At 46.1% G+C, this 142877-nt stretch overlaps 4 protein-coding genes across 6 annotated transcripts; 2 read left to right on the top strand and 2 right to left on the bottom strand.

The window, feature by feature from the left end:
- Window positions 1-15526: 15526 nt before the first annotated feature.
- Window positions 15527-34257, top strand: LACTB (lactamase beta). Of its 2 annotated transcripts, XM_084781580.1 has the most exons (6): window positions 15533-15927; window positions 16241-16307; window positions 20144-20334; window positions 20637-20988; window positions 23381-23546; window positions 33474-34257. In XM_084781580.1, the coding sequence occupies exons 1-6, from the start codon at window positions 15577-15579 to the stop codon at window positions 34012-34014; spliced, it is 1668 nt and encodes a 555-aa protein (XP_084637706.1). In that variant the 5' UTR covers window positions 15533-15576; the 3' UTR covers window positions 34015-34257. The 2 variants fall into 2 exon arrangements, with proteins under 2 accessions (XP_084637707.1, XP_084637706.1); XM_084781581.1 differs by lacking the exon at window positions 23381-23546 and having other exon boundaries at window positions 15527-15927; window positions 33474-33718.
- Window positions 34258-36621: 2364 nt separating this feature from the next.
- Window positions 36622-39620, bottom strand: RPS27L (ribosomal protein S27 like). 2 transcript variants are annotated; one of them, XM_084781582.1, is made up of 4 exons: window positions 39464-39620; window positions 38677-38785; window positions 37963-38073; window positions 36622-36808 (listed from the first exon to the last, which is right to left on the bottom strand). In XM_084781582.1, the coding sequence occupies exons 1-4, from the start codon at window positions 39467-39469 to the stop codon at window positions 36780-36782; spliced, it is 255 nt and encodes an 84-aa protein (XP_084637708.1). In that variant the 5' UTR covers window positions 39470-39620; the 3' UTR covers window positions 36622-36779. The 2 variants fall into 2 exon arrangements, with proteins under 2 accessions (XP_084637708.1, XP_084637709.1); XM_084781583.1 differs by lacking the exon at window positions 39464-39620 and adding an exon at window positions 39043-39221.
- A 25859-nt stretch (window positions 39621-65479) lies between these two features.
- Window positions 65480-138800, top strand: RAB8B (RAB8B, member RAS oncogene family). Its single transcript, XM_084781610.1, has 8 exons — window positions 65480-65691; window positions 120488-120548; window positions 123312-123372; window positions 129689-129766; window positions 130633-130722; window positions 132569-132634; window positions 133832-133882; window positions 134668-138800. Exons 1-8 carry the CDS (start codon window positions 65568-65570, stop codon window positions 134758-134760), a joined length of 624 nt encoding a protein of 207 aa, XP_084637736.1. The 5' UTR covers window positions 65480-65567; the 3' UTR covers window positions 134761-138800.
- Window positions 123926-124454, bottom strand: LOC311597355 (large ribosomal subunit protein eL28-like). Its single transcript, XM_084781611.1, has one exon. The coding sequence runs from the start codon at window positions 124386-124388 to the stop codon at window positions 123975-123977; it is 414 nt and encodes a 137-aa protein (XP_084637737.1). The 5' UTR covers window positions 124389-124454; the 3' UTR covers window positions 123926-123974.
- Window positions 138801-142877: the final 4077 nt, after the last annotated feature.

Below are 142877 nucleotides of genomic sequence, written 5' to 3'. Positions count from 1 at the left end.
TACATGCAAGCAAAGCACCCATACATACATATAAAGTAAAAATAAACATTTAACCTAGCAACTGCCCCCTTATATTTCTTTATGAAACTGCTCATAAATATTACATCTCACTGTTCAAACCAGTCTTGACAGCTTCCTGATTTACTCACAAATTAACTAGTGAACTTAATGACCCCACATACACACACACTCTCTGTTACTGTGGCACACTCTCTGTTACTGTGACACACTCTCTGTTAGTGTGGCACACTCTCTGTTACTCTGACACACTCTCTGTTACTGTGGCATACTCTCTGTTACTGTGACACACTCTCTGTTAGTGTGGCACACTCTCTGTTAGTGTGGCACACTCTCTGTTACTGTGGCACACTCTCTCTCTGTTACTGTGGCACACTCTCTGTTACTGTGGCACACTCTCTGTTACTGTGACACACTGTTACTGTGGCACACTCTCTGTTACTGTGGCACACTCTCTGTTACTGTGACACACTGTTACTGTGGCACACTCTCTGTTACTGTGGCACACTCTCTCTCTGTTACTGTGGCACACTCTCTGTTACTGTGGCACACTCTCTGTTACTGTGGCACACTCTCTGTTACTGTGGCACACTCTCTGTTACTGTGACACACTGTTACTGTGGCACACTCTCTGTTACTGTGGCACACTCTCTCTCTGTTACTGTGGCACACACTCTCTCTGTTACTGTGGCACACTCTGTTACTGTGGCACACTCTCTGTTACTGTGACACACTGTTACTGTGGCACACTCTCTGTTACTGTGACACACTCTCTGTTACTGAGTCATCACTTGACCCTATTTTGAAGCTGTCCCCTAGCAACCTCAAGTTTTGACATCGGCACGGGTACTACATTCAGGTTGCTAGTGACAACTCAGATTTAGTAACACGTCTTTAGACTATAATGCTGTTAATCTGAACTACTTTGGATTTGAGGTTCTGTGTGCTTGGAGGAATGCATTTTATGGATCTCTAGTTTTGCTAGATTAACGTTATTTGAATGCTAGCACTTCTGTATAAGCTCATATGATGACCAGATCTAATTGACAGCTGGATGAGATTTAGCATCACCCCAGGTAATGCACATCTGGATTCTGTGAGGGAGAAGCTTAGCTGAAGAGAAGGCCCACCCTCAGAGTTGGGAGACACCTTCTAATAGCAGCCTAGGGCCAAGGGAAAAGCCATGTTGCCTGTCTGATTTCATGTCTTCCTGAAAACAGAAGCCCATACTGTGGTTGCTCCCATCCTCCATGGACACCAGACTCCAGCTTCTTTGCCTTCTGCCAGCAGCTCTCCAGGGAACGTCCAGGCCTCCAGTGCTAGACTGGACCTGCTGAGCTATGCAGCTTTGTGGACTGAGAAGCTACCAGACTCTCAGCTTCTCTCAAATGCAGATAGCCATTGGTTAATGACCCCTAGCATGTAGGTCTACCTAATAAGTCTCCTGTGATGTGTGTGTGTGTGTATATATATATATATATATATATACACACACACACATGTGATATTGAACACAGGAGACTTGTACACACACACACACACACACACACACACACACACACACACACGCTATTGGTTTTATCCCTCTAGACTAGTGGTTCTCAACCTTCCTATGCTGTGACTCTTAGTATAATTCCTCATGCTGTGGTGTCCCTCAACCATACCATTATTTTCATTGCTTCTTCATGTCTGTAATTTTGCTACTTTTATTAGTCATAACATAAATATCTGTGTTTCCCAGTGGTTTCAGTCAGCCCCTGTGAAAGGGTCATTTGTTGAGGCTGCTCTAGAGAGAACTGTCTTGAAACTGCTACCTACCTTTATAAACTAAATGTATTTAATCACGCACCCTGAGCCACAGAACCAAAATACACTCCCGATCTCTGGTACATTGAGGAATCCCTGATCCAAGAAGGCAAGTATGAGCAGGGATCCAGCTCTTGACTCATAGCTGGCACGAGAGCAGTGCTCACAGGCCCCGACTCCCAGGATGCCTTCATCATCCGTGGAGAACGCACACAAACACACGAGGACCTGCTGAGAAAGGCTTAGTTTCCCAAGGCCAGAAAAAAAAAAGTTCCACTTCTCTGAGCCCCTCTGATGAGTAAGAATGCATCTGCATCTGCATCTACATCTGCATCTGCATCTGCATCTGCATCTGCATCTGCATCTACATCTACATCTGCATCTGCATCTACATCTGCATCTGCATCTGCATCTGCATCTGCATCTGCATCTACCTACCTCAGAGGACTCTCTGGGAGAATGGACATAAAACTGCGGCCATTTTTGGCATTTCATGCCTGCACTCTTTCCCCTTCCAGGACCTGTCTTATCTCTCCAATCTTGTTCTCTTGGCCGATGCTAGACCCAAACTCCTACGTTTTTTCCTTGGCTTAAATTAATTATTAATCTCAAACTATTTAAGACTCTCTTAATCTGTTGCCTTAAATTGGCATGATAATAATCTCTACCTCTTGAATACTGTTGAGCAGATTGCTGATAACAGTGTGTCCAGGGCTGGAGAGATGGCTCAGAGGTTAAGAGTACTGTCTGCTCTGCCAAAGGTCCTGAGTTCAAGTCCCAGCAACCACAGAGTGGCTCATAACCATCTACAATGAAATCTGGTGCCCTCTTCTGGCCTGCAGGTGTAATGCAGGCAGAACACTGTATACATAATAATAAATTTAAACAACAACAACAACAACAATGTATCCAAAGTCGTGACAGCTAGGAAGACCACAGCAAAGCATGGCTAATAGCATAATGCTCAGCACCTAAGTGGGAACTAAGTGCCCGACAGCATTATTCTGATCTGCATGTGTACATGTATTCTTATGTGCTCGTGTGCGTGTGTGTGCGCACGTAGAGGCTAAAGGTCAACCTTGGGTGCCTTCCTTGATCCTTTATCCACCTTATATTTCAAGACAAGGTCTTTTTTGTTTTGTTTTGTTTTTTGAGAGAGGGCTTCTCTGGTAGCTCTGGAACTTGCTTTGTAGACTAGGCTGGCCTGGAACTCAGAGATCTGCCTCTGCCTCCTGAGAGCCGGGATTAAAGGGCTAGACTGTCTGGCCAGTGAACCCAGAGAATCTCTGGCCTCCACCTCCCCAGTGCTGAGATTTCAGGTGCATGCTGCTACACCCAGATTTTACAATATTTTTTTTATTTTATTTTTTAAAAGACTGATTATATTATTTTTAAATTATGTAGGGGAAGGTATGTGCATGACTGTGTGCAGTGCCTTCACAGTCCAGAAGGGGGTGTCTGGGCCCCCCTGGAGCTGGAGTTGCAGGTGGTTATGAGCTGCACTATATGGGCCTTGGATTTGTAGCCTCCACAGCTCTGGGGGAAATAAGCATTGTCTAAGCAAGCCAGTCTGTGCTGGGGCAGCCCAAGATGATGAGTTCAGGATACCCATGGCAACCTGCAGTGCCCACAGCTTAGTCAGCAGCTTCCTACGGGCCAGCCTAGTCTCTTCTGAGCTCACTTGTTTCGTGTCTGTGTCTCTAATCTCCACCATCCAAGCAGCTGGGCTGTGGTCATTTCTGCCATTTGCAAACACATTCACACAAGCCCATTCTTTGGATTGCAGGGTGACAGAGCAGTGGATTCCAGAACTGGGCAGTGTTTGAGGAGACAGTTAATCTTTCTAGTCTCCCCGCCAAGGACAGCACAGAGTCCTACTTCCCAGACTGGTTGGTTGGTTGGTTTCTGGTTTTTCAAGACAAGTTTTCTCTGTGTAGCCTTGGTTGTGCTAGACTCTCTTCATAGACCAGGCTGGCCTTGAACTCACAGAGATCCAATTGCCTCTGCCTCCCCAAGTGCTGGAATTACAGATGTGCGCCACAGTGCCTGGCTACCAGACTGTTTTTAAGAATCTAAAATCTGGGGCTGGAGAGATGGCTCAGAGGTTAAGAGCACTGGCTGCTTTTCCAAAGATGCTGAGTTCAATTCCCAGCAACCACATGGTGGCTCATAAGCATCTATATGTGATCTGGTGCCCTCTCTGGCATGCAGGTGTACATGCAGGCAGAACATTGTATACATAATAAATAAATATTTTTTAAAAAATAATCTAAAGCCGGGCATGGTGGTGCACGCCTTTAATCCCAGCACTCAGGAGGCAGAGGCAGGAGGATCGCTGTGAGTTCAAGGGCAGCCTGGTCTTCAAAGTAAGTCCAGGACAGCCAAGGCTACACAGAGAAACCCTGTCTTGAAAAACAAAACAAAACAAAAAATCTAAAATGTGCACACAGCTCCCAAGCACAGCTGAGCCCAGACCTGGTCCTCAGATGCTGAAGGTAATGAAAGCCAAGATCCTGATGCTGAGTCTGCAAGTCAATGCTAGTCTCAAACAGGTGAACACTGAACTTTATCAAGTGACATAGGGAGGGAGGAAGAAAGTGAGTTCTGGGCAAGGAAAACCCGACAACAGAATGGAGCTGAAGTGACTCAAGGTTTGCTTCACAGGCTGTGAGATAAACTATGAATAGAGACGCGTTGGGGTGACTTAGGTAATGGATAAAACCGTCACCAAGGCATTCAGTGCCATTGTTTTTTGTAGAGATGCCACCTACCTCCACCTACTTGGTGAATCAACATGTAGCCAAGGCCGAGAATCCTGGGTTGATGAAATAGTGGGTGTGTTCAGGCTCGGGTGTGCCTAGAGCGCAGCTATGAGGTTGTGGGAAGTCCCTCGGGTAGGTGTTGGATGCAACAGCACTACCTCGCTTTCTTCACTCTTTCCCCTGTCCATAATGAGTCATTGGGAAAGAACAATGCGCTTTTCAGAGTGCTCTGGCCAAGCTCCCTGTGTGGGAGCTTCATCCTCATCCCCAAGATGCACTCGCTCGCGTGACACACACACACACACACACACACACACACACACACACACGCACACACGCACACTCGCGCACGCGCATCTCCCAAATTGTTCCACAGTTGAGTGTGGCGGCGATGGGAGACCATTGGATAACAAAATCAGCTTGGATAGTCCACAGGCTCCAGTGAGTTAAATGAGGTCTTCCAGGTATGTCATCAGTACGCTTAGGACCAGAGAGTTGACTCTGAAAATGTGGGTATTCTCTCCCAGTAAATTGACTACATGCCATGTTAGAGAAAGGCATGTTGCAGGGGCTGAGGAGATGGCTCCGTGAGTAAGGTGCTTGCTGTTCAAACATAAGGACCTGAGTTCGGATCCCCAGCACCCACGTAAAAAGCTGGGTGCGGAGGTGCTCCTGTAATGTCAGGGCTGGAGAGGCAGAGACAGGGATGCCTCGGGCTTTTTAGCCAGCCAGTCTAAGCTACTCAGTGACAGCCCATTCAGCGAACGACCCTATCAAGAGGGATAGAGGAAGACGCCAGCGTCAACCTTGGGCCTCCACATGCCCGCGCACACACACAAACAAGAAAATATAAGGAGAGGCAGTGCCGATAGATTCTTGGACATGAGCAACTGCTATAATGGGAGGAAGGAACACGGCGTGCCCCTCCGAGAGACAAGAGGCGACGAAGCAGAGATTGTTCTGGATTCGGTTGTTGTCTCTTGTGCTGGGAGCTATTTGGTTTGATTGGCTGCCAAATCCTAAAGTTCACAAGACAGTCACAAGTGTGGAAAGAAGCCAGCATTCCTCGGGTGAGATTCCCAGAATTCCCAATTTATTGTAAGCCTCTCATCCCTAAGGTCAGGCCCTCTCCGCTGTGGTTTTAGATACACTGCAATCCCCCCCACACAGACGCAGAAGAATGTTAGGGTCATTTGGAGGATGAGAGAATTAACAATGTTGGCCACCCACGGACATAAATTTGAATATATAAACTTCCCCCAAGATGCCACCTCCGTGGGATCTGAGGCTCAGGGTAAAGAGTGACTCCCTCAAGCAGCAGACAGCTGGGCACTTTGGCCTTGGCATCAGATACACGGGAGCTGGCATTTCCTCCTTTGAAAATGTGTCATTCCCACTTCATATAAACCTCACTTACTAACTCACATTTGCCTTGAAACTTGGTTTTATCTTTGAAACTTTCCACTGTTTGGCTTTTGAGAAACCCACCGCCTCTCCCTTTTCTCTACTGTCAACAGGGCAGCCGAGCAACTTTCATGAATCTCCTCAGTAGCCCCAGATCTCCTCAGTACCCCCAGCTCCTCAGTACCCCCAGCTCCTCAGTACCCCCCCAGCTCCTCAGTACCCCCAGCTCTCAGTACCCCCAGCTCCTCAGTACCCCCAGCTCCTCAGTACCCCCCAGCTCCTCAGTACCCCCAGCTCTCAGTACCCCCAGCTCCTCAGTACCCCCAGCTCCTCAGTACCCCCCCAGCTCCTCAGTACCCCCAGCTCCTCAGTACCCCCAGCTCCTCAGTAACCCCCCAGCTCCTCAGTACCTCCCAGCTCCTCAGTACCACCAGCTCCTCAGTACCCCCAGCTCCTCAGTACCCCCCCAGCTCCTCAGTACCCCCAGCTCCTCAGTACCCCCCAGCTCCTCAGTACCCCCAGCTCCTCAGTACCCCCAGCTCCTCAGTACCCCCCCAGCTCCTCAGTACCCCCCCAGCTCCTCAGTACCCCCCCAGCTCCTCAGTACCCCCAGCTCCTCAGTACCCCCAGCTCCTCAGTACCCCCAGCTCTTCAGTACCCCCCCAACTCCTCAGTACCCCAGCTCCTCAGTAACCCCCCAGCTCCTCAGTACCCCCCCCAGCTCCTCAGTACCCCCAGCTCCTCAGTACCCCCCCAGCTCCTCAGTACACCCCCAGCTCCTCAGTACCCCCAGCTCCTCAGTACCCCCAGCTCCTCAGTACCCCCCCAGCTCCTCAGTACCCCCAGCTCCTCAGTACCCCGCCAGCTCCTCAGTACCCCCAGCTCCTCAGTACCCCCAGCTCCTCAGTACCCCCCCAGCTCCTCAGTACTCCCCCAGCTCCTCAGTACCCCCAGCTCCTCAGAGCCCCGCCAGCTCCTCAGAGCCCCCCCCCAGCTCCTCAGTACCCTCCCAGCTCCTCAGTACCCCCCAGCTCCTCAGTACCCCCAGCTCCTCAGTACCTCCCAGCTCCTCAGTACCCCCCAGCTCCTCAGTACCCCTCCCAGCTCCTCAGTACCCCCCCAGCTCCTCAGTACCCCCCCAGCTCCTCAGTACCCCCCAGCTCCTCAGTACCCCCCCAGCTCCTCAGTACCCCCAGCTCCTCAGTACCCCCCAGCTCCTCAGTACCCCCCAGCTCCTCAGTACCCCCCAGCTCCTCAGTACCCCCCCAGCTCCTCAGTACCCCCCAGCTCCTCAGTACCCCCCAGCTCCTCAGTACCCCCAGCTCCTCAGTACCCCCCAGCTCCTCAGTACCCCCCCAGCTCCTCAGTACCCCCCCAGCTCCTCAGTACCCCCCAGCTCCTCAGTACCCCCCAGCTCCTCAGTACCCCCCAGCTCCTCAGTACCCCCCAGCTCCTCAGTACCCCCCAGCTCCTCAGTACCCCCAGCTCCTCAGTACCCCCCAGCTCCTCAGTACCCCCCCAGCTCCTCAGTACCCCCAGCTCCTCAGTACCCCCCCAGCTCCTCAGTACCCCCCAGCTCCTCAGTACCCCCCAGCTCCTCAGTACCCCCCAGCTCCTCAGTACCCCCCAGCTCCTCAGTACCCCCCCAGCTCCTCAGTACCCCCAGCTCCTCAGTACCCCCCCAGCTCCTCAGTACCCCCCAGCTCCTCAGTACCCCCAGCTCCTCAGTACCCCCAGCTCCTCAGTACCCCCCAGCTCCTCAGTACCCCCCAGCTCCTCAGTACCCCCCCAGCTCCTCAGTACCCTCCCAGCTCCTCAGTACCCCCCCAGCTCCTCAGTACCCCCAGCTCCTCAGTACCCCCCCAGCTCCTCAGTACCCCCAGCTCCTCAGTACCCCCCCAGCTCCTCAGTACCCCCCAGCTCCTCAGTACCCTCCCAGCTCCTCAGTACCCCCCAGCTCCTCAGTACCCCCCCAGCTCCTCAGTACCCTCCCAGCTCCTCAGTAGCCCCCAGCTCCTCAGTACCCCAGCTCCTCAGTACCCCCCCAGCTCCTAGTACCCTCCCAGCTCCTCAGTACCCCCCCAGCTCCTCAGTACCCCCAGCTCCTCAGTACCCCCCCAGCTCCTCAGTACCCTCCCAGCTCCTCAGTACCCCCAGCTCCTCAGTACCCCCAGCTCCTCAGTACCCCCCCAGCTCCTCAGTACCCCCCAGCTCCTCAGTACCCTCCCAGCTCCTCAGTACCCCCCAGCTCCTCAGTACCCCCAGCTCCTCAGTACCCCCAGCTCCTCAGTACCCCCAGCTCCTCAGTACCCCCCCAGCTCCTCAGTACCCCCCAGCTCCTCAGTACCCTCCCAGCTCCTCAGTACCCTCCCAGCTCCTCAGTACCCCTTCAGCTCCTCAGTACCCCCAGCTCCTCAGTACCCCCCAGCTCCTCAGTACCCTCCCAGCTCCTCAGTACCCCCAGCTCCTCAGTACCCCCAGCTCCTCAGTACCCTCCCAGCTCCTCAGTACCCCCAGCTCCTCAGTACCCCCAGCTCCTCAGTACCCTCCCAGCTCCTCAGTACCCCCAGCTCCTCAGTACCCTCAGCTCCTCAGTACCCTCCCAGCTCCTCAGTACCCCCCAGCTCCTCAGTACCCCCCAGCTCCTCAGGGCCCCCAGCTCCTCAGTACCCCCCAGCTCCTCAGTACCCCCAGCTCCTCAGTACCCCCCCAGCTCCTCAGTACCCCCAGCTCCTCAGTACCCCCAGCTCCTCAGTACCCTCCCAGCTCCTCAGTACCCCCAGCTCCTCAGTACCCCCAGCTCCTCAGTACCCTCCCAGCTCCTCAGTACCCCCAGCTCCTCAGTACCCCCAGCTCCTCAGTACCCTCCCAGCTCCTCAGTACCCCCAGCTCCTCAGTACCCTCCCAGCTCCTCAGTACCCTCCCAGCTCCTCAGTACCCCCCAGCTCCTCAGTACCCCCAGCTCCTCAGTACACCCCCAGCTCCTCAGTACACCCCCAGCTCCTCAGTACACCCCCAGCTCCTCAGTACCCCCCCAGCTCCTCAGTACACCCCCAGAGCAGTGGTTCTCAGCCTTCTTAATGCTGCGGCCTTTTAATACAGTTCCTTGTGCTCTGGGGACGGCCCCCCACCATAAAATTATTTTCGTTGCTACTTGACAACTGTAGTTTTGCTACTGTTGTGAGTCATGATGTAAACATCTGTGGTTTTGGATGGACTTAGGCGACCTCTATGAAAGGGTCCTTATCCCAGCACTCGGGAGGCAGAGGCAGGCAGATTGCTGTGAGTTCGAGGCCAGCCTGGTCTACAAAGTGAGTTCGAGTACAGCCTGGGCTACACAGGAAAAAACTTGTCTCAAAAAACAAAACAAACAAAAAACAATAATAACCCATAGAGCGCATCTAGTCCCAACTACACAGGATGCTGAGGCAGGGGGATTGCTTTATCTCAGGAGTTTGAGGCCACCCTGGGCAACATAGTGAGACCCTCAGAAGAACAACAGTAGCAACAGAAGCTACTGGGTACAAGCTGAGAAATAACTGTTTCCCCTCAAGAAACTGATGGAGTGTAAGAGACCTTAGCAACCGTGCTCTTCAGGCGGATGGCCCTGTCCCTGCTTCCTGACTGCAGAGATGTGATCTGATTGGCTGCTTATGCTTCTGTCACCATGACTTCCCTCCTTAGATGGGCTGTACGCCAGGACAAACCCTCTCTCCCATCCGTTGCTTTTGTCGATGTATTTTGTCACAACAAGAGAAGTGACTAACTGGCCATATCACTGTAAGCCATCTTCTTGGCCCTGGCCTGGGATGAGGCAGAACATCAAGGTGAAAGGGCATGGTGGAAGAAAGCTGCTCGCTTCAGACAGCACGGAAACACCAGCAGACAGGAAGGGGCCAGAACCAGGGAGAGCCCTTCAAAGACACAGGACCAGTGGTCTCCCAGCCAGACCCCACCTCTCATATTCTATTCAGTCTGTTGATGAGGCTGGTACTTCCGTGATGCATTGCTTCTCAATAGTGCCACCAGCTGAGGAGCAAGCCTTCAGGACATGACCCTTTTGGAGGGACACTTTACACCCAGATCACAAGACCCCAAGTGACAAATGCGATTGATGCAAACTGATAAATGAAATCGCTTTATAGATTATTGTGCTTATTTAAGATATGCATGACGTTGTAGCACATACACGGAGAGGTTTGAGAGAAGACAATCTTCCCAACCAACCAATCAAAGGCTGCTTCCTGGCCTGTGGAGAGGGAGGTATGTGTTCGTGTGCTACCACACCTGGTACCTGGTTCCACCTTATTTTGAGACAGGGTCTTTTCCTGAACCTGGAGTTCACAGTTTGGCTCAGCAGGTTGGCCAGTGAGCTCCAGAGATGCTCCTGTCTCCACTTCCCTGATCCTGTGACTAGAGGTACTTTTGCTTTTTTTTCCCCCCTGAGACAGGGTCTCTCTATGTAGCCTTGGATTAGCATTGTAGACCAGGGTGGCCTTGAACTCACAGCGATGCACCTGCCTCTGCCTCCCGAGTGCTGGGATTAAAGGCGTGCACCACCACCACCTGGCCTTAGAGGTACATTTGCAATGTCATGCTTTCCATATGGGCTGTGGAGATCTGGACTCGGGTCCTCACGCTTATGTGGTAAACACTTTGCTAACTGAGCCACCTCCTCAGCCCCATTCTTTGTTTTTTTTCAACCCAAAACAAAAATCCTTTCCATTTTCCCGGGAGGTAAATAAGTCTGAGCCTATAGGAGAAATGGCCTGACTAAAGGACAGCATTGATTGTACCCAGTTCATTCATTTGCTGTGGGTTGTTGCTGCTTTTTCTTGTGGTGATTTTAGAAAGGAGTGTCAAACTGAGTGCTGAGATTTCACCACTCCTGGCATAACATCTTGTTGTTGTTTTTAATGTTTAATTTTTTAGTTTGTGTATGTGTGTCTCTGAAGGTGGGTTTGTGCATGTTTCCGCAGTACCCAAGGAGACCAGAGGAGGGCGCCATACCCTTGGAACTAGTTATAGGAGGCGATCAGCCGCCTGGTGTGCGATTGGGAGCCTCCCCAGTGCAATGCTTCTATTTTCAGTAAAACAAATAACATGTTGGCGGGAAATAAGCAGTTCTGATCATTCCTGCAACTTAGTCTACTTACTTGATTTTTTAAAAAAAGATTTATTTATTATGTATACAGTGTTCTGCCTGCGTGTGTGCCTGCCTGCCAGAAGAGGGCATCAGATCTCATTATAGATGGCTGTGAGCCACCATGTGGTTGCTGGGAATTGAACTCAGGACCTCTGGAATAGCAGACAGAGCTCTTAACCTCTGAGCCATCTCTCCATCTTGATTTCTTTTTCAAAAGCATATTTAGCTTTCACAGCAGCCTGCAATGTAGTTACAGATGAAGTGCAGCCAAAGCTGTGCGGTCAGCGGATCACTGTCTAAATCAGAACAGTAGGCACAAACAAACGAGGCGACTCCCACCGATCAGGGAAGCCTGGGGGAGGAGCCAGGACCTGGGCTGCGAGTGTTGTGTAATAGGCTTATTAAGGACAGTATGTGAAGAAACACATTGTGAGGCTGACAAGGGTTTGTTTGTTTTGGTAACATTTTACAAAACTACAGTAAAATACCATCCCTAAGATGGCAACATAATTACAATATGTTACTGTAACTCCTGTTGCCCGGCTTCTCTCCTACTCTTTGTGTTTCGGAGACAGTTAGTGACAGGTGCAGCTGGACACGCCTACACTCTCCGTCCTTCCTCCCACCCGCCCCTAGCCTCATCTAAGCCACTAGTCAGTTCTTCACTTCGTCATTCAGGACTGTTATAGAAACGGGCAGGTGTTGGGCAGAGAGGCGGCTTAGCGGTCAGAGCAATTGTTGCTCTTGCAGAGGACCCAGGTTCAAGTCCCAGGCCCCACATGATGGCTTACAATACCTGTAACTCCAGTTCCAGGAAATCTGACCCTCTTCTGACTAGGCACACACACACACACACACACACACACACACACACACACACACCTATAAAGTAAAATAAAACTAATGCTTAAAATATAAAAGGAACATACAGGAGATGCAGCCGTGATGGTGCACTCTTGTAATCTCAGCACTTGTGATGCTAAGGCAGGAGGATAAGGAGGTTGAGGGCAAGCTCGGAACAGTATGGCTTTTTCTTCTTTCTTTCTTTCTTTCTTTCTTTCTTCTCTTCTTATTTTATTTTTTGAGACAGGGTTTCTCTGTGTAGCCTTGGCTGTCCTGGACTCTCTTTGTAGACCAGGTTGACCTTAAACTCACAGGTATCCACTTGCCTCTGCCTCCCCAGAGTGATGGGATTACAGGCGTGTGCCACACAGCACCTGGCTTCATACTTAGATATTCTTACCTGACCATTCTGGCCTGGCCTACTTCCCAGCCACATGGCCTGGCACTGCCATCTTAGTCTTGCCCTGGCACCTCCTTCTTCATCTGGGTCCCATGGCAACATCCCCCCCCACCACTGTCCCCACCTGAGTCCAATTTTCATTCTCTCTTTTCTTCTCTTCTTCTTCTTCTTCTTCTTCTTCTTCTTCTTCTTCTTCTTCTTCTCCTTCTCCTCCTTCTCCTTCTCCTTCTCCTTCTCCTTCTTCTTCTTCTTCTTCTTCTTCTTCTTTCTCTCTCTCTCTCTCTCTCTCTCTCTCTCTCTCTCTCTCTCTCTCTCTCTCCAGAAGTCCCATCTTTTCCTCTCCTGCGCAACTCTTTATTTGACCTGGGTACAGAAATCAGCTTTAGAATACACAGTGCACACAAATGACCTCCAACAAAGCGGGGACACTTAATGAATTCCAGGCAACCTGAGCTATGTCACATGACCCTATCTCAATCAACCAATCAATACAGACAAACACACAAGAAACCAGGGAGTCTGGAGAGATGGCTCCGTGGTTAAGAATACTTGCTGTTGCTGCAGAGGGCCTAGGGTTTGGTTCCCGTCAGGAAGATCACAATTACCTGTAACTCCAGTTCTAGGGGATTTGACGCCCTCTTCTGGCCTCCATGGGCACTGCATGCAGGTACCTATATATACTAAGTCACATACAAACACATTTTTAAAAAAACAAAATGAAGATAATAAATGCAAAAGATTTGAATAGACATCAGTCCACGAAAGATGTATGTGCTGCTTCGATATTCAGAAAATTGAATTCATAATGGTTCTTTTTAAATTCTACTGACCATCAGTACAATAGGAATTACACATGACTAGTTGGTGAATACGTTTCTGCACTGACCCACTTAGAAAAAGTAGCTTTTTATTTGTTTGGGAGGAGGGGTTTTTCTAACCTCATCCTCCCCTTTTTCTTCTGTTAAGACTACATCAAGTCATTTCATTATAGTGTTGTTTAATGTGTAAAGTGTATTGCTATGCATAGCATATGGCCTAATAAGAACATAGCACTGACAATTAAGGAAGGGTTGTGCACAAAGCTACTGAACTTCACAGCATCAGCTCTCAGAGGAAGTGCAAAACAGAACCTCAGTGAGATCCACTTCCTACCTGCTGGAGTGACTGTCAACAGAAGGCCAGTGTTGGGCCAGGCGTGGCCGCGCACACTTTTAATCCCAGCACTTGGGAGACAGAGGCAGATGGGTCTCTGAGTTTGAGGCCAGCCTGGTCTACAGAGTGAACTCCAGGACAGCCAAGGCTACACAGAGAAACCCTGCCTCAAAAAACAAACAAGGAGGAGGAGGAGGGGAAGAAAGGGGGGGCAAACATGCAATGCTGGTGGGCAGGCGCAGTGCCACCCTTTGGAGCACAGTTAAACACAGAGTTATGAGACAGATGACTCTGCAATTCCACTTCCAGCTGTAATCTCTAAGAGAAACGCAGACCTGCATTTACACAAGAAGTTGTGTTTGTAGCAGCTTCATGTGCAATGATTGAAACAAAAAATAATTGGGAGGGACTCAAAATCAAATCCAAAAAAAATCAAGTGAATGTAACCCCGGGCTAAGGGCTGCAGGAAGGCATGGTAGGTGGAAGAAAGCAACCTTGAGAAAAATGAACATTCCAGAAAGGAGGAAACCCTGTACTCAGGCCTGCAGGCATTTATTTTTTGTTTTCAGAGAACTTGGGTAAGATCACAAAGGGGGGGGGGCAGCATGCACAGTGAGAAGGGAGGGGCCTGAGCCCTTCACATCAGGCTCATCCTCAGCTGCAAATGCAAAGGCCACTTTATAATAGGACACAAACTATTGAGAAACAGCCAGTGGGAGCTGCTTATTTTATTCCTCCACTTAAGAGGGGAAGGGGGGCATTTTAAAACTACATAGATACAAAAGAGACATGCATTAGGACTTTTACTATTTAGGTAACCCCAGAAACTGGCAAATGCTGCATGGAGCAGGACTGGGCATGCAAGGGCAGCCATGCCACCCCAGTGGACTCTGGCCAGCGGCCTCCACCAGCGCCAGTGGGAAGCCACAGGAGACCTTCTGACAAGGGAGGAAGGCTAAGAATGTAAATTTCTGGGCCACCACCTCCCCACTATGTAGGTTTAGACAAACCCTTTAATCCCCCTTTACTCCAATTTCCTCACGTGCCTGATGGCAATAGCCAAACAACCAACCTTCCAGGGGGCTATGATGCTTAGTGGGGTGACATGTGTCAAGGGCTCAGAATTGTGCCTGGCACAGAATAAGCACTGTGTGTTTGCTAGCATGATTGTCACTGGGCAGGAAGGTGACTCAAGATAGGAAATTCCCCTAAAAGAATGACAAAACTCCACCTAAGTTTTCCCTCCCTTTTTTCCATTTCCATGTGTGTGCACGCATGTGTGCATATGTGCATTTGCAGGTGAAAGCCTCCGATTACATAAGGAATCATCTTTAATTGCTCTTCTAATTTTGGATCAAAGCTGGGTTTCTCGATCAAACCCAGACCTTGCCAGTCACGGGCAAGCTCCGTGCACACTAGGCATTTTCTCCTGGGGATTTGAATTCCGTGTTTGCCTGGCGAGTATACTTTAGTCACTGCATCTCAACGGTGCGCAGGGGTGAGTGTTGTTAAGGTGTGCACAAAGCGGCAAGAGGGTGTTGCAGGGACACTGGACAGGACACTTGTCTAAGGATGTCACGTGTGTTGGGGAGGAAGAAGCAAGGGAAAGAAGAGTGAATAGGAGAGAATAAGGAAAAGAAAGAGAGGCTTGAGGGAGAGAGAAACTAAAGTGCGAAGAAGGAAGAGAAGGGGGAGAAAGAGAAAGAGAAAAAAATGAAAGTGAAAAGAGGCTGGAAGGAGAAATGTGGGGTGCGAGAGAAAAAGAAGAGATGGAGGGAAAAGAGAAGGGGAAATAAAGCAAGGGGGAAAAGATAGGAAAGAGAGGGAGGAAGTAGAAAGCGAGAAAGGGAGAGAGGAACCAATAAGGATTAGTAGCCAGAAAGCGAGAAGGGAGGCCGGGACCAGGCGCTCGATGCGCTCGTCGCTCACCCGTCCGGCCTCGGCTGCTCGGAACTGTGAGGCCCCGCCCCCGCCCCGCCCCTCGTCCAGCCCGCCGCGGGCCGGGCCTGCGCCAGCTAGAAGGCGGCGGGCCCAGCGGAGGCGACATGTACCGGCTCCTGTCAAGCCTGACAGCTCGGGCTGCGGCCACCACGGGCCCAGCCCGGGGCGGAGGGCGGCGCGGGGCGCACGGGCGAACCCGCCTGCCCGTGCTGGGCCTTGGCTGGGCCGGCGGCCTGGGGCTCGGGCTGGGGCTGGCGCTCGGGGCGAAGCTGGCGGTCGAGCTGCGAGGCGCCGTTCCCGTTCAGTCTCCCACGGATCCCGAGGCGGCGGGCGCCACCGAGCTGCCCCACGATCAGGCCCCGGGCCCCGGGAGCCCGCACACGTCTGCGCCGCCCGCCGCCAGGGCCTTCTCCAGAGCCATCGAGAGCAGCCGCGATCTGCTGCACCGGATTAAGGTGCGGGCCCGGCGGACGCCGAGGGCGGCGGCTTCCGAAAAAGACTTCCCTTTTCCCGGCTGCCGAGCCGCGGGCTGACGCTCTTGGGGTTGCTCGAGCAGCAGCTGAGGTCACCGGCTGCGGAGGGGACCGCCCCTTCCCCTGTAGAGAGCGAGCCAGGCACCCTTCGCCAGCAGCTGCCAGCTGAGCAGAAGCCTTGCCCCCGCCCACCGGTGGGCGGGGCCGCAGAGTGGGCGGGGCCATGAGGCCCAACCTGAGAGAGCCTCCCTGAGTACAGAGACCTTTTTTGAACCGCCTTCATCTTTTCTTTTAGGATGAGGTTGGCGCACCTGGCATAGTGGTTGGAGTCTCTGTAGATGGAAAAGAAGTCTGGTCAGAAGGTGGGTTGAGCAAGTATTATTGAGCTGCTCATTTTGTTACTTGGTGAAGTAGAATACTGTTATTTTACGGGTTGGAGTTGCAAAAAAAAAAAAAAGGCACACATTGTGGAGACAATGTATCTGTAGAACAATCAGGCTGTTTTATTTATTGCTACAAAGTTTAAATGTAACTAACTGGGCTAAAAGTATAGCTCAGTGGAAATTGCTTGCCTTTTCTTTGTTTCTTTGTATTTAGAAACAGGGTTTTTCTGTATCCTTTTCTGTATTGGAACTAGCTCTTTAGACCAGGCTGGCCTCAAATTTATAAAGATTCGCCTGCCTCTGCTTCCCAAGTGCTGGGATTAAAGGCGTGCGCTGCCTGGCTGGAAATTCCTTGCTTAACTTTCATGCCTGGATTCAGGTTCAAAAGTAAGTAAATAATTAAAATGTGACTGAAGTAAATGAATGTCTTCAAGATGGTCTGTTTCTTATCCCAGGTTACTGTTAAGAGCGGATTTATTGGTCTGAAAATGGAATGTAGAAACACCTATTAAATATCCACTATCACATATTAAGTAACTCTTATGAGTAATTAAAACTTTAGTTCTGCACATTTTTTTCTTTAATTCAGTCATATTTTTCCCCATTCCTCCTCCTACCCCTCTTCTTTTTTTGTTTTTTCAAGACAGACCAGGGTGGCCTGGAACTCACAGAGGTCCACCTGCCTCTGCCTCCCTGAGTATTCGCCATTTCTGTAAAAGACACTATACCAAGTACTAGGGACATTTGCTATCCCTTGTCCTTAATGAGTTGTGGCCTATTATTTTTACTAGACAGAAAGGTTAACTGTTTGTTTTGGTTTCCCAGACAAGGTTTATCTGTGTTATCTTGGCTGTCCTGGACTCTATTTGTAGACCAGGCTGGCCTCGAACTCCCAGCGATCCACCTGCCTCTGCCTCCCAGAGTGCTGAGATTAAAAGCGTGCGCCACCACGCCTGGCTCTGTTGTTTAACAACAAAAAGCTCAATTGGTACTGCTGTTAGGTTCTGGGTGAGATCCCTTGTACCACTTTGATGTACCGACCTGTGGTCCCACTGCTCAGGAGGGAGAAGATGGAGCATCAGAGGTTCAAGGTCACATAGTGTCTTCCAGGCCACCTGAGCTACATGAGACCCTGATCATCCCCCCAAAGTTATAAGCTATAGGGAGCCATTTCTATTTGCTTTATAATCAGTTTATCAGGGTATTATTTCATAACAGAATTCCTCCATTGTGGACAAATTGTTCCACTTCATCACCTGGGTTTTCCGTAAATGATGTTTCAGGCATTATTTAAGGAAAGAAGTAGCTTTTGTTTTTAGATTTTATGTCAGGGGTTGGCTCTCTCGGGGGGGGGGGGGCGTCTCAAGTCGGGCCAGTGATTGGTTGGCCATCCCTCAGTCCCTACTCTACCTTTACCCCTGCACTTCTTGTAGGCAAGACAAATTTTGGGGGAAAGAAGAAGTTTTAGAAGACATTGCCAGAAGTGGTGGGGTCTTGAAAAATAATACATCCCTTTAGTGTATGTATATTCTAATCAATATAGCTAATTTGTGAAAAATGTCATGATAAAAAAATGAACAAGCCAGGCTTGGTAGTGCGTCTATAACCCTAGCACTGAAGAACTGAGAAGGAAGATCACCTTGAGTGTGAGGACAAGCTGGGGACATATAGAAACATCCTGACTAAAAAAGTGTAACAGGGGCAGGGCTAGAGAGATGGCTCAGTGGTCAGGGACACTTGCTGTTCTTGCAGAGCATCTGCGTTTGGGTCCCACATGTAAGAATAACGTTTATTCTCCAGGCTCAGTTGTTGTCTGGGAGGCTCACTGCTTCCTTCTGCTAACCAGGCCTAGTCCTGGAAGCTTCTAGCCTCTGTACAATCTACCCTAGGGCTGGAATGTTTTCATCCTCTGAGACTTACTGCTTAATAAACTCACCCTTTCTTGTTCTTGCTATGGCTGGGCTGGCTGGGCTGGCTGCTTCAACTCAGTTGTTCCGGTGGCTTTTAACTGTCACTTCCGTTCCAGAGGATCTGATATTCACTTTAGCCTCTATGGGCATACAGCGTACATGTATGAGTGTTTTGCCTGCATGTATATTTGTACACCATGTGCATGCCAAACTTTACAACCTGATTCCGTCCCAGGGACCAAGATAATAGAAGGAAAAAATTGACTTTTGTAAGTTGTCCTCTGGCTACTATATGTGCACGTACACACACACACACACACACACACACACACACACACACACACACACCCCGGAGAGGATTAGGAAGGAGAGAAAGAATAAAAAGAATTTAGTAAGTGCCAGTTTCCTAGGTGGAAACTATATACAAAGATTTTCACATTTACCATTTTATTCTTTCTGTTTTATTTTGTTTTTTGAGACAGGGTCTCTCTGTGTAGCCTTGGCTGTCCTGGACTCACTTTGTAGACCAGGCTGGCCTCAAACTGAAAGAGAACTGCCTGCCTCTGCCTCCCAAGTTTCTGTGATTACAGGTGTATGTCACCACACCCTGCAGCATTTTATTCTTTTCAGACTTCAGTTCTTTATATTTCTTCCATCTAATTAAACACTTTTACCCTGTTCAGAAGATGAAAACCAAACTTTTTTCTAGATGAAGCTTTAAAAAATTAGTGTATTAAAAAATAATTAGTGTTGTTGTGAGTTTGAGACCCTGTCTTGAAAATCCAACGACAACAAAAATTAGTGTATTTTTTTTTTCCCCTAGTTACTGCTGAATTAAGCAAGTGATTAGGGAATTTGACATACATGTTTTCACATTCATTTTATTTGCTGGCTATTTCAAAGAATTCAATGAAGATACTCAAAAATGGAGAAAACTTTAATATGAGGAATTATGAAGAATGGTGATGTTTACTTTAAAGAATGTAAATTATTTAAAATGTAGAGTAGCAAACATGGTTGGTTGTACAGATCCAGCTGCCCGGCATCACCACACTTCTTGTTCCAGAATCTACATCAGTGAAGGTTCTCTAGAGCAACAGAGCTGAATGGATGAATCTCCTTCTCTTTACATAGAAAGTGGTTTTATTAGAGTGACTCATAGGCTGAAGTGCAGATACTCCAACAATGTCTGGCCATAAATGGAAAGTCCAGGAATCCAGTAGTTGCTCCGGCCGTGAGGCTGGGTGTCCCAGCTGGCCTCCAGTATGTGCTGGAATCCCAGAGAAGTGGGCGCTAACGCTGGTGAAGGACTGGACTTGCTAGCATGGGGCCACGCCTCCTTCTGGCATGTCCTTATATAGAGTCCCAGCAGACGGCACGGTCCACGTTAGGCCTGAATTAAGGATCTGGATTAAAGGTGTGTTTTCCTACTTCAAAGCCCTGCATTAGAAGTAGATCTTCCCCCTTCAAATTAAGCAGAAATCCCTACGAAGTGTTCCCTCTATTTTGAGGTTTTAGTTAATTCCAGATGTAGTCAAGTTGACAGCCAAAGATAGCCATTACGGCACCTGAGATCCTGGAGGGATGCTCAGGAGTACCCTGAGTTCAAGACCAACCTGGGCTGTGTAGCAAGACCCTGCTTGAAAAACAAAAACATAAAGAAGTGTATAATCATCATATTGTTAAGCTAAGAAAAATTAATAACACCTGAAAGTATCAGATGGGAAATTGTTGTGTGCCAGGTAAAATTCAGTTCAGCTATAAACTTAGATCATTAGGCTAATGACTGTCAGTATTGGTAGGACTCTCACCCTGACCAGTCCAACTTTAAGTATCTCATAAAAGTGACACTGTTTCAGGTGGTACAATTCCAGTGTCAGACTTCCTGCTCCACCTCCCCTGCAGGTTTAGGCTACGCGGATGTGGAGAACCGAGTGCCCTGCAAACCAGAAACAGTCATGAGGATTGCAAGCATCAGCAAGAGCCTTACCATGGTGGCTCTCGCCAAACTGTGGGAAGCAGGGCAGCTGGATCTGGACCTCCCAGTGCAGCACTACGTCCCTGAGTTCCCAGAAAAAGAGTATGAGGGCGAAAAGGTAGTGACTCTCACAGTTCGTTTGCCTGCTGGTATGTTACACTGTTTATACTGGAATATATTTTAAATACTTAATAGAAGTCTTTGGTTTCTGTTTTTGTTTTCATAGGTTTCTTTCTCAATCTAGATGATAATCTGTTGCTACTCCTCTGTAATTTAGACTGAGGGTCTGCAGGGCATTTTCCCAGCAGCAGCCCCGAGTGAGGACTATGAGTCTTCTTCCTGCTCCAAGGCTGTTGTTGGGTTATTATTGTACAGTTTGTGCTGTAATCGAATTTTTATGGCTTTTGTTTTTGCTGTCAGGTTTCTGTCACGACAAGATTACTCATTTCCCACTTAAGTGGAATTCGTCATTATGAAAAGGACATGAAAAAAGTGAAAGAAGAGAAAGCTTATAAAGCCCTGAAGATGATGAAAGGGTTCCTACCATCTGACCAAGAGAAAGAACTGAAAGAAAAGGGAGGCAGAAGTAACGAAAAGAGCGACTCGCCTAAAGCGAAAGCCGAGCAGGAGACTGAGGGCAAATGCCGGAACGCAAAGCCTACCAAGAAAAAGAATGATTTTGAACAAGGCGAATTATATTTGAAAGAAAAGTTTGAAAATTCAATTGAATCCCTAAGATTATTTAAAAATGACCCTTTATTTTTTAAACCTGGTGAGTGCTGACTCCTTCTCCTAACACAGTTGTTAGTGTTCAGGTTTCTTTTTTTTTCAGAAAACCCAGGATATTGTTATCCCGACTGCTTTCAGTAACGTTAGTGATTGTAATGGGCCAGTATAGTCCCTGCAGTGTGTGTGTGTATGTGTGTATGTGTGTGTGTTACACATGTGCATGCGCATACCAGAAGACAACCTTGGTCATCATTCCTCAGGAAGAGTTCACCTTGGTTTTTGGTTTTTTTTAGCTTATTTATTTTTTGTGATGTGTGTGGAGGTCAGAGGGCAACTTTCAAGTCAATGCTCCTTTCACCACATGCGTCCCAGGCACTGAATCCAGGGCATCAGGCAGCAAACGCCTCTACTTGTGGAGCCATCTTGCCTCCTGAGAACCAGTACTGCAAGTGCCATCACCCTGACTTTTTTCTGTGGGTTCTGGGGATTGAACTCAGGTCTTCCTGCTTGCTTTACAAGTGCGTTCCCACCTGAGCCATCTCCCTTGACAGACAGGCAGGTAGCTGTTTGGCACCAGTGCCACGGAAGGTACTTGGTCACAGAAGATTCTCAGTCCCAAGGTGTTCATGGCAGCTGTGGAGAATGACAGGATAATAATTCTCCAATCAAAGCCTGGCGCAGGTAGGGGAGGAAGATGCTGCTGTTGCGTCTGTACGTGGCTGGCATGGAAAGGGGTCAGCAGCCTGTTATGTACCTTTGTCCCTTAAGTAGCTAGCACAAGTCAACTTACCTTCCAAAAGCTAATGTATACAAATAATTGTTTTTCCTTTGAGACAGAGGCTCATTTGTGTAGCCCAGGCTAGCTCAACTGTGATGCTCCTGCCTCAGTTTCCCAAGTGCTGGGATAATAGGTGTGTAGCACCATGCTGAGCTTTAGCTTTATTTTTATATGCTCTTTTTCTTAAACTTATCATATATTGATGTACTATTTTCATTTTGAAAGTCATTTATGGGACTGGAGAGATGGCTCAGTGATGAAGAGCAAGCATGTCCTGCTCTCACAGAAAAGCCGAGCTCTGCCCTCAGCACCCACTTCTAGTGGCTCATAACCACCCACAGCTCCAGCTCGTCCTGGGACTCAATATGTACTGCCTTCCCCCATGTGCATAAATTTAAAATATATATAAATTAAAGATTTTTACTGTGAATCAACATTATTATAGATGTAATTTAAAAAGCCAATGAAAATATAATTATGGATTTTGTATCTAAAGTTTCTACCCATTTTTAGTATAGATCATAAAATCTTAGGAATTAAAAACCCAAAATGAACCATATGCATATGTATTTTTGTATTTAAGTATGTATTTGAAACAAAATTTTCATGCCTACAAACATTTTATTAAAATAACTCGTAGCTGGGCAGGGATAGCACACACCTCTGATACCAGCACTTAGGAGGCAGAGGCAGGCAGATCTCTGAAGTGTGTGTGTGTGTGCGTGTGTAATGCTGTATGTATGTGTGTATGTATATGTACATATGTGGTTCTCTGTGGCTCATGACTAGTTATATCTTAAACAGTGGCATGTATTGATGGGAGCAAGACATTTGATGAAGGTATAGCTGTGTGTTGCTATGCAGCCGTCCACTAAAGCTTCCATCAGACAACCTGAGTTAAAGGGCAACCTGCGATTGATTCAGTGCATCCGCCCTGATTCAGTGCATTCACGACTTCTGAGCAATCAATAGCCAGAAGGATGACGCCTTTAGGTCACTTTTTGGAAAAGTAGCAGCTCTGAGCCCTAATGACCGCTAAAGCTGTGGACAAGGCCTGATGCCCCAGTGACCCAGTAACTCTGCGCTGCCCTTTTAATACCTCAGACTGTAAAGTAGACTTGTTCTGCCTCATAGCCATGAGAAAGCCCGGGAGCCCGTGTGTCTCTTTGCACACATCATAGCTCTTCGCTCCCAGGAATCCCAGGTCTTAGCTTTGGCCACCGGCCTTTGCCTGTCTGGGGTTCACTCCCACACTTTCCCCAAAAAGACAACTGACAGAGAAGTCTAATTTGTTTTTCTTCCACCTTTCCATTTTATTGCCCATTTGAAGGAGTTTGTTTTGCTTTGAGGCAGTACATATTTGTTTATTTCATTTTCAGATAAAATAAAAGTGCAGATTCACACAACTTTGCAGTGCTGTGCTGATCACCATGTGACTCTTATGTCCTGGCACTGGCCAACATTAGGGGCCTGGACTAAGCATGTACACTACAGGTTAACTGTGTGTTGGCACATCACCTGTGACCTATTTTTAGATGTTGAAGTAACATATTACAGCTTTAAAAGTATTGCTGTTTTCAGTGGAAATGTGTTTTGCATGTGTTTGAAGAATAATCAAGCATTTTCTCCTCCTCTCCCCTTGCAATGATGGCTCAAGGTAGTCAGTTTTTGTACTCAACGTTTGGCTATACCCTGCTGGCAGCCATAGTGGAAAGAGCTTCAGGATATAAATACTTGGACTATATGCAGAAAATTTTCCATGACTTGGACATGCTGACAACTGTGCAGGAAGAAAATGAGCCAGTGATTTACAACAGAGCAAGGTAAGCAGACATCTGCTGAGTCACATCTTCACCTGTCCTGTCACGTTAAGAACCAGATCGTCCTTGTTGCCATGCCAACAGCAGCTTGCCACAGTTTTGGAGCTTTTCTACTTGTCTGTTTTTCAAGAGTAAAGTGAAAGAAAGAAAGGTGTTTGTGGTATCCCATGATGCTTAGTAAGTCAAGCATGGTGTCTCACTCCTGTATTCCCTGCACCAGGAGGATGAGGCACGGGGATTGCTGTGAGTTCAAGAATAATAAGGCTACATAGCGAGTGCCACGCTGAAATGAGACTGTCACAAAGGGGAAGGAGGGCACAGGAACAATAAAGAGAGAAACAGTCACGACGGAAGCACCTGAGTAATGCCGCCAGATTCTGTCATGTGCACAGACAGTTGGTCTTTAAGCATCTGTTCTTATTTTTAGTGTTGTGTTTCCCTCTTCATTTTTCATTACTTTCAGTTTATTTTGAAATAATTCATACTTAGAAAAAGTTGCAATAGTATAAGAAACTCACATGGGGGCGCTGGAGAAGTGGCTCAGCGGTTAAGGGCACTGACTGCTCTTCCAAAGGTCCTGAGTTCAACTCCCAGCAACCACATGGTGGCTCACAACCACCTGTAATGTGACCTGATGCCCTCTTCTGGCATGCAGGTGTGCATGCAAGCAGAGCACTGTATGCATAGTGATAAATAACTTTTTAAAAAAGTGTCAAATGAATTTTTTTTAAAAAAAGAAATTCACATAGAGTTGTCACCCAGATTCCCTACATGATATAGTTATGTCATACTTATATTATCTGTTTGTATATTGGTGTTTCCTGAACCATGTGAAAATAAGCTGTAGACATGGTTGGTATTCATTACCTATAAATGGTTAAATGTGCATCTGTGCATCTTCTAAAAACGAGGACGTTTGTGCAGTGGTTTAATCAAATCTACAGACTTTATTCCAATTTTGGCAGTTGTTCTAATAATGTCTTTGTGACACACACTCATACGTACACATGGTCTCTGGTCTAAGGACTTTTTTTTTTTAAAGCTTTTTTCTTTTTTTAAAAAAGATTTATTTATTATTTATACTGTATTCTGCCCACATGTGTACCTGCACACCAGAAGAGGGCCCAGATCATATTATAGATTGTCATGAGCCACCACGTGGTTGCTGGGAATTAACTTGGAACCTTTGGGAGAACGGACAGTGCTCTTAACCTCTGAGCATCTCTCCAGCCCTGGCTCGTTATCTTACACTTCACTTATTGTTCTGTGTCTCAGAAGCTGCATGCTGTAAATTTGTCCAGTTAGTAGTAACAGTGTTTTAGTGGCTTTAAGGTGGTACCAGCTTTCTCTTTCTTTCTTTCTTTTTTTAAAGATACATTTTCATTTTGTTTATGTGTGTCTGTATGTGGGTATATGTATGAGTGTGTAGTTGACCTAAGAGCCAGAAGAGGGCATTGGATCCCTGGAATTGGCTATGTGAGTTGCAAATGGCTACTCCAACCTTCTCTGCTTTTTATGTTTGTTGGTTGGAATTCGATTAGAAGTATGTTTATTCAAACTAGTATGCATTTGTAGGTTACTTTGATGAATGGTCGTAATCTGTCATTGCCATTATATGGGCAAATGGTTATTAGATTGCATATATAATATACATGAAAGATTATTAGGTATGTGTATATGTATATGCTTGCATGGATTTGTGTGAAATGTGTGTGCATGTGCTCATGGAGGCTAGAAGGTGTCAGATGCCCTGGAACTGGAATTATATGCAATTGTGAGTCTCCTAATTTGGGTGCTGGGAACTGAACTCACGTCTTCTGCAAGAGCAGTAAGTGTTCCTTGACTGCTGAACCGTCTCTCCAGCTCCCTGTACGTGTAGTCCAGACTGGCCATGAGCTCAAAATCCTCCCATCCCAAACTCTTGACAGCCGGAGTCAAAGGCATCTAATACTGTCCCCTGTGCATATTTTTAATCAGGGCTTCATAGTTGGTATTCTGTATGTTAATAATGAAAACTAGGACGTTCATGTTTGTGTGTTCATTGGGTTAGAGTGATGAATGCGCTCTTTACTATGGGTTCAGTTTGGGGATTTTGGTTTATTTTGGTTTTTTGAGACAGGATTTCTCTGTAGCCTTGGCTGTCCTGTCCTCACTTTGTAGACCAGGCTGTCCTAGAACTCACAGAGATCTTCCTGCCTCTGCCTCCCCAAGTGCTGGGATTACAGGTGTGTGCCACTGCCTCCGGCTCTGCATTGAATCATTTTCCTGTTAATTTTTCTTGCATATTTCCAGCAATGCATGCTTTGAAGAGCTTTACTGGCACGTTCAAAAGAAAAAGATGAAATAGTGGTACTTTGGGAGATTTTAAGCTTTATTTTCTCCTCTCCACATTGGTTTTGTTCAGTCTTAATGTTTTAGCTAAATTATCACTTTAAGTTGCCATCTTATTTTAAAGGATTAAATATGCATTGCAAGTCAGGCTGTGGCCTAAGAGACACCAAAGAAATCAGGTTAGCAGCAAGCAATGAAATATAATTTTCAAGGGAGAACTGTGGTTCTTAAGTGACTGAGACTCTCAGGGCTAACATCTGTAGGCCAGCATCGTGCTCTGCTGGAAACCTGCAGAAAAGGAGAAATGAAATGCCAAGGTTTGTTGGTTGGATCGAAAGAAAGATCTAGTGCCAACAGCAGATAACACAATAACAGAAGTTATTGTGACTTAGGTTAATATTTGAAAATAAGTATCTAGATCTGTGTGTAAGGGGGGGCTAAGGTCATTGTGTGTCCCAGCTGAGCTTTGCTTTTAAAACTGTGTGTGTGTGTACATACATGCATGAGTGAGCTCAAAAAAACAAAAACAGATTTACAATTTAGAGTTTTCTCTTAAGACACAAATACCTTAATGAGGTTTTGGTTTATTTGTTTGTTTTTTGAGACAGGGTTTCCCTGCGTAGCCTTGGCTGTCCTGGAACTCACTCTGTAGACCAGGCTGGCCTCACATTCATGGAGATCCACCCACCTCTGCCTCCTGAGTGCTGGGATTAAAGGTGTGCGCCACCACACCTGGCGAAAGCGTACCTCTCTTTCATGATTTCCCTTATGTAACTCCCTTTAGATGTGTTGATAATCTTACTTGGTTAGCTGGCCCTGGGGAGTGACCAGCACCGAGGAAGAAGGTGTTCTTGGGAGCCACGGGGTGGGAGGAAGGAAGGCTAAGACCCAGCAGCATTGACCAAACAGGGTTTGTGACATTAGTGTTGGACATGAGGAGACCACACATAAGGACCCTGTAAGCCCAGTACTCAGGAGGCAGAGGCAGGATAATTGCTGTTAGTTGGAGGCTAGTCTGTGTTATATAGTGAATTCAAGGCCAGGCTGTGATATACAGAAAAACACTGCCTTAAAAATCCTCTGCATACTTAAGAAAAAAGGATTATTCATTTTTATGTGTACGGATGTTTTACCTGTGTCTGTGTATGTGCACTACATGCACACCTGGTGCCCAGTGAGGTCAGGAGAGCTCCTAAAACAGGGGTTACAAAAGTTGTCATCCACCATGTGGGTGCTGAGAATCAAACCCAGGTCCTCTGCAAGAGTAGCAAGTGCTCTTAACTGCTGAGCCACCTCTCCAGTACCCACACTTTTTTTTTTAACACTTTAGAAACATACTTGTGGCTACCTCTTTCCTAACTCCTAATTCTACTTCATCCAATTCTGAATTGAGATTCTAGGGAATATAGTGAAATCTTGAAAGAAAAAATTGGAGTCCTTTTTCTAACTATATATTCTCAAAGTCCCTCCGAGGTACAAATTTTGAAAGAAGATATAATTTTGGGAGGGAGAAAGTCTACAGGTGATTGTGGTAAGCATATTTCAGCTCTTCTTCAAAAGCACATTAGAATATTGTTAGTGTTAATAGAAAATCCAGGTGTTGGGGCTGAAGAGATGGCTCAGCAGTTAAGACACTTGCTGCCCTCATGGAGGGCTTGGGCTTGGTTCCCGGCACCCACACGATGGCTCAGAGTTGTCTGCAGCTCTTAAGCACTGAGCCATCACCCCAGGAGTCTACTCTATCCCCTAAAAACCCAGCTCATAACCGGGTGAAGTAGGATGAGCAGTTAGCAAAAAGAGGGGATCCCAAGGATGCTCTGAGAGCAGAAGGGCCCAAGAGCAGTACCAGGTCACCAGTGATGCTGGGCATGACCAGGTCACCAGTGATGCAGGGCACGACCAGGTCACCAGTGATGCTGGGCATGACCAGGTCACCAGTGATGCAGGGCATGACCAGGTCACCAGTGAGGCAGAGGATGATCAGATCACCGGATGACCAGGACACCAGTGATGCAGGAGATGACCAGGACACCAGTGATGCAGGGGATGACCAGGTCACCAGTGATGCAGGAGATGACCAGGACACCAGTGAGGCAGGGGATGATCAGGACACCAGTGATGCAGGGGATGACCAGGTCATCAGTGAGGCAGGGGATGACCAGGTCACCAGTGATGCAGGGCATGACCAGGTCACCAGTGAGGCAGAGGATGATCAGATCACCGGATGACCAGGACACCAGTGATGCAGGAGATGACCAGGTCACCAGTGATGCAGGGGATGACCAGGTCACCAGTGAGGCAGGGGATGACCAGGTCACCAGTGATGCAGGGCATGACCAGGTCACCAGTGAGGCAGAGGATGATCAGATCACCGGATGACCAGGACACCAATGATGCAGGAGATGACCAGGTCACCAGTGATGCAGGGGATGACCAGGTCACCAGTGATGCAGGGGATGACCAGGTCACCAGTGAGGCAGGGGATGACCAGGTCACCAGTGATGCAGGGCATGACCAGGTCACCAGTGAGGCAGAGGATGATCAGATCACCGGATGACCAGGACACCAGTGATGCAGGAGATGACCAGGACACCAGTGATGCAGGGGATGACCAGGTCACCAGTGATGCAGGAGATGACCAGGACACCAGTGAGGCAGGGGATGATCAGGACACCAGTGATGCAGGGGATGACCAGGTCACCAGTGAGGCAGGGGATGACCAGGTCACCAGTGATGCAGGGCATGACCAGGTCACCAGTGAGGCAGAGGATGATCAGATCACCGGATGACCAGGACACCAGTGATGCAGGAGATGACCAGGTCACCAGTGATGCAGGGGATGACCAGGTCACCAGTGAGGCAGGGGATGACCAGGTCACCAGTGATGCAGGGCATGACCAGGTCACCAGTGAGGCAGAGGATGATCAGATCACCGGATGACCAGGACACCAGTGATGCAGGAGATGACCAGGTCACCAGTGATGCAGGGGATGACCAGGTCACCAGTGATGCAGGGGATGACCAGGTCACCAGTGATGCAGGGGATGACCAGGACACCAGTGATGCAGGAGATGATCAGGACACCAGTGATGCAGGGGATGACCAGGTCACCAGTGATGCAGGGGATGACCAGGACACCAGTGATGCAGGAGATGATCAGGACACCAGTGATGCAGGGGATGACCAGGTCACCAGTGAGGCAGGAGATGATCAGGACACCAGTGATGCAGGAGATGATCAGGATACCAGTGATGCAGGGGATGACCAGGTCACCAGTGATGCAGGGGATGATCAGGACACCAGTGATGCAGGGGATGACCAGGACACCAGTGATGCAGGGGATGACCAGGTCACCAGTGATGCAGGGGATGATCAGGACACCAGTGATGCAGGAGATGATCAGGACACCAGTGATGCAGGGGATGACCAGGTCACCAGTGAGGCAGGGGATGACCAGGTCACCAGTGATGCAGGGGATGACCAGGACACCAGTGATGCAGGAGATGATCAGGACACCAGTGATGCAGGGGATGACCAGGTCACCAGTGAGGCAGGGGATGACCAGGTCACCAGTGATGCAGGGCATGACCAGGTCACCAGTGAGGCAGAGGATGATCAGATCACCGGATGACCAGGACACCAGTGATGCAGGAGATGACCAGGTCACCAGTGATGCAGGGGATGACCAGGTCACCAGTGATGCAGGGGATGACCAGGTCACCAGTGATGCAGGGGATAACCAGGTCACCAGTGATGCAGGGGATGACCAGGTCACCAGTGATGCAGGGGATGACCAGGTCACCAGTGATGCAGGAGATGATCAGGACACCAGTGATGCAGGGGATGACCAGGACACCAGTGAGGCAGGGGATGATCAGATCACCAGCGATGCAGGGGATGACCAGGTCACCAGTGATGCAGGAGATGATCAGGTCACCAGTGATGCAGGACATGACCAGGTCACCAGTGAGGCAGAGGATGATCAGATCACCGGATGACCAGGACACCAGTGATGCAGGAGATGATCAGGACACCAGTGATGCAGGGGATGACCAGGACACCAGTGAGGCAGGGGATGACCAGGACACCAGTGAGGCAGGGGATGATCAGATCACCAGCGATGCAGGGGATGACCAGGTCACCAGTGATGCAGGGGATGACCAGGTCACCAGTGATGCAGGAGATGACCAGGTCACCAGTGATGCAGGGGATGACCAGGACACCAGTGAGGCAGGGGATGATCAGATCACCAGCGATGCAGGGGATGACCAGGTCACCAGTGATGCAGGGAATGGCCAGGTCACCAGCAATGCAGGGGATGATGAGATCACCAGTGAGGCAGGGGATGACCAGGACAGAACCATTTTGCTCCCTGGTATGGCCTAATCTGGATCATTTGGAGGCTTGTAAGAAATGTGGGATCTGAGCAAAAGCCTCACTTTAATAAAAATCTCCAAGGATTGTAGCCTCCGCTAAGTGTAAACATATTCTAGCAAATATCTGTCTGAAGGGATAGTTGATGGTCTGGCAGGATATGGGAGAATCCGTCACAGGTGGAACGTTCAGGACCTGGGACTACCTCTGTTGAAGACCATGTGTTAAAGGTCATGAAGGAAGTGTGGATTTTATTCCCAGGGCAGTGATAAGCATGGGAGGGCTTGGGAAGGGAGAGGACAGGGGTGACATAATCGTTGGCTTCTGACTGGACTGTGGAATTCCTGGAGAGAAAGTGTGAGAAGCGTAACCAGCAGAGTCAAGTTTTCCACTTGACTAAGTTTGTGAGCTAGGGCGCGGGAGCCAGAGTTCTTAGCACAGAAAGTCCTTCATGACCTCCCCCCTGTCCCGTGTCTCCTCCTGCAGTGTTTCCTCTTGCTGCCTCCCCTCTCAAGCTCCTCCTTCAGCCGAACAGAACCACCTTGCTCCGTGGTTGGCCTCAGCCATGCTTGTACAGTACTGTTTGGGCAAACCAAGGCAATCACAAGTACAGGGGCGGGGCTAGGTGTAATGGTGGACATCTGTAATCCCCGTTGGCGGGTCATGAGTGGAGGACCAAGCTGGGTTACATAGTTGACTCTGCCTCAAAAACCAAACAAATAACAGCAAAAACTCCAAAACACAAAAAGATACATGGTAGAATTAATCTTTTAAAAACTGGAAGAAATGTCTTAAATAACTACAGAAGAATGGAGGAGGATGCTGCTGCTGCTGCTGCTGCTGCTGCTGGAAATATCATTTGTAGATAAATTCTGGCTCCCTTTAGATGGCCCTGATCTTCTCGGTAAAGCAGGTTGTGTGGTGATAATTCTTCCTGGAGCCAACGAGAGTAGAATGTGGAAAGTGGAAGCGGCTGAGGATAACTGTTACAGATGAACCAGGGAACAGGAGAGAGGAAGGTTTAACGCCACCTAGGGCTGGGGATGTGGCTTTGTGGTAGAGCATCACCTACTATGTGCAAGGCCCTGGGGTCTGTCCCCAGCACTGGATCAACCAACCAGCACTGATGTCCTGTAGCCAGAGGACACAGCGATGGCAGTCAGCTTTGCTATATGGGTTTCTACTTTGCCTGGCCAGTAGAGACCAAAGAGAAAGGGAGCAGGGGCGTTTGGTCAAGATTGGTGTGCAGATGTGCCTCAAGGAATGAGACAATAGCCTTGAAACCATAGCCAGCGTGACTGACATAACTGATGCCATAGAACAGAAAAAGCAGGTGAAATCAGGAAGCATCCCAGGAGTGAGAGCTCAGGAGAGGGCCAGGGAGGTCGGCGGAGGACGGAGGGAGGTCGGCGGAGGACGGAGGGAGGTCGGCGGAGGACGGAGGGAGGTCGGCGGAGGACGGAGGGAGGTCGGCGGAGGACAGAGGGAGGTCAGCGGAGATGGTCCTGGTGGAGAGCTGGGGAGCAAGTGATGGTGACAGGAGGAAGTTGCCAAGTTTCTGGTGTTAGCATGAGATTGAGGCTGACTACCACTTATGAAGAGTGGGGCTGAAATGCGCTTCCAGAAAGATCACTGAGGGCGGCAGTTAGCGCCTCAAACCCTGAGAACACCACTTCAGTATGGGTCGTGAGAGAAAGGATCTTCATGAGGAAGGACGTTTGCCTCGTGGTCTGCGGCGCCATTGCATTTACGCAGCACCCATGGAGCCTCCTCAAGACTACACTGTCCCTCTGGAACACTGTGTCAGAGCAGCCCCTGGCTGTAAGAGCTCCGTCATAGTTATGATATACAAAGTCGACTACAGCTAGCAGCTGTTTCTTAAGCACCCGTCGGAAATATGCAAAGTGCTTCATACACATAACCTGGGCTCTGCCTGGAAGAAATATTAATCCCAGATCAGAGTATGATTCTAAAGTGGAGAGACAGCATAGGATGGCAAGCTGCCTAGTTTTAAATCCAGCTCTGCCACTTCCAGGCCAAGTAAGTATTTATTTGTTTTGTTTTTGTGTGTGTGTTTTTCAAGACAGGGTTTCTCTGTGTAGCCTTGGCTGTCCTGAACTTGCTTTGTAGACCAGGCTGGCCTTGAATTCACAGTGATCCACCTGCCTCTGCCTCCCGAGTGCTGGGATTAAAGGCGTGCGCTACCACGCCCAGCCCCAAGTAAGTATTTATAATAGTACCTCCCTTGAAGATTCTCAGAACAAATGAATTCCTATCTTAATGGTTATTAAAATGAATTGACATAGTAATAACTATATGAATATTTGTTTGCCAAAATGATCACAGCAGTGAAGGTGAAAATTAGGATTAAAACTAAAATTTCCTGAACTTAGCCTCTCTGACAATCCCTACAAAGTACCATGTTATGTCATCCATCATACATGACATTTGTTGCATCATCGTACATGGCATTTGTGTGCTATTTTTGTCCAAGAAATCTAGTCTTTCGAATATCAGTCTTATTTCTTTTTGGGGGGGGGGGGTTTGTTTTGTTTTTGGTTTTTCGAGACAGGGTCTCTCTGTGTAGGCTTGGCTGTCCTGGACTTACTTTGTAGACCATCAGTCTTATTTCTAAACATCCTAAGGTGCACAGTTTTGCTACAAAATTCATCTATAGCACATGACTCAACACTAAGTCCAAGGACTAGGAATATCTACCCAATATAAATACGAACCTCAACAACAACAACAAAAAAAATACTAACCTCATGCATGGGGCAAATATGTAGCTTGATCAGTGCATTTTTGCAAGTATTAAAAGTTAGATGTGTGCCGGGCGTGGTGGCGCACGCCTTTATTCCCAGCACTCGGGAGGCAGAGGCAGGCGGATCGCTGTGAGTTCGAGGCCAACCTGGCCTACAAAGCGAGTCAGGACAGCCAAGGCTAAACAGAAACCCTGTCTCAAAAAACAAAAACAAGTTAGACGTGCTTAGTATGGGAAAGTATACCAATAGAAAAAGATTCTCCGCGTTAGTTCATTCAGTGGATTACCTGCCTACCCACTATCATTATCGTTTGAATTACACTGAGAATCATGGTTGGTTTGTAGTGTAGGTATGACCACGACAGCCTACTTTATTTGTACACATTCCTACTCATTGTCATAGGTAAAGTTGATGATAATAAACTATTAAGTTTTTAATGACCATTCTTACTTCATTTTAGATTTTATGTTTACAATAAAAAGAAACGTCTTGTCAACACGCCTTACGTGGATAACTCCTATAAATGGGCTGGTGGTGGATTTCTGTCCACAGTGGGTGATCTCCTGAAGTTTGGGAACGCAATGCTGTATGGCTACCAGGTCGGGCTGTTTAAGAACTCAAATGAAAAGCTCTTACCTGGATATCTCAAGCCGGAAACGATGGTGATGATGTGGACGCCAGTCCCTAACACCGAGATGTCCTGGGACACAGAGGGCAAGTACGCAATGGCGTGGGGCGTTGTAGAAAAGAAGCAATCGTACGGTTCCTGCAGGAAGCAGCGGCATTACGCCTCACACACCGGAGGTGCCGTGGGCGCCAGCAGCGTCCTGCTGGTCCTTCCTGAAGAGCTGGACCCAGAGGCTGTAAACAACAAGGTTCCGCCACGGGGAGTAATCGTCTCTATCATATGCAACATGCAGTCTGTTGGCCTCAATAGCACTGCACTGAAGATCGCCCTGGAGTTTGATAAGGACAGAGCCGACTCATCAGCGCCACAGTGAGCCTTTCATTCTTTGAAATGTTGACATTCCAAAATACATTTAAAAAAATTTTTTAAGAATACATTTTTAACAGAGTACAGCAACTTGTGGAGAATTATGTACCTCTAATTGCTTAATTTTGTAATTGCCTTTTTATTGGACAATTAGTTCTTTACACTCAGGGAAATAACAGTTGTTTCTACTTTTTGAAAAAAAGTGTTAACTCTTGAAATAAAATATTCCGATAAAAGAAGGTACTTTTTAGTTTTTAGGTTTTTATTTTTACTTTCTTTATAGTCTTTCTCTATAGCAGAGGCTGGCTTTGAACTTCAGTCTTCCTACTTTACTTTCCAAGCCCCAAGACTTAAAGATATGGGCCACCAAACTTGGCTAAAATATGTACTATTTGAATATGTAATAGTGGAGTTATCATGAAGTAGAAGGCTGTAAATATTGACCTTTTTAATATTTTGACAGTGAAAACACATTCATATGAAATGCATATGTATGAAAAAATATATATTTGAAACATATATATATGTTTCAAAGAAACATGTGTTATCTCACCATTCCTAAGGCTCTGGAACTGAAGAGCAATATAGTTGGGCAGGACTGGGGCAGAGTCTGTAAAGAGGCAGCAGACAAGGTATCGTAGGTCCCAAGTATCTCTGGGACTGGAGGAAAAGCTCCCAGGATGGCCTGCGGTCCGTCCTGTCACACACAGGCCTCCCTGTAGGGCTGCATGGCTAGTTGTGGGCTTAAGAGCAAGTTAAGGAGAGGAAGAGAGGGTGGGTGAGTGAGAGTACAGTGTGGCAGGCGCGGTGCATGATACGTTACAGGCTAGCCAGAATTCACTGTATCCTTAGTTTACACCACTGTGATCAGATATCTGTCAGAAACAGCGGAGGAAAATGAATGTTTGCATTTTCAGGGCTGTTGTCCATCCTGGCAAGGAAGGCATGGTGACTGGAGCAGGTAGCACAGAAGAGAGCACTGTCACATGTGGCAAATTCTATTGTCTAATAACTACAGCTCGACCCTGACCCACTGTGGGAGTGGACTGGACACGGGTGAATACGGAGACTAGGAGGCAGGCTCCACTGATGGCTTCCCATAGTACTGACTTTGGGATACTGTTGCAACAGTCATAGATGCCATATGCTGGAGACTAGGGCCTAACTGACAGATTCTAGAATTCTCCTTAGGAAACAAATTACTTAGTAGCCACAATTCCCAGTTCTCTTGGGCAGTAACTTCTTTCCATGACAGGTAGGGCTGTTTCTCTCCCCTCTGGAAGCAGGGTTAGCTCTGACCAATGTGGCAGTACTGTCCTGCTCTTTAGCTTTAGAGGCCCTTCCAGCCTGCTGTCACTGTCACAGACTCTCCCACTTCACTTACTGAGGAACCAAGATGCCCTGGACACCTGCTAGCACCCACCAGTTGTCACGCCTAACTGAAACCACGCTGGACCCAACGCAGCTCCACCTCTACTTAAAGCTCTGTAAGCGAAACTTGAGACAGCAGAGTAGCCAGCGAACTTACGTAACCATGAGATAAATAAGTCACTATCTTAAGCCATTAAACTTGGGGGGGAGGTGGGGGCTTGTTTTACAGCATACAGTCAGCACAAGCATTTTGCTTGCCAATAAGGATATCTGGAGAAAAATACAATTTTAAAATACTTTTATTATGAATAGACAATTCCTTTTTTAGCTAAAAACAAAAGGCCCACAACTATCTTTGTGGAAGATAATTTTGGGAAAGGAATCATGCTAAGCACTCTGACGTGACTGTATTTTATCTCCAGTTCTCAACCCTAGCTGGATCCGGACTCTGGAGGCTAATTTGACCATTATCCTGTCTTCTCATGTTTAAAAAATTCTCCTGAAAACTGGCCAGTCCCCAAAAGTCACTTTGTGGGACACAACTCTATCCGTTCAGTTTAGTAAACTAAGTAAGTCACATCAAAATATAAATTAGGCCTGGGCCTAGGCCAGGGTGGGGGTGGGATGTGGTGCGCCCAGCCTTTAATCCCAGCACTGAGGAGGCAGAAACAGGGTTGTCTCTGAGGTCAAGGACAGCCCTGGCTGGAAGCAGTGGCAGCTCCAGTCTTTGTTGCTACAGACGAAACAGCACCAAAGCCACAACCTAGAAATGTTTGCAAGTAGGCTTTAAACTGCATCTACAAGGCTTTTTTCCCTTTTCTACAAGCACTGGGATTTGAACCGGGGCCTTGGGCATGGGGCAAGTGCTCGATGACTAATCGGCAGCCCCGGCCTTAGTTCTTTTCTTCCTGAGGTGACGTTTTGGTACACAAGAAACCAAGATCAGGGATAGTAGGAAATGAGCCAGATGTAAAAGAAATTGAGAAACTGCTATTCTGACAGTGCAAACAGTTAAGCATGGATCAAAATAGCAACAGCATGGCTTGCCAGAAAATGGAGCTCAATACAATTTAGAATGGTCTGGAAGTCAAATATTTAGGGTATGTGCACTCTTGAAATGGGACACAAACTAGTCAAAATACACTTTTAAGATGTTTAAACCAAGATCACATACACAGTACAACTAAATGTATAGCATACCCACATGTACTATACAAAAGACAAAGAAAAGAAGGGCAGCAAATTTGTCCATAATTAAAACTTTATTGAAAAACTGACACCAAAATAGGAGATCATTGTTGTGTACTTTATAAAATCAAAGGTAATTACAGTGTCTTGGTAGAGTAACTGAACTTGATAAGGCTTTCTGTGAAGAGCACAGACTCAGGAACTCATCCATGATCAGTGCTGCTTTCTTCTAAATGAACAGCCTGCAGAGGAGCAACAACAGTGTGATGAACACCTTCTCTTTTTTTGGTGTGACTGCACTGGCAGAAGTACTTCTTAAATAAAAAAGCTTTAGAACTCTTACACATAGGAATGCTAGCTTTTAAGCAGAAACCTTAAGTTTCTAATTATGGTCAATATACACTCACTATAATAGCTGTTTGAGTTTATTCTGACATAACCACAATGGTCTGTTGTTTTCAAATTACACAATGGAATCTATTTAAGACCATAAACCTGAACTGAACATTCAAACTATTCTGAAGATCCTCTTACTTCCTCTGCCTCAGTCCCCTTCAGTCTCCCTAGAAAACAGCTGATTCTTCTTCTCAGATGTTAGAACTGTGCTGGCTGCACCACTGGCCTCACTGCCAGCGCACGCACAGAGCTTCCAACGTCACGGCATGAAACAAGTTCCAGCTTCTTCTCCTTTTTAGTTTTGTTTTTGAGTCAGGGCATCTGTGTAGCCCTGGCTGTCCTCAAATTTACTACATATGCCAGGCTGGCTGGCCTTGAACTCGAGATCTACCTGCCTGTGCTCCCTCATGTGCAGCCACACCCTGAACTCTTACTTGTCTTATGTTGACTTTGGACTCTGATCTCACCCAGTCACACCAAATTGATCTTAGACTCACTGCTAATTGACTTGTAACTCTTCCAGTGAAAACATGGCATTCATAGTTCCCCAAAACAACATAGGCAGATTTTCAGGATTATGGAATTGTAAATTTGAATGTCTTATTATGAAAATCTATATAATTATTTTTACTTATTGTATTAAAGTGAAGTTAGACTATAAAACTTTTTAAATTAAGCATTAAATAGTTGTCCATGAAAATAAAACATTTTAATTGATACAACTGAGGTATTTGCCCCTTAACTGGCAACAATTTAAAAAACCTCTTTTATGCACCAAATATATAACGAAACAAGATAATTTTATTTTTTCTTTCATATGTATTGTATGTCTGTGTGAGGGTGCTGGATCTCCTGGAACTGGAATTAGAGACAATTGTGAGCTACCATGTGGATGTTGGGAATTGAACACAGGTCTTTTCTGAACTAGGGACTCTATAAAAAACACACAATAAAACATTTTAAATCTCATTACTGGGTTAGAAAATGTCAGAAGATATACCTTCTGTGAGCCTGGCTTTTCCTCCTGTGGGCTGGCATAGCACTGTTGAACAGCCTACACAAAGAACCACTGTTTGAGCATGGCTGAAAACCGTAGTAATCTTGTAGCAACCTACAAAGGGGAGCATACATTAAAAATTGGAAAAGCAGAAGAAAACATAGTAACAGCTCATCATATTTCTTAATATGCAGAGTGCACGTTGTTTATACAATAAGCGATGTTTTACACATCTCCCGTAAACTCCAGTCCTAACAGCAAACCACACATGTATCAAACTATTCTAGAAGACTTGGTATTTCCGGAACATTAACATTTCAGCTATAATAGACATGTCATCTTTTTCATGTTGTATCTTCAGAGTTTAATGTGTTTTACCCTTAAAGACTCTCTCCATTTTCACTGGTCACATTTAAGTACTAAACGGCCACATATGGTTAGTGGCAAACACATCAGACAGCAACTCTGAGAATGAAGAATTAATACACTTTCATTGCATGGTGAATTAGAAATTTCTTCATTTTAATGAACAGCTTAAAGACTTCAGCCAAACACACTTCACCTGGTTCCCATATGTTTCTACTAAGGTATGTTTATTTAAAATGTCCCCTGTGACAATTCTGTGACCTCATTTCTACTCAACAGTGGATCCTGACTTATTTAAGTTTGGATGGTGTCAGAAACTTCCTTTAGGACAAGAAAATTTTGAAAGTTTACCTGGACATTTCACATCCATGAAGTAAGAATTTGGGCTCTGCACCAGCCGTTTCTTCTTATGTTTTTTCTTTTCCTCTTCCAAGGAAGGGTGTAATAGGTCTCTAGCCAGCTGGGGAAGGAAGCATATTGTTACTGCCGCAGTCAGAGCACACTGCTGGCGGATTTAACCTAACACGGCGAGCAAGTAGGAGCAACAGGCACACTCGGCAGACGGAGGAACTGAAGATGTTAACTTTTTTTTTTTTTAAATCGGACCATACTTTCACCCATACTTTGGGAGTCCTTGTCCTGGGACTTTACGGCGCTCGGGGGTGGGGGTGGGGAGCATATGGTAAAAAGAACCCCTTTCTTAGTTCGGCTGGATACCTAGCAAAGCTAAGACCGAGTCTGGCCCAGGCCTCGCGGAAGGAGGACCGCAGCCGACCCGAGCGAGGCCGGGATGGTCGCAGCCCGGAGGCTCCACATCAAATGGCCAGCACAGAGCGGCCGCGTGCTCGCCCGGGGTGGGAACCAACGTGTCAGCAGCAGCTGCAAGGACCGTTAACGAACGGAAAGCCCCCCGTAGGCCGGGAACTGCTCCCCACCCGCCGGCCGCTCGCGCTCCCGCCCGGGCAAGGCCAGCCACGCCGCGCCGCGCCGCCCGGGCAAGTCTCGACAAGCCCGCCACGCCCCGGCCCGAGCTGCGGGGACCGGCGGGAGACGCCGCGAGCCCAGCCGCCTGCCGAGGCGCCGGGCGGATAGAAAGCCCGAAGCAATGCAAGCTCGAGCCCAGATGCCAAACACTCACAGGCATGGTGACGGCTCCGCAAGCGCGGCCGCTCCGGATCTCCGCGGTGAGCGACTAGCTCGCGAGCGCTCCGCAGCAACTTCCGGGATAGAGGCGGCGGGGCGGAGTGGAGGGGTTAGGCGGGCGGGGGCGGCCGCTCTAGGCTCCAGTCTCGGTGGTGCGACTCCCTGCGGGAACCGCTGGTCCACGTGCACTGAGGTGGGCCCCTGGGTCTCAGGCGTTAGATCTTAAAGAGAAGCCAGACCCGAGGGTGCACCCAGCGTGGCCTCCCCCTGTTCATTATGCAGTTCAGGTTAAGCAGGTGAACACAGGGAACACCAATAACCTCTGTTCTTCACTGTGTTAAAAATATGATGGGCGGCGGCGGTGTGTGTGTGTGTGTGTGTGTGTGTGTGTGTGTGTGTGTGTGTGTGTGTGTGTGTGTGTGTGTGTGTGTGTGTGTGTGTGTGTGTGTGTGTGTGTGTGTGTGTGTGTGTGTGTGTGTGTGTGTGTGTGTGTGTGTGTGTGTGTGTGTGTGTGTGTGTGTGTGTGTGTGTGTGTGTGTGTGTGTGTCGGGCGGGGGGGGGGGTGGGGGGGGAGCGGGCAGACGGCGGAGCGGAGCTGGCTCAGCGGTTAAGAGTGTGTATTGGGTTAGAGTGTGTACTGCTGCAGCAGAGGACCTGGGTTTGGTGTTCTGTATTCAAGCCAGCCTGCTCACAACTGCCTCAAACTCAAACTCCAGGGAAATCTGCAGCTCCCCCATAGTCTCTCGCGCTTGAACACTTGCTCCCCATTTGGTGGTATTTGTTTTGGTAGGTCTAGGGAGGCGTGGCCTCATTGCAGAAGGTTTGTCATTGGAAGGCGGCTTTGAGATGTTAAAAGACTTGCACCATTTGCAGTCAGCTTTCTGCCTCCTGTTTGCCCTTTAAGATGTGACTCTTAGCTTGCGGGTCCAGTTGCCAAGCCTGCGTGATGGCACATGTCCACAGCATGGACTCTTTTTGTTCTAGAACCAGAACCCTAAACAAACCTTTCCATTTATAAGTTGGTCATGATGTTTCTTCACAATGACAGAAAAGAAAAACAACACAAAAGTGGTTTTGTGGTGGTGATGATTGGCAGTGGTTGTTTTGATTTTTGGAGATAAGGTCTTGCCATATAACCCCAGATAGCCTCAAACTCCTGAGCCTGGAATGCTGCGATGGCAGGTGTGTGCCAACACCACACCAGATATTGACACTGACTTTGAGGATGGAGGAAGCCGGCATTGAGTCAAGTGATGTGGGAAGCAGAAAACCAAGAGAATGAACCCCCAGAAAGAATCAGCTCTTCCAGCTCCCCAGTTTTAGCCCAGTGACATCTAGGTCAAACTTTTTTAAAAGATGTATTTATCTATTTATTATTTATACAGTATTCTGCCTGAATAGGAGCCAGCTCTCATCACAGATGGTTGTGTCACTGTGTGGTTGCTGGGGATTGAACTCAGGACCTTTGGAAGAACAGACAGTGTTCTTAACCTCTGAGCCATCTCTCCAGCCCTGGGTCAAACTTTTAAAATACAGAACTTTATGAAAATACATCTGTATTGTTTTAAGCCACTATACTTATGGTAATGTCTTACAGAATTAATACAGTAATAAAGACCTGGGAATCAATCTTTTTTAAAGATTTATTATTATTTTTTATTTATACAGTATTCTGACTGCTTGTATGCCTGCACACCAGAAGAGGGCACCAGATCTCATTATAGATGGTTGTGAGCCACCATGTGGTTGCTGGGAATTGAACTCAGGACCTTTGGAAGAACAGCCAGTGCTCTTAACCTCTGAGCTATCTCTCCAGCCCCGCTGGGAACCAATCTTAACTTTCACTGTTTCCCTCCCCCACTCCTATTTTCACAACTAAACAACACATAAAGAACATTCTTATAGACAAGGCTTTGGCTATATCAGGGTTTGAACTGTGAGACCTCTGAGATGGCTCAGTGGGTGTAGGTGCTTGCTGCCAAGATGGTGACCTGAGTTTGCTCCAAGGAATTCATGTGGTGGATTGAGAGACCTGCCCTGCACAAGTTGTCCTCTTACCTCAATACACATGCATGCAGTATTGGCACACATGATAAGTAAATAAATAAACAAATAAATAAATAAATAAAGTTTTTTATTTCAGACTATGAGGTGAGAGAAAGAATTAGGGTCTTCTAAAGGATAGAGTTGATTTGGTTTGTTTGTTTTGAGACAGGGTCTGTCTGTGTAGCCTTGGCTGTCCTGGACTCACTTTGTAGACCAGGCTGGCCTCGAACTCACAGCGATCTGCCTGCCTCTGCCTCCTGAGTGCTGGGGTTAAAGGCGTGCGCCACCACCGCCCGGCTAAGGATAGAGTTGAAAGAGAGGTGGGGAAGAAGAGGAGGAGAAAAGGAGAAGGAAGTGGAGACGGGAAGGGAGGGAAGGGAAGGGGAGGAAAGGGGAGGGAGAAGGGAGAGGCAGGAGAGGACTGGCTGGCCCTGCCATGCCCGCCTGTATGCTAGAGAAGCAGAGAACACAATGGCTTGCCTGGTCGGAAGCTGGTTGCCTTAGCAGTCCTAATCTAAAAACCGAAAGTCTGGAAGTTCCTCCAACAGTCCTGGAGCGTAAGTCACAAGGCTGAGGAACCTAGAATCTGCCAGACAACGACGGCAACATGGGCATGTTCACTCAGAAGGAAAGTGGCTTCCAGCCACAGTCTTGCTCTGGCTTCTCTTTTTTTAATCCAGCTGACGCCTGTTGGAAGGTTCCAGTAAGGGCAGAACCTGCACCCCAACTCCCGTCAGTGTCCCACGGGAAAGCCTCAGTGGGCAGCCCCCACAGACACACAGGTACAGTTCCTCAGTTCTTGCCCTGTCTAAATCTAGTCAGTCAACAATGCCGACTGTTCCCAGAAGCCCAGAGTGTGACAGGCCTGAGGCTTTTCCTGCTCTAACCTTGAAATGTCTGTGAGGATGTTACACAGCGTTAAGAGTTTAGCCACGCAGGTCTTCACTGCTCTTTCAGAACCGGGATCTGAATTTTATCATTTTCCAGTGATGTGTGTAAACATCTCCATATAAGAAGCACTAACCTAGACTCACTGTGTTCTTTGCTTTGGGAAACTTAGGGCCTAGCACATGCTGAGCACGGCCACTTTCTGGAGGTTTTTGTTGTTGTTTTTAACTTTTTCCGTGGGAATGTCAGATTTTTGCTACTCCAGGGTCAAGAATATTTTTCTTGACTGGAGCAAGGACTCATCCATCAAGTCTTGCCCTCCTCTACCATAGGGGACTCAGCATGAACTGAACCTTAGAAGCATCAAAGCAGCGGTGCAGGCCAATTACATAAGAGAGACACCCCACCCCCACCCCACCCCACCCCCACTGCCCTGACAGTTTTAAAACTCTGGGCAATTTCTAGGGTTGAAAGCCATGTCCGTGAGTTTTCAAGATGGTTTAGGATTTCCATAAAGCAAAGCCCAGAAAGGACTACAGGCTACCACTACAACACGAGCGCATGCACACACACACACACACACACACACAGTCTCTTACCATAGAAGAATACAACAAGCAGGCCAGCATCTTGATGCTGGACTTACCAACCTCAAGAACAGCGTATGGTTCATATATATCCCCAGGCATGGTCAGGTTTGCCTCTAATTCCAGCATTTGGGGAGCAGTGGCAGCACTACTGAGAAGGTTCCAGGCCAGCCTGGGCTACAAAGTAAAGCCAAGTATCAATAAACTAACAATCTAATCTTAGTAGGCAGATGAGATCTGGCAGAATCTGTCCTACAAGCCTTTGAGGGTCAGGTCTCTGGCCCTCTCCTCATCTCCCCTGCCACTGCTACCTGCTAACCTGCCACTGTCTGCCCAAGCCACCAGAGAAGAAATGCAGTTACTTATTTTGAGCCATACTAAGGAACTCTCTCAAAGCTTATGGCGATACCGCAGCCCATAGTAAAGCTGTTTTATGTATACCTTTGAGGCCAGCAAAACCGAATGTGAATGAAATCTCCCCATTTTGTGAACTCTTATTGCCTATATTAATCTCTTCTTTAAAACCACTGCTGTCATGTGGGCTTTCGTCTCTCTGAGTCTGCACTAAATGTTCCCCATGTCTGTATTCTCTCTCTCTCTCTCTGTCTCTGTCTCTCTGTCTCTCTCTGTCTCTCTCTCTCTGTCTCTCTCTCTGTCTCTCTCTGTCTCTCTCTCTGTCTCTCTCTGTCTCTCTCTGTCTCTCTCTCTCTCTCTCTCTCTCTCTCTCTCTCTCTCTCTCTCTCTCTCTCTCTTTCTCCCCTTCCCCTAAGATTTATTTATTTATTATGCACACAGTGTTCTGCCTGCATGTACTCCTGCAGGCCAGAAGAGGGCACCAGATCTCAATATAGATGGTTGTGAGCCAGCATTGTGGTTTCTGGGGATTGAACTCAGAACCTTTGGAAGCAGCCAGTGTTCCTTAGCCTCTGGGCCATCTCTCCAGCCCTGTATTCTCTCTCTTAAATGTTCACACACTTCTCAAAGGTCAAGCTTTGTTCTCCTTCCCTCAGACGCCAGCAATGAGGTGTGCAAGCCTGCCGCTTGACACAACGGACCTGATGGCTGATGTTTGTGCACTAGCCATGTGGTTCATTTAGAATCCTAGTTGCAACTTTTCTGGACACCTTTTCTGATTAATGCCATTTATTTATTACCCCTCCCTCGATTTTGTGTGGAAACAAACAAACCTGGAGAGTACTAAATTCTGGGTAGGCTTCATTAACTCATTTCTAGAAACAGGAGAATAATCTGTACTAATTTGAGGAATAATAAGACATTACAGTAAATGTAGCTTCTTCTCTTGGGAAGTGTGTACAAGCAAAACAAATGGAATGCTTTCTTTTTTTAATTGTATTTATTTTTATTTTATGTGCATTGATATTTTGCCTGTATGCATGTCTGTGTGAGGGTGTCAGATCTTGGAGTTACAGACAGTTGTAAGGTGCCATGTGGGTGCTGGGAATTGAACCCCGGGTCCTTCGGAAGAGCAGTCAGTGCTCTTAACTGCTGAACCATCTCTCCAGTCCCCGGAATGCTTTCTGTTTTTCCCTTAGCTAAAAGTTGGTCAAAAGGCTATAATTAAAGGGCTTAAAGTATTAAGAAGAATGGTGCTTTCGTGATTTACAGTGAGAAACTGTGCTCAGCTACCAATGGAATGCCTGCACCGTCCGGAGCAGCAGACCATGTAACCCTCTCTCCTGGGGAGGGAGCCCAGAAACTGAACTGAAGGCTACTTACCTCTCAAGCTGTTTTCTAGACTATAAAATGGAAATAGCTCTGTGTGTGCATGTACAGGTCTACACATGGGTGGCGTGTGTGTAAGCCAGAGGTCCCCCTCTGTGGAAATCCCTCAGCAGCTGCCGGCTAGTCTTTTGAGCAGTGTCTTTTTACTAGATTAGGTTGGGCTCTCTGGCTTCAGAGCTCGGGGGATCCTCCCATTTTGCCAGTTCTGGGGTTGCAAGACTGCACACCATGCCTGGCTTTTTATGTGGGTGCTGGGGCTCAAATTCAGGTCCTTGTGCTTAAGTGACAAGAACTTTATCCACTCTCACCTCAGTGCCCTAAAATGAAAATAATCTCATAAAGTGTTTCATAAAATGAAGCAGTACATAGTATAACTGCTTAATAAATACCAATTACAATTCATTGTGCTTGTTGATTTATTTATTTATTTATTTATTTATTTATTTATTTATTTATTTTGAGACAGGGTCTTTCTTTCTACATAGCCCTTGGGTCCTAGAACTCACTCTGTAGACCAGACTGGCCTGGAACTCACAGAACTCCACTTGCCTCTGCCTCCTGAGTGCCAGGATTACAGGTGAGCGCTAGCATGCCTGATGTGCTTGTTAACAATTTTTTAAAAATTATTTGGGGCTGGGCGTGGTGGCGAATCAACCTGAGTTCGAGGCTAGCCTGGTCTACAAAGGGAGTTCCAGGACAGTCAAGGCTACACAGAGAAACCCTGTCTCGAAAAACAAAACAAATTAGTTGGAGGAGCTGATGAGATGGCTCTACAGGTAAAAGCACTTGTGATGAAAACCCAACAACCTGAATTTAAGGCGGAAGAAATTTAAGGTGGAAGGAATTTAAGGTGGAAGGAGGGAAACAACTCCACAGAGCTGTCCTCTGAATTCCACCTGTGTGCCATGAATGCGCACACATACGCAATCCCATACAACAACAACAACAACTACAAATGAGTTTAAAATTCAAAAATCAGTTTGAGCTGGGCCATCGGGTGGTGTAGGCCTAGATTCTCAGCTACTTGGGAGACTGGGAGAGTAGGACATCAGAATTGAAGGCTGAAGGCTGCCTGGGCTACAAAGTGGCCAGAGATCCCGCCTATTACAGAAGGTTTGCTCTTTTTTCAGGATGTCGTATGTTACACCTTGTGGCATAGTGCTTGTGTAGTGCGCATGACGCCCCAGGTCCAATCCCCGTACCAGGTGGGAAGACATGGTTTAGGTCTCCATAGTTTAAACTGTTCATGAGCTCCCGCATAGGGACTGAAAACTGCAACGTCTTTTCATGAGCTCCACCTTAAGGAATGTTGTGAATATTTTCTATCTATACAGAGAACTCGGTGGAGTTCATTACATTTAATCAAAAGAGAAGAGCTTGTTCTTTCAAATTCCACTAGGTGGCGCAAAGAACTACTTGTCCTCCAGGTGTTGGCCAGGAGAGAGCTAGGCCATCTTTATTTCAGGAGCTTCCTCCTTCACCTGCCACCCCCCATCCCTACCCCATCCCCCAGACCCACCCCACCCATCCCTACCCCATCCCCCAGACCCACTCCACCCATCCATGCAGATGTTTTTCTTGGTCTGTGGTGATGACTCCACACTTAGCTATGTAAATTATTTCCTTAAGACACAGGCAATGGCTATATGGGTTTTCTAAAGATAGTTTCAGAGCATATTAGACAACTGACCATGGGTCCAATTTCCCTCCAATATTTTTTCCTAAGTATACCACTCATCTGAAACTAGTTAACTGAATTAAAATGACTTAAATTCCAAATTTCCCCTTTACACAAAAATGTCTCTACACGAAGCACGGGGTCTAAGTGTGTCAAATTGTGGAACCGTCTGGTCCAAGAATCCAGCAGAGGCCCATTGCTATGAATGAGGCCAGATGAGCTGTCTTCATATGGGGTGCAGCCTGAAGCAGGGGCCGTTGGTAGGGGAGTGTGTGGTGGACAAGATGTACGGACAAGATGTCCATGGTTTTGCTAGCTTCTGTTGTGTATATATTCCTGCCGCGCTGCTGTTGAACCTCTGGAGGCCAGAAGAGGGCACCAGATCCCCAGGTGGCTGTGAGGTACCTGGTGTGAGTGCTGGGAGCCAAACTCTGGTTTTCTGCAAGAGCAGCACCCGCCCTTAGCTGATAAGGCCATCCCTCCTGCCCCAGAGTACTGACTCTGAAGGGTACAGGATCCTGGGTTGCCCAGGCTTTATTGCCGGTGGGGGACAAAGGCCTTATTGTCGGTGACTCAGCCTCTATGACAGGGAATTAGGATTGAGACTCACTTTTTTTTTTTTTTTTTTGAGATTCACTTTTATCATGAGAGCTGAAGCCAAGAAGTAAAAGACCCACATTTTTTCCTTATTAGAGCAGGACAGTTGACAGGGCGGCCTGTGTCCCCTGCACTGCTGTAATAGGGTTCCTCAGAGCCTTTTGCTAGACACAGGACTTGCCTTTGAATCTAGAGAAAGGTCACACCTACAGATCAGGGTCAGAGTCCCTGAACCGGGGACTGATTAGTTGTTGGAGAAACTGGAAAGGACTTGGCTGACTGCTCCTCTTGGCTGGCCGGTTGTTTCTGAAACATACACGGCCAGCATCAGCTGAGAGTACAGACCACCCTGTAGAAAAAAGCCAGGCTAGGCAAAGGCCTGGCTGGAGCACCATAAGGCCACTGAGTTCCCTTCTCCACAAGAGAATAGACCGGGACATGGCTAGCTGAAGAGACAGCACTGTTCCAGGACAGTCCAAGCGTTTGTTACCTTCCTTCTTCCCAGCAGAACTTCCCGGCGTGCCTGTCACGAGCAGGCCAGAGTGATGAAAACACCAGGTAGGCACCAAACAGCAGGTCCCTGCCTTGGCCCCGCTCCTTGCCTGCCTACTGGCTTAGGCCTGGCTTGTTGAGTTTCAAGTAAAGGAGACCTCTGAGCTGAGCTGAACTGAGTACTGGTCATGTGCCAGGGCCGAGCCCCACGGGTGTCGGAACAAAGTCCTGCGAGGCCACTGGGAAAGGAGATGACTTTACTCTTGCTAGCTTCTCTTTCCGCACAGGGCAACCTAGTTTCTCATCTCTTCTCCCCGGGCTCTTCTGTCTTTGGGCCCTTTCTCTCCATAGCCCACTTTTCCTCGCTTCCCTGTACACGGGAGGCTGAACACGGCCTCACCTGTTCCCTTTTATCTGCCGTCCTACTTCTGAGGCCAACTGTGGCTGACCAGAGTTCTCTGTCCCAATTCCAAATGTGCTAGAGAGAGAATCATTGTCTCAGTGTGAGTCTAGAGTGTCTTCCCCAACCATCTGTGCCCAGGGCAGCAGGAGTATTTGAGGTAACAGTAGCCCCATGGAGGGGCTTGGGAAAAGGGGGCATAGACCAAACAGAGCCATACAAGGCACTTCTCCCTGCTAACCATTTTCACTGCTGCCTACGGCACAGAAGCCCTCTCCAGGCTGCCTCATTGCTGATTTGCCTTCTGCACAAAACACAGAACATTAATTGAATATAGTTTATCCCATTTATTTATTTATTTTGAAACAGTGTCTCATTGTGCAGCTTATTGGCTTGGAACTTGCTATGTAGCTGAGGCTGGCCTTGAACTCATAGAGATCCGTCTGCTCTGTCTTCAAGTGCTGGAGTTAAAGGCCTGTGCTACCATGCCTATTGGTTATAGTTTTTTTTTTTTAATAGGAAACATTTTCTCCATAATCTTGGGTGGAAAATGTCTACAACTTGACGCCATGTTGATGTCCTAGTCTGTGCTGCCGCAGGGGGCCATGTGTTGATCCATGGTCCTGCTGCAGCTGGGAGCCATGTCTGGATCCATACTTGAAGGAACCAAATAACAAAATCTGAAATTAGGAGTGAGAAGCAGAAAGCCAGGAGGTCCTGATCCAAGTGGATTCCTGCTCCAGGTTTATCAGACAGCATTCAAGGAGCTACAGGCAAGGCTGTTCAGTCTGTTTCTGGGCTCAAAAAGCAATTGAAATTCCTTTCCCTATAATCTGTAATCACTGATGGTGATGAGAAGGAGGAAGAGGAGGCAGAAGGAGAGGAAAGAGGAAGAGATACTCCCTCTGTGTTGCTTTGTGCTGGATACAATGCTGAGGACTTCACATGGCCTGTCTCAGTATATGTACTTTTTTCTTTTTCTTTTCTTTTCTTTCTTTTTTTTTTTTTTTTTTTGAGACAAAGTCTTATGAAGCCCAAGCTGACCTTAAACTTGCTATATGGCTGAGGATGACTTTGAACTCCCGATCCTTCTGTCTTCCATCTTCTAAGCGCTTGGATTACTGATGTATGTGAAAACAGCTGGCTTATCTAATGTCGGGCATCAAACCCAGAGCTTCATACATGTGAGACAGGCCCTCAGCCAACAGAGCTACATTCCTAGCTCATTAAATCTTTGCAGCAACCCTAAGACAAGCAATATTATTTACCTCCATTTTCAAGCTGAGGAAACTGAGGCACAAAACCAGTTAAGTCCATTTCCAAAGTCTCATGAATGGCAACTTGCAAAACCAATAAACCCAAGTCTGGCCGAAGACTCCTGAGTGCAACCAATATATTTTAAATCTTCGAACAAAATGTAGCTTCTTAGCAGACATCAGGTTTTTCTCTCAGTTTCTCTCATTCTCTCTCTCTCTCTCTCTCTCTCTCTCTGTACCTCTCTCTCTCTCCCTTACCCTCCTGTGTGTGTGTGTGTGTGCTGCACGCATCTGTCCATCTGTCTGTCTGTCTGTCTGTCTGTCTGTCTGTCTGTCTATGTGTTTGTGTATGTGTATGTCCTGTACAGAAGTGCTGGGGCTAATGTTGGAGATAGTGTAAAAATGATTAGGATCCTCTGAGGCTTCTGAGGAGTTCCAGATTTCAAAGGAGCTCCAGGTCCTCTACTGTTAAGGAAGAGGTTGTGCCAACATATTTAGAGCACACTGAACATGCTACACCACCCTGAAAACACCAGACAGGGGAAGGCAAGGAGCAGCCATGCCCAGCGTGCTAAGGCAGATGTGTACCACTGGCAAAACACCCATGAAGAATGGCCTTGGAGGAGGAAAGGTTCATTTTGGCCCCTGATTCCAGAGGTGTCAGTCCACGGACGGTTGGCGCCATTGCTTTTGCGTTGGTGTTGAGACAGAACATCAAGGCGGAAGTAGAACATGATAGAGAAGGCTGCTCACCTCATGGCAGCCAGGAAGCAGAGGTCAAAAGGGCTGGGGACTAGATACAACGTTTGAGGGCGTGCACAGTATATCAATTACGTTTCTGTCGCTGTGATAAAACACCATGACCAAAAGCAACTTACGGAAGGAAGAGTTTGTTTTGGCTGGCAGTTCCAGAGGGACGAGAGTCTGTCATGGCAGTCACGCACGCCAGTGGCACCAGGAAGCCGAGAGTGTTCACACCGGCATGCGACTAGGAAGCAGAGAGGGCGAACTGGAAGCAGAGTGAGGTTTTAAACTCTCAATCCAGTGATGTACTCCCTCCAGCAAGGCCACGCCTCTGGAACCTCCCCGAACTGTGGCACCAACGTAGGGACCAATGTTCAAGTGCCTGAGCCTATAGGGCACATTTCCCATCTAAACCACCACACGCAGTGTCCTGTCAGCCTATTCAGCTGTGAAGCCATCGGTGGATGGTTGGATTGATGAAGTTAGTGCGCCGTGATCCCCTCGCCTCTCAGTTGCATCTCCTGCTGGGGCCCAACCCACAGCACACGAGTCTCTGAGGATATTTAATACCCTAAGCACAAAACCCAGTGAATGTGTAGAAGTTCCAGTTCTCTGCAAACGCCTGTTGTTAGATTCCCACTGTGTGTGAGAAGCAGCGTTCCCACTGTGTGTGAGAAGCAGCGCTCCCACTGTGTGTGAGAAGCAGCGTCCCCACTGTGTGTGAGAAGCAGTGTTCCCACTGTGTGTGAGAAGCAGCACTCCCACTGTGTGTGAGAAGCAGCGTCCCCACTGTGTGTGAGAAGCAGCACTCCCACTGTGTGTGAGAAGCAGCACTCCCACTGTGTGTGAGAAGCAGCGTTCCCACTGTGTGTGAGAAGCAGCGTCCCCACTGTGTGTGAGAAGCAGCGTCCCCACTGTGTGTGAGAAGCAGCACTCCCACTGTGTGTGAGAAGCAGCACTCCCACTGTGTGTGAGAAGCAGCGTCCCCACTGTGTGTGAGAAGCAGCACTCCCACTGTGTGTGAGAAGCAGCGTCCCCACTGTGTGTGAGAAGCAGCGTTCCCACTGTGTGTGAGAAGCAGCGTCCCCACTGTGTGTGAGAAGCAGCACTCCCACTGTGTGTGAGAAGCAGCACTCCCACTGTGTGTGAGAAGCAGCGTCCCCACTGTGTGTGAGAAGCAGCACTCCCACTGTGTGTGAGAAGCAGCGTCCCCACTGTGTGTGAGAAGCAGCACTCCCACTGTGTGTGAGAAGCAGCACTCCCACTGTGTGTGAGAAGCAGCACTCCCACTGTGTGTGAGAAGCAGTGTTCCCACTGTGTGTGAGAAGCAGCACTCCCACTGTGTGTGAGAAGCAGCACTCCCACTGTGTGTGAGAAGCAGCACTCCCACTGTGTGTGAGAAGCAGCGTTCCCACTGTGTGTGAGAAGCAGCTCTCCCATTGTATGTGAGAAGCAGCATTCCCACTGTGCTCAAAGGGGATGAGCAATTCCCAGTGTGATTCAAATGGAGCAGCATGACTTCCGGGAGACCAGATAGCTCTGCCCTTAAGTGTTCCACTGAATGAGATCCCACTAAGTAAGGCACAGGAGTAGATCCCAGAGGGCCTTGATCCTTGTTGCATGTTCTCAGTACACAACTGTCACCATCCACCTGAGCTGTCAGCCGGAACAACAAGCCAGAGAACCTCTGCAGGGGAGATCTCTGGAGATCGCTTCCTCTCCCAGTTGGATGCTTTAGATCTCCAGGATCTTTCCAGAATAGCCCGGAGTCTAAATGGATGCACCGTGTTCTTTTTGGATGCAGAGAAACAGCCTGTCACCTGGCACTAGTGGATCTTGGTGCTGCCTGCCAACCAGCCATTTGAGACGTGCACTGGTTTCGTGTTTGTGTCCCTCTATTACCAAGCCATTGCTTTCTGTCAGGGAAATACACCCCTATGGACAGGATTTGAAGGCTTAGCTGTGGCAGCCATAAATCAGGATGCACTCCAAACGTAGCCCACTTGGGGTGAAATAACGCTAATGCCCCTTTTCATTAATGAACAGCTTTCCATTACAAAGCGCATCCCAGTCATCATCAATTAAACCTGCCCCCCCATTGCCCTCGGAAGCAGGGCTGAATTAGTCTGCTCATTTCACAGCTGACGAAGCAGGCTTAGGGATTTGCTAAAGTGAAGTGGGGTTCAGTCCAGGAAACCTGGCCCCAGTCCTTCCCTCGTTCACGCTTACTTGCCTGGAAGAGGCCTTCAGAGTGCTCAGTGCTTTAACTCCTCGCAGCTTAAGGAAGTCAGCTGGGAAGAGGAGCTTGGTGAGGCAGCAGCAGCAGGGCAGCCCAGAGCATCGTTGAAAACAGCCACGCCCCGTCTCTGCGGTTCTCGGAGAATTATAAATACACAGCCCTCCAAGTTTCTCCTGCTGGAACGGGAGCAGGATGTTAGAACCAGATGACACGGTGGCCCGCACCTGCCCACACTTCAATATCATTGCTAGATCCTTTTAGTTGTCGCCCTGTGTCTGGGTTTTCACATCTGCAGATTCAACTAACCACATTTAAAAATACTTGGGAAAACTGTGCCTACACTGACGTGTGCAGACTTCTTTCTTGTCATTGTCCTTTAACAGCAGACTCTAAGGACATTTCCACATCCCTTACAGTGGAGTGAGCACCATAAGTAATGTAGAGGTGACTGAATGTACACAGAAGGCAGCGCTATAAAAAGTTCCGGGCCATTTTACGCAAAAGGCTTGAGCACCCATAGTTTTTGGCACTTGAAAGGGACCCAGGAGCTGATGTCCCCCACAGAGCCTAAGAGATGCTATGTACTAGAATTCAGACTCCAGTGAGAGCGTAGCTCAGGTGAGAGAGCTTGGCTAACAGGCACAAAGCTGTAGTTCTACCCGAGCACCGCAAAAACCAGGATTACAGTTGTAATCCTAGCACTTGGAAGGCAGAGACAGGACAGTCAGGAGCTCACGGCCATCCTCAGCCCGGACTAAGTGAGGCCCTATCTCATTAAACAGACAAGCAAATAAGTGAATGACTAAATTCTCATAATCAAGACCCTTAAAACACTTTTGGGAGGGGGAAGATTTATTTATCCTATATATACAGTGTTTTGCCTGCCTGCACACCAGAAGAGGGCACCAGATCTCATTACAGATGGTTGTGAGCCACCATGTGGTTGTGAGGAATTGAACTCAGCACCTTTGGAAGAGCAGTCAGTGCTCTTACCCTCTGAGCCATCTCTCCAGCACCCTCCCCCCCCCCCAAAAAAAAACAGGCCATCTCCCCGGCCTGTAGTTCCATGTTGGCTTTTTTGTTGTTGTTGTTGTTTTTGTTTGTTTTATTTTGGTTTTGCAAGACAGGGTTTCTCTGTTTATATCCCTGGCTGTCCTGGACTCTATTTGTAGACCAGGCTGGCCTTGAACTCACAGCGATCGCCTGCCTCTGCCGCCCGAGTGCTGGGATTAAAGGCGTGGGCCACCACCGCCTGGCCAAGATTTTAAAAATAAGGTAGTATACTATTAGTATTGCTGTGTATTAGTATTATAATTTAACTTTGTTAGTAAAACCCAACCAGAAGATTATAATTTCTATAATACAAACATTTTTATCTTTTTTTTTTTTTTTTTTTTTGTATTTTCGAGACAAGGTTTCCTCTGTGTAGTCTTGGCTGTCCTGGACTCACTTTGTAGAACCAGCCTGGCCTCCAACTCACAGTGATCCGACTTCCTCTGCCTCCCGAGTGCTGGGATTACAGATGTGCGCCACCATCACCTGGCTCAAACATTTTTATCTTTTTGTGCCTAATATATGCTAAACCCCATCTTAGTCATTAAAGATACAACGTGAATCTAATTCACCTTCTTGAGAGATTTAAATAATTCATCTCTAATAATATTTCACCAGGCAGATCGCTCTAAGCATTTTAAATGCCAGTATAGGAGACTCAGCTGGGTATGACGGAACCTGCTCATGTGACTTATAACCCATCCAAAAGACAGAGTAACAGGAAAGGGGGGCGGGGAGAAGCAGACCTATCTCAATTACTTGATGTTAGTCCTTTTTTTTCAAAAACAGCATACAAAATGCTCATTGAAGAGTCAAGGTTAGGTGCTCGGAGATGGCTCTCCTAATCCTGAGACTGGAATTTGGCTCCCCAACACCCATGAAAATGTCAAGTGTGCGTGGTGGCCAGAGAGTGAAAATGGGATCTTCAAGGGACAGGCGATAGCTAGTCTAGCCCACAGGTGAGCTCTGTGGTCAAGCGGGAGGCCCTGTTTCGGTAAGTAAGGTGGAGAGTGACTCAGAAAGATAGCCGATGTCAGCCTCTGGCTTCGGCATTCATGCAAACACACGCGCGTGCAGAACAGCACATATACAAGCAAAAAAGAGAATCGAGAGTTTTGTTTTGTTTTGTTTGGCCCTGTTGGAATTTTGGGTAACTATGCCTCAGTTTAGTTTAGCAGCCGGGGCCCTCAGGCCCTCAGCTGACCTCTGTGTGAGTGTGCTGGTGGTGAAGGTGACAGCAGTTGGTACCACCCTGGGACTCAGCAGGCCCCAGGAGGCAGGGGCGGGTTGTTTTGAGCCTTTGGTGAGGACTTCTGCCCATCATCCAGGCAGTTTCCTGTAAACATGGTGACTTTTATCTTTGACATTAGGACTTCACAGTCTGGTATCTTGGAATCTCAAATAAAGGGTTTAGATGAAACCGGTCTCCCAAACTATATGTTGTGGAACACAGATCCCAAACGACCAAAAAGGTGCAGTGAGCCACACCCTAGTGTGGGCAGTCTCTGAGAGTCTGGTTCGAACTAGCTCCAGCAAAGCACCATTTCTCAAAAGACCCTGGCCACGAAACCCTGTCTCCTATCACAGACCAACATCTGCTGACTCACTCAGTGACTTAGATACACATTTTGAGAAACACGGCCATAAGCTGAAGCAGAAGGCTGGCTGAGAGATTGCTGGTCCCCCGAGGACAGGTGGCCCGCCAGGAGCTTCAGTCAGCAGCCACATCCACTGGTCGATTTCTTACATTCTGTATTATGACAGCTATAACAAGGGAAACACTTGTCAGGAAACAGAAAAGGCAGCAGGAACTGAGCCCGGCAGAGGAACTCGAAGCGCTGAAATCTCTAATTCTGTTGAAGTTGTTTGTTATTTTTCTTGTTGCAGGGACAAAACACCTTGCAATTGCAACTTGGAGAGTTTGCCTTATTGGTCTGTCCTGTCAGGGAAAGCACCTTAGCCGGAGCAGGAGGCAGCTGGTCACTTTGTATCCACAGTGAGGAATCAGAGGGAGGCGCACACCTGTGCCCCGCTCACTTTGCCCGCCTCCTTAAATCTGGACTCCAGGTCCATGGACCGGTGTTGCCCACAGGAAGGATGTGCCATCCACCATGGTTTGTCCAGCTAGGAGCTCCCTCACAGACATGCTCAGTGGTCTGACCCCGCTAGCTGAGTCTAGATCCTGTCAAGTTGACTATTAAAATTCACCATCACCACCAAGCACTGTTAGTTGAAGTGAATAATGGTGGTAAATATATAATATTTTTGGTACTGGGACTTGGACTGAGGTTTTCACATGTCCTAGGTCGGCGAGCACCCTAGCGCTGAGCTACTTCCCTGCTTCCCTCGTTCCAGATGGCTTCTAACGGTGTCTGGCTTTTGACTGATGGCAGTATCACCGAATGGCTGTTCACAGTCCAAGAAGCTGACTAGAGGGAAGAAAGGGGGGCCAGAAAGATATCTCAATGGGTAAAGGAGATTGCCAAAAAGCCCGGGGACTTACGTTGAATCCCCAGAACTCACAGGGCAGAAAGAGAAAACCAATCCCTGCAAGTTGCCCTCTGACCTCCACACGCATGCCGTGTTCGAAGCCCAGGTAATTGCCTCCGACTGACAGATGAGCCACTTTTTTTTTAATATAATGAAATTCAGAAGAACCTTTGATTTTTTTTTCTTAAATTGAAGTATTAGATACGAGTCATAGATTGTTTTGTTGCAGGCCTGTGGGCTTTAGGGCCCTGCGTTGGTTGATTTTTGTCAACTTGACACAAACTACGTAACACGTGAGAAGTGGGAACCGCGCCTGAGGAACTGCCTCGGTCAGTTTCACAATTGCCTTGGGAGTGTCCGAGGGGCAGTTTCTGGAGTAACACTTGGTGTGCAAGGCAGATGGTCCTGGGTGGTATGAGAAACAGGCTGAGCAAGCCAGTGAGCAGGCTTCCCATGGTCTCCGCTTACTTCCTGCCTTGAGTTACTGCCTTGGCGTCCCTTGATGGACTGTGATGCGGAAGTGTGAGCCAAACAAACCCTTTCTTCCCCAAGCTGTCTTCAGTTAGTGTGTTATCCCAACAACAGAAACCAAACGAGGACAAGCCCGGTGTCTCCGATAGTATATGTGCAGGCAGATATGTACACACGTGTGTTTGGTTTATCTCACGTTTGTGTGTACACATGTGCACGTCAATGTTGTCGGATGTCTTCTTCCATTGCTTTCCACCTTATTTATTTATTTTTAGACAGGCCTCTCACTGAATCTGGGGTTCACTGGTTGGTCTAAACAGGCTGTCCAGTGAGCCCCAGACACCGCTGTGTCTCCAGGCCTTCACCCCCGGTAGGCCCTCCTTCCCCATGCTGTGTTATAAGCGCATGTGCCTGCACCGGGATTTTATGCCCAGCTTTTACCTGAGTGCTGGGGTTCCAAACTAAGGTCCTTTTCCTCATGCTTGAGCCACAGGCGCGTCAGCCTCTGAGGCATCTCTCTAGCCTCAGATAGCATCTCCTTTACTTCAGCTTGAATAAGCCTTGCGCACCATTTCACGTGACCTTTGCCTCTAGTTAAAAGAACACATGGCCTGGGGAGATGGCTCAGCTGATAAAGTGCATGCTGCACAAGCATGAGGATGAGAGTTCGAGCCCCAGGACCCACATAAAATGCCAGACACAATAGAAAAGAGATCCCTGGGACTCACTGGCCAGATAGCTTAGCCTAACAGATGAGTTCTAAGCCATGTGGGAGATCCTGCCTCAAAAAATAAAGTGGAGAGTCACTGAGGAACACACCTGACATCTACCTCTGGCCTCCACATTCACACACACACACACACACACACACACACACACACACACACACAGCCTATATATGAACATGTACACACATACACACACCCCATACATGAACATGTGTGTATACACACACAGCTCCTACATGAACATGTGTACACACATGTACGCATGCATGTGCACACACACGAGTACAATGCAAATAATTTTAGGCTTATAGGTCTTCTTATGTTGTTTTCTTGTAACAAAACCTCTTGGGGTTGGTGACTAAGGAAATAACTATTCTCTCAGCAGTCCCAGCTATAGTGTAGCCTACCCCCAAAGTAATGAAAGAACCAGGCAATTTGCATTCTTTTTCTCCTAAGCTACTCTGGAGTAGCAGATGGCACACACAAATGTTTTGCTCTAGAGACATATGGAAACCTCTCTGTTTCATAAAAGCCTCAATGAATATTAAGCTAGTCACTGCAGAAATAAGACGTGGCAATCCCCTAAACAGGCCTAATTAGGCCATATAGCTACTTGGGTTACAGAACATAATAGGTGGGAAATCGCAATGTGATTGGGATTTCATTAGCGGTTTTTCTACATCTGAATGTTCCTGATGGCTCCAAAGAATTACCTACTCTCTTTATATCTTTTGCAGCCTATTTAGTTGTGGCCATCATTTTTCTAATTGTAAAACAATTTGGCTTGATTTTTACATTAACCCTCCAGTTCTATCTGGACAGGGAAGGCAAGGATTTCAGAAAAAGAGAGGACATTTTATCATAGGTTCTGGAATAATCCAATATGTTCTCTTATTACAAATCCTTGCTGTTATTTAATTAGTGTGAGAAAAGTTTTTTTTTCCCTTTTTCCTTTTCAGGAAATCATTATCCATACTAAGTCAAATTGGAGGTAGGGATTTGATTAGATTACACTCAAAATACATAACAGAATTGAGAGAGAGAGAGAGAGAGAGAGAGAGAGAGAGAGACAGACAGACAAGGGGACCCTGTCTTTGTGTCTGCCACATGTGTGTAGGTGCCCACAGAGGCCAGAAAAAGAGTTTGGGTCCCCTGGAGCTGAAGTTTTAGGCAGTTGTGAGCCACCCAGCATGCATTGGGAGCTGAATTTGCATATAGCAAGAGTGGTCTTAATGGCTGAGCCATCTCTCCAGCACCAGAATTTAACTGTTCTCTTTAACCCCATAGATCTTTAGTAAGTGAATAAGCCATTAGCATCTCAGGAAGCGCTCCTTGGAAAGAGAGAAGTGGACTGAACTGAGTCATAGAGCACACAGAACGCTACTTAGAAGAAGGAACTAGGTGTGGTGAGATGCCTGCCTGTCACTTCAGCACTGGACGCAGAAGACCTCTGAGATGACTTGATTCAAGCAGGGTGCTTGAGGGCTCGGGAGAGCAGTGTCTGCAGGACCAGGTTGTCAGCCCTAAGGTACCTGTTAGGTATAGAGGCTGCTGTGCTTGTTAAGGTCACAGAGATAGTGACAGTTGTGGACAGAAGCCAGGCAACTAGATGACAGAGTTTCAGGGCAGCCGTGACGGCGCCTGACAATATTTAACCTAATCTTAACCTTAGCTGCCTGCTGGCGTACGGTAGGAAAGGGCTTGGCTGTCCGACTGTTTGATGACTGCTGGCTTTGGACCATCCACCCTCCCCTCAAGGAGGGCACGTTTCTCTCTTCACAGCTATGTCCTTCCGCCTAACCTTCTGATAGGTCCTTCTGAGTTTTTGTTTGTTTTTTCGAGACAGGGTTTCTCTGTGTAGCCTTGGCTGTCCTGGATTCACTTTGTAGACCAGGCTGGCCTCAAACTCACAGCAACACGCCTGCCTCTGCCTCCCGAGTGCTGGGATCACAGGCATGCGTCACCTTCAACGTTCGTGAGTTCAGCCCTGTGTTCCCTCTACTTGGCAGAACCAGACGCACATGTCCCTGTGTGTCCACCTTAAGTACAGTAAGGGTTCACTTGTGGCCTCTGGCCTTCTTTGAACGGAACAGAATTATGTGTGTAGGGTTAAGATTGACCCCACCCTCAATTCTGGGAGCTGCAGCCAGTCAACTTAGGTTCTTCTCTTGGGCCCTTGGTTACTTCAGGGAAGGGCTATGGGTGCCTGAAGAACTCAGTTTGAGAGCAAGAACTCAAGCTCTTGGGGAAGAGGAGCACGTGCTTGCATTCTTCTCTGTCTCAGTATGGAAGCTGGGAGCCCAGAAGTTCCAGGAAGACATGTTGTAACCATATGATACGCAGCTGGCCTGTTGAAATAGGTAGCACTCTGAAGGGACATTATGAAACTGAGAGGGAGGAGCCCGGGTCCAGGCATGCAGTCTGGGTGGCTGGATTAAGCATCTCCTGTCACTAGATCTATATCTGATTCTAGACCCAAAATGTTCTTTTACATCCTACTGTAGCATCTCAATAGCTATGCTTTGCTATCGGATCAAAGTCCATTTACAGTGACTAAATGACTCTCTCAGGCTGAGGAACAGGTTCAATGGGAGACCATTTGGGCAGTGTGCTGGAAGCCTTGGATTTAATACCTGTCACTGAATGGAGAATGAAAAATGTAAAAATAGCAACAACAACAAATTACAAGGGGCCAGCAGAATGGCTCCACAGGTAAAGTGCCCATCGCATAAGCCTGAGGGCGGTCCCTGAGACACAGGGTAAAAGTGGAGAACAGACTCCGAGAAGTTGTCCCCTGGCCTCCACCTTCTGTGACACAAAATCCTATAATGTAGCAATACTTAAGTTAATTAAAGGAATGAACCTTCCTAACATTTTATTGTTAGAAATTTTGTTTTCACAAAAAAAGAAATAACTTAATAGGAGCTAGAATGGATCTCTTCCAAGTGTCTCTTGGAGCAGAGCTCTGAGCCCGTGCCTCAGGCATGGAAGCCACACCTGCCCTTTCCGAGAGCAAGATTGTATCCAGAAGGAGCCACCCACAGTATTGCCACTTGGACACCTTCTTTATTGCAGGTGACTAAGGTTCTGCCATTAGCCCCGAGAAAAGCTTTGCCTTCAACTGGTCATTGGCCTTGGCTCTTGCCAATATTCTAGGGGCCTTTTCCACAGAGAGCCTCCCTCACTTGTGGTTCCTAGCACACTACTGAGGGATGCATACCATCCCCCCATCCCTTTACCCCGGCTTTGTCTCCTGAGGCTAGTTTTGTAGAGACTGGTTAGGCAAGCAGCTACAGTAGTTTCATGTGTCAGTTCTTGAGCTAGTATCTGATTGTACATTTGAATCAAGTGACATTATTTAAATTTTGCCGTGGTTTGACATTGATATCTGAACAATCAGGGTAGAAGCCTGAACAACCAGAATGGATGTTCAGATATTAAAAAAAATTAACACCCAGCCAACGAAAACGGGTGCATTGGATGGAAATTTTAAAACCAGCCAGTCAGAATGGTCCCTTGACTCGCACAGCATGCACCAGCAAAATGCCTGCTCACATCTGTCACTCAGCTTTTCACTCATTCCCTTACCCCTCAACTAGCTGAGAACAAACTGAGGCCAGGTACCACAGGACAGATTTTTTTTTTTTCTGTGACCTCCAGGTGGCCTTGCTGAGCCGGCTTTATAATGTGAGCTTAATGAATATTTGTTTGAGCAGATGTTATTAACCTGGTGATTGCTCAGGAACTATCCGTGGGTGGAAGAGTACAGCTTGTCCGTCTCCGATGAGGATAATTATAGAATTATACCAGCAGAATATATCACTAAACAAATGGAATGTTTTTGGATGACACACAGGTGATAAGGGAATTGGTATTTTTAAGGGCTTATCTTTCAGTGTGATCTTGATAAGCTAGAAGAGGAATATATAATCAAACATTTTTTCTTAAGCACAACAACAAATGGCACAATTATAGGACGAATAACAAATACAAAGAAGAGTATAAATAGGAAGGTGCTGATAAGGCTCAAAGGATGTAGGCCTCATAGCTAATATAAACCAAAATTTCCCTAAAGTTTCTTGTTTTAAGTTAGCTATACTGGTTGCCACAACCAACTGATGTTCATTTGTTCATTCATTTGATAACTTAACCCAAGTCCCTACTATGTGTAAAGTGTCCAGCGGGGTACCCTGGGGACTCCGAGAAATTAGCAAAGTCTCTCTCCTAGAAGAGAGAGGACAAAGAAGTATACAAATTATTCCATTACAGAGAGAGGACTTATGTCACAGCTGAGTCATCAGTTGAGGAGAGTGACTGTGAAGGACATCTTTGTAGCCCACCGGGACAGCTGTGCTCCACCAGTGGCAGAGCGCCAGCGCCCAAGAGAGGCTGGGTGGAAGCATCAACAGGGAGGAAGGAATCTCACGACGCAGAGGCTACTCACCCTTAATCTACCAGGCTCATGTAAGCACCTGAGTTCTTAGAGAACGCAAAGGGCGGAAAAATCCCCATAGAGGCCAATTTCTACTTTGCCAAATAGAGGTCTCATCCACACTTAGTTTTCCTCAAGATAACATTCCTCACACGCAAGCATCATGGATCAACGAATTAAAAATTCCTGGGCTGGGGAGATGGCTTAGCGGATAAAATACATGCTGCCACGCACGTGTGAACACCAGAGTTTGGATCCCCAGAATCCACGTAAAGCTAGATGCAGCATCGGTGGTGTGCATATGTAACTCCTGTGTGCACCTAAGACTCCCTAGAAACTCACACGTCAGCTAGCCTGGCGCGTGCAGAGGGGGACAGTAAGAGATCCTGACCCAGACAAGACGGAAGACTGACGGCTGAGGCTGTGCTCTGACCTCCACATGCACACTGTGGCATGTATTCCCCCCCCCATATACACAAACCTGTGCGCACACAAACATAATATATGTACACACATTTCAAAACAAATTCTTAACTTACGCTGAAATTTTGCGTAGAGAACGCAGTGTCTCTCAAGTTACCACGGAAGAATAACTACCTCAGGGTCTAGTAGCATCCTTGAGGGTACACAACACGGCAGCCTTGCCGGCTGTCGGGAGCCAGCCAGCCAGCCAGGAGCGAGAGGATACAGAGAACAAGCTCAAGCTTTCACCAAAACCGGCCTCAAAGTCACACCACACCCCCTTTCAGTACTATCATCTGCTTCGTAAGAAAGTCCACAAGGAGGAACTCAGATGGACCCGGCCTGGAGCAGCGGCCTTCGCTCTGGCAAGAGGAGAAGTACCACGACTCAGTCACGGGAACGGGAGGAGTAGCTTCCTAAAGGCGGGAAGAGAGACTGCTCAGGTCATGAAGTACACACAGGGCGGGTTCCTGAGATGTCTGCCTGTATCCCGTTTTCATCTACAATATTTTCAGAACAGAAGGCTTTCTGTTTCTGGTTCATCCACATTGTATGAACCAAGTTGAATGTGCTGGTCCATGCTCTCTACGGCGATGGGTTTGGGCAGATGGCAAAAAGCATGAATACACTGTTTTCCTAGGATCACTCAAATGTGACATTTAGAAACGAGTCTGGTCCAATTGAAAAATAATGTTAACCAGGAATCTGTTGCCTGCTGCACTCCCATTCTGCAAATATACTTACGATGAGACCTTTGAGCAAACTGCTTAGAGCCCATGGTACCCAGCCACTATCACTATGACTGTGGTCTCTGATACACCAGTGTACAAAATCTGAGGATTAATAATGCATAATAAAAGGGAAAATCTGATTTAAAAAACAGTGTCAGTATATCAAAATGCCTGAGTAGTTCACCATGGGTCTACAAATGTAGGACTAGAAAGTCCCAATATTATACATAGTTGGTAGTAGAAAAAGGCTGAGGAACTGAAAATATGACAGAATTGTTTTTTTTAAAATCCCCGTTAGTTAACAAAATACCCCTAAGGAAATTTAGGGACTTTAAATTTCTTAACTCTAATTTCTCCCCTGAACTTAGTTATTTTAATATATATATGTCTCTTTTCACAGAAAGAGAATGCCTATAGCTGAAATAGTGGGACCGAAAGTTATTTCCTTATAAAAAAAGCTTTTTAAAAACAATATATACATATGGGTGTTTTAGCTATGTGTATGTCTGTGTACCACCCAAATGTGTGCAGTGCCCGCAGGGGCCAGAAGAGGGCCCCCTGGAACTGGAGTTATGGATGGTTGGGAGCCATCACATGGGTGCTGGGACCCCCAACCAGGGACTTCTTAGACCAGCCAGTGAAACCTAACTTTAACCTCTGAGCCATCTCCCCAGGATTCCTCTTTCCAAAGCACGTCTATAAATACAAATTCTTAAAAAGAAAGAAGAGGACCAACGAGGTGACTTGACATGCAAGTCTAATGACCAGAGTTCGATCCACCAAGCCTGTGCAAACATGGAAGGAGAGAATCCAACCACACAGTGCTTTCCTCTGATCCCTACACATATGCCATGACATGAGCCTCACCTCCACCACACATATACTTACCCAACAATAACACAAAAGTTAAATGTAAAGAGAGAGAGAGAGAGAGAGAGAGAGAGGGAGAGAGAGAGAGAGAGAGAGAGAGAGAAATTAAGAAGATTCCAGTGGTCTTTGAAGACTTCCTTCCTTCTATTCCATGAAGGAACACGAAGGACTGGAATTGAGCCACCCAGAATTGTTCAGGCCCTGGGTGAAGCCAGTTCAGAGGCTTCAAGACTCGGCTCAGGCAAAGAAGCTCAGTCTACGACAGAGGGCATAGATTCCGTCTCCAAAGGCGGTTCAGCCTCCCCTAGGAACCAGGACTTTGAGGGCAGCTTTGACCTAAGGCAAACCCTAGACATTAGATACTAAGTTAGCGGAAGCAGCTGCTGCCTCCTGGGTACCGTGTGATCAATAAGTGTGAGTCAATGATGCCTTTCATCTTCTCTCCACACAGAAAGCGAAGGTCATTATTAGGACCAACTAGATTTCCTGCTACAATAGGACCAGACCTGCCCCATCATTGATATCGTACATGAAGGCATGGGCATCCAGCGTACATCTTAGAAGGGTCTGCTGACCTGTTCAGTTAACTGTTCAAGTTTCCCCCTTTCTTGCTCTAATGATTGAGTCCACTGCTTCCCGTAACAACCTCTGCTAGAAGATATTTCCTCATCTCTGAGGTAAGTTCTGTCCTGGTGGTTCTCAGATAGTTTGGTGTCAGGCAGCCACCTGACACCTCTTAAAACTCTTTAATCCTCTTAAAAACTCGTGAGGAGTCCAAAGAACTTTTGCTGGTGTGTGTGTGTGTGTGTGTGTGTGTGTGTGTGTGTGTGTGTGTGTGTGTGGGGCTGAGCTGAGGCTGTGTTTAACATATTTTAAATTAAAACTGAAAATGAAACACGAGACAGAAACATCTGAAAAGATAAACCTCCTGGTCCCCTTAGCTAACCCCTTCCCATGATTTGGACAGTAAACTCTCCTCTGGCAGGCGCTTGATCTAACTGGGTTTCTGTCACCTGCAGATAAAAGAGCACAGAACAATAAAGAATTAGTCCAGGGTAATAAATAATAAAGGATTGAACTGAATACATCAAAGTGCTGTTTCCTCCCTTCCTTTTTGCCACCCATTAATTGAAAGCCTCCTGAGGAGTGATAAATTTAAACACAGCTAACACCTACAATTTCAAAGTGCTTTCACGTTCAGTATTTAATTTTCACTACAGCCCTATGAAGTAGTTTGCTTTACATCCGCTCTACAGATGAGAAAACTGAGATGTGCCAAGCCTGTGAGACTTCACACAGCGGCGAAATGGCTTAGCTACGACTAAATCCAAGTCTTACTGTCTACCTCTCCAGGGCTGAAGTTCCCGCCTCAGGTGCCGCTCTATTTTACAAGATGCAGAGCTGTACTGCAGCACATGCCTTCCCACATTCTCTTTCTTGCTTTTTTTTTTTTTAAATCCATCCTCCTACAAGGAGCGGGGCGCTGTCTGTGATGCAGATCTTCTAAAATGACCACTACATTTGCCTGTGGCCTGTGGTTCAGAAGGCACGAGTGGGCATGAAGTTAGCGCCTTAATTCTACACTCTTTGAACTCTATAATTGAAGGGCTGTGCGAGGGGGCTAACTTCTGGGCTAGGGTCTGGGAAGGAACTGGAGAAGCAGATAATACTCAGCAGATAGATGATTCACCGATTTCGTGGGCCATCGCATCTCTGAGAAAGCTTCGCTGCTCCGGGTCCAGGCAAACAGATGCGCTAACTGCGGGACTTAGATTCTTAGGTCTTGGATTTGAAAGGTGGCAACAAACAAAGAAACAACAAAGTCAAGTTCTGGTGGTGAGAGAAGAGGAGTTCTAAACGAAGCATCTCTTCCCGGTAAGGGTGGAAACTCCGAGCGCACTGATTCATATTTGTTGTCCACCCGGGTTGCTTGGACAGTCCGGCCAGGCACGCCCGAGGCTCTGCCAGAGTACTACAAATCCCATAAGCCTCGGGGCGCGGATGGTGATGACAAGCCGCGGGCAGATTGGCTGGAGCGGGGCGGGCCGCTCCTGTCGCCTCCGGGGGGCGGGGCGCAAGGCGGGGCGGGGCGCGGGCGGCTCGGCGGACACGCCCCCTCGCCCGAGGCCCCCTCCGTGCGGCTCTCCACCTCCTCCTCGCTCTCGGCAGTCAGAGAGGGCCGGAGCGAGAAGATGGCGAAGACGTACGATTATCTGTTCAAGCTGCTGCTCATCGGCGACTCCGGCGTCGGCAAGACCTGCCTCCTGTTCCGCTTCTCAGAGGACGCCTTCAACACCACCTTTATCTCCACTATCGGTGAGGGAGCGGCTGCGGCCCGGGACGGGAGCCTCAGCGTTGGGGGGCGGGTGCCTGGGGGCCTGGGAGAGGGCACGCGAAGGCTTGGCGTCCCACGAAGGGGGACCCCGGGGGGCCGCCGAGGGGGGCTGTGCGCGCCGGAGAGGGCGAGGGGAGCGGGCGGGGACGCGGAGCTGCGGGCGGAGGAAGGGGAACCGGAGCCATCGGAAACCAGGGGTGTTAGGGACACGAGGGGACTCCGGGGCGGCGGCGGAGGTGTCCCAGAGGGACAGAGTCTGGGGGGGAACACAGGAAATCGTACGGAAAGAGTGAGGGGGGGGGGAGAGTGGATACGAACATGGGTCAGCAAGGCAGGAAAGAGGAAGGAAACGTGGAGGGGGAAATGACGGGCTGAGGGCTTCAGAGGGGGCTTCAAATGGGGAAAAGGCACGGAGGACACCAGGGACACGAGAAGTGAGACTAGGCGATCCGCACGGAATGGAGGGGAATGAATGAATGGTGGGCAGGCGAGAGGTGAGGCGATGTTGGCCGGAAAGGTGTGCACGGAGGCGCCAAGAGAAAATGCAGAAGAAAATTGTAGGTGGGAGAAGGGCTCAGGGGACCTGAGGGCCGCAGGAGGCTGCTTGGTGGAGAAAGTGAGGGCGAGCTGAGTGCTAACGCGAAAGCAGAAGGGCAAGCAGCGGGTGTAGTGCAGGGGTTCAGCAGAGAGAAGAGAGGAAATGGAAACGCGGGGCGCAGGACTTTCCCCAGGAACTGGGAACTCAGGTTTCCATTTTCTCTTGACATTTTTAAATCAAGAAGATTTAAGATGCGACTAATGGTGTTAATTAAACTCTTCTGAGTGTTCACAGGTATTAAGGGGGCTGGCGACTTTTGGGGATGATGTGGTTAGAAATTTATTGTTCACCTCTTTACCCCGTGTCTTGGGAAGCAGCATGTCTCAACTTTTTAAACTCTTGAGCTTGAGGAGTTAGTAATGTCTACTAAGCCAAGTGATTGAGCGTAAATTCCGCCTGCCTCCCTGTATAGTTTTCTTTGATTCTAACTACTTTTTAGGTGAATCATAACGTACTGTATATTTTCCAGTTACCTCTAAACGATTCAAGGAGAACAAGATCCATTCTTCACTGGGATATCTGCCTTTATATCTGTAGTAAAAGACATTGTGCAAGTAAACAGGGTCTTTAAATTGTAAACTGAAGAGCAAATCGAAACTGGTTTTAAACCTTCAGTAGAATGACCTTAACATTATTTCCCGTGTTAAGTAGCTGCAGTCAATTATGTACCCCAAGAATCAGCTTTTTGTTTTCCGGGTGATCTTTCTGGCCTCTAATACCAGCTTATTTACTTTTTTTCCAAATAGCTTTTGAAGTAATCCACAAGTAATGGGGAACTAGTGTGTTGATAATAAGTATTTTTAAGGGTCTGGAACGTTGCCTTGCAGGTTAAGAGTATTTGCTGCCCTTACAGAGGCCCCGAGTTTGGTTCCTAGTACCCACCCACCTGGCACGTCACACCTGCCTGTAACTCCAGTTCCACAGAATCCAGCGCCCTCTTCTGGCCTCTGTGGGGACCAGCCGTCTACATGGTGCACATATATTTGTGCAGGGGGGAAAAAAGCTCATATATTGGAATTAAAAAACAAAACAAAATCTATATTTAAATACTTGTGTTCTATAGGTGACATCTTTTAAAAAGGTATAGAGCACTTTCCAGTGTGAATGTTGGGAAGGACTCTCATTGTCTTATTCTGATTTCTTTCATACAGACTGCATGGGAATCTGGGTACGGTAATGTCTGAGCTTAAGGAAGTTTGAGTTGCAAGTTCTTGGCAGTTAGTCTTGAGTGGGACTTTTCTGAGGAAGCAGATTTTAAATGTCATCTCGCAAGTGTACTTGCAAGAGGCTCGGTAGTAGCTGGCACAGCTACTAAAGGACATTCATTTTTGGTATCAAAACCCCAACTCACTCTTTTCAGTGTTGACTCCAAGTGCAGTCCAGATGGTAAAGAACAATTTCTGACACACTGGGGGGGGGGCGGGGAAGAGCTTTCTCTGCTTTCTGTGTGACCCTCTCAGAACTTTCCTCCTGCCCTGAAAGTGAGTGACTCTGCGACAAGAGAAATGGCCCAGCAGTTAAAATGCTTGCTGCCCTGATAAGAGGGCCCAAGTTCAGTTCCCAGCACCCACACCAGGTGGCTCACAAATACCTGTAGGCCTGTAACTCCAACTGTAGGGCACCTGACCCCTCTTCTGGCCTCTCTGGGCAGCTCCACTCACATGTGCACATCTCCCACACAGGCGCACACACATACATACATAAACTTGTTTTTAAAAGGAAGACATAAAAAGGAGAGGAATAAATCTCACTGCATCAGTATGTTAAATTCCTTGGATTCCTCTGCAATAGATTTACTAGCCCTGTGCCCCCCTCCCCTGCTCTGTCCCCCATCTCCCACTTTGTCCCATGTTTCCTGTAAGGGTCTTTAAACACAGTATCTTTTAAAAATCACCCGGGTTAGGGATTTGAGTCAGTTGTATAGTATATGCTTAACAAGGATGAGGCCTTGGACTAAATTCCCGCCCCTCTGCCTGTGGGGTGTGTGAGTGTAGTGTGTATTGCATTCCACACTTTAAACAGTGTCCCCCAACAGCTCAGATTAGGACGGTGAGTCTCATGGGAACTCTTGGTCTTTGCACTTTCTGTGTGGTGACTGTGGTGAAAAGAAGCTTCAAGTTCTGTCTTCAGTTGATATGGAGGAGGGGAAACTCCCATACCCTTTACTTAGCCCCAGATCTCCAACAGGAAGTGGTAGCAGCCAGCCAGAGAGTGTATATACCTGAAACTAAAATGCTTTGCAGTTACCACGGAGCTCAAACAGGAGGTGAATCGCACAGCACTCTAAGAGAGAAGCTCCACAGACTCCTCACTGACTACACACACAGACATGAAATGTTCACATTTCTAGCAGCCATGCCCCTCCTGCCAAGCCCCACAGCACGTCCCCAGGTGATCTGAAGGTGTTACGGTGACAGTTGGTGGCCCTTCTTTTCCCATCATGACTTAGGTGACCGTTTGTGTACACTCCTGGGCTTCTCTGTGACTGGGCTTGAGCAGGCCTTGTAGCACTGCTGACAGACTTGATAAGCACCACACCCCGGGAGAGATCCCTTCTGAAGGGCCGGGGTTTGTGTGTGTTTGGCAGATAGGCCCCATGTCCTTTTTCTACCATGAAGACATGCTTTCATTGTAATTGTGTATTGCTACTGTTTAACAGTTTTTTAAAACGTGGTTCATCTTTAGACTGGATGGGGGCTCTGTCACCATGAAAGAGGGGACAGTCATTTTGATTCTGGCTGCAGTTGTCTCATACACAAATTTCATTTCTCCAAGGTTTGGCACTTGGAGTCCTTTCTGTTCTTTGGCCTGGTAAAAGGTGGATTTTCTTTCACGTGACTTTCTGGCAATCCTCTAGTTTATTAGTCAGATAATACTTGCCAACCATGGAGTGAGATGATTTAGTCACTTGGAATTACAGGCCTAATGCCTCAGACCAACTAACGAGCTTTTTAGTTCAAATGTTGGAAAATTGAAAAACCTTTCATTGCCTCCAGTCCCCTCCCTTACATTATCATAACAAACATTTAGGTAAATACTTTTAAAAATAACATTAGAATGGTTAGAAATGGTGAAATTATTCATTGTATATTATGTTTCCCATTTTAATGCCTACATGAAGGCCCCCTGGCATCTTGAAATGGCCTTGCACTGAAGAAGGTGCTGGCAGAACAGGGAGAGACCCAGACTGCCCTGCAGTGGGCCCTCCTCAGCTGATTCCCTCCGCTGTTTCTCCTCTGCCCTGCCCCCTTCTTCCTGTTAGGTATTTCCTGAGTGGTTTCATTATTTAGTATAGTCATTGTTCGACGAGGGGAGAGTTGTAGAAATTATCTACTGTAGGCCCTGTCCTGGCTTTACACATGCTGAGCCGCTGCTGGAGCTCCAAGTCCAAGTCTTTGTCTTCCATCGTGGCAAATGAGTGTGATCTTTCTGTAAATCCACACTTTCCAGAGAGCAATTTTTGCTCATGTGTATGTGGGAAGTTAAGGTGTTTCCAGTTTGACTAGCATTCTGTTAAGGGAAGTGGTCCTAAGAGACTCTATGGGGTGGGGTGGGGTGGGGGGAGGGGGTGGGGTGGGGCTTGAGAGGCCATATAACTTGGCACGCGGCCTTTGCCCTTTCTTCCAGGCCTGGGGTTTCAGGTCAAGGGATCATAGTGCAACCTGCCATTAACATCCCTTCCATGTGTGAAATAAGTCATAGAATCATTTGTAGCCCCACACTGGCACTTGTTGACGCTGAATGCCAGTAGAGCACTTTCAGGCGTTGTATTCTGTAGCCTTGCACTCTTGTCTTGGGTTCATTTGCCTTGAGTCAGCTAAGGCAGTGTAGCCCATCGGCCAGCTGGGGGCTGCGGCCTGTTTCGTGGTAAGAATGGTTTCTTGTTTTGTTTTGTTTTTTACATTTTAAAAGAAATTATTAAAAATGAAAACAAAGAATATGCAGCAAAGACCATCTGTGACCCACAGAGCTCTGAAGTACTGACTGGCTGGTCCTCTGAAGAGCAAGTTTGTTGACCCTTGCTTAAAAAGTAAAGCTGCTTTCGGTTGGTCTCGTTTCAGAGCTTTCGTCAAGACTCACTGGCTAAATAACAAACTGTCGTATTTACATTTTATCCAAGATGATATCAACAACTGGCTGAGCATAAGCCAGATCCATAGAGGAAGTCGATTTTCATTTTCATAGTTGTTTTCCTTGGTTTCAACTTCTCAAACTAAAATACCAAAGAACATGCAAGTTCAAATCGAACATTTTGTGCATAAAGCCTGTTTTAATGCCGTTATGTTCTCTCAGAGCTCCTGGGTAGACTTCCCGTCTCAGTGCTAGTGTTGATAGCAATGTCAGGCAGAAGTCGGGCGTCGCAGTGGGTGATAAAGGGTTACACTCCTATGATGAGCGTTCCAGCCCATGAAAAAAGCCTTTCTGGAAATGCAGGCATGGGAAATTTTAGTGTTGGGTATGAATATGGATCTGTCTTAAGTGTTCTTTAATAAAGCGCTTCTGCCACCCTTTTGCAGACAGCGGGGTGGGTGGGGGGAAGGGGGAGGGGCCTGGGTTCACTTGGCAACAAGAGCAACGTTGTCTGTATTTACTGAAAAAAGCTGGAGGCGGATCAGCTCAGATATTGTTTTAGAGGAAAATAAGTCTTTGAAGACCAGGAGAAACTTAGCAGTTGATTTTTAAAACTGAATCTTAGACCTGAATCTGAAAGGAAGGCCGGGAGTGGAGTGAGGCTAGTAGGAGTCACCTGGCCTTGGGCTCTAGTTCTGCCTGCCCACCAGTACCTCTGTGCTGTGGGTCAGCACTCCTGTGTGTTGGAACTGACCCCTGGGGCTTGCAGGATGAGAAGACGGTTCCAGATGGTGGGGTGGGGGTAGATGTTAGGTAGTGAGCTGGACTGTGGAGTATGAGATGTTTGTAGCTGTGGAAAAATGAATGGAAAAATGCAGATTATCAACTGGCGGTGGTGGAGCACACCTTTAATCCCAGCACTTGGGAGGCAGAGGCAGGCGGATTGCTGTGAGTTCGACGCCAGCCTGGTCTACAAGTGAGTCCAGGACAGCCAGGGATACACACAGAGAAACCCTGTCTTGAAAAACCAAAAAGAAAAAAATAGGTTATCGACTCTTCCAGCCTGTATCAGAGTGCAGACTCAAATGGGTCAGGGAGGGGCCTCAAAGAAGGGCCATGCGTGGAAGGTGGTAGAGGGTGGTGGGGGGTGGACCTCGGCCAGCTGGGCCAAGGGAATACATGTGGCTCCACTGCGTGTTATCTTTGCCGTGTTGAAAAATATTCGCCCTTAAGATAGGCTAAGCTCTTCTTAGAAAACCATAAACTTCTGGGCAGTTAAAAGGCAACTAAACAGCATTGTGGTACATGTGAAATAGACTTATCTGTGGCTAGCTGAGGCTCGTGAACCATCTACTTACAAACCGGGCACGCTGGTCAGGGATGCACGGTGGTTACAATATTTGAGTATGGGTCCTTCATCAGGACTCTGAATAAACCTCAGTCATTTTCACTTCCCAGGTAGGTGGAACAGAGTGGTTCCTCTGTGGTGTTAGGGGGTGCTAGGATGAGGTAAGGGGCGCAGCAAGTCCACAGTCAGGTCTAGGTTTACACCTTCCTCCTAGGTTTGTGGCCTTGTGTGAATAGATTGTTCTAGGGCCTTAGTTGATTCATCCGTGATGGAGCGTGATCATCTCTGTGTGTTTTTTTCGGGCAAAAGTAAGTCAGAGTCACTTACTACAGTCTCCCAGACCTATTATAGGACTGTGCTGAGTGACTGAGCAGCTGGGGGAACTGTGAGAGCAGTTACAGGCTGGAAAGAAAGCACTTTGTGAAATTTGTTGTTCTTCCGTGGTGTTAGACATGACTAGATTATATCTGAATTAAGATAAAAAGTGTTCAGTTTGACATGTTAATATAGAAATGCTATCTCCTTTAGTGTAAAATGCTGTTTGCCTTTCTGTAATTGGTTTTAGAATATGAAAGATTTCGATTATCTCTTAGTGTGCATAATAAGCCATTTTAACACTCTGCTTCCAACCCCCACTTTCCTAAACACCAAACAGAAAATGAGTGAAATCACTGGGTTTGCATTAGAAGAGCATTTCAGCTTTGTCTCTGCCCATTAGCCTCAAACAATGCAACAGATGCCTGTTAACAGTTTCATGCCCATTTTTAATTAGCAGATGGAGCCGTGTTTGTGTCTGTGTCTGCACAGCACTTGTTTGAGTCTCAGGGTGGTGAGTAGATTAGGCACAGGCTGGGCTTTGGGGCTGAATACAACCAAATTTTATTTTAAAACATTTATTATATATATGCTTATTATCTAGAACTGATGTAATACCACTGGGATAGCCTATAAATAGTGGCAATGTGTACAGTTACGATTTCTCTCATCATTAACGGAAAAAACTTACTATGTTATGGTGCCAGTGAAACTGCCGTTTTGTGGCATTTCTTGGATAGAAGTTATCACGAGGTAACTTTCTTTAGAGGGTCAGTGCAGCCCTCCGGTGGCACAGTGGCCCGAAGGATGCTCCGCTGGGTTGAAGAGGCTTTAGCAGAGCAGAGTGAGGAGTGTGCAGCAGCTCCAGAGTCGGGGGTAGGTTTGCACCCTCCTCCTACACTTGTGGCCTGTGTGACTAGGCTGTTCTAGGGCCTTAGCTGATTCATCTGCGATGGGGCATGCTGGCTCGGTGGGTGGGTGTGGCCTGCTGGAATGCTGCATTCTGCGGAGATCTGAAGCCCTGTCCGAGCCCAGCAAGACGGAGGATGCTGACGGGTTCCTAACATCTGTCATGGGGAAGCGGTGGTGGCACCTTCCTACACATAGGCTATTTTCTAACATGAGCAGGTAGCTGTTGGCTGTGCAACATGCTATGACTAAACATTAGGTAATAATTATTAGATTTATTGTATGTAGTGATGTAACCTTTTTAAAAAAATATTTATTTTTCTTTTGTGTGTCTGTCTGAGCATATGTTCACATGTGTGTGCAGGTTCCTGCAGAGGGCGTCACGTCTTTGGACCTGGAGTTACAGGTGGTTTTAAGTACTCTTAACCACTGGGCCATGTCTCCAGCACCCCTTTTTAGAGTTATTTTCTCACACATTACATCCTGGCTGCAGTTTCCCCTCCCTTCATTCCTCCGAGTTCGCCCCTTGCTCCCCAGATCCACTCCACTTCTGTTTCCCTTCAGAAAAGAGCTTCCCAGGGGTACCCACAGAACACAGCCATAACAAGTTACAATAAGACGAGGCACAGCCCCCTATATCAAGGCTGGATGAAGCAACCCAGTAGGAGGAAAAGGGCTGGAAAGCACCCCCACTCCTACCGTTCGGAGTCACATCAGAACACCAACCTACACAGCCATAACATATATGCAGAGACCTAGCTCAGTTCCATACAGGATCCGTCACTGTCCCTTCAGTCTGTGAGCTCCTATGGGCCCTGCTTACTTGATTCTGTGCCCTGGTGTCCTCAACCCCTCTGACTCCAACAATCCTTCCTCCCCTCAGGATTCCCTGTGCTCTGCCTCATGTCTGGCTGTGGGTCCGCACATCTGCTCCCGTCAGTTGCTGGGGGAAGCCTCTCTGATGACAACTAGGCTAGGCACTGATCTTTGAGTATAGCAGAATATCATTTGGAATCATTTCATTGACTTTTTTTTTTTCTTTTGCCAGTCATGTTTGGTTCTATCCTGGGTCTCTGGGCTATCCAACATCTGGTTCCTGGCCACCTAGACAGTGCTAGGCATGGGCTCCCTCTTGTGGCACAGGCCTCAGGTTGGACCCGTCATTGGTTGACCACTCCGACTTCTGCAGCACCATTACCCCAGCACATCTTGCAGGCAGGACAAATTGAAGGTAGAAGGTTTTGTGGCTGGGTTGGTGTCCCAGTCCCACCACTGGAAGCCCTGACTCCTTACAGAAGATGGCCGGGTCAGGGTCTGTATCCCCCATTGCTAGGAGTCTTCTCTAGGGTCATCCTCATAATGCCAGGGAGTTTCCACATGGTCCCCCAAATAGCTCCCAGTTCCAGCCATCTCTCCCAGTACTCTTTCCCTCCACCTACCCTTCCACCCGTCACCCCCACCTGGTTCCCCCTGATGTCTCCTTTTTCTATGCTCAGTTTTTAAGTTAGGATATTATTCTTATTTGGAGTGGAATGAATGAGACCCCGAAAGGAATTGGCTTCGTTGAGAAAGATGCTGCTATGTTTTTGATGCTCAGTTGCTCAGGGCTTCCTTTGGGAAACCACTTGAAGTGTAAGAAGCCGTTTCCAGTAGCTCTGCGGGTACCCGAGTTGCCTTACCTGCAGGGCCTAGCATGTCTAATTAGGCACTTTGGTATTTACCTGTTGCTGAACCTTTGGATGTTTCCCAGGGAGCTCTTATCCTTGTCAGTCCGGAATTTTATTTCTTGGTCCACAGAGTAAATGCTAAAGCTCCGCATAGCATCATGTTCATCATATTTAGGTGTGTGGTCACTAATGTAGACCACAGTGGCATTTGGCAGCTTGCGGCAGTATGGCAGAGTTAGCTATGGAATCCCACCTCATCATCATCAAAACCAGCCATAGAGTGGCTGGGCCTCTTAAGCGTTTGGCTGCCAGAGTTTGTACTGGCGGGGCTTCTCACATCATATTGAATGTTGTTGCTTTGGTGGAGAACTAGGCAGTAATTATTTTAATAAATCCTCATGTATAAAGTGGAAGGCAATCTTATCAAGTTCTGTTTTGAAATATAGGACAAACGGATTCAAAGCTGAATTATAAGTATTTTTTATGACATGACGCAGTGTTCATCTGGGATAGGCATTATGAAGCATTCCTTATCTCCTTAGACACGTGCAGATTCATAAAGTCCATTAGAAAAGTAAAAAGCTTGCTTTGTGAGGTGCAGTGGCCAGCTGTACCCTGTTGCTTCTGAGTCGGGCGGGGCTGCTGTGTGTGGTTTTCCACAGGGAGGTCTTTACCTTTTTCTCATCTGAAGTCTCTCAGAGTCCTTGCTACAGCCTAGAGAACAGCTCTCCATTGCGCGCGCTCTGTCCCGTGGTTTACGTGCGCCTCCTCCTCCTTTCACTGACCGCGTTAGCGCCGCACTCCCACCGTGGTTGGGAAGAAGGGCGTGGCCTGGTGGAGGAAGAGGCTGAAAACGGCACCCTGGCCCCTCCTACCAGTTTCCTTGGCTCCTTCTTCAGTGTCTTGCTTCATGTTGGCAGCTGAAGTAACCCACTGGGTGAGGAGTTATGAGAACCGGCAGCACCCTTTGCTTGCTGCTACTCTTCCGTACCATTTGGAGATGGATGGTAAAAATTGTTGTTTGTCTTAGTCCTGGCAGCAATGACACGTGAATGAGGTTGTCACCCTCATACAAAGGCGCTTGAGTTAGTGCGTTTCCTATCTTGCTTACTCACATTGTTTTAAAATATTCTAGGCCCACAAGTATGAAATTTGGTGGAGAATTTGAAATAGCTAATTTCCTGTATATAAAATTCCACTGTAAATTAAAATATAAAACCGGCGTATATATTACCATCAAAGATTACTGGGTGAGGTGGCACACACCTTTAATCCCAGCACTCTGGGAGGCAGAGGTAGAGACAGGCGGATTTCTGTGAGATTGAGGCCAGCTTGGTCTACAAAGTGAGTCCAGGACAGCCAAAGCTAACACAGAGAGATCCTGTCTTGAAAAAACAAAACAAAAAAGAAAAAAAGAAAAACCAAAACAACAAAACAAAAAAAGATGTTTTCATGTCTTGATCCCTCAGTCTTCAACCTTGATAAATACCATTACATTATAAATTTAGGTTGTAAATTTATAAATTTACTTGACCACATTTTTTGTTTAAATGGTCTCTCAATTGCTGTATCTATAGCCTATACAATGACTTCCAGCTTCTTTCCAGTTATAGCCCAAAGTATAGCATGGAAGGGTAATCCCCCCAAAAGATGACCAGTCTTTACTATGACATACAGGGTGAAGCTCTTAAAGACGCAGTGCTTGTTTGTTTATGTGTGTCTGTAAGTTTTATGTGTGCAGGTGCCTAAGGAGGTCAGAGAGTGTCATATACCCTGGAACTGGAATTGCAAGCAGTTCTGAGATGCCTGATGGGGTGCTGGGAACTGAAATTAGGTCCTCTGCAAGAGTAGTAAACGCTGTTCACCACCCAGCCATGTCTCTCGTCCCCTCAGCTGCTTGAAAGCAGAATTGTTTGTTTCTTATGTTTATCTGGAGGAGATATTACACAGCACTCATATCCTTAAACACGCGTAAAATCCATTAGGCAACAGTGATGACTGGCTGTACTGCTATTTGTTGATTGCTTACAAAGTCAGTCCTCCATCTGTTGTTGCACAAGCTCCTTAGGCTGGCCACTTCCTCAGCAGGGGAAAAAAAGGCTTCCCTGTTTTCAGAGTCCCCCTGGCAGCACTATTTTGTCAGTTTATTTATATCAGTGTCTATAAAGAAAAATGGATTTTCCTTTTCATTCTCAGCTAATGATAATGCCGTCTTCTCACCAGTAGGCAGTAGTGTTTGATTGACGTGAAGTCAAGATGCAGAAACAGTAGCCTTATTTACTTCAGGCAAGCCTTGTGCTGCTCTTGTAGGCTGGCTAAGTGCTTGGAGCACCGAAGAGATTGTCTGCTCGGTTTTGAATCCTGTGGTTGAGCTTTCTGATTTCATGTCTCCTTTCTCTCACAACTCATTTGCCTTCAGTGCTCCTGCTTCACAATGAAACTCGTACAATCTGGATGTAGTTAACATTTTGGAAGGAAAAGAAGAGATTAAATTCAGGGATCTGGACTCTAAGGACATCTTGATTTTCTGTTTACTTTTGAATTTTAAAAAGAAGCAGCTGGAATTGGGGTAAGAGTTGAACTAGATCTCATTGTTTCTGAAGATGTACAGGGAATTGAGTAGTAAGTCAACTACTCAGGTCAAGCATAGCATTTTCCCTAAATTTTTCCCATGAACCACATTTGTGTGGGTGCTTGTGCATCGGTGTGCACTTGTACGTGTGTGTGTGTGTGTGTGTGTGTGTGTGTGTGTGTGTATTTAGAGGGCAGAGGGCAGCCTCAGTTGTTGTTCATCAGTTGTTATCAACCTTGATTTTGGGCAGAGTTTCATTCAACCTGAAGCTTGTTGATTCAGCTAAGCTGTCTAGCCAGCAAGGACCAGGGATCCCTCCACCTGTCTGTCTCTTCCTGCCCAGTCGTGGGATGATAAGCACATACCACCACGCCCAGGTTTTACGTGGACTCATACCACCACGCCCAGGTTTTACGTGGGCTCATACCACCACGCCCAGGTTTTACGTGGGCTCATACCACCACGCCCAGGTTTTACGTGGGCTCATACCACCACGTCCAGGTTTTACGTGGACTCATACCACCACGTCCAGGTTTTACGTGAACTCATACCACCACGCCCAGGTTTTACGTGGGCTCATACCACCACGCCCAGGTTTTACGTGGGCTCATACCACCACGCCCAGGTTTTACGTGGGCTCATACCACCACGCCCAGGTTTTACGTGGACTCATACCACCACGCCCAGGTTTTACGTGGACTCATACCACCACGCCCAGGTTTTACGTGGACTCATACCACCATACCCAGGTTTTACGTGGACTCATGCCACCATGCCCAGGTTTTACGTGAACTCATACCACCATACCTAGGTTTTATGTGGACTCATGCCACCATGCCTAGGTTTTACGTGAACTCATACCACCACGCCTAGGTTTTACGTGGGCTCATACCACCACGCCCAGGTTTTATGTGGACTCATACCACCATGCCCAGGTTTTGTGTAGACTCTGGGGGGTCAAACTCAGGCATTTGCATGACAAGCACTTTACTGACTGAGCCATCTTGCCACCCACAACCACTTTCTTTTTTGGTCTGAAAAATGATGTGAATGGAAAAACAACACAAAACAAAAAAACCCCTAATAAGTATCCAGGTCATCTACCACAGCAGTAGAAAAGGCTGCAGAGGGATAAATAAATGGTGTTGTGAAAACACCAATGAGATGCTGAGGAGAGCTTATAGGAAAAAATTACACAAAAATCAGAACCCAAAGGAGGAGTGAGTTAGTGGAATGGAAGAGAGGAAGGAGGGAGGACTCTGAGCAAGAGGCTGCTGCCTGCATGGCCAGCGTAGCCCCCCGGAGGAACTCTGGCACTTGAGCCCACGGTACAGGATGTGACCAGAGGGAAAGTTGGAGGGCGTTAGAGGCCAGATTGGGAGAAACTTTTTAGGCTTGTTAGTCAAGAGTCTGGGCCTTAGCCTAAGGGCAGCAGGGAGCCATGGGAGGATGTCACCAGGGAAGCCAGTTAGGGTTAACAATCCCAGCTGCCTCTTCCTCCCCTGGCCTTTTACTGTGGACAGACCGTTTCCACCTCCGTTCCTGTATATGACCCTCCGCATTACCACAAAAAATCTGAAGAAGTGAGGACTGCCATGTCCTAGGTAAGGAATGCAAGGCTCCTGGAGGAGAAAGGACTCTGTCAGCCCTGTGAGCAGATAAAGGAGGCTAAACCTGAGGCCTTTTGTCCAGAGCAACCTGACTCTCTCAGAGCGGTTGCTGGAATTTTCTATGGGTTTCAGCATATTGAGCATTTAAGCCTAGAAAAAGTCCCTTTCAGTGGTTTTCTGGAAGAACTGTGTAAATGAACCCCTAAACCCTTAAGTGTGCTGAGTGAGAATGTGAATACACCCCTTTGACAGGCCCCTGCAGCAGCCAACGTGGGTGTGCATGTGTTGCCTGTGGGGGGCAGGTCAGTGGACTTGTGGTTTCAGGTTGTCTCTTGGCCACTAGCCTAGTCCCTTAGGAAGCAGTCAAATCTGTGCACAGCAAAATGGGGGCAGGGGGGTGGCCAGCGTTTAATTATGAAGCTGCCTCTGGTTGAAAAAAAAAAAGGAACTAATTATATCAGAAATCTCCTCACTGTCTCTCCACATGGTGCCGTTGGTTTGTTTTATTTATGTGTGCTTGGCCTTATACAGACTGTAATTTGCTAGGAACAGCTACCTTAATTGTAAGCTTCCTTCCTTCTGCAAGTCAGGGTTAATCTTCCTGTTTTAGGGGGGTGAAATGCTATCTAACTCTGGGAAAGTTTTCCTCAGGAGTTTTGTAGCAACAAAACACCTGATTTGTTCCCTAAGTCTGAGTCTCCAGCATGCCACTGTGAGGCTGAACGAAAGAAAGCCTGAGCAGCTAACCCCGCTATGACAGGCCAACATACTCTGCTGCATGAACTTGCACCTGGACGCTCAGCCACCACAGGCCCAATTTATATAGTGTATGTTGGTGTATGTCTGCTCCCGCGAGGCTAGAAAGACTGGAGGCCTTCATGGGCACTATGAAAATGGCATTCATCACTCAGCCTCAGGCAAGTTAGTAGTGAGCCTTCTGGGCATTTGTTTCTTCATGTGCAGAAGGGGATCTTGAGCTAGAAGCATCTAAGGCCTCTTTCAGAGCTCTGAAGTTATAATCAGCAGATGAAGTCGGAGAGTAGACAGAACAATCCAAACAGTTTATGTAAAAGAATTTGGGCTTTTGACCTGGAAACCCCCAAGTTCAACTCTTGCTTTTAATACTTCCTGTCTGAGATCCTATGGCAAATTAACATTTTCTTTCTTTCTTTCTTTCTTTCCTTTTTTTTGTTTTTGTTTTTGTTTTTTTGAGACAGGGTCTCTCTGTGTAGCCTTGGCTGTCCTGGATTCTCTTTGTAGACCAGGCTGGCCTTGAACTCACATCCATCCACCTGCCTCTGCCTCCCGAGCGCTGGGATTAAAGGCGTGTGCCACCACTCCTGGCAAACATTTCCTTACCTAATGAAGTAAACAATTAATTCCTTGTTGGAGCTTTTGTTTTGTTTTGAGAAAAAGTTAAACTCATGTGTGTAGCATAGTTTTGAAACTAGACACACGCACACACACACACACACACACACACACACACACTAATGCAAGCATACACACAGTTGTAGGTGGCAACTATATAACTCAAGTCAGCTCCAGTTCACCATGGGTGAGTCTAGACAGCTAAATGAACCTCAGAAGTCCTGGGGACTTAGTAGGGTTTGATTTTCATGAGAACTAACATTGATAGAGTGCTTACTATATATTCAGTGCGATTTTGAACAAAAAACGTTTTTCATGGATTGACTTACTGAGTCATTACAGTATCTTCTTTGTGTTCTGTTATTGCCCCCATCTTCCACATGAAATAAGTGAGGTACATTAGTGGAAACATAGTTGAAATTTTATTTTTGACATGTCTTTCTTCCCCAGCAGATTCTATTTATTTATTTATTTTCTGGTTTTTCAAGACAGGGTTTCTCTGTGTTATCTTGGCTGTCCTGGACTAACTTTGTAGACCAGACTGGCCTCGAACTCACAGCGCTCCGCCTGCTCTGCCTCTGAGTGCTGAGATTAAAGGCGTGCGCCACTACTGCCCGGCCAGATTTTTTTTTAATTGGCTATCTTTAAAGGAGACAGTACAGCTTGTTCCCTCCTGTGTGTCCTTCCCAAGTTCTTCAACCTGCTCACTCTCTGCTCCTTCTTCTCAGCAGAGGCTCTGTCATGATGTAATCTAGTGACGTGTTTAACACGGCCCAACATGCAGTATGCTCAGGAAATGCTGAGGTCCTTTGGATTTACCAAGGAACTTACGAGTTACCTGTTAGGGTGGATCCTATAAACATATGGGCAGGAAGAGCTTGCTTCTAATGAGGTGTGTGTGTCAGTGTTCTAGAAAATTTGTCCAGGAACTTTTGAGCTGTGTTTATTTCTTATAAAGCGATTATTAGAAATGTTGTTGCTGGGTGTGGTGGTGCACGCCTTTAATCCCAGCACTCAGGAGGCAGAGGCGGGTAGATCTCTGAGTTTGAGGCCAGCCTGGTCTACAAAGTGAGTCCAGGACAGCCAGGGCTATACAGAGAAACCCTGTCTTGAAAAACAAAACAAAAATATATTGTCTAGGCACATGTCTAGAGTGAGGGTGATTGGTCCCACCTCACCTGGCCACCTGACATAAGGAGGCACCTGGAGCAGCCCCTGACCTCTGTATAAGATGTCAGTGTTATGGAGCAACTTCTTGGCCTTCCAGCTACTGTATACTCTCAGGGGAGTGTGAATTTGGATGAAAATGCAAACAAAAAATTGTATAGACTACCCCGTCCAGAAGGGACAAATATTTCAGTTTAAATATCCTAGCTCCATACCCTCTGTTAGGGCTCCAGGTTTTAAGTGCAGTGAGTTTGGAGTAAAATCTCCTGAATTTTAATGAATTTGTTTGCATACATGAATTTAAACAATACATTAAATCTTGAAACACTGGAGCTGATTTTAATGGAGTAAATTATCCAACTTGAAAGCTAGTTAATAGGTTTTTCTTTATCTAATAATCAAGGTGATGGTACTTTAATCTTAGAAAAGTGGTTTGTCTCATTTTTATAGCATCAATACATGCTATTAATTTCTTTGTAATTATTAAGCTGTCGTATTAGGAAAATTAAGGAAATGAATGTGTCAGCGTAAGCATAAAGCACAATTCCCCGGATGTTTTCCCTCTTAGGGTACTTAGTAGATCATGGTTGTATGTATAAGGCAGGCATAAGGCCTCTATTGGACTCATTTTATATAAACTTGTTTTGTATCAGGATGCTGAGGTGAGAACTTAAAAGAGGGAAGGATCTGGGAGGAGTTGGGGGAAGGACATGGATAGGTTAGGAATACAATATATGTACGTCTCAAGCCTGAATTCCATAGTGAGTTCCAGCCCAGCCCAGGCAGGATGATGATGGATGCATGGCTGGATGGATGCATGGCTGGATGGATGCATGGCTGGATGGATGCATGGCTGGATGGATGCATGGCTGGATGGATGCATGGCTGGATGGATAGATAAACAGTATAAGAGGATAGGTTCTATTCTTACTGTAGCTGAAAGGATTCTGTTCAAAATTTTTTCCTTGTTTTCTTTTTTTTTTGTATTTTTTATTAATTTATTAATTTATTCATATTACATCTCGATTGTTAGCCCTTCCCTTGTTTCCTCCTATTCCTCCCTCCCTCCCACTTCCCCTCTTCTCCCCTCCCCTATGTCTGTGATTGAGGGGGACCTCCTCCCCTATATATGCTCTTTGAGTATTGAGTCTCTTCTTGGTAACTTGCTATCCTTCTTCTGAGTGCTACCAGGCCTCCCCATCCAGGGGATGTGGTCAGAAAAGAGGCACCAGAGTTTGTGTTGACTTGCAATTTTAAAGACTGCATTGATTTTAAGACTTTGATTTTTGGGATTCAAAAGCACTAAAGAAGACCAAAACCAACCAACCAACCAACCAACCAACAAAAACCTGTGCTGTGGATCTCCACTTCCCAAAATTGTGATTCATCTAGAAAAGTATCTTGTTAAAAATTGTAAGGTGTTTGGGCTGAAGACATGGCTCAGTGCTTTCTGTGGGACCAGATATCAGATTCCAAGCACCCACATTAAAGCTGAAGGATGTGGGTGCTGGCCTGTAACCCCTGTGCTCTGGAGGCAGAGGCAGGCATCTTCAGGACAAGCTGGATAGGCTGGTTCTCAGAGACTCTGCTTCTCTAAGTAAAGTGGAGAGCAATTGAGAAAGGCATCAGATGTCCACCTCTGGCCTCCACATGCACACACCACTCATAGATTCATGTGCAGAAAACAATGCTCAGATGGTCAGAGATCTGCTTTTGACAAAGTGTTAAGGTTTGTGATGGTGAGTTCACTTACTGCTCACTCAGTACTGAACAATGAAATGCACCTCAGAGGGTGAGAGCAGCAATGGCCTGCCCACATCTTCAGAGCGTGTCGTCTGATGCTCAGGCACACGGATCTCCTCTTTGACTAAATGCACCAGCACTGTGTATGACTTCCTCCTCAGGAAAGGCTCTTGGGTTCAGCAGAAGTGATTCTCCTTGTTGGCACATGTACACACTTCAAAGGCTGGGTAATTACCACATTATTGCTTAGAACCATTCTCCAGATATAATGATGAAAGCCAACCTGGTTTTGTTTTTCCACTCGGAGTGTTGATGTAAAGTAGCAAATGTCTGCTGGCGGCACTGATACCCCTCCACACACGCATGGTTCTTAGTGTGTAGAAAGCCTCCAGAAGATGTTGAGTGACTTTCCAGTTGACAGCATCTTCAGCATCCTTACCACTGCTTTCTTCTTCCATCTCCTCCTCCTTTGCTACCTCAGTTGATGTTCTTGGTATAACACTTTCCCTCTCTCCTTCCTCCGTTTTATCTGGTTCTTTTTGCTCTGCTTTCAGCCTTATCAAAATCATCTCCATTCCTTTGTTGTTTATCTTCTAGAAAGATTTATTGTCATCTCACTCCATTTATATATTTATTTATTTTTGAATTTTTTTGAGACAGGGTCTCTCTGTATAGCCTTGGCTGTCCTGGCCTCGCTTTGTAGACCAGGCTGGCCTTCAACTCACAGTAATCCGCCTGCCTCTGCCTCTGCCTCCCGAGTGCTGGGATTAAAGGCCTGCACCACCACACCTGGCTCTCACTCCATTTATTAACCCTCACAGTCCTGTAACCCTCACAGTCCTACAACTCAGGTCACCTCGGCCTGTTGTAGCCAGTAGCTTGCCCACACAATACTGTGCCCTGAGGCATCTCGCCAGTGTCTGGTACCCTTTACCCACCCATTCCCTCAGCTTCCAGAGCTGCATGCTCCAGCAGACTTCTCTCCTAGCAGCGCCTTCTGTTGCCATTGGTAGTTTCATTTTGCCTTGTAATTAAAGCTGTTTTCCAAGTGATTTTTCTCTTCTGGAAATTAGACACACTTTAATACAATTTGTAATCATGCTCATGTATATGATTCTTGCATTACTGTCCGTCCCTCCTGCCGGCTTGCCAACCCCGGGAGTGCAGGAAGCAGATGTACTGCTTTTCTTTGTTGGATCTCTAGCAGTCAGGCCAGTGCTTGACAGGTTGTGCATGTTCAGAGATCTTTTTGGGGGATGACAAAATAGTTTGGCAAGCCTCATGACCTGAGTTTGATCTAGTACACCCATGATGGAAGGAAAGAACCAATTCCTATGTGCCATGGCCTGTGAGCATGTGTACATACACACTCAAACAAACAACAAACAAACTATAACAAACTGAAAAGGAAATCCCTTGTGATTGAGGTAACTTTACCTCACTACATGTGATTCCCCAACTTTCTAGCCTATATTACTGTCCTCTCCCAAGTTCTTCCTTGTTCATCCTCTGACTTAAGGAATTCATTACCCTTTCATGAATTGTCACCTATCTATTAAGACTGCCATTTTGTTCTTTTCTGTATATAGGCTTAGAACTTGGACATCATCTTTGTCTCTTTCCAGTCTTCTACCTGCCCAGGTTTAGGCCTTCAACAGTGCTCACCTAGATGCTGCAGTGTCCTCTTAAGTGGCCTGAGCACATTCAGTCTCACTTGGGCAATATCTGCTTGTTCTTAGTTCTGTCCAACACCAAGCTAGCTCTCACTGGCTTTATTCTCCTTAAAAATCACATTTTCTACTTTGCTTGATGAGATATATCATTCTTGGTTTGTCGTTGTAAATGCCCCACTGTGTGTTCTTAACAGGAGTCCTGTATCCCAGGGTCCTGAGGTTTGCTGGGTGGGCTGCAACCCATCTCACCTGGCAAATGTAGGATTATTAGTAGCCCTGAGGTAGTTTTTTATGAGACTGACCCCTATAGACTCATATGTTTGAATACTTTGTCCCCAACTAGTGGAATTGCGGGGAAGGATTAGAAGATGTGGCCTAGTCAGAGGAGGTGTGGCCTGAGGCTGGGCTTTGAGCCTTTAAAAGCTCACAGCATTCCCAGTTAGGTCCTTGCCTTCTACTTGCTGGTGAAGATGGGAACTTTCAACTGTTTCTGTCACCATGCCCTGGCTCTCCTCCATCATCATAACCTTTGAAACCCAATTAAATGATAATGAACTTTTTGTTTTTCGAGACAGAGTTTCTCTGTGTAGCCTTGGCTGTCATGGACTCACTTTGTAGACCAGGCTGGCCTTGAACTCACAGAGATCCACCTGCCTCTGCCTCCCAAGTGCTGGGATTAAAGGCGTGCACCACCACGCCTGGCCTATGATACTGAACTTTTATAAGTTGCCTTGGTCATGGTATTTTGTCACAACAATAGAAAATGAACTGATAGGCTCTTAAGTGAGAAGGATTACCATTTTCAAGTTTTTGGAATTAAAAATGTTTCTTTACTTATGAAGTGATTATAATACATGGTCATTATTATCTGCCTGTCATTTGAAAATTAAACAAGCAAAAATATCACAATGGAATTCTTACTGTTGAGAGAGAAGAGACCAGTTCTATATCACTTATTTTCCTCCAAGCAAATTTATGGAACAGAGAGTTGCTAGCTTTCTTTCTTTTTCTTTTTAGATTTTTATTTATTATGTATACAGTGCTCTGCCTGTTTGTATCCCTGCAGACCAGAAGAGGGCATTAGATCACATTATAGATGGTTGTGTGCTACCATGTGGTTGCTGAGAATTTAATTCAGGACCTCTGGAAGAGCCGTCCGTGAGTGTTCTTAACCTCTGAGCCATCTCTCCAGCCCCCAGTTGCTAGTTTTAACCTCTTTTCTTTTCCTTCCTTCCTTCCTTCCTTCCTTCCTTCCTTTATTTTTCCCTGTTTTTTTTTGTTTGTTTGTTTGTTTTGGTTTGGTTGTTGTTGTTTGTTTGTTTTTTTGGAGAGGGGGTCTCTGTACATAGCCATGGCTGTCCTGAAACTCACTAAATAGACCAGGCTGGCATGTTTTCAACTTCTTTTATTCTTTCCATAACTACTTTTCTTGAGGGGGAGGAGGCTTGTTAATTAAATTATTTAAAAGTCTGGAGACCACTGTTATACTCAGAAGGAGGGGATAGTTTCATGAAAATTTTCTCATTTTTATTTTTTAACCAGTACAATTAGATAAAGGAAAGTATGTATTTACCATGTACAACATGCTATTTTGAAGAATATAAATTGTGCAGTATCTAAATCCAGCTAATTCATAGGGTGTTTGCTCACATAGTTGTAAGTCTTGTGGTAAGGGTACTGTGTATCTGTTGTAGAGAATTGTTCAGACTAAATTAATTACTAACTATAGTTACCATGTTGCAGGTAGGTTCCTTTGATCTTAACACTTGTTGTCTAACTGAAATTTTGTATCTTTGCATCAGTATCTCTTCAACCTTGTTCAGTTCGCGCCTCTACCCCTTGGACTCTCCACTTCATAAACTCAAGCCTTTTTTTTTAGCTTCCAGAGAAGAGTGAGAATGAACAGTATTCGTCCTTTTTGGGCTTTGTTATTTTATGTGATTCATCTGAATTGTGCTAAAGATAGAATTATTGTGGGGGGTGTGTGTGTATGTATCAAATTGCCTTTATCTATTTGTCCTTTCAGGGACATTTAGATTCACTTCATATCTTGCCACAAAAATGACAACTACATGAGATAACACGCATTATTTAGCTAGGTTTAGTCACTGTACAGTGTGTACATTTCAAAATATGTTGTTCAAGGTAAACAAATAGATATAATTTTATCTTACTCTAAAAAATACTGCAGTAGCCTGGCATGGTGCTGCACACCTGTAATCCCAGTACTTGGGAGGCAGAGGCAGGTGGAGCTTTGTGAGTTCGAGGCCAGCCTGATCTACAAAGTCCAGGACACCAAGGGTACACAAAGAAACCCTATCTTGAAAAAAAAAAATACTGCCGTAATACAATAGTGATGACATATTGAGATAGATGGATTAAATGGCATTTATTTATTTATTTATTTATTTATTTATTTATTTGTGTTGGGTATTGAATCCAAGACCAAACATGCTAGACAAGGACTTCCTATTTTTAATGTTTGCCTAATCTAGTCCAGTTTTCCATGATGGCTGTACTGAATACACTTCATTTCTGCCCATTGAAATCTTGTCTTTCCTGATGCTCCTTGTAAGTGATGTCCATGATGACAGTGTCAGAGTCTTCTTTACCCTCTCTACCTGCCCCCATTTCCTGCCGACCTAAGGATGCTTCTCCTTCCTCAATGGTACTTTGCACCCTGTAGCACCTTGGGCTTTTGCCTGGCACATACGGTGTCCATTCTGTGTTATAGGTAGATCTGTTTGCCCCTTCTCCTCCCCAGCCTTCCCTGCCCCCCTTCCTGTGGAAAATGTCTTTGGGGCAGAAATTTGTTTTACCTTTATAGGTTCTTTGCATTTCCAAGTAGTACCTAATTATGTTTCTGATGCTTGAAAATGTCATTCAACTGAAATTTTAGAGTGATTCCAATGAAATAATTTGATGAAGTGAAATTCTCATCTTTGTGGGTAGAAGGGAGTTGTCAGTGCTGGAAGCCATGCCCAGGGGAACACTCTCCCGCTCAGCCACATCCCCAGCTACTTTAGATGGCTTTTGCCTAGTGATTCTGAGTTGCAGTTGCTTACTGAAACATTAGGAGTTTGTGTCCACTTATCTTTTGAGGAGAATAGTCCTCGATTCACACCTGCTGTGGGTTGGGTGGTTTAATTAAGAAATTACTTATTTTATCTGGCAGTCATCCGCTAAACCTTTGTGGAAGCTGATTATGATTTTAGTTTACAGAAGAGGTCCTGAAAAATCTTTCTTGAATGATAGGCTACAATTTCTTTGCCTCTAGCCTTCTCTAGAGCTGTCCTAACTTTGACCTGATCTGGGTGGGGCTTTTTCTGTGCTTGTAAGAAAGACCACTATGTACTATTCACAGGCCTGTAAGAGAGACCATGTATGTGCTATCACAGGCCTGTTGCCTGCATTCTTGACTTCCTTTTTGTTTTCCTCCCTCTTAATCCTCTGTTCAAGATATTTATTCATTCATGTTTCTGGGGAAGCCCAGGTTTTGCACATGCTAGACAACATTCTGCCATTGAGCTCCATCCCTGGACCTTTCATTTATTTTAAAACATGGGCTGCTAAGTTGTGTAGGGTAGCCTGGACTTTTGATCTTCCTGCCTCAGCCTGCAGTGGTGGCATGGCACATGTGCATCATCATGCTTGGCATGCTGAAATCCTTGGTCACTGATCTGAATTGTGTAAAAAGAACCCTGAATATGAGGTGGGTAGTAACACTGTGAGGCCTACCTTCAAGGCAACATTTGGTGTTCAAGTACCTTCTGCAGAGACATTTTCAGGGTTTTCTTTTTCTCTCCTATTGAGGCAGAGATTAGTTTTCCCCAGTGCTGGGGATCAAATCCAGGGCCTTGTACCTGACAGGCCAGTGCTTTATCACTCAGCCACACCCCCAGCACTTGTGTTTTGAGACAAGATTTCATGTGTCCCAGGTCGTCCTTGAACTTCTGATCCTCTGCCTCTACCTACCAAGTACTGGGGTTGTGGGACTGTGGGTTTTTGGGGTGTGTAGGTGAAGGTGTGTGCTAAATAGCATTGAGCTTGGACTCCAGCCCTGAAAGATTGTTTTAGATTTGCGGGGAAATTAGAGGATTCTGGCACAGAAGACCCTGAAAGGAGCAGGGAGATGGTTGTGTCACTGCTTCCTCTGGCCTTTTCTTCTGAAAGGGGTGGGGCATGGTTGGGCAATGGTGGCTCTGGTGGCGGCTGTGCCTATGGATGTGACCAATGGACCAGGTGTTGGCCTTTTTTTTTTAACTGAACTGTGGGCTGGTTTTGTGTTGAGTGACAAGAAGGCAAACAAAAGATGAGAGATTGAAGAGAAAGAAGGCTCACCCTTACGTCCCCAGTGTTTTCAAGCAGCACACTTGCCCTCCTGAGTCAGAAGACCTAATAGCTTTCAAGAGCCAGCACTCAGCTCAACCTGAGGTGACCTCTCCTGCCATCAGGTGCCACCATACATGTGACCCACCAAAGCCCTTTTGATATCAAAAGAACAGAAAAAGAGGTGAGGAGAGGGTTCCATTTTAGTTTGAGATGTGTGTCTTTACTACAAAAGCCCAAATCAAACAGAAAGCTCAGCTCTGCTTTCTGTCAGCTTACGTGAGTGTTTTGTGTTAGGGTCTCCTTTTGGCTTCTCTGGCTCCCCTAACTTCTGTGACACTAGAACAAATAAGAGACTGTCCTCTGTAGGTCAGAAGTATAGAAATTACAGAGGTGATGCATCTCCTCAGATGCCCCTGAGGCCGAAGCAAGGTTGGGTGTGTTCTTCTCTTGCCATGTTGGGCAGTAGGGAGGTTGTAACTGTCCTGCCTTAGAATGCACACGTGCACCAGACCTCTGCAGGACAGGCTTAGTTAACCTGAGCAGGAAAGAATGCTATGCAAGACTTTAATGAGAACCTTAGTTTGAAATTTTCCTTGCAAAGCTTCTTGGTACTGTATTTACCAAATAGTTCTTTTTAAGTGTAAAGATGCTGAAAGTACAAATGTGTCTCTAAAGTTCAAAGTGCACCAGCAGGTAAGTCCACAGGTAGTTCTGGTGCATCTCTTTGCCTTGTGTCACATTTTTCTTGATGGTGCCATACTGACTAACCATCTAAAAGCTCCTTGTTGGTCATTCTGCCTCCTTCAGAAGTGACCTTTCCGCCCAGTGTATTGACAAGGTGGGTTAGTGTACTAGTGTTCTTTGTGTGTAGCTCGCAATGCACACTAGATCATTCACAGCAGAAGACAAATGGCAACAGTGGGCTCCCAGGCTGCTGTGCCGAGGTGACCATGATGGGCTCCCCGGCTGCCCTGACTAGGTGTTAAGCTTTGAAATTGGGGTGTGAGACAGAGTTGTCAGGGGAGGGTATTTACCAGCACATTTTCTGTTTCGGTTCATGTTCAGCTGTGATTCTTTTTCTTTCTAGTTCAACCCAATTTTGAGTGGATTTAAAATAAGTTATTTTATTTTTGTATTAGAAAAATGTCACTTTTCAGCTACAGTGGGAGAAATTCTGACTGAGAATCTGAAAAGATAGTAGTGATCTGATACCACTTTTGACTCAAGGATAAAATGACAGAATCCTCATAAAGTGTTGAAGGATACAAAGTGTTTTCTTAACTAGACAGAGGAAAGGTGACACCACCTCTGAGATTTACTGTAGGAAAAACATAAAGGGCTGGGGACAAGAGAATTACAGAGTTTCCATACATGGTGGTGAGGGGGCAGCTTCTGGACTTCCCCAGATGTTTCCCTTTTCACTAAAAAGCCCCAGTGAACTGTCATGAGTGGTGTCTGATTAGAAAGACACTGGGACGTCTAAGCCTGCTTGTGAGTGGCCGTCTTGACCTATGAGCACCCTCAGATGTCTGTGCTTGTACTTTCCCTGGGGAGGGGATGATGACACGTAAAAGAGAGCCATGACGTGATTTTGCCTGGCTTGCTTGCACAGTTTCAGAACAGAATTAAAAGCAGATGTGATTATCAGTAAACACTGAGCTTTGTATTAGGGTTGAACAAGACTTTGGCAGAAGCCAGAAGCGTGTTCTGCAGTCTTAAGTCCTCCCTCCTTCCCTCCCCCTTCCCTCCTCTCCCTTATCTTTTCCTTCACGCCTTTTTTCTTTCTTCTCTACTCTTTGGAAAGAAAAGTGAACTCTAGGTCCCGATGGGTTTCTTTCTTTGTTAATGTGAGTATCTGACGTATATGTGTGCATGCTCATGTGCACATGGCTGTTTGTGTGTGTGAACACAGGAGCACACATGAGGTCGTTGTCTTCTACCTTGTTGAGGCAGAGTCTCTTGTTGATGCTGTGCGCCAGGCTAGCTGGCCCACAGGCTTCTGGGGGTTCTTCCAAGCGTTCCCCTTTGTCTTGTGGAGGTGTGCTGGGTTGCAGACTATTAAGTACATCTGGCTTTTCTGTGGATTCTGGGTTCCAAACTCCAGTCCTCAAACTTGCACACTTTTTCTACTGAGCTACCTCCCAGGCCCTGTTATTTTTTTCAAGCTGGATATTTCTAGCCTATTCGTAGATTAATTTTCATTTAGGTATTTCTCAGGTAGTACCTGAAACTGTACTATCTGATTCTTTCTTTATTTCTTCCCTCAAATGTGTTTTTGTAAGTGTAAATGTCTTCTGGGTGTCTTTTCATTACCCCCAAACAGATGGGAGACCGTGTGTGTGGTGACTCTGGGGCAGTACCGCCATAATGTGGGTTAGATCAGTTGAATGCTGCTTAATAAGGCATGGACCTCTGTGTAGGGCCAAATGCTCAGACAGTCCACTGCGCTCCCTAAGGAAGTTCTTGTTCAAATATAGTCCATATCTATAAACCAGAAGGCATACCTCTTAACTTTAGTAGACTGTGTTTTGGCCTATGGATGAGATAGCTTTTGTTTGTAAAAATAATGATAAAACGTAAGTTGTAAATTTAACTTGTAGTATGGGGACACCCACCGAGACACACACATAGATGTACACACACACACACACACACACACACACACACACACACACACACAGTGGGGAGGTTAGTCTTTCAGTCTTTCTTCTGGTCATGGAGAATTATTGCATAAGGCTCCAGCTGTTTGCTTATATTGTGCTGGAACTTAAGGTGAAGAAACTCTGTCTCTCAAGTGTAATTGCCTACATTTTTCATTTATTCTTAATTCTCATGTCTGTTCTCAAGAACAAAACAGCAATGGCCTTGGTCTTGAGCCAACTTGTAAATTGTAGAGGTTCCTCCTATTAAACTTGAGCCTGGTCAGCCCTTCCCAGATACCATGGTGTGGGAGGCAGAGTATCATGCAGTTATCTGAGAACTTGATTTCAGTTGGAAAAAGAATCTGGCAGCAGTGCTAGGAGCTTCCTCTAAAATGGGCCTGCTCAGTGTTGGGCCTGCAGTGTCTGCTTCTGGCGATGGGTGTGGCCAGGGCGGTTTCTCCTGCCTCCAGTTTCGGTGTTTTATTTCTCTTTTCTTACGTGCCCCTGAGATGTTAGTTTCTGCTTTTGAGACTTCCCTACTTTTTCCTTCTAACTTAAAAACTGCATGCCACCCTCCTCTGATTCCAAAGGAACAAGGAAAGGTTATTTTCTATGGATTATGCATATGGCATTTCTTTTTATTTTTCTTGTTTATTAAATAGGTCTTCAGAATTCAGCAGGGTACATAGAGCTCTTCTGTCCTATGCCTGCGTTCGCACTGTCAGTAGGCCAAAGGGTTCATAATCCTCTGATGCTGTCTCCATTCCAGACAAAGACATGCCTGCTGTTGCTATGAGACCAGCCACTGTATTTACCCCAACTCACCAGCTGTGACCCTGGGAGTCTGGGTGTTGAAGACATGTTTTGTGGTGACTCCTAGAGTACTGCCGCGCCTGGGCCCACCCCCCTTCCGCTCTCAGGGTAAAGTGCCCCCTTCAGGCTCTTTCTGTAGCCTCTTTTCATTGTGAGGTGTGCTTTATGGGGAATCTAATTCACTAATTACACAGATTTTACTTTAAAAAACATGTTTGTACATGCATGTCTGTTGATTAAGGCGTTCTAGAGGTTGCCTTGGAGTTCCTCACCAAACTGCTTCAGTTTCAGGGGTATTAAAAACTGTCTATGGCTAATAATGGTCTTGTTTTCATAACCCTGCATTTTCACTGAAAACTGAAGTGAGAATTGGCAGAAGATGCAGAGGAAAAAGGAACCATATTATACTTATGCTGACAGATCTGTGTTACCCAAGAGTCCGTGCAGAAGGCAGCACTATGAGATGTGGTTCCTTGTGTGTGCTGTCCTTTCTGGTTTCTCCTTTCTTGAATATCCACATAAATGTTCTGAGGTAGTTTTTAACTTTAACAGTCCTAACTGAAAGTTTTGGCTTCTCAAAAGATGGTGTCAGAGCAGTTAACCTGGCAGCTGCTTCTGTGGGGTGTCTTCCCAGGAAAAGTGGGGCTCTCACTTGTCACAGGGGGTCAGTTACATCTGTGTGTCTCTTGGTGTCACTGAGTCTGATCTTCTCTCATTCTCTCAGTTATATGTGCTCACAGGTAGCCCCTTTCATTTAAAGAAGTAGTCGGCAGCTTATCAAGGAAGGTGCATAGAGTTAGGTGAAAGCAGCATAGGAGACTGGCAAAGAAAAGGCAGGACTGGGGTGCTGATGGAGTCTTCACATAATGAGAATGAGGCAGTTCTCTCTGGCATTTTCCTGGTATGCAAAAGGTTCTTTATGCCTGAAAAATAGTGAATAGAGTATAGGGGTTTTCCATCAGAAATTTCTTTTATTTCTTTTCCCTTTTCCTCTCCCCTTCCTCTCTTCTTCCTTTTGTCCCACAGAATCTTGGTACAGAGCCCAGGCTAGCCCTAAACTCTCAGTCCACCTGTGATTTGGTAGTGTTGGGCTTATGGGTGCTCACCACTACATTTAGCTTCCTCTGGAACTTTCTAATCTTCCGCGATATTTATTCTAGTAGCAGTTTGGGTGTTTAAGGTAACCTTTAGCTTCCTGTGTATCGCACTGCGCTTTTAGATCACCTGAGAAGACCTTGTGTGCCTGCATTGTATGGTGGCCCATGGCTAACAATTCCAGACCCTTAGCCACGTTTGGCCAGTCATGTGTGGCTGTTCAAAAGCGAGGGTGAGCGCAAAGGACTGGTGATGTCTATACTTCTGGGTGATCCCTACAAGCTCGAGAAGGCTTTCATCAGGACGGTGCTTACTGTGTGAGTGACTGTTTTCTCAGTGGATAATTGAGTCATTGGTTACACTAATGTGGTTTCCTTTACTTCTGTTTTTTTTTAATCGAAAAATAATATAAAGTAAAATCTGATAAAGTAGGAGTTTCCCCCCCAGAAGAGGGAGAGCTATATTATTATATTTGTGCAATTTTGTATCAGTAGCCAACATTCCTATCAAAAACTTTCATTTCGAAATTCATCTTAATGGCAACATTCTTTCCTCTACGGAGATAGTTCAGAGCTCACACAGTAATCACTGCTGCTGAAATAGACATGAGGGTTCAAATGGTCATAGTTGGGTTCACTATACCAGCTCACTCACTTTAGTATATGGTGTAAAGCAAGATAATTGTCTGACCCCTGGTGCAGGTTGCCTAGTTGGCTGGTTGGCTGGTTTTCAGAAGAACTTAGAAGCCAGTTGGATGCTGAACTATAGTATTAGCAAAATAATAGTAGATCTTTCTCTTTTAGGGCCTATAAGGAATAAATACCCATGAGGTTTTGGCCAGTTTTGTTTTGTTTTCAAGACAGGGTTTCTCTGTGTAGCCTTGGCTGTCCTGGACTTGCTGTGTAGACCAGGCTGGCCTCAAACTCACAGCGATCCACCTGCCTTTGCCTCCTGAGTGCTGGGATTAAAGGAGTGCACCACCAGGCCCAGCTTGGCCAGGTTTACAGTACCAGTACCTTAAGTCCAATCAGAGGTATGTTGCTACCCTATAACATTCATGCCACTATTGCACAAGTGGGCAGATCTTGTATTGTAGCTCGCAGTGTTCACAGCTGGGTAAGACTATTGATGATTCTTCTCCCCCAGTAAGCACTAGTGACTTTTAATAATGATAGCATATCCCATTATAGCTGGCAACATCTTTATCTGATGAGCTGGGAGGTCTCAGGAGACGGTCTTGAGAGAGATTATTTGATTCTACGATGCAGGGTTATCTAATCTGAGACTCATCCTATTCTTTATACAATATGTGCCTTAGCCATTCTGAACTGATTTAAGCTGGAATTTATGGTTTTGCAGGCGATCGCTCCTTCATTTAAAGGATGTGGTTCCATTTTGTTCATTTACAGTAAGGTCAGTTACCAAATTCTGTCAAACTCTTCAGCATTTTCCGCGATGGTCCTTTTTCCTCTGGTGAAGTTGATGGATGAGGGCATCTCACGTGGAGGAGGGGAGCTTGGTCAGGCACCAGCGCAGGGCAGTATTTCTACTGCCAGATCCTACCCAGTCCTTTCTGTGCTCCTTTCCCTACAAAACACAGAGAAAGCGCTAAATTATTGTCCTCTTAAGTTTAATCCATGTTTTAGTTTCAACTACATTTAAGGTCCTGAAGTTATTATTTTACCCTCCCTCCCTCCATTAAAAAGTGACCTTTCCTTACCAGCAACAGATTTTTAAGAACAAAAGAAAGAGTATGTGACCTTTGGTTAATTTCCAGAATGTTCTATAAGCCATTTTTTTCCCCTCAGTGTGAATTACAATTCACTATTAGGTCATGAAGCCAATTTAGTGTGTCCATAGCAGCTTTTTGTTTTTGAAGGAAGGGAATAAAATAGTCCAGAATGTAAGAATAGAAAGTACAGAGTCTACTTCATGTACAAGGCCAGCCAGGCGTGATGGCTCACCCTTTCAGTCTAGCACTCAGGAGACAGAGATGTGCTTCAAGTTTGAAGCCAGCTTGGTCTACATAAGGAGTTTTTTGTAAAGCCAACCAAGTCTACTTAGCGAGACAGTGTTGGAAAGAAAGTATAAGTCAAGTACAATTCTAACAAACATGTGTGTGTGTGTGTGTGTGTGTGTGTGTGTGTGTGTGTGTGTGTGTAGAGGTGGAGAGGAGGGAGAGAATATGACAAAATTATTTCTACCCTGTGAGTCAAAAAAGTTCAAAATCCATTACTGTCCCTTCATTTTGCCACTAAAGACTCAGCTCATTTTTAAAACAAGCCCTTTCAACAGAAGCTGCATTTGACGGAACAGATCTCCCTTTTCCATGAAAGAAACTGGCCCTTTCACTGTCAAGGCTCTATTGATGGAGCCTTGGCTGCTGCCTTGACTGGCCGTGTTTTTGTTAAGGTCTCTTGGGTAATGAGCCTATTGTCTCTTTCGGTTTTGGGCTTCCTGCTTCTTGGTCTTTCTCCGTGGCCCCTGGAAGCCCTTCCTGGGGCTGGAACCATAGAAGACATTCCCACACAGCGCACAGACCTCTGCAGCCCACAATTCCGGGACTGTTTCCCAAGATTTCAGAAAAGGTGGCTTCTGGGGAAGATGAGACTTTCCCAGCGAACAGGAAGTTGTCAACTCTTTTTTCTTTGTCAGTGGTAGTACTTATGTATTAGTTTAAATAAAGTTACCCAGTTGGGGTATCTCATTGTGGGTATGTTTTATTTTATGTGGGTTAAAAAATATTCTTACTTAATCCTGCAAGCCTGTTTAAATGTGGGGACCACGGTGGTGGATGTCTTCGTTTGCTTCCATCTTGCTCATGACCGCACTGCTGTCTCCTCTCCCTTCTTGAAGGAAGGCATCTATTTTATGTGTACTAATTACAGTTCTTTGATTTGTACATTTTCTAATAATCTAAAGTCTCAAATGGCTTTGTGCCTATTTCACTTTTGTGTGTTTATACATTAAAGCTGTCCAAATATGTAACTTTAGTTCAGAGCATCATTAACATGCATCCCAGTAGGATCAATTTAGAGCTGCTGAACCTGACTGTATTCCAAAGTAATTAATCAATGTCAGGAAGTATTTACTGAGTGCCCGGTACTCACTTGGCAAACAACTGAGATTGCAAATGAAGAGCTGTAAGTAAAAGATTAGGCTCTCGCTTTTAAAGCTCTCTCCTTTCACTCATCCACTCAATGGCCATCAGGAACCTCTCACTCAACTGCCTAAAGTGCTGGCCTTCTGCTCAAGGCAAATTGCAAAGGTGAAACTTACTATGTAAAACGGCAAAAGTAGCCAGACTCATCTAGTGATGCCCATTCTAGAGCCTGTGGGTTTGCACCTGGGAGACCTGGAGACCAGAGGGTGGAGTTGTTGAAAAGTGAGGCCCTGTCAGGGTTCAGGCACGAGGAACACTACTTCACACAGTAGAGAGCCCTGGCCCTTAGAGACAGGAACGCCACACACCAGAGGGTAAAGGAGGCATTGCTGAAGTGGCGTCCTAAGGAACTGTGACAAACAGGGTTGGATATGTTGGGCGGGCTTTGTATTTTAAGATGGGTAGTTCCATGAGCTAAGACGGCCACTCACGTCCCGCCATGCTTCTTTCAGTCCGGAAGGACTGGCGAGACTGTGCTGGATTTGGATGGAAGCGATATGTCCGGAAAGCTTGGAGTCACAGCTGTCACTGGCTGCCCATGAGCTATGTTAGTGCTGTTTGGCCACTTTGCTGACGCAGTGACAGACTTCCTTTTTAGAAGGCCTGCTTCCTGACTTGACAGCATATGACATTGGGTCATTGGGTCAGCCTATCCCAAGCTGCCCAGTTGATTGTGAAGCTTCTATACATGGTGCGGGCTGCTTTTCACTTCCCGTTGGGGTCCCACCGCGTCTCCATCAGTGGCTGGCTGTACCTGCCCTTCACACGAGGCTATGGGTGAGGGAGGTGTGGTCTATGGGATGCTGAAGCACGGTCTGTGTCCTTGCTGTTCGCCTTTGACCCATAGGTAGAAATGTTTTTTCTCAAAGACATTGTAGGAGATAATTGTTGACACTATTTCACTTTTGATTCTCTATCTCGTTTTTTCTCCCTGCTTGCTTGTTTTAACTACTCTGTATTGTGGAGATCTGTTTCCATCAGCTTCTGCTGGGGCTTGATAACTCAAACCACAGTGCCACACATTTGGCTCTGAAGGCTGGGTATTGACTGTAGTCCATCATGTCCCTTGGTCTCTTTGTCCTTCCTGTGCTGCCCAGGCTCCTGGCTCCAGCCTTAGCTGCCTGAGACTATGCAAGAGGAGGGTGCTCTGTCCCCTGCGTCCATGTCGGGTCCTGTGTCCTGCCTGTGTATTGTTCCCAGAGATGGTTTCTGTGTGGGCCTGTTTCCCACTGGATCTGTCCATCTGTGCTTCCGTGTTCCTTTCTAGAGACCCAGGGCCTTCAGCTGCCGTAGCCCCGTCGCTTCCACTGGTCTCTGGCTTAGGGGTTGTATGCTCCCTGTTAGTGCTGAACCTCTTACCAGTTTGGCTCTCAGCAGCTCCATGGCTTGTATAACCAATTCCATTTCTTCAATTCCTCCTGCTTGGGCTGAGCATAGGAGCTCAGTGGGAAAGGGCTTTCTAACATTTGCAAAGATCTGGCTTCCATTGCTAGCACCACAAAATAAACAGGCCTATTTTAAAATAAAGTATACATGCTGATACCTTCTTATTATACAGTAAATTTCTTCTGTTATAAACTCTTGAAATTATTTACTTATTAGACCGTGACTGAGAGGCATTTATTTAAAGAAGAAGAATTTTCTTTGCCTACCATCTTTTTCTCCCCTGAGAAACAGGTATAAAACCAGCTGTTTTTATTATCCCACACAAATGCCTCCTAATGAAGCAGCATCATATGATGGGATGAGTACCTGGCTTTGGGTCCCCTAGCCCCTCTCACTTACTGCACAGTGGCTTTGGCCTCGGTGTCTCTGAGTGTGCGTGTACTCTCATTGTCCTTGCCTCCATCTGCAGGTGCTCTGTGATGATCCAAACAAAGAAAAGCAGTATAAAGATCAGTTTACTCAGGTGGTACAGGGACTTCAGTGATGCCAGGAATCAGGGTGCAGGCTGATTTTTTAAAAAATTTGTATGCACATTTATTGTTTTGCAGCATAGTTTCTTTCTCATTATAAACTCAGAATTGGAAGATAACACAGTTAGACAAAATTATACCAAGCATTCATCTCATTTTAGAAGATATATATATATTTAAAAGATACCTCTAAATGCCAAGAACAGTTTGGCCACAGATAATATCCTAGTTTCTGGTTCTTTGTAGAAAGCATCTTAGAACCAGGCGCTTTCCCTGCAGACAGCATGTCACAGTCCCAGTAGGCTTGTATGAAATATTTCAGTCATATGAGCAGAAAATTGCCTCTACCCATCTCCCAATATTTCATTTGAGTCTTGCTGTAAGGGAGAAATTCACTCTAACTCAAAGTATATCTTTATTGATAGAATCCATTCTAGTTCAGAGGAGGTCATGATCAGTGTGATTGGTAGGCCCTATGTTAGAGCCCCAATATTGCCACTAAAAAATGATGGCGCTTGTCTTTAATCTCAGCATTCAGGAGGCAGAGGCAGGCAGTTCTCTGTGAGTTTGAGGTCAGATTGTTCTACACACTGAGTCGAGGCCAGCTTGGTCTTCACAGCCAGTCCAGGACAGTCAGGGCTGTGTTACACAGAAACATCCTGTCTTGAAAACAAAACAACAGACAGACAAACAAGCCAGGATGATCAGGTCATTTTTGGTTTATCTAGAACTGTTTCAAAATATGTCTATCAGCTGAATGTGTGTGTATATATGGATATATGTGTACACACAAGCATTTGTCACTGCATGTAAGTGGAGATCAGAGGAGGAGGAAGTTGGCCCCCTCATCATGTGGTTCTGAGAATTGAACTTAGGTGGTTGGGCTTGGCGGCAGGTGCCTTAACCCACACAGCCATCTCACCAATTTTTAAAAAGTAAGTTGGCCATACTAAGCTATTCAAAGAAGCGATACCTAGTATTCAGATCAGCCAAGACCTGTTGTTTTGTGACCTAGAGCTATTGTCAACTGTTTCTTTCCAAATTTACTATAGTTTGGGTTTGTCCCCCCAAGACGGAGTCTGAGAAGGAATTTTGGTAGGATGACTAGGCAGAATCCCATTCTCGGTGCAAAAAGGAGTTCAGGGGTGGAGCATGCCAGGTAGGACTTGAAATCTGAGCTCCACCCCTAAAGTCGTTGGTCCTTGTCACTTTTACTTACCCTAACTTTACGTACCTGCAGTTTCTGGTAGTGCAATTGGCCATTGTCTAATTTTTTTGTTTTTCGTGACAGGGTTTCTCTGTGCAATAGCTCTGACTTGCTCTGTAGACCAGGCTGGCCTTGAACTCACAGAGATTCACCTGCCTCTGCCTTCCAAGTGCTGGGATTAAGTGTGTACCACCACACTGGGCTTGTCCAAAATGTTAGATGAAAAATTATAGAAAAACAATCTATGAGTTCTTAATTACTTTTATTATGGTATAATTACTCTTTTATTAGTTAATATTTTAACTATGCCCAATTCATAAGTTAAACTTTGCCATGTTTATGTATTGAAAAAACCCAGATACTTCTGAACTCATGGTAGAAGTCCATCATGGTAAGCCTCTTACAACTTAAAAGTGGTTTTAAGGATCACATGGCAGGCCGGAGAGATGGCTCAGCAGGTAAGAGCATGTGCTGCTTTTCCAGAGGACCCGGGTTCAATTCCCAGCACCCACATGGCCGCTCACTGTCTGTAACTCTAGTTCTAGGGGGTCTGCTACCTTCTTCTCTCTCCATAGGAAAGCATGCAGGCAGAACACATACACATAAAGGGTAAGTTTTAAAAAAAAGGTTACATGTGGGGTCTGGAGAAATGGCTCAGCAGTTAAGAGCACTGCCTGCTTTTCCAGAGGACCTGGGTTCAATTCCCAGCACCCACATGGCAGCTCACAACTGTCTGTAACTCCAAGTTCCAGGGGATCCGACACCCTCACACAAACATACCTGCAGGCAAAACACTCATGCACATAAAAATTTTTTAAAAGGTCACATGGTCTGGCCTGCTTATAATGTGGACAAAGTCATATGACACAAATGCCTACATCAAAGTAGGGTTGACTGTCTTCTGTAGTTTATTGTGTGTATATCCAAAACCATCAGTGACACAGTATGCTGGGAGTGTTAGCTGTTCGTGCTCACATCAGCCTAACTGGCAGGGAACTGCATCTTGTTACTGTGTACAACAACAAAAGACATCATTCTAAACATAAGACAGCAAAGACCAGAATTCAAAATACCACTAATACTGGGTGCACATTCTGTCACACTGTTGATGCACAGGGACTTTCTATAGACGGGTTGGTACTGTCAGAGTTTACAGGCATCCGGTGGACTTGCAATGTCTCTCTCATGGTAAAGGCTATACTACTATGGCATCTTAGACAGGCTCTGTAACCTGCTGGAACAGGAGATAAGGATGACCAGTGAGAGCACACAATCAATGTAGTCACATCTTTATCTTATGTCACTATGCTTATCAGATGAGGGATGTTGGCATCAGGAGTTCAGTATTCTCTGTAGGTTGACTTAGTATAAATAAAACCAATGGTTTTGCTTTGTTTTTAAATACTGTGTCTTTTTTCTTCTGAATTATTATTATTATTATTATTGTTATTGTTATTGTTCTTATTATTTTTGAGAGCAAGGCATCACTGTGCAGCCCAGGCTCACCTCAGACTCATTGTCCTCTTGCTTCAGCCCCCTGAGTGCCAGGGATTACAGGCATGCCCATCGTATCTGGCTAACATTATTATTGTATATAATTATGTTGGATAATTTTCAATTTCAGCTAGTCATCAAACCCTTAGAATTTAGTGAGAATTTCAAATTTGACCCAGAATGCAGTTTTTCTGTTTTGTTTTGGTTTGGTTTTGGGTTTTTGTTTTTTTACTGGGCTGGTAGGAGGCAACATGAAGAGAATAGTATAATATCAGGTTTCTTAAGTATTTATAAGCAAAAGAAAAGTTTTCCCTTGCTATATTTTCCATTTGTGATAGGCAAGTGAACTTGTTTATTCCCACCGTTGGGGAAATAATCATGCTCTAGCTTGTGGAGACAGCGTCACACGGGCAGTTTGGTGTCTTAGGTTCACCATCAGTGTTTATTCTGGCTTCTGAAGAGCGCTGAGTGTGAAGCGAGCTTTGCACAGGAGGACGTTCTAGTGCTATCCCCGAGCCCCTCAGAACCCAGCACTCTTCTTTGCATCATACTCGGTGCCTAGCTCAGCATCAGGCTCCGGAAGTGCCCTATTCTCTGTAAAATGAAATACTGACATTTGCCCTTTCCTTAGTCACAAAAGCGTGACTTTTATATTTGCATCAGCAAAACCTTCCTGTCTGCATCCTATGAAGCAGCTTTTCCTGTGCATTTCCTGTCCCATCCTGTCCCATCCTGTCCTATCCTGTCCTGTGTGTGCTGAGACTGGGCTTAGACTCTTTCCCACCAGGCTGCAGACTCTGAACAGGGCCCAGCCTGCTACTTCTCAGCTTCAGTCACTTTAGCCTTTAGCCGTGAAGCCAGGAAATGGATATTGCTTTCCCAACGTAGACTAAACCTCAACTTTTCAGAATGTATGTTGTTTTTTGTTTGTTTGTTTTTGTCACCCTCAGATATTCCTGCAAGGCTCTGCCGTCCTATTGTAGTGATCCATCTATTTCTATTTCCCACATGGTCAGCAGCATTCTGCTTGTAGACGGTTTAGGGCTACAACCACAGTCACTGTGCTGTGTTTCTTAATGTCTTCGCATCACTGTCATGTGCATTTCCCGACCTGTGACTGTGCTGGGCCAAACTGACAGTATGAAAATTGTGGCCCAGGCTTGCCCTGAGGACGTCTTGGAACGACAATGCGCCTGTGAAATGGTCTTGTGAGGCAAGGTTTCTGTTTGTCTTCTGTGTTAGCAACTTAGGCTTATGATGCTGCCAAAGCAGTTTGGATCAGCCACAAACCAGGAAAATGCTTAACATTGGAAATCAACTTTTCAATTGCAGAGGTCACATTTTCAACTGATGTTATTTTTTGCTTTCAAGCAAACAAAAGCCGTCAACTGTTTATACATGAAATCATTCTGCCTCCTTTCCTAGTCAAGTAAAATCTTAGAATTCTTCTCCATCCTCTGCACCCATGAATTTACTGTAAAATATTATATGTGCCGGTTTTTTGTTTTATTTTGCTTTTGTAGGTTTAAGACCTCATTGTTATATGGAATCTTATGACTAGAAAGATGAGCTAAAAATATACAAAGCAAGCCAGGTGTGGTTGCAGATGACTGTGATCCCAGCACCAGGAGGCTGAAACTTGGGGACCGAGAGTTTGAGTTTGAGGCTGTCCAACCTCAACGCCTTGACCCTGTCTCAAAAAGAAAAGGCAGACCATTCACCAGAGTGGAAGCTATGATCCTCAGCTAAGCAGCTTCTAAAATCCAGCGAACTCACTTTATCAAAGATTGCACTGTTGTCCTCTTCTGTTTCATAGCTGATTAGATTAATTGGATAAATTATAGGATGGCAAACTTGGAATTATCTGAGATCATTAAAGATAGGGGTAGAACGGACAAATAACATCTGCAGATGAGGCCTGCTTGCCTGGGTCTGTTGGTACAGATGCCACAAAACACACAATGTAAAAGGAAGTTGGTGTTTATCCTTTCTTTTATCTCCACACATTCCCTTGCAGGTGGCAACAAATAAACTAGAAAGAGTGAGGGACACATTTGGTCAATTGGTGGCTAGAGATTGTAGCCCCCAGTTGGCGTGCTCCTGGGAAACAACTACTACCCTCCTACTGCTCGGTGTTAATGCCGAACCGCTGTGGTCAATTCTCTTTCTTTCCGTTTTCACTCTTATCAGCTGTGCTTCTGGCCAGCTCACGTCCCTGAGGAATATTGGTAACAACAGAAGGACTGACAAATAAAGAATAAATGATCCCCAAATAGCCATCTTACCTTTCACATGGAGCAAGTGAGCTGGCTGTTTGCTGTGCCTCTTTCTTCCCCCATATAAACAACATATTTGATGCTGAAATCTTTGCAGGGCAGCCACTTAGAGCTGCTCTAATCCAGAAGTGGAAGAATAGTCATAGTGAGTGATGTTTCAGTTACAGTGTATATATTTTCCTCAAGATTACTTAATGCAAGGATAATGTAAGAGTAAGCCCCAATTTCAACTTCCTGATTTGGAAAATCCTCCCATGTAGACACTGCCCTGCTGTAAACTACTCTACTGTTACGTGTTACTTTTCATATGCTCTTGTTTCTACATAGCTGTACACATAGTACACTTTATGCTTTGCTGCTTTGATACTATTTTAACAAATACTTAGCACGTTTCTATGCAATCTTGATAATATCCAAAGATCACTTTTAACAGCTTCGGAACATTGCTCCATGGTGAATAAAGCACACTGTCGGCAGTGGCTGCTGTGTAAGGAGAAGCACTAAGGGGCGGGGTGGGACGGAGACACAGTCACTTCCAAGGAAGCTGTTCACCCCCAGCTAGTGTAGGGGTCAAGGCCATCTCTCTCTGGCACCCAAGATCTCAGGTATGAAATCTCCAGATGAGTCTTCTGTATTTCATGCCTGTCAGTTGGAGCAGCTAATTGCCTGGGGATAACATGCCTAAAAAGTATGTATTTTTCAGTTGAAATGTGTGCTTGAGGAAAGCAGGTGCTGATGGACACTGGGAGATTGTTAACATATATCTCCAAGATCTGAAAAGTTCTGCCAGTTTTGAAAGAATAGGAAAAGGCAACATAAATTGGATAATTCTCCTACCCTAGACTGGCAAGGAGTTAGTGCAAATACCTGTGCATTAAAATATATGTGTGTGTATGTATATATTATATATTTTAAAAGTTGTTTTTTTTTTTTTTTTTTTTTTTACAAAATATATAAAGAGCATACTACCTTGTCCTCTTTTCTTTCCCTTCCCCCTCCTGTCCAACTCCTCTGCCCCCTCAGTAGTTTTACTTCTGCTTTCTTGTCATATGTCACACATAATTTATGGAACTCTAAAGTCTAGGAGCCACAGATGAGAGGAAGGTTAGGATATTTGTCTTTCTTAGACTGGATTAATTTACTTAATGTGACCATTTCCAGTTGTATCTGACAGCACAACTTCCTTTTTTTTGACAGGTGAGAATTCCACTGTGCGCGTATTACACACTTTCTTTGCCCTTTGCAAAGAGACTTAGGTTATTGAGAGATACTTAGGTTAGTTACAATAGTGAGCTGTTGTGAATAGGACCACAGTAAACGCTGATGTCTGGGTAGGACTGTGAGTGGCCTCTTCTTAGCACTGGAGGGGTAGAAGGGCCCTGAGCCGGGCGTGGTGGCGCACGCCTTTAATCCCAGCACTTGGGATGCAGAGGCAGGAGGATGGCTGTGAGTTCGAGGCCAGCCTGGTCTACAAAGTGAGTCCAGGACATCCAAGGCTACACAAAGAAACCCTGTCTCGAAAAACCAAAAACCAACCAACCAAAACAAAACAGAAATTTGGTTTTATTTTAAAAACAAACTGAAAAATAATTTGAAATATATCTTTGGTCACTTTGTTTTTGTTTGTTTTTTTGAGACAGGGTTTCTCTGTAGCCTTGGCTGTCCTGGAACTCGCTCTGTAGAGATTTGCCTACCTCTGCCTATCACCACCTACCTATCTTTGGTCACTTTTAAGGAAAAGTATGAAGTGTGGTACTGAATGATTCTCTTAAACAGTTTAGTATTAGTCTGGCTTTATAAAATATCTTTCCTGAGAATGTTCCCACTCTTCTCTTGTTTGCATACTGGAATCTTGCAGCAGATAAATACGGAAATACAGATTAAATGTGAAATCTGCTGTAGCATGTGTCAACAACTCCCACATTTTATACTTTAAATATAGTTGTTCCTCATTCTTTGTGTTCTTAAAGCTTAAGGAGGCAAAGAGCTGGGTGAACAAAAGAAGGGAAAGAAAACACATGTGCTCATCTCCATCCCAGGGCCGGACCAGGTGTGTCCCTCAATCGGGAAGTTAGAGTAAAGATTTTAGATTTATCAAGCCAGCTGCTTGACAAAAACTCCTTTGCTCCTCCTTGTCCTGTGGTTGTTGTATGGGACCCTTCAGCACTTTATAGAGTTAGGAGACTGTGCTGTTCATCTTATGGTGGGAAGGCATCATTGAGTACATGCATTAATTACTTTTCCATGGTCATGTCTAGATACTCGATGGCTTGAAAGAGGAAAGATTTCTTTTGGCTCACGGTGCATTGGAATGTCAGTCTGTCATGGCAGCAAAGGCATGACTGCTTTACTGAGCCTTCTATGCCCACAGTGTGGCCAACCAGAGACCCCAAGTGAAACGACCTTCCTAGTGAATTACTTCCCCTAGCTGGGTCCCACAGCCTTCAGGGTGCTCTCCATAAGCCTGGGACTGAGTGGTCAGTAGTGAGCATGGGAGGGAAATTTCAGCCTCAAAACGTGACATTCACTGCTGTGAGCTTTAAATTCCTATATCACACGGGAATGTGCTTACAAATCAGAATGGTGTGATCATGTGTAGCTTTCCTTTTTTTTTTTTAATTAGAAGAATAGTATTCTGCTTATGCCATCTCTGATGATTTTGCCTCATTTACTGTCACATACTCCCATCTTTTTGTTTTAACATTGATATTAGTCGCTTGTTCTAATCATCCACCTGTTGTCAGGACTGCGGTGAGCGGTACAGCTACTTGGTTTGACTGAGCCTCAGCAGCACTGGCTGGGATCAGCCCGATGAAGCAAAGGCTCTGCTGACAGGGCTCAGTGTGCTGGGTTTGCCCTTAGGTTGATTTCACAGCCGAGAAGGTGGCTGGGGAAGATGGGACGACGCAGCGTGGGCATGCAGGAGAGAGATGCCTTTAGATTCCTCTCTCTGCCTCCAGTAGTCTGGCACAGGACCTCCTCCTCTGTTCCCCACCCCCAATTTGTATTAACTGGGTGAGGTGAATTTCTAAGTTCTACATTTTGCCCTATAAAACCTAAAATTCTTCTAAACCAAGTGACTCAGAGCGTTCCTAGAAAACAGTCAAATTATTGCTAACGTTGTCTCGGCCGTGTGGCATGGACGCACTCCTTCCTGATAGTTCCTGTGTGAAGAGCTGGTCTGAGAGGGAGCCTGGCCGTCTTTGTTTTCAGGTTTTGCGCTGTGTCATATTGTGACTTAATTCTGTTACTTTCTAGTCTTTCTTTTTAGCATTTTCACATTTCTAAGTGAATGGATATGTGTTCAGTACTTGGGCAGATCCAGGAGGTCAACTCCAAGTCTTGTAGCATTTTTTTTTTTTTCATGAGCAGGGGGAGAGGGGGCACAGCATTGCTGGAATGCAGTTGTCTTTTCCCCCAATGATTTGGCAATCTTTTTCCCCCATAGCACTAATGTGTAAAATGAGGGATTTGCTGTTTGCTTTTCAAATTATTTTTTTCTGTGACTACAGACTTCACTCCTAAGTGCAAAAACCCAGCTGAATTGAGAAAGTACAGATGAGGCAGTCCCAGGTCCCAAGAGTCTGGTGACTCATACGACGGGGTTTCCTGCTGCAGAGGGGGCTTTCTTGGTGACAGTGTATGGAGCAGAGGAGATGCGGCTGGTTTCATCTTGGAGCAGTTTAGTTCTTGATGGTCATGAATTAATCATGGCAGGAGAATGGAACTCTCCGTGCTTTCTGGACTTGGACATTTCAGAAAGAATAGTTCTCATATGTGACCCCTGTGAACAGGGATTTGATTGAAGACAGAGCATCTGTTTACAAAAAATCTGTAAAATCCTCTCTTGATAATGTCAAAGTCATTGTCACTTCCAGACTAACACTTAAGATACATTTCTTGTGTGTGTGTGTGTGTGTGTGTGTGTGTGTGTGTGTGTGTGTGTGTACATACTCGTGAGCATATACACACATGTATACATTCCTGTGTGTGTATGTGAGGTGCATGTGGATTTGTAGGTACAAGTTTTCAGAGTCCATGCCATTCCCAGTTAGCTCTCTCTGCTGCCTTGTGCTTGAGGATCAGGGTTCACCACTCTGAGCCACTGCTCCAGTGCCACCTGTGTATGAAGGCCAGCAGGCAACTTAGGTGTCATTGCTCAGCAGCTGTCCACATTGTTTCTTGAGATAGCAAGGTGGGGCTAGGCAGAGATCGTCCTGTGTCTGCCTCCCCATCGCTGGGTTCACAGGACACACGTCACAGCATTGCTGGGTTCACAGGCACACACTGTCACAGCATCCCTGGGTTCACAGGCACACACCGTCACAGCATCGCTGGGTTCACAGGACACACCGTCACAGCATCGCTGGGTTCACAGGCACACACCGTCGCAGCATCGCCGGGTTCACAGGCACACACCGTCATAGCATCACTGGGTTCACAGGACACGCCGTCACAGCATCGCTGGGTTCACAGGCACACACCGTCACAGCATCGCTGGGTTCACAGGCAAACACTGTGTCTTCCCAGCCCCTTTGTCTCCACTTGAAATGGGAAGAGTTGCAGTTGCTCAGTCACTCTCAAATGGTGAGCTGAATGCTGGGTAATTTCTGCTGCCTTTGAAACCAGACTTAGCGTGCTCTGTGATATCCGAATGGCTCTGCCAGCGGTCCCTGAGCTGCAGCTGTATCATACTTCGCTTGCTGTTTCTGCGTCTCTTGTCGCAGAGTAGTTATCATTTGGTTTACTTTCCCTTTGGTTAATTAGGTGACTATGTTTTAATGTTGTGGGCTAAAGCCCTTTACAATTCTCAAATATGGACAGTATTTAGAAGTGTGGGCGCTGGAGATATGGCCCAGTTGTTAAAACTGTGCGCTGCCCTTGCAGAAAACCCGAGGTTGGTTCCCAGCACTTACGTGAGGCAGCTCACAACCACCTGTAACCCTGGTGCCTTCGGGGTGCCGTGGGCAGCTGCACACATGTGGTGTACACGAATCATGGCGGCTGTGGTGATTTGACTGAGAACAGCCTTCTTTCTCAGTAGGCTCAAACATTTGAATGCTTGTTCCCAGGTGACAGAAGTGTTTGGGAAGGATTAGGAGGAGGAGGAGGAGGATAGATGTCGCTGGGGCAGGCCTCATGCCATTCCCATTAGTTGTCTTCGACGTGTGCTCATGGTTCAGGGTGTGAGCGCTGAGCTGCTGCCCCAGTGCCATGGCTGCCTGCCGCTGCTGTCGTGCTCCCTTCATGGTGGTCATCTGCCCACCCTCTAAACTATAAGCTCACAATAAGCTCTTTCTTCTGTTAACTTGTCTTGGTCATGGAGTTTCTACACAGCAATAGAAAAGTAAAGACGGAGTTGGTCCTCCCTGTTTTCATTTAACATCAGGCCTTTCTTTAAACTTTTCATATCTTTGAGCATACCACTTGCCTCCAACATTTAATTTCCTGATATTATTTTTCTCCTCCAACTGTACATTTTTTTAATTTCTTTTTTCCCTGCTTGTTCATTTTCACTGTAGACCTGAATAAGAGTAACCATTAATAACCACAAGACAACGGGGCGTGGTGGCGCACACCTTTAATCCCAGCACTCGGGATGCAGAGGCAGGCAGATTGCTGTGAGTTCAAGGCCAGCCTGGTCTACAAAGTGAGTCCAGGACAGCCAAGGCTACACAGAGAAACCCTGTCTTGAAAAACCAAAAATAAATAAAATTAACTCCAAGACTGAGTCAATATTAGTCTGTTTTGAAATCTCCTCTGCCAACAGAATTAGTCCCAAAGTTTTCAGTTTAGCCTCAGGCGCCTTCTTAGGACAAGGGCAAGAAGCAGCCATACTCTTTGCTAAACTGTCCCAAGAATGATCTCTAGACTGTTGCTAGCATTGTTCTGCTCTGAGACCTCTTGAGCCAGGTCTTCATGTTCTGCGAGGCTCTCAGCACTGCTGTCTTTCACACTCCAACTGGGATGGCCTGTAAACCTCACTTACAGCGTCATTTGCTTTTCTAGTCTTCCACATCCCTCAAAAGCAGCCCAGCATGGTCAGGCCTGTCACAGCAATACCATGACACAGGCACATACACAGCCACATACACAGGCACATACACAGCCACATACACAGGCACATACACAGGCACATACACAGACACATACATACACAGGCACATACACAGGCACATAGAAGAAAGTTCTTAATATAAAAGTATCCATATGGGTTCAGGACCTAGTTTGGTGGTGCGGTGCTTGCTCAGGTTCAATCCCTAGCACTGCCAAACAAATTAATCTGTGCTTCAGCACATTGTTTTTATTCTGTCATGTGTGTTTGTGGCCTAAGATCAAGAATTCTTCCCCAGTTTCAAGAATTAACTCCTGAGTTTGTTATCGCTTGTTAGCACAATCAGATGTAATGGGTACAGCTGTCTCATGAAGAAAGCCAAGTTGGTCCTTTAATTGAGATATCAGTAGAAAAGTCTAAAATAGTGCAAAGCTGTGCAGCTTTTCTGAGCAGGAAGTGGTGTTTTGTGTCACTGTTAATTTCTTCCACAAACGGGGCTTAGTTCACCACTTCCTGTTCATGGCGTGGAAGAACTGAAGAAGTACGACAAGTTGCAGTGCACCTCTTAGTATATCTCCAAGCGAGCGCTAATATGTCACACTTCTCCATGTTTGCAACAACACATGAGAGTAGGCAAACGTGGGGGCTGGAGAGATGGCTCAGCAGTTGAGAGCACCGACTGCTCTTCCAAAGGACCTAGGTTCAGTTTCCAACACCCACATGGCAGCTCACAGCTGCCTGTAACTTCAAGATCTGACACCCTCTCACAGACACATATTCAGGCTAAACACCAATGCACATAAAATAAAAGTAAATAAATTATTAAAAAAAAAAAAAAAAAAGAAAGCCGGGTGTGATGGCACATGGCTTTAATCCCAGCACTCTGGAGGCAGAGGCAGGCAGATCGCTGTGAGTTTGAGGCGAGCCTGGTCTACAAAGGGAGTCCAGGACAGCCAAGGCTACACAGAGAAACCCTGTCATGAAAAACCAAAAAAAAAAAAAAAAAAAAAAAAAAGAATAGACAAACATGGCTGACAGAGTCTAGAGACTGTCTAGAACAGCCTGTGCTGGGTCTGAATTGTTAGTAGCAAACACATTTGTAGCCTTGCCACTGGGAGGCTGGCTTGGAGGATTGGGAGTTTGAGGTCAGCCTGGGGTAAGCAGTGACTGACCATAAACTGAAACCAAGGGGCCTGGAGATGACTTGTCAGCAAAGAGTCCTTGCTGCTTCTCCTCCTGAGGACCTGGGTTTGATTCCCAGGACCCATACGGTGGCTCACAGCTATCTGTAACTACAATTTGGGGCGATATGACACACTTCTGAAGGTACCCATAGATGTAAAAAGAAAAAATTGAAAACCAACCTTTTTAATTATGAGAGCATATATAGGTTTCTTTAAAGAAGATTTTAATATTTGGGAAGCTTTCCCCCACCCCCATTTCTGGAATAGCTCAGAAATGTAAATACACCAGCTACATAAGCCACATGCAGATAGCCTGGGCTTCCAGCTGCTTTCAAGTATGCTTTTAAACCGGGGTACATCTTTTCCTTTGTAATTATAAAAGCACGATGTTAAATTTCTGCCTCCTAAAGGGCATCAAAGGGCATGGACAGTCCATGTAGAAAAATGTTCAGCACTTTGAGTGAACCTAGCCTTGAAACTGTGCTCTGCTATATTTATTGAAAGGCTGAGTGATCCAGACAATGGACTTTCCCACTATGGTTCTAGAGCCGGCAGCCAAAAGATCAGACCAGAAAACAAGACCAAACCCCTGAGGTTCAGTAGGGAACCAGATAGGGAAGGTGGGGTTGAGGGCCTTTCACCTTTCTCTACTCCTCATTTCCACGAACCAGGCAGCAGAGTCCCCGCGTGTTCCAGGAGTCTCCAGGACGGAGAGAGGACGAGTGTAGTTCTGAGCTGTGCCACCCACAGGACAGAACGCATCAAGTCACAGCTCATGCCGAAGGTCAGGGGAGCTGGCCTGCCGCCGCCCAGAGAGCGTTCCCAAGGCCAGGCTGAAAGCAGTCTTTCCCACACTTAGCCAGCCTCATCCCTCCAGAAACCCAGGGCTGCCCCTGTTCTCTTGAAAGAAGGTGCACATCTGCCAACCAGTTTGACTTCAGTGTAAAAGAGTTTGCTGCTCTTGTTCACCCGGTTCCTTTTCCCTGTGAGGCCTGTCACCTGTGAGGCCTGTCACCTGTGGGTTGGGCTAAGGGTCAGTGTCTCCACCTTGGTTCTGGTGAAACCCATCTCTCCAGCTGCCTGCAGCTGCCTCAGTGGTTTCTAGAATCCTACTGTAAGCAGCACTGTGAATGAGCACGCACTCCACATCCCACCTTCTGAGCACCTTGAGATCTTGTGTCCTGTGGGTAGTTACAGAAACTACTCTCTTACCCAATGGGGGAAGGCATGGGGTCTTATTCCTTCTCTCTTTGAATGGAAAACCAGGACTTCTTTGTCTTCTCCAGGTCCCCTGCTCCACCAAGGGTGCCCTCCCAACATGGTGACCCACTGTAGCAGCAGTTCTCAACCTGTGGGCTGTGACCCCTCTGGGAGTCGAATGACCCTTTCATAAGGGTCACCCAAGACCATCAGAAAACAGATATTTAGATTATGATTCATAACCATAGCAAAATTACAGTTATGAAGTAGCAATGAAAATATTTTATGCTTGGAGGTCACCACAGCATGAAGAACTGTGTTAAAGGGTTGCAGCATTACCGAGGGTGAGAACCACTGCACTCGAAGCTCACAGGCCTTCTATTTTGAACACGGGTGCAGGGCCTGCTTGTCCACTGCTAAATCTTTTTAAGTCTCTCTCATTACTAAAACTTGGCTTGGCTTGCCTATATGTTGTGAATGGATGCCTGCCTTCATATTTGTTTACAAATCACTAATACTTGCTTTAAATTTTTATTATTTACCATTTATTTGTGTGTATGTGTGTGGGGTAGTCAGAGGTCAGTGTCAAGTGTCTTCTATCACTTTTGACCTTACTTTTATGAGACAGATGTCTCAGCAAACCTGGAGCTTTTGGTTTTGGTTAGGCCAGTCTGGCTGAGAAGGCCACACCCACCCCAGAGAATCTCTGCCCCCACAGTCCTGGGGTTATGGACAGACACATAGTGCCACACCAAAGTTTTTTTGCTTTGTTTTTAAACATGGATTTGAGGTCCTCATGCTTGAATTGTAAGCACTTTGTCCACCGAGCCATCATGTTTTGTTTATTTGGTTTTGTTTTTTGAGATAAGGTCTTACTATGTACCTCTGGCTGTCCTGGAACTCACTGTGTAGACCAGGCTGGCCTCAAATTCACAGAGATCTTCTTGCCTCTGCCTCCCGAGTGCTGGGATTAAAGGCATGCACCACTACACCCAGTTTTAAAAAAAGCTTTTAAAAATAGTATATGAAAGGGGCTGGAGAGATGGCTCAGCAGTAAAGAGCCCATTGCTCTTAACTGCTGAGCCATCTCTCCAGCCCCATGTTTTACACTTTAATTGACCATTGATGTACATATAAATGATACTACTTTACACATGGATGTATATGCTTATGAAATAGAGTGTATTTTTAGTGGCTTTAAACAATTCCAGTAATAATTTGACTATATTTCTGTAACTTTTTCTTTTCAGTTAATGTTATTAAATTCAGCCATGTTGATAGCTGTGACACTATTAGTGCCTCAGAGCATTCACTCTTCGAATACCAAGAGTGTGTTCTTGGTGCTCTCCTGGTGGTGAGCATCTCAGATGTTACCGTATCTTCCCATATCCTTTAAAGAACAGACATCACAGACCTGCACGTTCTTGTTCATGTCTCTTGGGGCAGAGGTGATCTTAAAATGCCAAAAATTAATTTTTAATCCATCATTTCTGTTGGTCTTTAAGGCTGATTAAATATCTGCATTTATCTGGGTCTGTTTTCTAAGCCTGTAATTTCCAGGGCTCTGTCCAGGCTTGTGATTCTGTGGTTCTGTTTCCTCTACTGCCTTCTTATAGTGAATAACATGAAATCAGTTGTGAACAGCCATTTAGCATAAGAATCATTCAGAAAAAAATTGTTGAAATGAAAATGGCCTTGAGTCCCTTGAGAATCTTTTCTTACAACTTGTTTCCTTTGTTATTTGAATAGATAAATACTAATGAAGAAGCCAAGCCTGTTTTAAAACCATCAACATTTTTTTCTATTGTATTCTGTATTTGAGCAGCGCAGAGTCAGCTGTGGAATTTGGTCTCTCAATGTAGATGTCGGCTTAGGTTGCCAGCTGGGTGAGCCACACTTCGCTGTGGGTGGGTCTGCTCCTGAGTCAGGGTGACACAAAGCTGTCGTTTCGAACATGAATTATTATATTATTCACTGCCAAAACCTGATGCTCTTTAAAAGACTATTGAAATAGGAAGGATCTTTGACCCTAAATATAGTTAGCTCCTTCAGAAAGCTATGATTTTTTGAGATGTAATAGCTCTCTTCAATTTTATTCCTTTTTAGAATTTTTATTTTATCCATGTGTTTTGTCTGCATGTGTGTCCACACACCTCACGGAGGCCTGCACTGTGGTTGTTGGTGCTGGCGTTTGTGGCAGCTCCTCCTCTCAGCTTCTAGTCATTGGGGAATTGGAACAAGCCTGGAGGCCTGTACCCTGGCTGTGACCACCACAGTTTGGCAGAAGATGTGTCAGATTCTTGGATTGCTCATCATCTTGCCTTTGAATTGTCTAGTTCTTGATTAAGCACTAGGTGGACTTGCCCTAAGAGAACTACAGCACGGACTGAGTGAGTGCGGTACCGGCTATGACAGGCCGCGGTGACACTGGCTATGGTTTGCCCACTTCACAGAGACACAAATATGAATGTTATTGATGAATATTTGTGATGTTGTAAAAAGATATGATTCATGCCAGCAGGCTTTCACTCATGAGCTATTTTTAGTAGCCCATGTACTGAGGCAGTAACTCAGCTTGAGTAACTCAAGGATGGGCCTTAGCCTAAATCTTGGGATGGATTTAGATCAGTGCGATCTTGGCCAGTCCCGTGGCAGTGATGACTGAAGGAATTCGGCCTTAGCCCACCAGAGCATGACACGCCTATGACAAGCCCTTGAGAACTGAGACACAGGGGGCTAATGGGAGAGCTTGTTTGGAACGTTCCCAGCATGGGACGTGAGTGCTGAGCTACCGATGCCTTTCACTGCAGACTCCAGGCCAGTAAGAGACCCTTTCTCAACGACAGGGAGAGGCTGGCCAGATGCTTCGATGGATTAAAATGTTTACTGTAAAACTTGTCAGCCTGAGTTCAATCTCTAGGACTCACGCAGTGAAAGGAGTGATCAGATTCCCCCAAGTTGTCTTCTGACCCCACTGTGGATGCCCTACCTCCAATATGTAAGGACGTGGATTTTTCTTTTTAAAGGCAAATCGTGCCAGAGGATCTACACGTTAGGCTGAACTCTGATCTTTTCACATACAAGGGATGTACATGCACACACACTCCATACATGAATACACATACAAAAGACACATACGAGGGATGTACATGCACACACACTCCATACATGAATACACATACAAAAGACACATACGAGGGATGTACATGCACACACACTCCATACATGAATACACATACAAAAGACACATACGAGGGATGTACATGCACACACACTCCATACATGAATACACATACAAAAGACACATACGAGGGATGTACATGCACACACACTCCATACATGAATACACATACAAAAGACACATACGAGGGATGTACATGCACACACACTCCATACATGAATACACATACAAAAGACACATACAAGGGATGTACATGCACACACACTCCATACATGAATACACATACAAAAGACACATACAAGGGATGTACATGCACACACACTCCATACATGAATACACATACAAAAGACACATACGAGGGATGTACATGCACACACACTCCATACATGAATACACATACAAAAGACACATACGAGGGATGTACATGCACACACACTCCATACATGAATACACATACAAAAGAGAGCGGAATGGGGATGCTGGGGGCGAGAAGGAAGGAATAAAAGAGAGGGGATAGGAAGGCGGCCTGTTTTCTTCTTTTCTCTTGCTTCTGTTGTTAGGAGCTGAAATCAGTCAGAGGATAAGCTTGGTCCTCTCAGAAAGACAGAGAGTCCTGGAAGGTACAGAGAAAAGAGCCGGTCCCTGAACCTGTCTCCACTGGGCTTACTGTATGACTTAACAGATCACATTAAGCTGCTTTGACCTGAAGGCTGTTCCTTGCAGTTGAAAGTATCCCAGTTGACAGACACAGTTTTATTAGTAACTTTGCTCTTAACTCCTGGAGTAGTCTCAGAAAAGTAGATGTTAAAGTGAATGTTGATCCACTGCATTTCTATTGATATTACTGTCAAGCTAATTATAAATAGCTTCATGTTCTAGAGGGAGGGATTTTTCATCATTGTAACTATTATGAGGACAGGCATGCATGCTTGCATGTGTTTGGGGGGCACACACATGTGTGTGTACTTGGATGTGGAGGCCAGAGGTTAACTGTAGATGTTGTTGGTCATGTGCCATCCGTATAGTTTTTGAGACAGGATGTCCCAAGCCTAGAACTCATCAAGTCAGGCTAGGCTGGCTGCAGCAAGCCCAGGGATCTGCCTGCCCGTCAGCCTGGCTACAGCAAGCCCAGGGATCTGCCTGCCCGTCAGCCTGGCTGCAGCAAGCCCAGGGATCTGCCTGCCCGTCAGCCTGGCTTGTGTTTTCTTTCCTCATGTGTTCTGGGACTGGCACTCAGCTCCTCATGCTCCCAAGACAAGCAGTTTCTCACTGAGAAAACTCTCCCCACCTCCCTCCTAGCCCTTTTAAAAGCAAAAATCAACCCCCCCCAAAGGAAAAAAAGCCTTACTTTAAAAAATTCTGTGTATAAGTGTGTGTGCCTATCTCGGAATGTGCACACTGCAGGTGCCCACAGAGTCTTGAGGCGGGGTCATAGTTCCTGGAGTGGAGTTTCAGGCAGTTGTGAGCCCCCCACTGTGGGTGGAACTGAACTGGCATCCTCTGCAAGGACCGAACACACTCCTGAGCTGGGAACCATGTCTCCCACTCCCCTCCCCAGCTTGCTTGTCTGTTGGGTATTGAGGATATGGCAGCCCAAAGCAGCTGAGCCTCCTGTCCTCAGTCTTTCACTTCTTAGGTTGCTGCTTGGCAGGATATTAATATCCTCCATTTCTAGTGCAAAGTCCTGATGGCTTTTCCATGTTAGCTAATGACTGTGCTCTGCAGCTAAGCCAAGGCCAAAACACTGTTCACAGGGAAGTTGTCCTCAGGCCTGCAAACTGTGCTCTGCGGCACACTAACGCTCTCTCACACATCTGTAAGGAAAGAAAGAAATATAGTTTAAACAAATATCATTTAGTGGTGTTTATGAGTCCAGAATAATTCCTGAATCAGGAGACCCCTGGAGCAGGGCAGGCTCAGTGATACTCCAGGCTGCCACATGGCTGGATAACAAAGGGAGGTGAGGTACAGCAAGCGTGTTTGGCTTCACTAAAGCTTGGGTGATGGGATGGGCTGAGCCCATCGTTCCTTATAAAGCAGACCAGTGAGTTAGCATGGTACCCAGTCGGGGTTTGTTTCCCCTGAGTTGGGGCATCTGAGAACAGAGGCTTTCTCAAGCCAGACTTGTTAGAGTTAAACGGTAAGGCTTCTCGCAGATCTGCTGCCTCCCGTTTTGAAGTGTGCAGCTCCGTGGTGGGTGCTGGCTCCTGATACTGTGACTTGCTCTCCAGAAGTTGCCATCTGAAGCCCCACTTCCTTCCCTCTAGGCCCTTTGCCCCGCCTACTAAAGGCTTTGTTTCCCTGGTCTTGATGGATGGCTCTGGGCAGAGGTGGCTCACCAGTTAGGAGCACCCACTCGTCTATAGGACCCAGGTTCTTTTTGTTTTGTTTTATTTTTTGTTTTTGGTTGGTTAATTTTGTTTGTTTTAAGATGGAATCTCTCTACATAGCCCTGGTTGTCCTAGAAATCATTACGTAGAGGAGGCTGGCCTGGAGCTCACAGAGATCCACCTGCCTTTGCCTCCCAAGTGCTGGGATTAAAGACTTGCGCCCCCAGGTTCAAGTCCTTGCATCCATATAAGGTGGCTCACAACCTCCTGTCACTCCAGGTCCAGGGCACCCAACACCTCTGGCCTCTGCACACACATATTTACCTATACACGTATACGTGCGTATTTTAAGAATAATTTTACATTTTTGAATGTTAATTAAAAATTATTTATTGAATGCCTACTGAGTGTTAGGCATTGTTCTAGATGTGGAGGCCAAAAAAGATAAAGGGTAGAAGAAGGGTGTTTTGTTTTATTTTATTTTATTTTATTATGCACTTGAGCTCTGTGTGTGTGTGTGTGTGTGTGTGTGTGTGTGTGTGTGTGTGTGTGTGTGTCACACGTCTGCCATGCCCATGCACAGAGTCAAAGGACAACTTTAAGGAATTAGTGCTTTCCTGCTACTGTGGGATCCAGGATGGAACTCAGGTTGACAAGTGTTTCTTTACCCCCTGATCACCGAGCTGTTCAGAAGAGGATTTCTATAGGACACTGTGTCCCTGGATTTGGGGGGATTTTAAAAAGTCAGGTCACAATAAAAGTCAGTGTTTACACCCGAAACAAGTGAGGGCAGACATAGGTGCTGTGGGATGCTGCAGTGAAGGTCGTGCTGCACTGCTAAGTGCTGCTTTCATTACCAACTGCCCCTGCAGTGCCAGCTACTGCAGAGGGAGCAACGTGGGCCATGTAACCTGGGCACACTGGCATCACATTGTATTCGCTCGCCGTGCAAGGCCATTAGTAGAGAAAAGAATGATTAAGAGGCTAGTTTGTTAGATCGCCTTGAGTGGGATTTTTTCTGTTTCCAAATGCAGAGAGCTATGAGGGCTCCCTCGTGGAAAAGTACCACACCGGGAAGAGGGTGGAATCCAGTTGGTTTATGCATATGCATTACTGAAGGCAGGAGCTGGAACAGTCTTTTTGGGTGCTTCCCACCTCCCTGTGAAGCAGTAGCACACACGGCTGTGTGGTCCCCTCCACACGCCAAATGCTATGGTTACTGTTCAAGGCCGTTACAGGACACTCACTTTGTCTTTGTTCTTGAGAAGTGTTGGAAACTGAGTTGAGTGTAAAAGGTAAAATGGGTGGAAGGAGGAAGGGAGAAACTAAGTCCAGCTGAGTGGCCAGGTGAGGGGCTGAGTAAATTGCTACCCTTTGTATTGTCTCTGATCCCCGCGGAAGCCCTTGTTTCTGGGGCTGGGGCTGTAGCTCAGCTGGTAGAGCGCTTACCCATGTAAAAAGCCCTTGGTTTCTGGGTCTGGAAGATGGCTCAGTGGTTAAGAGCACTTGAGGCTCTTACAGAAGACCTGGCTCAGTTCTCAGCACCCACAGGGCAACTTACAACCATCTGTAGCTCCAGTTCCTGGGGATCTCGTGCCTTTTCCTGGCCTCTGTGGGCTGCTTCCAGGTGTGCCTGTGATACGCAGACATACATGCAGGTGGATACTGATACGCTTAAAAATAAATAAATTTTTAAGAAAGTCCCTTGGTTCCCCAGCACTGCATAAGCTAGGGGTGGTGGAGTAGGGGTGCAGATGTGCAGTGCCAGCACTTGGAAGGAAAAGAGGCAGGAAGATCAACTCAGGGTCAACCTCAGCTACATAGTGATTTGAAGCCAGCCTTAGCTAATGAGACCCTGTCTCAAATGTTTTTCTTTATTCCTGATAAAGGGCAAAGCATGTGATAAGGCAAGGGCTTTTCTCCTTTGTGGTAAGGTCCTAAGTAAGTTCTGAACTGCCATGGCTTGGGGATACATAAGTGAGGAGATGTCGAACTTTTGAAGTGCCAAAGTTTCAAACCACCTTTCAGGACTGCTGGGCTTTGGTTTCAGGCTCACATTACACAGGGAACTTTGAAAATCATCTGTGACCAGCTAGGTCAGTCTCAGAGGGCTGGGAAGGAGTCAGGCCTAGTCAAGAGAGGGCTTTGTTTTGTTTTGTTTTTGTTGTTGTTGTTGTTGTTGCTCTCTCTGAAATTCCAAAATGTGACCAGGCCTAAAAACCGTTGTAGCTGTTTCAGTTTCAGACAGTAACCCTCAGGGAGTGTTATTAAGATGTGTGTGTGTGTGTGTGTGTGTGTGTGTGTGTGTGTGTGTGTGTGTATCAAGTCCCCGCTGACGTATAAAACAGAATATGCTTTCCCTCCAGCGTCAAGTGGGCAGAATTTCCTTTTCCTTTTTCTGAAGTGTTCGGGTTCTGACAAAATAAATGAAGAGAAGGGACGAAAATTGTTTTAAGGAGGGAGGTTCTCTGGCTTTCTGTAGGGAAAGGCTGGGGCATGAGGACCAAAAGCATTGTGTATGTATTTCAGGAAGGAGAAAATATGTTATGTTCTTAGTCCTTCTGAATTATGTAACTTTGCAGGATGTGGTCCATTTGTGCCCGGATAATGAGGCCTGTAATCCTGCCTTTCACATGTGTGGGAATGCTTTGCAGAGTGATTAGCATTCCTTTCTCCAGCCCGCATTCAGAGGAGACATGCCATTCACACCCTCTGTGCTCTCACATTTTCCACTGCGTTGGAGAGCTTTTTTATATATTTTTTCAATAGAAATCTTTGTTCCTTCTCTAATAAGAGTCGGGTTGAATTTGAGGAACTTAGCATATCCCTCTTTGTTTTCTGGCAGGAATTGATTTTAAGATCAGAACGATAGAACTTGACGGAAAGAAAATTAAACTTCAGATATGGTAAGTAAAAAATGAAGACACATGGAATTTCTCCTTGAATTGGGAACTGAAAGTGGCTTAAAATTTGACTCAGGACATTAGAGACATTGTCTAATCACTCAGCCCTTTCCTTGTAAAAACTAAGGGGAAGGAGTAAGCGCTGCACATCCTCTGCTTTGGAGTGGGGAGGTAAGGAGCAGAAATGGATCCAGAAGAGGTCCAGAGCCTGTTCTAAGCTCTGAACCAGAAGAAACAGATTCTCAAAAGCATAAATTTCTTCATTGTAGTCGCAGCTGTGACTCAAACACAGCAAAATGACAGCGTCCATGGACTGAAAGGCAGGCCTAGCTTTTAGTGGAAACTGCTCACTCTCTGCCCATCCCTAACACAGAGTACTTGAGACACTACATGTATAAAGAGAAATGGTTTGCTTTGGATCACAGTTGGTCCTAGATTAGGTGGAACCATTGGCTTGGGTCTGATGAGGCGCGGGAAGGCACTGGCAGGGAATGCATGCCCGAGCAGGCAAGGGCGGACCCAGGGCCCTACATCCACTGAAGAGCATGTTCCCCGTGACCTGAGGACTTCCCACCAAGTCCACGCCTGAGGATTCCACCTCAAAGACCTTTAAGATGTGGCCTTTGGGGGAAACTTTTCCAAGCCATTGCACCTTCTCACACTGTGCTTTTTCTCACTGTAAATTAACTGAAATGGTGAGATTGGAGGGTCCTCCATAGCTCTGATATTTTATAATTTATCAAATAGGGCCTATTTAACTGAGAAATAAGTAATGGCTTGTCTTGATTCAGGATACTGTGAATTTTAAAAAAAATATATAAAATTTCAAATACTTTTGATACCAAATGTATAGGGGTTCCCTTCCACCCCACCCCAATCAGTTCTACAGCTTAACTCAGTTCTGGCACTGTCCACCTAGAGATAGCATCAGGTGTCATAGGTTGAAGGCACAGTCCCCACAGTCTGCCCTGTACTGCGGGTGCTACTCAGAAGCAGTAAGTTGTCACCTGTCACTGCCACACACACCCTTGTTCCATCACGGAACTCAGGGCAACACATTCAGTGTGTGTGTGTGTGTGTGTGTGTGTGTGTGTGTGTTGTAGTGTACTTGAGTCAGGGAAGTATGATTAATCTACCCAGAGGTCCTTGGCTTCTATACTCCTCCTTGGTTGCTAAGCACAGAATAAGTTCCCCACATTTCTAATGCTGGCAGGGAAGAGAATAACATACAGGTTTGGCATGAGACTCATTCAAGGCTATAGGCTGTTTAGTGGCAGAGGTGGGACCATAGCTCTCCTGAGCCTGTTTCACCTTTCGTAGAGTAAAGATGATATCATCACCCACCTCATGCTGGGCTGCAGTGGGCATCACATGAGCACTGTGTGAAAGGACTTTTGTAAAGTAGATATAGATATGAAGGTATTTACTGCTTAATTGTCTGTATTTCCTTTGAACCTTTATCCCTTGGTAGGGTTTACTGTGTATTAGATTTCCACAATTCTCCGGCTCTTTTCTTTGCAGTTAAATTGTATAATTTAGTTTGTCTTAGTCTCACAGGAAATCAATTAGTTCTGGCTATAAATGGCAAATTTTAAAATAGTGACTTTCTCCCAATTATCAAGAAAATTTGGCTTCTTTTGTAGAATTGAGGCTATAAATTTAACTAGAACTGTCCATATTTCTTAGAGCGAGAGAGAGCGAGAGCAAGAGCGAGAGAGAGAGAGAGAGAGAGTGAGAGAGAGAGAGAGAGAGAGAGAGAGAGTGTGTGTGTGTGTGTGTGTGTGTGTGTGTGTGTGTGTGTGTGTGAGTGTGTGTCTTCCCCCTCGCAGAGCCCTGGACTGGTGCCAGAGACTGAACCTAGGCCTTGCTTGGCAAGTGCCCTATTACTGAAGCCACACTCCCATTCTAATATATATTTTAGTGTTCTTTAGCTCAAAAAGGGGAATAGGTGGAAGATTGTGTAATTCTTCAATTTACATTTAGTCTTTGGCAACTTGGAGAATGATGCTGGAGTCTGGTCCTGCAGGCTGTGTTCTGAAAGTGCTCTGGGGGAGATGTGTTCTGTTCTGCTCTGCTGAGCAGAGTGTACACAGTAGCAAGTGGGGTTCAGCAGTTTGCTTTGTGCAGAAATCACATATGCAGTCAAGAAAGCAAAATGCCTTAATCATGTAGCACTTACAGAAAGGATTATCGCTGCCTCTGGGAGTCCAAGAATTTAGAACTATGCTCTGTCTCCTCGCATGTGCCAATTCCTAGTGGGACCCCCATATTTTCTCATTGCTGCTTTTACCAACAAATCCAAGTTTTTCATCCAAGTCATTATAAGTTCTGAGAGGCTTCTGTGGCCACTGTAGCATCCAGCTCCCAAGGCACAGTGAGCTGCCTTTGTGCTCATTCTCCATCCTTTATCCTGCCACCACTGCACGTGAGCAGGTCAGAGTTTTAGCTCCTGTAGTGCGGGGTCTAACCTGTGCCACCACTGCACTGTAAGCAGGTCAGGGTTTTAGCTCCTGTAGCTCAGAGTCTAACCTGTGCCACCACTGCACTGTGAGCAGGTCAGGGTTTTAGCTCCTATAGCACGGGGTCTAACCTGTGCCACCACTGCACTGTGAGCAGGTCAGGGGTTTAACTCCTGTAGCATGGGGTCTAACCTGTGCCACCACTGCACTGTGAGCAGGTCAGGGGTTTAGCTCCTGTAGCTCGGGGTCTAACTTCTGTTGCTGGTAACTTAAAATCACTCTTTCTTTCCTTTGTTTCAAATTTTAGGGATACAGCGGGCCAAGAAAGATTCCGAACAATTACGACAGCATACTATAGAGGAGCCATGGTGAGTGTGTTTTGAGGTTTCTAACCCTTCAGGTGAAAATAAACCAGGGGTCTTGATTGCCCACATGAAGCTGGAGCTAGCTCTCCTGCATTCAGCATGGCCAGCTGGGTGCTGGAAACCTGATGGGAAAGGACAGGCACACAGACTCCAACGGAGAAGCTGGATCGGGTCTTTCACTCCCTGTGATGGAGCAGCCCTCACACACACCATCCCAGCATTGATACAGAAGAGGAAGAGGGTACTTGTCACCACAGGAGGGCTCGTTAGGGAGCAGTTCAGGCAGCAAACGTCTGGGATGAGGAAGCTGCAGTTTCCATCAGTGCTTTCTGTACTCAACATTCGCACACAGACCCAAAGAAAGGCCTTGCCAGTTCCAGCTTTGCCCGTTCCCTGAACCTGACCTGTGCTGGGCTTTGCTAACTCCCATGAATCCAAGCCACTGGTGTCCTTATTTCCTCATCAATAATACCCATTAGGCCAGGACTTCATCCGATCCTTACAGATTAACTAAGGGCTTTCTCTCTTCCCTAGATAGTAAAGTGAAGAGAAATACTTTTTTTTGAAAGGTCAGCAGACTCTTTATTGCTTCTGGGATATGGGGCTTAGGAGCTCTTGGTGGGGCGGGTGCGTTTCCTCTTCACCACCACAGGCTTCTGGCTTCGCAGGATGGCACTGGCCCTGAGGATGGCCGCTATCTGCAGATCCGGGCGGTAGTTGTTCTTCCGGATCATGTGCCTGATGCTGCTGAGGGTGGCCCGGGCATTCTTGTTGATGGTGGTCCTCACGTAAGAAGCGGCAGGTTTTCGCTGACCCGATCTGCGTTTCATGACCACGACGACTCCTTTGCCATCGGCCGCGGGCTCCACTCCCACCGTCTTGTAGTGAATCAGCCCGTTGTAGTGGAAGGAGTTGCGGGCCTTCAGATTATTGGGCTCGGTGCTATAGGTCCGCTTGTTCCTCTTGATCAGAAAACTGGAGCAGTTCCGGACGACCATCCATTGCAGATGCGTGGACATGGCGGCGGCGGCTCCTCTCCCTACCGCGGCCGGAGATGGAAAGAGAGAAAATAATTTTTAAATGTAAAAACAAAGAGACTTTAAGGAATTGAAAAAACTGTATTTGCTTTTTATTAGCTATATTTTGTTATTAGTCTTTATAATAAGTAATTAGTCCATTAGCTTTTAGATATTCTAGAGCTCCTCCATATCAGCCGAGGTACTTTTTGAGGTACTTTTTGTTGAAATATAAATTTCACGCCATGTAACAGGTGTGGCACAAGGAAGTTTCTTATTGTGAGAAGGGCAGGGGAGAGAGAAGATGTCATCTGAAGGAGCCGTGAGAGAGCGAACTTACAGAGCAGGAGGGAGGCAGAACCAGAGGGGCAGACAGAGAGGTAGGAGAACCCGCAGGACAGCTGGTGGGTTTTTTTGTTCTGGGCCCCTGGCAGCTGCAGCAGGTGATGATGTCAGAGGTTGCTAAGCAACCTATAGGCAGGCTAGCAGATCAGTTTTGTGATCTTATTCCTTTTATGGCACACTTAGCAAACCCCAAACCCTGTGACTAAGTGCTCATTTCTTGTTTCCTTTTGTCCCTCAGCACTATAGCCGTGTCACTTGTCTCTGTCTCCACCCTTGCAGCCTAGCCTTGCACGTGGCTCATCTCTCTGGAGCGTCCTTGACTGGCTTGGAAGGGACAGAATGATTCATAACTCTAGAGGAACTTGGCTGTCAGGCCATGTCCTTATTGCCATGGCTCTATTACATGGCTGTTACCTGTCCTTACGTGTGGCTCTAATGCATGGCACAAGCCGAGCCCGTGTTTGGTGAAACCCGGTGTGCTCAGACAGCCTTTGAAAGCTATATGATTACGCTCATGGAGCCCCGGGTTGGGCTGGGGCACAGCTCCTGTGACACCTGTAGTCCTGGGAGTGACGGTGGTAACAGCTGAAGGGGGCTGTCCTTTGCACCAGGGAGATCTGCCCTGGGCCACAGGTGCTTCTGCTTCCCCCTTTCCACCACTATCATGCACCCTACCCTAAGGCTGCTGGTTCCCTTTGACACTGTGGCGTGCCACTAGCCATTGAATGTGTTCTCCACACTCAGCCTATGACACTGTCTTAGAGTTTCTATTGCTGTGATAAAACATAGTGACCAAAATCAGGTTGGGAAAGAAAGGGTTTATTTCACCTTCTAACTCATAGTCCCGTCATCCAGGGAAGTGTGGGCAGGAACTCAGGGCAGGAACCTAAAGGCAGGAACTGATGCTGCGCCCTTGGAGAAGTTCTGTTTCTGACTTATTCCTCACACACGCTCGGCTTGCTCTCTTATACACCTATGAACCACCTCCCACCTCCCAGTGGGCTGAACCCTCCCACATCAGTTATCAATAAGAAAATATAATGTGTTTCATTAGCATAAAGACAGTGGCTGCTGCTCTCTTATTTTGCTTAGATTGGAATCTGAGGGAAGAAACTTCCTGTGGGCTTCAGGGATACAGTTGTTGGTGTTTGTTTCTCCCAGGGAAGATAAAAAAGAACATTTGAACAGGGGAGGCTTGATATAGGTTGTGGGTAACTTTATTAGAAGCATCTTAGACACACTAGTGTTTGTGTTGGCCAGTGTTTTACATTTCGCCTAGGTGGCCCTGCCATTCCCGTGGTCCCTTTCCCACGAGAATAGGCAGGAGCACAGCCCTGTGGAGCAGGCGTCTCGCTCCATCCAGTCCATGGCGTGAAGAAATAGGCCAGTGGGGTATGTTACTTAATTTAGACTCAAGGACCATCTGGCTTTCTCGTGTTCCTACTGCATCCTCTTCCTTCCTGTTGCTTCATGTGACTACAGAGCATTGCTGCTCAGGGTACCATCGGCTTTTCCACGGTGAAGATAGGGACCTTGCTTTACTTCTTTGTTTTGCTGTACAGTGCTGGCTCCTGACATAGCAGATGAGCAGTCGGTCCTTGCTGTCAGTGTGAGTCCGCGGAAGAGTCTTCAGGAGATGCTGTACTGTTGAAGTCTTGGGTCTCTCAGGCTGTCTGTTCCAGTGAGCTGTAGGCTGCTGTGTTTGCATGGAGCGTGCTGTGTCCTGTAGGTGGTGGTCAGGACAAGCTTTGGTTGGTCGGATCAGGCATGCAGCATTCTTCTGGAGTCTGCCACCTTGTAGATTTCTTGATTTTGTTTTAAACATGTCAGCAACCTTACAGGCTTCGCAGCAAACCTTGATTGGACAACTAGGCTGCAAGGGAAAGAAGGGCCATATCATTATGTCATCGTTATCTCTCACAGACCAGCAGCTTCTTCTGAATTCTTAGGCAGCAGCTCTCACTGTAGACCTCAGTAGATAGTTTAACTGATATACTTAATTTCTATTTCTAGCAGATCCATATTAATATCAGTTACCTAACAAACATAGGAAATAGTGAAATAGCTTTTGCTGTTGAAATCAAAGAGGAAAGTTGGTAATAAGTGACTGTTGTTTGTTGAGTCCAAGCTATGTTCTGGGTTAAGCAGTTTATAAATAACATCATTAGATCCTCAGGACAGTCTCACGTTGGAGACTGAGAAAGCTCAAACTCTGCCTTCCAAGGTCTCCCTATTAAATACCTAAGCTAGAAGCTTCTGGCTTGAGAGCCTCTGCCCCTCACACTACACTGTGCTGACCAAGGGAAGGGACATTTGAGGCAGACAGGGCACCTGTCTGAGTGATCATTTAGCTCAAAGATAATAGCGTGATAGTGGTTACTTGGTTAATTTTAACTGTAGATAGCTAAATATTCTACATTGGTAATTATTGCTTTTTTTTATTGTGCTAAACAATAGGTAGCATGCAACTTAAACACTTTCCTTTTAAAATATGCACTTTCTCACTTTAATAAAAAATTTAAAAACTTAAAATTAAGAAATGAAATTTTTATAGTGTATAGCCAAAGTAAAATGTGCATTTGAGGCAAGAAGGAGTGGGGCAGAGGAGAATATTGCTTGTATTTAAACAATAGCATGCTTTTACTCCAGCACTCATGAGGCAGAGGCAGGCATATCTATGAATTCAAGGCCAGCCTGGCTATATAGAAAGTTCCAGGTTAGCAAGGCTACATAGAAAAGAAAGAAAAAGAAAAGAAAAAACCCAACAATACTTTTTTCCCTGGCTATTAAAAAATGGATATAGGCGGCTGGAGAGATGGCTTAGCGGTTAGGAGCACTAACTTTTCATCCAGATGCCCTGGGTTCAGTTCCCAGCACTCACATGGCTGTAACTGTCTGTAACTTCAGTTCCAGGGGATCTGAAACCTCACATAAACAAATATGCAGACAAAACACCTAAAGTGGATGTAAGTGGTACAAAAAAGCGTTAAAAATGCCAAGAAATCATCCCAAACCCTACTCCTCGGAGAGATAAGTCTTAATATTTTTTATTTGGAAGCCAGCCTGTGCAGGACTTTGCCTATCATGAGAGCAGTGGCATTGAGTGATCAGGCACCTACAGAGAGGAGACGGCAGGAGGTTCGCAGCGGAGGCAGGAGGGCGGCTGAGACTGGCCGGCAGCCCAGCACAGCGAGTGGAGGAGAATCTAAGAGGCTCATGCATGAGAAGAGGCTCTGAAAACACAGAGCCACGGAGCCTGCAGGACCTAGGGACCAGCTGTGAGGGAAGCACCCTGGTGTTTGCACGGGCCACAGGCGTTTAGTACCTTCACCACGTGATAGTACAGGAAAAAGAGAGGATTTGGGAGGGACTCCAAGTCTTCCGTTTTACTCGTGAGAATGTGTGGTGACTATTGGAAATACCTGACAGCTGGTGTCTAGACTGTTCCCTAAAGGACATCTGGCCATGTCTGTCTTCTTAGACCCATCCAGGGCCTCTTCCCAATAGACCTGTGCATCTTCCCTGTTTAGCAGTCCCAGCCCTTTGTCAGGTCAACCCTGCTCAGTCTTCATGCCTTGGCTTTGCTCATTTTCTTAGAGACACTATCCCTCACCACCTCCCCAGATAAGATAATGTCCCTGCGTTTAGTTCAGAGTTCTCCACGCCTCTTTGTAGAGATTGCCAGAAGTCTAGGTCATTGTATATTGGTCGGTTTCCTCTGCTAGTTTTTCATGAAAGACCTTGGTTTTCTTGTTCACTGCTCATAGTACCTAGTTTAAGTACGGTACTTGGCACATACTAGATACTTAACAAATTCTTGGGAGTTGGAAGGGTTGTTTTAATGGTGTGTGTGTGTGTGTGTGTGTGTGTGTGTGTGTGTGTGTGTGTGTATGAATATTTTAGATACAGTTTTATTATGTAGCCCAGGCTTGCCTGGAATTCTTCTCTTGTCTCCTGAGGCTTAGGATTTCTAACATGGCCAGCCTTAGGACCAGTGTGTCTTCTCTCTCTCCATCTGCTCTCTCTTACAGTGCCGGAGGTCAAGCCTGCAGTGTTTACCCATGCTGGGCAAGCACTCTGCTGCGCATTGCTGAGTGGGTTGATACTTAAGTGGATGTAGCACAGGTCCTCAAGTCCTGAGGAATGGTCCTGGCGATCCGTGACTCAGTGTGTTCAGAGCCTCTTCTCATGCATGAGCTTCTTAGCTTCTCCACCATTGGCTTTCCTGGAGCTGCTGCCCTGGCCGGCAGCGGCCTTCCTGCTTTTACCCTGAACCTCTTCCAGTCTCTCTTCTGTAAGGGTAGCCATGTTCAGCTCACATAGTGCTGAAAAGAGGGCTGGGCGCTTAACATACAGGTGTTATTTGAATCATTTGGAAAGTAGATCTTTTAGATTTTACCTGGTGGGAGAATCTTTACAAACATGATGCAATGCCTTTAATTAACCCATGTAATAAGTCCATTATACGTTCATATGACGTGTTAGTGTCAGACAAATGGTAATATTGTGTTTAGCCCATACTGAAAGAAAAATATCTTCTTAGGAATCATGGTCTCAGTCTCAGTAGAGGGGTAAGAAGAACAATTATTTCCATTTGGAATAAGCAGGTGTGCCCTGGAGGTGTCCCTCTTCTCAGCGTTCACTGTCCCTCTGTCTCAGCCAGGCCTGCAGCTCCCTTTGGTGCCAATCATCATCACCGGTGGTGGGGTAGAAAGAGCGTCTCACCTTTCCCGCAATCACTAATTCATTAAAGTTAACAATGAAGATGTTAACAGAATTTGTTTATACAGTGACACAGTAACAGAAGTCATTTGGTTTTGCCTCTGTATTTTTCAAACTTATTATAAATCTCTCTTTAAAGACCAAAAAAAGACAGAAGAGAGGCAGGTAGGCCTGTCGCACGCTGCGAGCTCTAAGTATATGGAGTATGACATAAAACCTCTTGTTTCCTCCCATAGGGAATTATGCTGGTCTATGACATCACCAATGAAAAATCCTTTGACAACATTAAAAATTGGATAAGAAACATTGAAGAGGTGTGTACGGAAGGAAGTGACAGTGCTGGACAGAGGCCTGATGGGAACATGTGGTGGGCAGGGTGTTGCTTTCTCCTGGAGGAGGCTGAGGTGCTGAGGAGCAGAATGGGCAGGGCAGGCCCACCCTGTCCACTGCGGGGCTTGGGGCAGAGGAAGTACCTACCTCCCCAATGATGCCAGATGGACCTGCCCTACACAGATAGTGGGCAGAGGACCATTTTCATATTTAAATTCAGGTCAGACTTTAACACAACAAGATATCCGAGTCCCCACTGTGTTTCACTAGCAGAAATATATATCTGCAACTTAGTTTTGCCTTTTTAACATTTTATCTTCTTTAGATATTTGAAATTTGGGTTAGTTCTAGGATAGTTGGTACTAAGTTTTCTTTAAAACCTCCATGGCATTTCACAAAAAACAAACAAACAAAAAACAAAAACAAAACAAAACACCAAAAAAAAAAAACCTGACTAGGAAATAACTTAGCACATTTGAATGAACCCATAGTTGATATTTTTAAATAGTTCAGAACCCAGATTACTTTGTCTACTTGGTGACTCAGTGCTAAGCATTTTTCTGCCTTTGACTAGAATAATTGTTTGGAAGCCTGACTGTTAGATAACCATAAGATACATTTATCTTACGAGTTCCGAGAACAAGTGCCGGCCTTCAGGGAGATGTTTGTACAGGCGCTGTGAAGGCTCTAAGCTGAAGTAACTCTCCCGTCCTTCTTTAAACTGTTTTCTAAATTGGGCTGTGTGCTGAAAGGAAGATTGTCTTGTCATTGAAGACGCTGGTGCGTTTCTGACAGGGCAGGGTTTTCCCACTGCGTTGCTGTTTTATAATGCTCTGTTTTCTCCCTGCAGCACGCCTCTTCAGATGTTGAAAGAATGATCCTGGGTAACAAATGTGACATGAATGACAAAAGACAAGTGTCAAAAGAGAGAGGGGAGAAGGTAAATTTGAACCAGATGGATAACGGACAGAATCTGCTCCCATTCAGCGTTCATTTTCTTAGTATTGATTTACCTTTTTCAAATATCTGTTTTAATCCTCTAAGAACTGACTATCAAACAACAGTGAGATGTAGTCTGTACTTGAACAGTGGGCATTAGTATTCAGATCAACTCCAGTTGTAGCGTCCGGCTGTGACTCGCCCTGAGGGATCTGCTGGGAGACACAGGCCGCCTTCCTTACGCTCCCTGCAGCTTTGAGTTCAGGCTCCTTCTTTTAGATCTGTGTGAAAAGCCCCTCATTGAAGTTAAAATCATTCAGTTTCTGAAAAAATATACTAGGGTGTGTGAAATTTCAACCACACTCACTTTCCAGTTCATTGTTTTTCTGGGATTTTAGCACAGGTTAGCTGCAGCTCCTAAGGGTGGCATTGACTGGTGCCTGTCTGTCTAGATCTATAGAGCAAATGACTACTTTTCTGTGCATATTTACTTCTGTGTTTTTCTCAATTCTTGAGAAGGTTTTCCTTTTAAATCTGAAACTTTTCTCCAGTGATAGGTGCAAAACATGTTTTATTTTCTAGTCGATTTGCTTGTAAAACTCTTCTCTTAATTTGGGTATTGGTGCATGGGCGAGGGCTCTGAGAATAGGTGGAAATGGAAGAAGAGATCAAACTTGTTACGATCCACGGAGTAGTTCATTCAGAAGGGAGTCAGGACAGCCACATTGGAGAGCCTCACTCTTAGACAAGATGAAGGAGTCAATAAGCCCCAGGCGGTCTGTGAGGGTGAGGTGGGCTGTGAGGGTGAGGTGGGCTGTGAGGGTGAGGTGGGCTGTGAGGGTGAGGTGGGCTATGAGGGTGAGGTGGGCTGTGAGGGTGAGGTGGGCTGTGAGGGTGAGGTGGGCTGTGAGGGTGAGGTGGGCTGTGAGGGTGAGGTGGGCTGTGAGGGTGAGGTGGGCTGTGAGGGTGAGGTGAGGTGGGCTGTGAGGGTGAGGTGGGCTGTGAGGGTGAGGTGAGGTGGGCTGTGAGGGTGAGGTGGGCTGTGAGGGTGAGGTGGGCTGTGAGGGTGAGGTGGGCTGTGAGGGTGAGGTGAGGTGGGCTGTGAGGGTGAGGTGAGGTGGGCTGTGAGGGTGAGGTGGGCTATGAGGGTGAGGTGGGCTGTGAGGGTGAGGTGGGCTGTGAGGGTGGGGTGGGCCGTGAGGGTGAGGTGAGGTGGGCTGTGAGGGTGGGGTGGGCCGTGAGGGTGAGGTGAGGTGGGCTGTGAGGGTGAGGTGGGCTGTGAGGGTGAGGTGGGCTATGAGGGTGAGGTGGGCTGTGAGGGTGAGGTGGGCTGTGAGGATGGGGTGGGCTATGAGGGTGAGGTGGGCTGTGAGGGTGAGGTGGGCTGTGAGGGTGAGGTGGACCGTGAGGGTGAGGTGGGCTGTGAGGGTGAGGTGGGCTGTGAGGATGGGGTGGGCCGTGAGGGTGAGGTGGGCTGTGAGGGTGAGGTGGGCTATGAGGGTGAGGTGGGCTATGAGGGTGAGGTGGGCTGTGAGGGTGAGGTGAGGTGGGCTGTGAGGGTGAGGTGGACCGTGAGGGTGAGGTAGACTATGAGGGTGAGGGTGAGGTGGGCTGTGAGGGTAGGATGGGCTGTGACAGAGAGGCTCCATCCTCTGTTTCTTCTTGGGTGTGTTTTAAAGACCCACTAGAACTACAGAAGAAATTTCTAACATCATGTTTTAAGTAGACTAAGTTAAACCATAGGAATTCAGGCATAGACTCTTGGGGCTTTGACACATGGAAATCTACTAAGTGCTTTGTTTATCCAAGCCTCTTCCATTAAATTTAATTTTCTCTTTGTCTTTCAGTTGGCAATTGACTATGGAATTAAATTTTTGGAGACAAGTGCAAAATCCAGTACAAATGTCGAAGAGGTAAGAAATGTGTGGTGACTTGAAAGCCTCCTGTGTGCTTTTATGCCTTGGGCTTTCACATGGGCTCTGCTTGCTGGATTTCAAGCATGCAGCCTCCACATGGATTGTGTTAAGATTGCTCAATTAAGATTCTTGGAACAGAGGAGATACAAGTTCATTTTAAGTTCAGTGCAGCCCTTTGTTTGGGAAGTTAGAAGTTGCAGACTCGCAGTGTCCTCTCTGCTCAGTGTCATAACCCTATACTGGCCTGTAAGCAGACAAGCTGAATAACTTGAATTAAACGTCTGTGTCTTGAATGGATTCCCTTTGTGAGTGCATTTGAAGTAGATTATGCATGGCACTGTAATAGTGTGGCATTTATTAGATATAAGAAAGTGTTTTTCATAGGATAATCTTAATAAATTTCCATTACATTAGCTGTTAAAGCCAGATTATCTGGGGGGCTAGCAAGATGGCTCAGATTTTAGCATTGTGCTGGATAGTTTTATGTCATCTTGACACAAGCTAAAGAAGAGGAGACCTCAATTAATAAATGCCTCTATAAGATCAGGCTGTAGTCAAGGCATTTTGTTAATTAGCGATTGATGGAGAAAGGGCCCAGCCCATTGTGGGTGGAGCCATTACTGGGCTGGTGGTCCTAGGGTCTGTAATAAAGCAGGCAGAGCAAGCCTTGTGGAGCAGCGCCCTCCATGGCCTCTGTGTCAGCGCCTGCTCCAGGTTCCTGCCCTGCTTCAGTTCCTGTTCTGCGTTCCCTTTGGCAATGAACTGTGGTGTGGACGCACAAGCTGAGTAAGCCCTTTCCTCCCAGGTTGCTTTGGTCCTGGTGCTCATCTCAGCAATAGTGACCAACCCTAACAAGTGTTATCTGGGCCAGGGCTTGAACTCTTTCCTTGGGAAATAGGGTGCTACACAGAGCCCTGTCCTGTTCTTGGTGTCCGAAACTCAGTGTGTGCCATATTAGGAACTTGTGACAGTTATTATATACGTAAAATAGTTGGTGAATAAGTGACAGTATGACAACACTGAAAAATATGATGTAAGTGAAAAAGCCAATAACATGTACATGCTAAGATTTTAGTTATACTATTTTTTCAATTAAAAACCCTGAAGTGGTATATTTACAAGTAAATAACAAAAATTCTATATTTCTATTTTGAAATATAACTACTTAATAATTTTTGTTTGTTTTACCTTTAGGCATTTTTTACACTTGCTCGGGATATAATGACAAAACTCAACAGAAAAATGGTTTGTATCACTTGCGGTTTCATTTCATGACACAGCCTTATAGTTTGGCGCTCAGCCAAGTGGACGGTGTGATTATAGTGTGCTCACATTAAATTTAGTCGTTGTTATACCTTCATGTGATTGCACTATGGTTCTAATTTCTATGGCTTCGGGGTTGTTTCTGCATCATGTCTGTCTCAGCTCTTTCCTCTCTGGCTCCTGAAGTAGTAGTTAATTGATTTTTTTTCAAACTAGTGAAAGTAATGATAGCTGATAATACTAGCTTTTTCATAAAATTATCTAGCTCAATTTTCATATCTACATATTTGTATTGATATAATGAGGCCCTTGGACTTGCTCAAGTTGGCTTCTATTTCCAGCTGTCAGTGATGAATCTTTAGGGTTCCCTAAAGTTCATTTTAACATAGGTCCTGATGAAAATTATCTCCCTTCTATTACCAACCCTTCTTGCCTCTAAGTGGACTGCCCTGTGTACTGCTCTGCTGTCTTTAACCATCCCCTTAGCCCTGTCTCCATCACTGTCCTTGACACCCTTCAGGCCATGGCTGGAACTGCTTTGAACTAGGCCTAGAGCATCCTCCCCAACACACGAGTAAAACAACAGTGCTAGCTAATAAGACAGTGCTGAGACTTAACTAATTCCTTTTCTGGTACAATTTTCCGGTGAGCACAGGCAAGAGTATTCTCACATGCATTCCCCACATGCTGTGCTTTTACCTGGTAGGTAATTGGGGTCAAACCATGAGATTTTGGTTTCCTTAGAAGCTTCATAATCTGTTTTTCAGAATGACAGCAATTCTTCAGGAGGAGGTGGACCAGTGAAAATAACAGAAAACCGGTCCAAGAAGACCAGTTTTTTCCGCTGTTCACTGCTTTGATGAACTCTTGACTTCTGAGAGACTGCAGTATACCTAGAGAGCCCTTCCCTGCTTCTCTGAAAGCACAGGCTACCCAGCCTCAGAGTCACCTCGCCCGGCTGCTGCGGAGAGCACCATGGAACTCTAGACCTCTCAACCAGAACGCCCAGTGGATTCCAGCCTCATGGCCTAGAAAAAAAAAAACAAAAAACGGGCTCCTTTCTTCAAACATGGAAGCAGTGACGTGGAGACACATGCAGGACCTAACTGGTTTTTCCTTGTTTTACTGCCTGTCCTGGAAGCTGCTATCTTTCTGCACATGAGTGTCAGCCTTTCCTTGGTACAGCATAATCTTAGACTCCTAACTACGCACTTTAGTGGCATGAAGTTCTAGACTTGTATATTTGGGGATGTTTAAAGACAGCAGAGCATTAAACAGAGGTTGACGTACTAAAATTAAAGGATGGTTGGCCTGGGTCATGCGGCCAGAGTTCCTCTGTTGGTAGCATTCATCAAAGGGCTTTGATTTGTAGTGTTCTTAAAAAGTCACTAAATTCTGGTAAACATTCAAGATTCATAAGAATGGCCATCCATTCACCAGAGGCTGTGGCTTCTCCATCCTTTCTGGCGGCTGTCAGCCTTGCCCATCCCTGAGTGGCTGTAAGCCTTGTGAGGTTGGCTGCCACAGCCTCCTGGCTGGAACAGCACGTGGGGAGCACTCCAGTCTCACTGTCTCTGAGGGTTGGAGTTGCTGTCCTTTCTCCTGCCTGGCTTGTTGTCATTGCCTACTGATCTAAAGCCAGTAACATATGCAAGCTCTGCTGTGTCTGCCTGTGAATTTCATGAGCTGAAATTTCACATAGGGAGAGAAATGGTCACTAGGGCTTCATTTTCACATCCAGCTGTGGTCTTGTCACATGAGAATATGTAATATATTCTTTCTGCGTCTCACCCATTAGTTTGTATTACCCAATTCTTAACCATAATCCCGATCTGTGAGAGTTAACAAGGGTTAGATTTAGATTTTGTTTGCAGAAAACACACCAATACAGAGAGAGATTAAACATATTGGTGTAGTTTTAAAAGATAGCTATTAGTCATGCTGAAAGTAATGACTTTTTGTTCTATTTGAGGTTAAAAAAAAAAAGTAATTAGACCTAGCACACCCTCCAGAAATCTTGCCTTTTCATTAGAGCACATATGGACCAGGTTTTGGCTTTCAAACAGCCATTGTATAGACCAAGCCCTGTATGTTAAGGTTTGTCATTAGAGAAGTGCTGTGGCCATCCAGGCCAAAGCCAACCAAAGGCTTTGCTGCCTTTCTCACCGAATGCTGGTTCTGAAGTTTCTTCTGTGGATGAGCCCACTACACTGTTTTGGGACGTAGTATTTAGTGTTAACCTTTGTGCCAAATACAGATCATAATGCTACTGCTGTTGTTCTAGCCTTCCATGTCCTAACAGAGGGCATAACAACAGGTGACAGCAGCAGTCAGCCCTCCCCTTAGGAACTGGAGGTGGAAGTGGATGTGGTTAGCTGGTCGCACAGATAGTTCTGTTTCTGGCCCAGCCTGTGGCTTCAGTGCTTGGACGCGTCAGGCTTCCCGTCTGTGGGGCCTCAGCAGCAGCCCCTAGCTGCAGTACACCAGAGTTATTTTTGGTGCATAAGCTGACTACTGTTGACAAACTTCAGCCTTTTCTTCTTTTTCCCTCATTACCTATCAGCTTAAAGTCACACATGGCTGTCCCAGTGTAAGCTGTTCTTTCACTGAGAATTGATTGTAAGTCTAACATCTTCAAATTAAATACATTTTGAAAAGAACCAGTATTTTCTTAGAAATGTCTTATCACTACTTTTCTGGGAAAAAAAAGTTCAAGCAGTTACAATGGTAACAAAGTTCTTTGCAAAAAGCAGGAGCCATGACACCATATACGAATGTAATTCTCTCAGTGTTTACCTCTGACTGTTTGGTGTCTTAACACTTTGGTTTCTATCTCAGGGGTTGTCTGCAAACCAAAACTGACATGTTCTGTGGTCAGTTTTTTGTTTTTTACTTTAAACATAATGCTTTGCTTTTGATTTCTACACTCTTCTTGTGTCTTTTGTGGGTTAATAACTAGTCTCCATGAACTTCTCTTTGGAAGAGCCTGTAAATGTTGGGTGAGTCTAAAAGTGCTCTTTGAAGTAGCAGCAAACTGGGAGTATATCCTCTGTTATATAGAAATAAATTGTCCTTGCTATTTTCTTACATTTAGCTTCGCTGAATTGTATATAATTTGAGCTCAGACCATAGGAATTCACTTTCTGCATGGTAAAAACAACCCAACAAATATCTGCTTTGCTTAATAATGTACATACGGTGCATTATTTTTTCTATTTGTAGATGAATTTAGCAACAGATAATTGTCTGTTCCCTGCTGAGACTGAAGAAATCTAGGTGTGTGTGTGTGTGTGTGTGTGTGTGTGTGTGTGTGTGTTTGTGTGTGTGTGCGCGCGCACGCGCTTGCGGCATGCACGTGAGCATTTCTGTGGTCTTATGGATAGGGTACATAGAGATTTTTGCAGTAGTATTAGTGGTTCACAATGGCTGCACATTATTATTATTGTACTAATTTTTTTTACAACAATTGGACACAAAATTTTCAAATAGAGCCTGCAGGTATCAGACGGTGAAATGTGCTGTAACTAGGTAGTGTGTGAAGACGTTGGGTGTAAAATGTTTCCCTAGGAACTTGTTCTAGCCTTTTACTTCAGACAGGTGACAATGAGGTGATCTACCTGAGCATCAGGCAGTTGGTGCCTCGGGGCTTTTTCCTCTTCATGTGGACATCTTGGGCAGTCTTTGTTAGAAATTTCCTGATGACTATACTCTTTACTTTGAAGGACAATTTTTTAAATTATACCTCATTTAGCTAACTAATATTCTAACAACTGGTAGAAAAATAGTGAGCCAGTCTGTAAGTATCCAACATAATTTAGACTGCATGTTTTGTTTTGCCTTGTTTTGAACTGAGGGAAAAGTGTGATACATTTGTTTTGAATAAAGCATGCGTGTCAATACTCAGTAGCATACAAAAAAATATGACTGCCCTGTCCATTAATGAATTTAGTTGTGCAATATACACGATTGTTCTGCGGTTTACCAGTAAGAAATTGTAACTGTGTTTTTAAGGCTCCAAATGCTGAGAATCTGTATTAGGGCTTATAAAGCGTCTTCCTATGAACAGTAAAAGGACAAGCTAAGCAGACTTTCTTTTCAAGCCTATGACTTACAATCTTTTATAAATATAGTTCTTAATCTTTAAAGATGAGATTCTAAGCCTCGAATTTTAAAGCCACATTTCATTATGTTGGTTTACGGATCTCAAGATTTCTACAATGCATTTTTTTTTTTTTAGACTTCAAAACAAAACAAAACAGACCTTCCCTTATCTTTCTCGTTACGTCCAGTGGCAGAGAGGACTGTCTGAAAATGAAATCCCTTGACCCAGAGGCACACAGCAGGTCAGGATATACTAACAAAATGTATGAATACCATGTTCATTAGAAAGAAACCAAACCACTGAGAACAGAAATGAAAATCAGCTAGCATTTGTTTTAAGAATTTTCCAGATTTTCCTTTGTATCTTGAAATGTGTGCCATATGCCAAGAACTAACAGAACTTTGTATTTCGTCTTTGTACCTTTTTTGTTTTCAAAGTGAACATATGATCATTCATTCCTATGGCTTTATAGATGGGTTTGTCTTGATGTTTGCAACTGTTTTCCCTTAATGCAAAATGTCATGAACTATCTGACTAAAGTCATACCCTTCTTTTGTGGGAACTATAGAGTTTCTTCATAGACTTTTACTTGTGTGTTAAGCATTTTATTTTGCTCCCGTGGCTTACTGTGGAAAGCTCCTGTGGATAGTATGGACCTGCCATGTAGCTGGTCTATTGAAGCCAGTTCATTAACTGTACTGATACTGATGCTGTGTTTTTTAAAAATGGAAATTATTCCAGGTGAACTTTTTTTTTACAATAATATTCATCTAAAATAAAAACTACATGATGAAAATGTTCATGACTCTGAAGTGGATTGTACATGTTAGGATATGTGTGGAATTAAGCCATATTTTAATTATTGTCTTTGTGTCTTTGTCCATTTTACACAACAGTGAGTCTCATAACATTTTAATGCAAGTATATAAGATACTCCAGCATATTGCCTCCCTGTGCTCTTCTGCCTTCCCATCTTTTCCTCCTCTCTCCATTAGTCCCCATCACTCTCTTAGACAGGCGTCATATACAGATATGACTTAATTCTCTTAATATGAATATCTTTATATTTATTTTCTTGCAAATGACATTGCCCTGTCACTGAAGCTGAGAGAAGACAACATGTCCTTGACAGAGAAATGTAACAGCAAAGTTAGTCAAGACAACTTTCCCAACTGCTCTCAATGGAGTGACAGGGCATAATCTAGACAGGTTAAGGAATAAATGGAAAATAAACAACTGAAGGTGGTAACTATGGGGCTGGCAAGGTGGTTCAGTGAGCAAGGGCACTTGCCACTAAGCCTGTCGACCCAACTCAGATCCTGGAAGCTCCAGAAGGAGGAAACTGATTCCCACAAGTTATCTTGTCATTTCCACACAGACACACACACAAATATAGAAAAATGAAACCACTTTTAAAAAATGAAACAATGTGAAAAAGACTATAGGCAAGCCTCCTGTGCTGTTGTACTTCTTTCTGAGACAGGCCTTACTATGTAGAACTGCCTGGCATCAAACTTGAGATCCTATTCCATCTGAATAACTCTGGGGCCAGGCCTGAAAACCTGAGTTTGAGTCTGGGCCTGAGATGGCAGAAGGAGAGAGCTGACCCTGGAGAGTTGTCCTCTGACTTCCGCGCGTGTGTCATGGTGAGTGTGTGCACGTGCAAACAAACACACTTCATAGAAGATAAAGTAATTAAAATCATTTTAAAGTTTTGCTCCCTCCCTCTCTTCAGACAAGATCTTACCTCCTGTCTATCTCTCAAGTACTGTGATGTCAGGCATGTACCACTATACCAGGCGTTACCATGCTTCTACAAGGTTTGAAGGAGCTTTAATAGAGATGCATAGGTACTGGTTAAGATAGTGGTAAATCAACAACAACAGCAACACACACACACACACACACACACACACACACACACACACACACACAAACAAGTGCTGTAACTAAATATTAAATCTAGCCCCACCTGCCCGGGGAGTTGAGTAAAGCCTGAACGTGCTGAACTAGCTTTAAATCTGAACACATGACTTTGTCAAAAGGGCGGCAAGTGGAAGCTTTATCGCAGGGCGTGGCGGGGCATGCCTGTAATCCCAGCTCTGGAGAAACTCAAGCAGGAGGGCTGGCGTACACAGCACATTCAAGGCCAACCTGAAATACAGAATGACTTTGTCTCAAAGAAAAAGAGTAAAGACACAAGTACACTATGCTTCTGTGGAGATATTTCTGCTCAGAGCTGAAGTAGCGGAGTTGCGCTGATAGCTTTGGTTCTAGGTCAATATAAAACATTCTTCCTAATGGTGTGTCAGTTTGCAGTATTGCTTGCACAATGAAGTATTCCACTCTTAGGGAGATCTTAAGATACTTGCTGTTCTTCTGGAGGAGTATGTTTGGTTCTTAGAACCCACATGAGGTGGCTCACAACTGTCTGTGTTTCCAGTCCCATGGGATCAGATGTCTCTGGTCTCTGGGCACCTGCCCTCACATGCGCATACCCACATGCAGACATACACACCTACACATAACTAAAGTTAATAAAAATAGGACTGAGTATGGTGCCACATACCTGCAATCCCAGCACTAAGGAGGGAGATCTTTATGAGTTCAAAGCCAGCCTGGGCTACATAGTGAGTTCCAGGCCAGCCAGAGCTATGTAAGCAGACTCTGTTTCAAACTAATAATAATGATAAATTTTTTAAAAGAAAAGTATTTAGTGAAATAAGTGGGCTGTATATGTGACTGTTTAAGATTGCAAAGAAATAATTTTTATTTAAAAACCTTATTTTCAGAAGTGAGAAGCAAAAATGCCTTCAGCTAGTTCCCAGCGTTCCTACCACTCTGGCTTTTCATTGAGGTTTTCCAAGAACTCTGTGTGACGGCTGCATTAGTTACTTTTCTCCTTGCTATGACAAAAATATCTGACATGAAGCAGTTTGAGGGAGAAAGGGTTTATTTTGGCTGACAGCTGAGGGGCTTACGTTTCATTAGGGTGGGGAAGACATAGCAGGATGAGGGGAGGTAGCCGGTCACATTGCATCCTCAGTCATGAAGCAAATGATGAACACAAGTCGGCCTGGGCTACAAAACCTCAGGGCCTATCCCTAGTGAAACACTTCCTCCATCTGTGATCTACTTCTGAAGAATAAACAACCTTCCTGAACAGTGCCACCAACTGGGGACCAAGTGTTCAAACATCTGCCTAAAGGGGTCAGGACACGCTCAGACCACGGCAGTAGATATTAAAGAATGTATAGGTGTGCCAGGTTTGGGCCTCAAGATAACGCATGACAGATTCTCACTCAACACAAATAAACATGTACCTTAAATATGAATAATCAGGGAGCTTCATAATCTTTATTTTAAACCCCTCAGAAGTTAGTAAATCAATAGATTTAAGATGCTTCTATGTTTCATTTATAAAGTTATTCTATTCCTTGAAAAAGTAGTTTAGTAAGTTTAGTCTAGACCCTGGGAAATGACAAAGTCTTTTTCCTCCGGAAGCTTACATTTAAATAGGAAGACAGATGCAGCAGTGACATGGACTCATGACTGAGCCATGAGCAGGGCCATGTTACTGTTGCTACAGGGGTGTCCAAGCGCAACGCAGCCCTCACTTCAGAGAGTTCAAACAACTGTTCCTTCTGGAGCCAACTAGGAGTTATCTTGGCCTGGGAACACATATTTCAGTTGCCCCAAATACTGTGTTCCAACATGGAAATGGTACATGAAGTTTTTATAGTTACAAAACAAAGTAATAAATCAAAGGCTCTATTGAGGTACATTAGTGGAAATATCAGGTAAGCAGGTCACAGCAAAGCAGGGAAATCTCTGCTACCAGCTGATGACATTCTTAGCTTCTTGGTTGGTGGAGGCTAGTAGTCATGTGATAGTCACAAGGACATGGAGGCAAATACAGAGGTGGGCAAAGAATAGTTATTAAAGGGCTAGGTACCCCAAGATAAGTTGGCTCTGTGTCTACAACATTACAACTCCACAATGATGAAGTTGTAATCAGCCAATATCAGCCTTGTAGACTCTTTAACAAAGTTGTCGTTGTTTGTCCTGAAATTTAAATTCAGACATGGTTAGAGAACGCCTTAAAACTTTTTTTTTTTTTTAAGACAAGGAGTTAGTGGCAAGGAAACCAGCTTGTCAGAATCCTTCATCAGTATCCATCCTTCTTCCATCTGGAACAGCTCCACTACTAGGTCATACTAACCTAGCCTGGATTTTTACATATGATGGAACACGACATTCCTGTAACCTTGCACATGGGAAAACGTACTTCAAAAATGCTTATTTTAGAAGGAATCTTGCCCCTGTCCTGTTATTTACTTCAGTTGATCCTAAGCACATTATTGGGCTTAGTGACCTCCTTTAGGCGACCTCACAGCTGGCCGGCAAGAGTGAAACTGAGCACCCACTGGGGAGAGGTCTCTGGACACATCTTGAAGTCTCCAAGTGAGCTTCGCTCTGAAGTTAAGTCTGCAGCGCTTCCCGTTCTGAGGCTTGGCGCAGCTCGTCGCTCCTAGGAGGTGTAGGTGCTGGATCTTTCCACTCCCAATATCCCGCAAATCCCGGTCCGCAACTTTTATTGTTCCGGGAAACCCAGAGGGAGCTCTCCTCATCCCTAGCCCCTGGCGCGCTCTGAAGGCCAGCCCAGCTCCTCAGGCCACCGCCACCCCGCCCCCGCCACAGCACGCGAAGCCCCTCGAGGAACCGCCGCTCTGACAGCCTACGAAGCTTCTCGCACAGAACCCCCGCACAGGTTCTGTCAGAGCTCTGACGCCCCTCAAGAAACCGCCTCCCGATCCCCGTGAGGTCGTTCGCCTTCTCAGTGCCTGGAGAACCTCCTGACAGGGCCTGTGCGGC

The sequence above is a fragment of the Acomys minous genome (genome assembly GCF_964271855.1).
Source record: "Acomys minous genome assembly, chromosome: 5".
NCBI classification, from domain to species: domain Eukaryota; kingdom Metazoa; phylum Chordata; class Mammalia; order Rodentia; family Muridae; genus Acomys; species Acomys minous.
This window is presented reverse-complemented; position numbering and strand designations above follow the sequence as displayed.

Excerpts from the sequence above, each read along its gene's own strand:
- LACTB (XM_084781580.1), top strand. The coding sequence starts at position 15,577 with ATGTACCGGCTCCTGTCAAGCCTGACAGCTCGGGCTGCGGCCACCACG. Across the intron at positions 15,928-16,240 it reads ATCTGCTGCACCGGATTAAG|GATGAGGTTGGCGCACCTGG; the intron begins GTGCGGGCCCGG and ends CTTTTCTTTTAG. Across the intron at positions 20,335-20,636 it reads AAGAGTATGAGGGCGAAAAG|GTTTCTGTCACGACAAGATT; the intron begins GTAGTGACTCTC and ends TTTTGCTGTCAG.
- RPS27L (XM_084781582.1), bottom strand. Across the intron at positions 38,074-38,676 it reads CATGGATGTGAAATGTCCAG|GTTGCTACAAGATTACTACG; the intron begins GTAAACTTTCAA and ends TCCCCTTTGTAG. Across the intron at positions 36,809-37,962 it reads AAAAGCCAGGCTCACAGAAG|GCTGTTCATTTAGAAGAAAG; the intron begins GTATATCTTCTG and ends GCTCCTCTGCAG.
- RAB8B (XM_084781610.1), top strand. The coding sequence starts at position 65,568 with ATGGCGAAGACGTACGATTATCTGTTCAAGCTGCTGCTCATCGGCGAC. Across the intron at positions 65,692-120,487 it reads CACCTTTATCTCCACTATCG|GAATTGATTTTAAGATCAGA; the intron begins GTGAGGGAGCGG and ends GTTTTCTGGCAG. Across the intron at positions 129,767-130,632 it reads GGATAAGAAACATTGAAGAG|CACGCCTCTTCAGATGTTGA; the intron begins GTGTGTACGGAA and ends TTCTCCCTGCAG.
- LOC311597355 (XM_084781611.1), bottom strand. The coding sequence starts at position 124,388 with ATGTCCACGCATCTGCAATGGATGGTCGTCCGGAACTGCTCCAGTTTT.